At 41.5% G+C, this 102,399-nt stretch overlaps 10 protein-coding genes across 10 annotated transcripts; 1 reads left to right on the top strand and 9 right to left on the bottom strand.

Moving 5' to 3' along the window:
• Window positions 1-14,976: 14,976 nt before the first annotated feature.
• LOC114553023 (olfactory receptor 4D1-like) lies at window positions 14,977-17,031 on the bottom strand. Its single transcript, XM_028574116.1, has 2 exons — window positions 16,493-17,031; window positions 14,977-15,922 (listed from the first exon to the last, which is right to left on the bottom strand). The coding sequence occupies exons 1-2, from the start codon at window positions 17,029-17,031 to the stop codon at window positions 14,977-14,979; spliced, it is 1,485 nt and encodes a 494-aa protein (XP_028429917.1).
• Window positions 17,032-19,300: 2,269 nt separating this feature from the next.
• LOC114553022 (olfactory receptor 142-like) lies at window positions 19,301-20,233 on the bottom strand. Its single transcript, XM_028574115.1, has one exon. The coding sequence runs from the start codon at window positions 20,231-20,233 to the stop codon at window positions 19,301-19,303; it is 933 nt and encodes a 310-aa protein (XP_028429916.1).
• Window positions 20,234-22,882: 2,649 nt separating this feature from the next.
• LOC114553021 (olfactory receptor 142-like) lies at window positions 22,883-25,591 on the bottom strand. Its single transcript, XM_028574114.1, has 2 exons — window positions 24,698-25,591; window positions 22,883-23,146 (listed from the first exon to the last, which is right to left on the bottom strand). The coding sequence occupies exons 1-2, from the start codon at window positions 25,589-25,591 to the stop codon at window positions 22,883-22,885; spliced, it is 1,158 nt and encodes a 385-aa protein (XP_028429915.1).
• A 1,063-nt stretch (window positions 25,592-26,654) lies between these two features.
• Window positions 26,655-42,635, bottom strand: LOC114553020 (olfactory receptor 11A1-like). The gene is made up of 4 exons (XM_028574112.1): window positions 41,707-42,635; window positions 40,296-40,407; window positions 30,877-31,003; window positions 26,655-26,671 (listed from the first exon to the last, which is right to left on the bottom strand). The coding sequence occupies exons 1-4, from the start codon at window positions 42,633-42,635 to the stop codon at window positions 26,655-26,657; spliced, it is 1,185 nt and encodes a 394-aa protein (XP_028429913.1).
• Window positions 42,636-47,560: 4,925 nt separating this feature from the next.
• Window positions 47,561-48,487, top strand: LOC114553019 (olfactory receptor 49-like). Its single transcript, XM_028574111.1, has one exon. It carries the CDS (start codon window positions 47,561-47,563, stop codon window positions 48,485-48,487), a length of 927 nt encoding a protein of 308 aa, XP_028429912.1.
• Window positions 48,488-52,968: 4,481 nt separating this feature from the next.
• LOC114553018 (olfactory receptor 11A1-like) lies at window positions 52,969-53,895 on the bottom strand. Its single transcript, XM_028574110.1, has one exon. It carries the CDS (start codon window positions 53,893-53,895, stop codon window positions 52,969-52,971), a length of 927 nt encoding a protein of 308 aa, XP_028429911.1.
• A 6,772-nt stretch (window positions 53,896-60,667) lies between these two features.
• On the bottom strand, window positions 60,668-61,507 carry LOC114553017 (olfactory receptor 2A14-like). The gene has a single exon (XM_028574109.1). It carries the CDS (start codon window positions 61,505-61,507, stop codon window positions 60,668-60,670), a length of 840 nt encoding a protein of 279 aa, XP_028429910.1.
• Window positions 61,508-77,244: 15,737 nt separating this feature from the next.
• On the bottom strand, window positions 77,245-78,171 carry LOC114553016 (olfactory receptor 2A14-like). The gene has a single exon (XM_028574108.1). It carries the CDS (start codon window positions 78,169-78,171, stop codon window positions 77,245-77,247), a length of 927 nt encoding a protein of 308 aa, XP_028429909.1.
• Window positions 78,172-88,014: 9,843 nt separating this feature from the next.
• Window positions 88,015-88,843, bottom strand: LOC114553015 (olfactory receptor 52Z1-like). Its single transcript, XM_028574107.1, is given in 2 exon segments — window positions 88,015-88,378; window positions 88,380-88,843. Coding segments are annotated over 2 exon segments (828 nt in total).
• A 3,271-nt stretch (window positions 88,844-92,114) lies between these two features.
• Window positions 92,115-93,065, bottom strand: LOC114553014 (olfactory receptor 11A1-like). The gene has a single exon (XM_028574105.1). It carries the CDS (start codon window positions 93,063-93,065, stop codon window positions 92,115-92,117), a length of 951 nt encoding a protein of 316 aa, XP_028429906.1.
• Window positions 93,066-102,399: the final 9,334 nt, after the last annotated feature.

Genomic DNA, 102,399 nt, shown 5'->3' with positions numbered 1-102,399 from the left:
CTTTTTCAAAAGGGTAGTTACCCTTTTCAGAAGGGTAGTTACCCTTTTTCAGAAGGGTAACGAATGGTTAGTTACCCTTTTTCAGAAGGGTAGTTACCTTTTTTCAGAAGGGTAGTTACCCTTTTTGAAAAGGGTAGTTACCCTTTTTCAGAAGGGTAGTTACCCTTTTTCAGAAGGGTAGTTACCCTTTTTCAGAAGGGTAGTTACCCTTTTTGAAAAGGGTGGTTACCCTTTTTCAGAAGGGTAACGAATGGTTAGTTACCCTTTTTAAGAAGGGTAATTACCCTTTTTCAAAAGGGTAGTTACCCTTTTTCAGAAGGGTAGTTACTCTTTTTCAGAAGGGTAGTTACCCTTTTCGAAAAGGGTAGTTATCCCTTTTTCAGAAGGGTAACGAATGGTTAGTTACCCTCTTTCAGAAGGGTAGTTACCCTTTTTCAGAAGGGTAGTTACCCTTTTTGAAAAGGGTAGTTACCCTTTTTCAGAAATGTAACGAATGGTTAGTTACCCTTTTTCAGAAGGGTAGTTACCTTTTTTCAGAAAGGTAGTTACCCTTTTTGAAAAGGGTGGTTACCCTTTTGAAAAGGGTGGTTACCCTTTTTCAGAAGGGTAACGAATGGTTAGTTACCCTTTTTAAGAAGGGTAATTACCCTTTTTCAAAAGGGTAGTTACCCTTTTTCAGAAGGGTAGTTACTCTATTTCAGAAGGGTAGTTACCCTTTTCGAAAAGGGTAGTTATCCCTTTTTCAGAAGGGTAACGAATGGTTAGTTACCCTCTTTCAGAAGGGTAGTTACCCTTTTCGAAAAGGGTAGTTATCCCTTTTTCAGAAGGGTAACGAATGGTTAGTTACCCTCTTTCAGAAGGGTAGTTACCCTTTTTCAGAAGGGTAGTTACCCTTTTTGAAAAGGGTAGTTACCCTTTTTCAGAAATGTAACGAATGGTTAGTTACCCTTTTTCAAAAGGGTAGTTACCCTTTTTCAGAAGGGTAGTTACCCTTTTTGAAAAGGGTAGTTATCCCTTTTTCAGAAGGGTAGTTACCCTTTTTCAGAAGGGTAACGAATGGTTAGTTACCCTTTTTCAGAAGGGTAGTTACCCTTTTTCAGAAGGGTAGTTACCCTTTTCGAAAAGGGTAGTTACCCTTTTCAGAAATGTAACGAATTGTTAGTTACCCTTTTTCAAAAGGGTAGTTACCTTTTTTCAGAAGGGTAGTTACCCTTTTTCAGAAGGGTAGTTACCCTTTTCGAAAAGGGTAGTTACCCTTTTTCAGAAGGGTAACGAATGGTTAGTTACCCTTTTTCAGAAGGGTAGTTACCCTTTTTGAAAAGGTTAGTTACCCTTTTTCAGAAGGGTAACTACCCTTTTCGAAAAGGGTAACTACCCTTTTCAAAAAGGGTAACTAGCCATTCTTTACCCTTCTGAAAAAGGGTAACTACCCTTCTGAAAAAGGGTAACTACCCATTCTGAAAAATGGTAACTACCCTTTTCGAAAAGGGTAACTACCCTTCTGAAAAAGGGTAACTACTCTTCTGAAAAAGGGTAACTAACCATTCGTTACCCTTCTGAAAACGGGTAACTACCCTTTCAAAAACAGTAACTAATCATTAACTACCTATTTTTTTGTGTACCGTATTGTAAAGTGTTACCAACTATTGCTATGTAGAAAATCACATAACTGATTAGCAACCACTTTCTCAAGGATTTTTGATAGAAAAGGAAGGTTAGATATAGGTCTATAGTTGCCTAAGACCTCAGGATCTAGGGTGGATTTTTTCACCCTTTTATTTTTTATGACTGCGGTACATAACCTGTTAATAAGGACATATTGAGTAGAGTTGAGCCGGATACTCGGCTGAAACGAGTATCCGGTACGGATAAAGCACTTTTGCCGAGTACTCGTATTATACGAGTAATACGAGTCAATATCTGTGCTCGGATTGAAATTGAAATCCTCATTGGGTAGCTGACTGTGTCTGCGTCCTGTGATAGGCTAGTCACACCGCGCCCCTCCCCTACACACATACAGTCCCGCTCTGCTCACTCACACACAGAACACTGAGAAGAGAACAGCTCTCTCTGTCTCTCCCGCAGTCACTCAGGTTCGCGGGTCTTTTCTGTATTTCTTTAAAAAATAAAGGAAGTAGTGGTATAAAACCATTGACATATATATAAGTATAAAACCAATGTAAAAAAAAAAACAGTCCCCCCCCGCCCAATGCCCCCGTTAGTTAAAAAAGAAAGTTATGTTGAGTATGAAAACTCTTGTTAATTACATTTTACCTTATAATTGCAACAGCATGTGTTGTATTCATTGTTGCAAAACTTGTTCTGTATATAGTTTGTTTGTTATCGTGATCAAAACCATTGATCTGAAGCTCAGTGCTGATGCTGTCATGTAAATAGTTTTCTAATCAGCAATAAATATAACAATTTCTGATCTACCCATATCAATTGCATGCTTAAAATAACATACCGGTTAAAGCCCCGCCTATTTCAAGACAACCCGACCCACTTCTGGGTTAAATCCCACCCACTTCCGGGTTTGGCCCCGCCCAGTCCGAGTACAGATACAGATAATTCATATGGTAAACAGATACAGATACAGATAATGCTGTACTCGCTCATCCCTAATATTGATCATATCTAGTAATGAAGTGTTAACCACGGGTAACGCTTCTTTGAGTAGTCTTGTTGGGATGGGGTCTAAGAGACAGGTAGATGGCTTAGCTGAGGATATCTTTAACATTAATTGTTGAAGGTCTTAGGACAAAAGCAGTCTAAATATATGTCGGGACTAGCCGTTCTTTCTAGCAGTCCTGCATTTAAAGGTGAACTGTTAGAAGTTGAGGGCAAAAGGTGATGAATTTTATCTCTAATTGTTATAATTTTATCATTAAAGAAGCTCATGAAGTCATCACTACTCAGAGCTAGAGGAATAGATGGCTCAGTAGAGCTGTGGCTATCTGTCTGCCTGGCTACAGTGCTGAAAAGAAACCTTGGGTTGTTCTTGTTTTCTTCTATTAGTGATGAGTAATAGTCTGATCTGGCCTTTCTTAGGGCCTTCCTGTAGGTTTTGAGACTTTCTTGCCAATCCAAACAGGATTCTTCCACTTTGGTGGAACGCCACTTACTTTCGAGGTTTCGTGAGATTTGTTTTAATTTGGGAGTTATACCAAGGTGCTAGTTTCCTTTGCTTCATCATCTTCTTTTTTAGGGGAGCAACAGAGTCTAAGGTCGTCCGTAGGCAAGTCGTAGTCGAAGAATTCGAAAGTAGTTAAAGAATGATCTGATAATACCGAATTCTGCGGAAATATTATTAAATCCTCAATTTCAATACCATATACCAGCACAAGGTCGAGGGTGTGGTTAAAACAGTGCGTCGCCTTGTGCACACTGACTGAAACCGATTGAATCCAGTAATGAGTTGAAAGCAGTACTAAGGCTATCATTGTCAACGTCCACATGGATATTAAAATCCCCTACAATAAGTACTTTGTCTGATTTAAGGACTAAACATGATAAAAACTCTGAGAATTCAGATAAAAATTCAGAATACGGACCTGGAGTCCTGTAAATAACAATGAATATAATTGGCTGTAATGTTTTCCATTTTGGATGTTGAAGATTAAGAACAAGACTTTCAAAGGAGTTATAATTTAGTTTAGGTTTAGGATTAATTAACAGGCTTGCATCAAAGATGGCTGCAACTCCCCCTCCTCGGCCTGAGCCTCTAGGAATTTGAGTATTAATATGGCTGGGAGGAGTGGCTTCATTTAGACTAACATAGTCTTCATGGACATGCCAGGTTTCAGTAAGACAAAATAAATCAATGTTATTATCTGATATCAAATCGTTTACCAGTACTGCTTTAGAAGACAGAGATATAATATTTAATAGTCCACTAGGGCTGGTCCGAATACCATTTTCTGAGCTTTGAAGCTTCGGTAGTAATGAGCATCGAATATTCGAAGCTTCGGAGAGAGGGGGCTGAACGTATTATTATTATTATTATTATTTATTATTATTACATTTATATAGCGCTTTATCATAGACACTCAAAGCGCATTTGGGGGGAGGGGGGGTGGGGACTGCTCTCTAACACCACTAATGTGTAGCACCCACCTGGGTGATGCACGGCAGCCATACAACGCCTTGCGACGCCAGACGCCAGAACGCTCACCACACATCAGCTAGTTAGGGAGGGGGAGGGGAACATATTTTTAGTGGTGGGGGGAAACCGGAGAACCCGGAGAAAACCCACGCAGACACGGGGAGAACATGCAAACTCCACACAGAAAGGCCTGGATTTGAACCCAGAACCTAATTGCTGTGAGGCCACAGCACTAACCACTGGGCCACCGTGCTGCCACTAATAAAGGCAGGAATCTCCATGTGTCTGTCTGTTTGTTTGCATGTTGATTATTTTGAGAACCTTTCATCCAAACGACTTCACAAGGGAGTGCAGTGTCATATTTGGTGCAATATAGATAGACAGGCCAGACGCGTTCAGAATTAATAAACTTTTAACCTCTCGAGGATCACCGTCCCGTCAACGGGACACTTTGTGACTGGGGCGTCGCTGTAACCTCGATAAAACTTCCACTCATGAGCGTTTTTATAACTTTAAAGCATTAAATCTTTAAAATATACAGCCATGTACACAACTGTTACAAAGTAAAAGAAAATAAAACAACTCAGCCGTAATCTGCGCAGCCGAGAGTGCATGCATACCTGTTGTCGTTGTCCTGTCAGCAACAAAGTGGTATTTTGACCAAAACTTGATTTTCATAAATCCCCAAGAGTCCAAGGAAATGTAATATCCAAGCTTTATATTCCAAAACGATCTCTTTGCCTCACAATGTTGAAGGTTCTGGCCAGCTGCAGAAACATCTACTGCTTTATAGCTTTTCAGAACAGTAGAAACCAACAGGCCGGTCCTAATTTATCATCAGGGCCCATACCATCCTATTGATGGACACATTAATGGCGTTTGTCCATTACACGGTACTTGCTCGACTCTACTCGGCTCCTCCTTTTTCTATTGCAGATTTAGTACCGCGTCATGCCTGAGGCGAGCATGGCTGGTCGTTATAGCGACGCCGCAGAAAGCTGCCGTGACCTAACGCGACACACAAACAGAACGTGGAAGGTGTGTTGTTGTTGCCACAGCCAGAAGACAAATTGACCAATCACAGTACTGAATCTGCCTTATTGAGAGTTTTAAATTATAATTTGTTGTCTCTTGATTCTGGGGACATTTTAATGCTCCTGGATCTGAGCCCAACGTTTGACACTGTTGACCACAGGATTTTACTTTCACGCCTTGAAAAGTTTGTGGGCATCCGAGGAAATGCTCTTAACTGGTATAAGTCCTATCTTACAAATAGAACCTTTTCAGTTGGTATTGGAGATTCAGTTTCGTCCGTAGCTCCACTTACCAATGGCGTTCCACAAGGTTCCATTTTGGCACACCCTCCATCCATCCCTGTCTCTGTCCTCCTTGTTAATGTGATTTATTTATTTTTGTTAAACATGTTTAAAGTAAGGAAATAACTTGAGTCTTTTTTTTCATGACAGATGACATTGTGGCCGAGTAGGCTATTGATTGAAACTATCGGGCAGTGTTGTTGATTTGTATTGTTGAAAACTTAAAACAATTGAACAGAATTGTGAAATATTCTGCCTCATGTTATACGAGCAGAACTAAATTATGTTTTGGGGAAATATTAGATTCCTTACCACTTTTACAGTCTCTAGGCCTTAGGTTAGGAGAGATGCGCTATAGCACAGCCAGGTATGGTGCGTAATGGAGATTCCAAAACGCTCTTCTTTTGGTCAGAACCAAGGAGAGCGATCGCGGCTATAGGTCCGTCCTTTGCACCGAAACTTTTTACAATGCAACAACATATTTAAAGAGCATCAATCTATTACAATCTTTATTATGTAAGCACATATAATATATATAACTGTATATTAGTCAGTCATTTGTATTAGGTTAAACAGAGATTTGATAATGTTTTTAATTTAAGGCCCACCCACAATTGGTCTGGCCCATCCAAAACTGGAATCCTGGCGCTGTGCCTGAGATAAACACATAAACACAGTGGTGAAATCAAGTTTTATCATTTGAAGCTCTTATCCAGAGTTAAGCTTTTCCTTTCACCAATAGAGCTTGAAAAAGTGATCCATGCTTTCGTTCTATCCCGTCTGGATTATTGTAATTCCTTATATGCAGGACTGCCCCAGTCCTCTATTACAAGGCTTCAAATGGTCCAAAATGCAGCTGCCAGATTCCTGACTGGGGTTCGCAAACATGAACATCCATCCATCCATCTTCGTCCGCTTATCCAGTATCGGGTCGCGGGGGGGAGCAGCTCCAGCAGGGGACCCCAAACTTCCCTTTCCCGAACAACATTAACCAGCTCCGACTGGGGGATCCCGAGGCATTCCCAGGCCAGGTTGGAGATATAATCCCTCCATCTAGTCCTGGGTCTTCCCCGAGGCCTCCTCCCAGCTGGACGTGCCTGGAACACCTCCCTAGGGAGGCGCCCAGGGGGCATCCTTACCAGATGCCCGAACCACCTCAACTGGCTCCTTTCGGCCAAAGGAGCAGCGGCTCTCTCCGAGCTCCTCACGGATGACTGAGCTTCTCACCCTATCTCTAAGGGAGACGCCAGCCACCCTCCTGAGGAAACCCATTTCGCCGCTTGTACCCTGGATCTCGTTCTTTCGGTCATGACCCAGCCTTCATGACCATAGGTGAGGGTAGGAACGAAAACTGACCGGTAGATCGAGAACTTTGCCTTCTGGCTCAGCTCTCTTTTCGTCACTGGCGGTGCGATAGATTGAATGTAATACCGCACCCGCCGCGCGCGATTCTCTGACCAATCTCCCGCTCCATTGTCCCCTCACTCGCGAACAAAACCCCAAGGTACTTGAACTCCTTCACTTGGGGTAAGGACTCATTCCCTACCTGGAGAAGGCATTCCATCGGTTTCCTGCTGAGAACCATGGCCTCCGATTTAGAGGTGCTGATCCTCATCCCAACCGCTTCACACTCGGTTGCAAACCGATCCAGTGAGTGCTGAAGGTCGCAGGCCAATGATGCCATCAGGACCACATCATCTGCAAAGAGCAGCGATGAGATCCCCAGCCCACCGAACTGCAACCCCTCTCCACCCCGACCTCACTTTGGTCGTACAGAGATTGGATGGCCCTGAGTAGAGACCCCCTCACCCCATACTCCCGCAGCACCTCCCACAGTATCTCCCGGGGGGAACCAGGACGGAATCCGCATTGTTCCTCCTCAACCCGAGGTTCGACTATCGGCCGAACCCTCCTTTCCAGCACCTTGGAGTAGACTTTACCAGGGAGGCTGAGAAGTGTGATACCCCTGTAATTGGCACACACCCTCTGGTCCCCCTTTTTAAAAAGGGGAACCACCACCCCAGTCTGCCACTCCTTTGGCACCGTCCCAGACTTCCACGCAATGTTGAAGAGGCGTGTCAATCAGGACAGCCCCTCCACACACAGAGCCTTGAGCATTTCTGGACGGAGCTCATCAATCCCCGAGGCTTTGCCACTGTGGAGTTGTTTGGCTACATCAGTGACTTCCGCCTGGGAAATCGACGACAATCCCCCGTCATCTTCCAGCTCTGCCTCTAACATAGAGGGCGTATTCGTCAGATTCAGGAGTTCCTCAAAGTGCTCCTTCCACCGCCCTATTACCTCCTCAGTTGAGGTCAACAGTGTCCCATCCTTACTGTACACAGCTTGGATGGTTCCCCGCTTCCCCCTCCTGAGGTAGCGAACAGTTTTCCAGAAGCACTTTGGTGCCGACCGAAAGTCCTTCTCCATGTTTTCTCCAAACTTCTCCCACACCCGCTGCTTTGCCTCTTTCACGGCAGAGGCTGCAGCCCTTCGGGCCCTTCGGTACCCTGCAACTGCCACTGGAGTCCTCCGGGATAACATATCCCGGAAAGACTCCTTCTTCAGTCGGACGGCTTCCCTGACCACCGGTGTCCACCACGGTGTTCGTGGGTTACCGCCCCTTGAGGCACCTAAGACCCTAAGACCACAGCTCCTCGCCGCAGCTTCAGCAATGGAAACTTTGAACATTGTCCACTCGGGTTCAATGCCCCCAGCCTCCACAGGGATGCACGAAAAGCTCCGCCGGAGGTGTGAGTTGAAAGTCTGTCGGACAGGGGCCTCCTCCAGACGTTCCCAATTTACACGCACTACACGTTTGGGCTTACCAGGTCTGTCCAGAGTCTTCCCCACCCCTGACCCAACTCACCACCAGATGGTGATCGGTTGACAGCTCTGCCCCTCTCGTCACCCGAGTGTCCAAAACATACGGCCTCAGATCAGATGAAACGATTATGAAATCGATCATTGACCTTCGGCCTAGGGTGCTCTGGTACCAGGTACACTTATGAGCATCCCTATGTTCGAACATGGTGTTCGTTATAGACAATCCATGACTAGCACAGAAGTCCAACAACAAACAACCACTCTGGTTTAGATCAGGGAGGCCGTTCCTCCCAATCACCCCTCTCCAGGTGTCTCCATCATTGCCCACGTGTGCGTTGAAGTCCCCCAGCAGAAAAATGGAGTCCCCCACTGGCGCCCCATGCAGGACTCCACTCAAGGTCTGAAGGCCGAATACTCCGAACTCTTGTTTGGTGCATATGCACAAACAACAGTCAGAGTTTCCCCCCCCCACAACCCACAGGCGTAGGGAGGCGACCCTCTCGTCCACCGGGGTAAACTCCAACATAGCGGCGCTCAGCCGGGGGCTTGTGAGTATCCTGGCGCCTCACACCCTGGGCAACTCCGGAGAAGAAAAGAGTCCAACCCCTATCGAGGAGTACGGTTCCAGAACCGAGACTGTGCGTAGAGGTAAGCCCCACCAGATCTACCCGGTAGCGCTCCACCTCCCGCACCAGTTCCGGCTCCTTCCCCCACAGAGAGGTGACGTTCCACGTCCCCAGAGCCAGCGTCTGCTGCCCGGGTCTGGTCTGTCGAGGCCCCTGACCTTCACTGCCACCCATGTGGCAGCGCACCCGACCCCAGCGGTTCCTCCCACAGGTGGTGGGCCCATGGGCATATCACTCCTATTTTATTGTCTCTTAACTGGCTGCCAGTGCGTTACAGACTTGATATGAAAATACTGCTGTTTGTTTTTAAATCCGTAAATGGTCTTGCACCAGCTTACTTATCCGAACTGTTAAATCTGAATGTACCTGGTAGGTGTCTATGGTCCACAAGCAACTATAATCTGTCCCAGCCACGCTCGCGTCTAATATCAAGAGGGGACCGTGCCTTCGCTGTTGTTGGTCCTAGGCTGTGGAATAGCCTCCCCGTCTCCTTGAGATCGCTGTCCTCTTTACATGAGTTTAAACTCAAACTAAAGTTGTATCTCTTGGAACGTGCATTTCTCTAAATTCTTATTCTTATTTATGTTTTCTGCTGTATGAAGGATGTTGTATTCTATTATCTTTCCTGACTCTTGTTATCTGAAGCACAGTGGTCAACTTCTGTTATGTTTACTGGTGCTATACAAATAAATGAAATTAATGAAATTTTGTTTCTAAAGAAGTAAGGCAGCAAAAAAAAAAAAATTAATATGGCTAAACTATAAAAAATGGCGGGTTTGTTCAGGACACCCCCGTCTGTCGCTAGTAATGATGATGCAGTGATTAGTGACGATTCTCTCCGACCAATCGGGAGTCTGCAAGTTTTCACATCACCTTTTGGTATCGCCTCAGCTCGCTCGGAACCTCGACGGAGGTGATATTAAAAAAAGTACCTGTTGGCAGGTACCAGGGACCTTTTTTTGGATGGAAAACCAAAAAAGCCGAGTAGAGTCGAGGCGAGTCGAGCAGGTACCATGTGATGGAAAAACGCCATTAGAGACCCCTCCAAGATTCACCCACCAAGGGGCCTGGTTCCCTGGATCACAAGTGAACTATTCTGATAAATGTGAATCTTTTCAAGTTTCTTCACACCTCTGTGACACTAAACTCAATATATTTGAATTTGTGGACAACATTGTGACGTGTTTGTTGGTGTCATGTTCTTAAGTCTGTGGCCCAAGAGGAAAATTAGCTCTCCAAGCTAACGTTAATCAGTGTTGACATATGAAAGCATCAGAAACGACAGAAACAACGCACTCTAGCTTTAATGCTACAAGTCTAATATATTATGTTACTCACGTGCTGCTGTTGTTTTAGCAGCTTTCTGCTTCCAGAACAGACATTCACCATTTTGGTAATCATTTACATGATCAACACAGCTGACAGGAAGCCGCTGTTCTGTTCCTTGATTTTAGCTCAAATTTTAACCATTATTTCTGTCAGGCTGTACAACTCTCTCCTAGCCATAGGTGTTAATGCTGTAATGTGTCAATGGATCTTGAACTTCTTGTCCTGTAGCAAACAATATGTCAAAATTCATAATCATGTGTCATCAAGCAGGGTTCTTAACTCCGGCACCCCATAAGGGTGTGTCCTATCTCCTCTTTTATATTATATTTATACCAACAACTGTATATCCCACTCAACATCAATTAAACTGTTAACATTTTCAGGTGATACCACTGTAGTAGGTCTTATTTCTGATGGTGATGAATCTGTTTACCGGGGTGAAGTAGTACAGCTGGTGAGGTGGTGTGAGGACCGTAAACTAATCCTCAATACATCTAAAACCAAAGAGCTGATAGTTGATTTTAGAAAGAAGGCAGCCCAGCACCTTCCCCTCTCTGTCAATGGCCAGGTTGTTGAGAGGGTCCCCTCCTTCCGCTTCTTCAGCCCCACCACACACCAGTCTCTCTTATGGGACCTGAACATCAGTCTCATTGTAAGCAAAGCCCATCAGAGGCTCTACTTCCTCCGTCAGCTGAGGAAATTTGGGGTTAGCTAGAATGGCATGACTCATTTCTACCGAGCCGTCTTGGATAGCACACTGACCTCTATCCTGTCCTGGTACGGTAACGGGACCAGCCAGGATAAGCAACAGCAGAAAGTAGTGCACAGAGCCTCCAAGATTATTGGCTGTCTGCCTACCATAGCCTCACACTATGACACCAGAATCATCAGGAAGGCTAGAAACATCTCCACTGACCCCTACCACCCAGCACATCACCTGTTCACCCTGTTGCCATCAGGGAAGATATATAGAGCATCACCAGCCGAACATCACGCTTCAGAGATAGCACCTACCTCCAAGCCATACAACACTTAAACATGGCTTAACGTTTAATGTTTGGTTAGATTTAATGTTTTTTTGTTTGGTTTCTTCCTAAAAGGGAGTTTCTCCTTGCCACTGTCGCAATAGCCACTGCTAATGCTTGCTCGTGGGGGAATTATTGGAATTGTTGGGGCTTTGTAAATTATAGAGTGTGGTCTAGACTTATCTGTAAAGTGTCTCGAGATAAATCTTGTTATGAATTGATACTATAAATAAAATTGAATTGAATTGAATCATGAAAGTAAAAGTGGGAATTTAATACGTGATTCGTTCAGAATCGTCCACGTGACGTGCTTTGACATTTCCGCGGTAGTTCAGAATGTCGAAAGAAATGCGTTGAAAATGGTCGAAAATCATCTCAGAGACGACAAAAACAGTTGTTATTAGCAAGAAGACACAGAAGATTACACACTAAGACAGCAGATGATGAAATGCCTTCACATAGGACGTCGATGTTTAAACTATTGTTCAGAAAACAGGAGTTTTCAGACAGCGCAGGTAATCAGACTGACTCTCTCTCTCTCTCTCTCTCTCTCCAAGCAGTTTACAGAAATTCATAGCCTACATTATATATGAAATATGTAGGTGTCACATATATCGTATTCTAACATAATTACTATAAAATACTAAACAAATCTGGAATTTTGGGATCCTAAGTGGTTGTGAGTCCCTCAGGCTGTGGCAGACAGATCCATATTTAGCTGTCAGTGCAGCTGCTGTCCCCTCTCCTAGGAGAACTACCAGCTTTTCTTCTGGTGTTAACTTTTTTGGCTATTTTTCCAAGGTGTAAATCTCTTAGTCAAGATACTTTTTCCCAGTGGAGGAGGAAGTGCATCTCTGTCTGACCCAGTTGGTGGTCACTGAGCCTGTCTCTCTCTCTGACCTGTCTGTCTGACCCAGTTGGTGGTCACTGAGCCTGTGTTTAGTCAGGATCCGTCTCTTCTTCGTATCTCTGACAGTGTCCTACTGCGTCTGCTACACCCACCCGTGCTCTACAGCGCCACGTTTCATCCCGCAACGTCCTGCTGTGACATTAACTACAACGACTACCTTCAAAGTCACTGTTCCACTATCTTCTATGTGACTATTGTCGCCTTCACACCCCCAACCGGCCCCGTCAGACACCGCCTACCAAGAGTCTGGGTCTGCCGAGGTTTCTTCCCAAGAGGGAGTTTTTCCTCGCCACTGTCGCAATAGCCATTTATAATGCTTGCTCTTGAGGGAATTACTGTAATTGTTGGGGCTTTGTAAATTGTAAATTATAGAGTGTGGTCTAGACCTACTCTATCTGTAAAGTATCTTGAGATAACTCTGTTATGATTTGATACTGTAAATAAAATTGAATTGAATTGAATTGTCTAATAACAATTTAGTCTACTTTGATTGCTTTCTCCGATGTTCTAAATATTGGTCTTTTGAATGATTCATAAGAAGCTCATCCCTGTGTATCACCGGATGTCCAGTGACAGTGCAGCATGGAGGCACTCAGAATGCCAACGCATGCCTCAACTTGGTTATATCCAAAAACTGCAGCCAAGAAGGCTATTTCTACATTCAATGAGGGTGCCTCTGCCATGCTGGCTGTGATGGAGAAATTGTGGCTTCAGAGCACAGACTGTTAATGCAATGAAGGATGACAACATGGTTAGGATCTCAAAAGCCAATAGTGTCCATTCCACCAGTGGTGGATTAAGAGTGTGAGCACAGCCAAAATATAGAAAAGACACCAGCAGGAGATGGAAGAGAGCCCTACATATGGTGCTGGCATGGATATGTAGACTGTAAACTAACTTGGGGGAACTAGGCTGTAATTAATGGCTTTCATTAGAAATTAGTGGAATTTTGCTATAAAAATCTTAAAAGGCCGTTTTCTCAAAATGACTTTTCTCTCATACTCCAAGAACGAAATCTCCACTTCAGTAGCACCTTTATACACCAAACCTAGTTATATTCTGAAGACAATTACAGAGGGATTTGTAAATATATTATTCCTAGCCTGATTTATATAACATTTTATTCCAAAAAACATGGCGAAAACATGGCGATTTTTTAAGGCTATTGACAGTATTTCTGATTTACAGGATAACAAAAGTAGATATCCATAAATCCCTCTGTAATTTTTTTCCCATCTAATATGTGAACACAATGAAAAAAGAATTTTGAACCTGGCTTTATCCAATACTTAAATTAGCAAATTAGCGCATATTTAATTAGATAATGCCTAATTTGCATATTTAAACATTAAATTACAGAAAACTTGTAATACATTTTTTTTCTCGACTTAATGTAAGACTTAATGAGAGAGTTTCATGGTGATATCTGCTAGTTAAAAATGTTACCCTATTCACCTGTAGTGTCTCACCTTAATCAGTAGCCTACTTTAATTTAACTGTAATCAAAAAATACAAGTAAATATTTAGGCTCTAATAACAGACTATTGAGTTAATAAACTTAAAACAATTGTGGAACTCAATTTTTTTTTTATTTCTGCTTACACACTCGTGTACTTCGTCCACAGCAATATCACCAATCGGTCCCACAACGCCACAGTTAGAGATGAAATGCCGTAAACATATTCTTTGTAAATCTTTAGGAGTTTTACCCAAAAATAACTTATTATAAATAATATTTTTGATTTATGTGTGTTAATGTTGTATTAAAAGTAAGAAAAAAAGTGCTGCACACTGGCTCCGTATGCATTTTTCTTTTTATTCTGACGTGTCGACCCTCAGGCCTTCTTCAAATCAACAACCAAAAACAGACACATGGACTAAACATACTTAACACACACCTGATGATGGTTAGGTAAACATGTAGCTCCATTAGGGTAAGAAACACCATCACCAATTTTGTTAACCATAGTCATAGTATAGTTGTAAAGTTGTTTCATGGTCCCTCTCCTCTCTGGCTATAGTCAACAGTTGCCTGGTTTTGTGTTGGCGACTGTTGTAGTTTGTCAATGACTGTCAATTTAGTACTGGGAAGTAAAAACTACTTAAATAAACTTTTGAGGGGGTTGGTTGATATTGTAAACATTAACCTGGTGCATTATCAAACATATTTGAGCATTGCATTTTTAATCAATTTCAATCAAGCACACGTTCTCTGAGAATCTTTTCTATATTCAAGCTAAACTAGTATCGTATCTAAAATGTCCCTAACCTAATCAAAATCGAAAAGGTAGACAAATCAGGATTATGTGAATCAGGAAATCATTGGTCATACCCAGCTTTATTGTAATGTAAATTCCTTGTGTCAAGAAAAAATACTAACAGGTTAATAGCAAAAGTAAAAAAAGTAAATATAGATTACGGCACCTCAGTTTATTGGATATTTAGAGAAAGTTGCTTATGAGGTTCATCTAGAGCTGATGACTGCTGCTATATGTATTGTATTATTCTTACCTACACTGTACAGGTTTTAATGACCTTATGTCTATTGACTGGTTTTCTTTAGGGCTTAATAGTAAAACAGTAACCAATGAAAATGCTAAAATAATTACAAAAATCCAAAAGAAGAACACTGCATGAATCTACTTTTGGTGATTTAAAGAAAACCTTTCACTTAATGATTCAAGCAACCTTGTCATCTGTGTTTTATTAAAACACATAGTTACAGGTTGTCACATTATATAGATACAGTTGACAAAAGTACTGTCAAGGGTAACTCATTTAATAAATCTATTTTTATTTATGACAAGCAAAGCTCTTAGTTGTCAGATAACATTTGTAGTTACCTTTTCCCCCCAAAGAGCAGACGTCTACATATAATGCGTATTTTGGACATTTTCAGTCCATACAGTAAAGGGTTGATGAGTGGTTGGAATGTTAGCCAGTACAATGACAGAAAAATGCGCAACATTTTGGGTAAATAGTTCATATTAAACCTGCTCTGCACTATTTCAAAGAAAGCTCCACAAGAAAAATTCAGCAGGGAAAAAAGGTGAGGTGTGCAGGTACTGAGAGCTTTCTGTCTGGTCTGTTTGGAACCAGATAAACACACTTTAAGAATCCTCATGTAAGAGAAAAGAATTAAGATTATAAGACCACAGTTTACTGTAAATAGGTGAACAAGTCCATAAATGTTATTAGCTGTTGTGTCAGAGCAGGCCAGTTTGACAACAGAATAGTTGTCACAGTAAACTTTGTTAATAAGGTTTCCACACAGCTGTAAAGGAGCAGTCAGACCAAACACTACCAAAGCATTGGTAAGAGAAGGGTACAACCATGTTAGAGCAATAAGCATGGCAATCTTTTTAGATGTCATACGAGTGTGATATTGTAGAGGATAACAGATAGCAAGATATCTGTCATAAGACATGATGGCTAAGGTCCAAAATTCTCTACCTCCATAAGAGTGCAAACAGAAAATCTGCAGGAAACAGAATGGAGCAGAAACAGTGTGAATGTCAGAGAGGATCTGAACCAGAAGGAATGGAAACAACCCTGTACTACCATACAGTTCATTTACAAACAGGCTGCACAGAAAAAGGTACATAGGTTCATGTAAGCTTCTGTTCATACAGATAACTACAATCAGTAAAAGATTGGTACAAATGATTGCAATATATAAACTTATGACAATAATACAATATAAATATTTGAAAACCCCGGTGTCAAAATAGGCACTTAGTGTGAAAAATGAAACCTGCGTAGCGTTTACCATGATCCTCCTGACTCTGAAAAACAAAAAATATAACATTTTACAAGATAACTTTGTGTTACATTTTATTAAAGGATTTCTGAAAGTTTAGTTAAACCTTTAAATCTTTCTTCAGACTGTGTACAGATAAAGCATTGATCACGAACCATATTCAATCAACAAACAGGAGAGTAATTAATTCCTCATACTTACGATTCCCCAAGTATGTGTTATACCTTTAATACTAAAGGTAAGACATTACACAACAGTGTATGACATTGCCTGAATCCTAACAATCATCTACTTCTGTTGGACTGTGAGTCCGTCCTAACTGAGCTCAAACTATGCTTCTACGTCTTTTAACCTTTTCCAGTGAGGAGACGCCCACAGCAGCAGTCTGACCTCATTATCAGAGAACCTGCTCGTTGTAGCAACGAGTAGGTGCTTGTTTCTAAGTGATGTTTGAAAGAAATAACACATTTCACATTTAGCAAAAGCTTCTCAGAAAATCTGAAAACATTCTACTTTTGGTTTGTACATCTTTGGTAATATTGCATGCGCAAGCGTTGCACAGCCCGAATGGCATGGTGGTGAACTGCCACAGGACCCGCCCCATGGTAAGGCAATCTTGGCTTTGTCTTCTGGAGCCATGGCCACATGCCAAAATCCACTCCGGAGGTCCAATGAGGAAAACCAGGCTGAACCGGCCACATAATGGAGCAACTCATCTATCTGCGGCAGGGGATAATAGTCATTCACTGTTTTGTCGTTTAAGGGTCGGAAGTCAACACAAAACCTCCACTTCCCATCCTTCCTAGGATCCATAACAACTGATGACACCCATGGACTTTCGGAAGGCTCAATAATACCCGCATCTTTCATTTCTTGTAGCATCTGGTTCGCAGCAGCTTGGCGGGCATAGGGGAGGCGCCTAGGCTGCTGGTGGATTGGCTGTGCATCCCCAGTATAGACGGAGTGCTGAACCAAGTGAGCGAGCCCCACGTCGTTGGGGTTGGTGGAAAAACTGTGTCGATACTCATGCAGGAGGTTCCAGAGCTTATTCTGCTGATCCAAGTTCAAATCTTCACGATTTTTTTCCCACAGGTCCTTGGTGGTTAAACTGGCTGCTGGCTCTTTCTCGGACATGGGGGCTACACTTGCAGTCTGGGTAACTGCAGGTAAGCGTGGCTGGTTGTCCAATGGAAATGGGGCTGTGGAGTTGTCAGCGGTTAGTGGACAAAGGCTTCCTGCAGAAGGGACTAACCCCTAAGAAGAGTCGGGAGAATGGGTCGGTTCTCCTTGTGCCTCATCATCCTCAACTACATTACAAGTCATTTTGGGGATGAGGGGGTCACTCAGGAAGGGAATAGATACATAATTGTCCGTGTGTGGAAGTCCAGTACAGTCCTTGCCTCACACAGAAAGTCCAGTCCAAGTATACAACTCTCTGTTACTTCAGCGACCCAGACCGGTTGGCAGACTGAATAAGCCCCCACTTGGATCTGTGATTCACACCTCCCCAGCATGGGAGCTTTTCCCCCAGTGACTGTGGTGAGTGGGAGATTGGTGGCTTGGGGTTGAGTTCCAGCTGGCAGGAGATCAGGGCGAAGGAGAGTGGCAGTTGAGCCTGAGTCGAGCAGGGCGTTGGTCAATTGGCCATTGACCAATACGGGTACTCGGCAGCTGTCATTGTTTGAGGTCTTTTGGGTGCAAAGGGAATGAGTGACAGGGAGGTGGAGTGCTTTTTCCGCAGACTGATTATCACAACCTCTGTGGAGCGAAGGTTGGCTCGGGTTGCTCCCCTCTATATCGAGCCTTTTGCGTTTCCCGATGCCGGCACACCCAAAGCAGAATCGGAGACAGGACAGAAGCACCATGTATGACCCACGCGGTTGGACCTCCAGCAGATTTGCCTCTGTCAATCTTCTGGTGAAGGGGAAGGATGTCTGGGACCCGTCAATAAAGAGATTGGTCCATTAGGCAGAGGAGTTTGACTCTTGAGCCTTGTCGACACCTGTCTGGGTTGATTGTCGAAAAAATATATTTCTGATCTGCTAGTAAACTATGAACCATCCCGGCCTCTCAGGTGGTCTGGGACAGGTCTGCTTGCTGTCCCCGGAGTCAGAACTAAACAGGGAGAAGCAGCATTCAGTTTTTATGCTCCACATATCTGGCACAAACTCCCAGAAAACTGCAGGTCCGCCGCAACTCTCAGTTCTTTTAAATTAAATCTGAAGACCTTTCTTTCTGATGTTGCTTTTCTTTAAATAATTGTTAATTTATAAGTTCTCTGGGAGGCCAGGTTTGGAACCTGAGTTGCAACAGAAAACATAAGTCCTCTGGGCGGCCCGAGTTGGACTTGTTTGACTTGTTCTTATACTGCACTGTAAATTTTAATAAATTAATTTTAACAGTTTTTAACTGCTCTTCAAAGTTTAAATTTTTTTTTAAAATCATTTTTAACTGCTCTTTAATGTTTTATGTAAAGCACTTTTAATTGCCCTGTTGCTGAAATGTGCTATACAAATAAAGCTGCCTTGCCTCCTATATTGTCATGACAGCAAGTGTTATACTGTTAGGGAGCTTGTCTGATCCAGAACGCAGAGAAATCACACCGATGATGACCTACTTCCCTCTGGACACTCCTCCAGCACTCCAGGTGGAAAACCACAGAAAACACAGACAAACAGGGAAAAGAAAAACCACCCAATTCAGGGTGGAGAGAGAGCAACCCATAACCTATAGATGATATCTTAATGACAAATACAATTGGTACCACTTTACTTGAGGTCAAAATATGTATTAGTTACACTGTCATAATAGTGTCATGACAGCCAGTTTTGTGAACTATCCTGTCACACATCTATCTGATCAAGTGCTGGAATTGGTCTCTAACCTTGCACATCTAATTATAATAATCATTAGGTCAACATGTCATGAATACAAAAAGAGGTGGATTTTCTGTTTATGTCAAGTTGTCATGACAAAGACATCCTCTGGTAATATCATGCTGGTTAATGTCAAGTTGTCATTACAAAGACATCCCAAACAAATTTAATGTCAACTTGTCATGACCAAGACAACTTCTGGTAATGTCACTTTGATTAATGTCAAGTTGTCTTAATCAAGACAACCCAAACAATGTCAAGTTGTCATGACAAAAACCGAATGACACTTAATGACATAACATAACAAGTCATAAACGTTTATGACTTGTTTGGTGATTTAAAGAAAACATTTTGCTGAATGATTCAAAGCAACATTTTCATCTGTGTTTTATTAAAACACATAGTTACAGGTTGTCACATTATATAGTTAAAATAGAAAAAAGTACTGTCAAAGGTAACTCATTTAATGAATTATTTCTTTTTATTTATGACGAGCAAAGCTCTTAGTTGTCAGATAACATTTATAGTTACCTTTTCCCCCCAAAGAGCAGACGTCTACATACAATGCGTATTTGTGACATTTTCAGTCCGTACATTAAAGGGTTGATGAGTGGTTGACATGTAAGCCAGTACAATGACAGAAAAATGCGCAAAATATTCGGTAAATAGTTCATATTAAACCTGCTCTGCACTATTTCAAAGGCACACCCACAAGAAAAATTCAGCAGGGAAAAAAGGTGAGGTGTGCAGGTACTGAGAGCTTTCTGTCTGGTCTGTTTGGAACCAGATAAACACACTTTAAGAATCCTCATGTAAGAGAAAAGAATTAAGATTATAAGAGCAATGTTTATTGTAAATATGTGAACAAGTCCAAAAATGTTATTGACTCTGGTGTCAGAGCAGGCCAGTTTGACAACCGAATAGTTGCCACAGTAAACTTTGTTAATAATGTTTCCACACAGCTGTAAAGGAGCAGTCAGACCAAACACTACCAAAATATTGGTAAGAGAAGGGAACAACCATGTTAGAGCAATAAGCACAGCAATCTTTTTAGATGTCATACGAGTGTAATATTGTAGAGGATAACAGATAGCAAGATATCTGTCATAAGACATGATGGCTAAGGTCCAAAGTTCTACACTTCCATAAGAGTGCAAACAGAAAATCTGCAGGAAACAGAAGGGAGCAGAAACAGTGTGAATGTCAGAGAGGATCTGAACCAGAAGGAATGGAAACAACCCTGTACTACCATACAGTTCATTTACAAACAGGCTGCACAGAAAAAGGTACATAGGTTCATGTAAGCTCCTGTTCATACAGATAACCACAATCAGCAACAGATTGGTACAAATGATTACAATATATAAACATATGACAATAATTAAATATAAATATTTGAAAACCCCAGTGTCAAAATAGGCACTTAGTGTGAAAAATGAAACCTGTGTAGCGTTTACCATGATCCTCCTGACTCTGAAAAACAAACTTTATAACATTTTACAAGATAACTTCATCATGTTACTTTTTGTTAAAGGATTTCTGAAAGTTTAGTTAAACCTTTTAAATCTTTCTTCAGAGCATCTATAGATAAAGCATTGATGACAGTTCATGACATTGCGTGAATCCTAACAATCATCTGCTTCTGTTGGACTGTGAGTCCGTCCTAACTGAGCTCAAACTATGCTTCTACGTCTTTTAACCTTTTCCAGTGAGGAGACGCCCACAGCAGCAGTCTGACCTCATTATCAGAGAACCTGCTCGTTGTAGCAACGAGTAGGTGCTTGTTTCTAAGTGATACTTGAAAGAAATAACACATTTTACACAATAACACAACGCCATGAAACCATGAACATCACTGGCTCTACCCGGTTTGCTGCTTCCTGTTTGGTGATGGAGGGAGAATTGGTTGGTGACAACGTTCACTAAACCTGTTTGAGTCGTGACTCACTCGGATCTTTCACCCGTGTCTTTAAATTAACTCATGAGTTGCGAGTCTCTAGTATCATTAACTCGGATCAGTTGAGTCATACTACAATTCAATCTAAAATGATAACAGCGCCGCATACAAGCCTTTAGCAACATTAGCTACTACTAGTCCTAGCCATCTTAGCTGCCAAAAGCTTTATAATTTACAATTTCGTAGGCAACAACTCCACAAGTCAACTCAAGCGACTGAGTTATAGGTACAGGTTATAGGAACTTCCCGACCCGCAGACTCAGAGCCAGAAACCTTGCAAGCTCGCAGACCATGGCACTCAGTCAAGGACTCAGTCAGTCGCGCAAACCAGCCGGCTATGTTGTATTGAGTGGATCTGTACAGCGAGTGAAGTCTCTTTCTTTCATTCTTTCACTTCTGAAATAACATACAATGTTCTGCACGTATCCTAGCTAGGCATACTGGGCTTGGTGTATAAATGTTGTATATTAAAATGCAATTAAGTCAAGCAGACAGTCCAAAACATTGCGAGCTTGCCTCGGCTTGCAGACCACGGGACTCATGACTCCTTGAGTCAGTCGAATCAGCCGACGAGTGAGTGAAGCCACCCCTCGAGTCAGGGTGAACAGCAAATCCACGTTCTTTCACTTCTGAAGTAACATGCTTATAGGTTATAGGTTTGGTGTATAGATGTAGCATAGCAAAATGAAGTTGATCAATTAAAAAAAAATTAAAAAAAAGTCTCCGTTCCTGTTTTTATGTCTACATTGAAAGCCTATATATTGCTTAGGCTACACTAATTCAAGAAATAAATAAACAGTCTGGCTCTAAATGCTTTCTTTCCTGTGACTAAATGGTAGTGGTTAGAGACAATGGGCTAGGACTGAGTTTAATTTGGGCGATTTAGCAATAAAGACTCAAGTGACTTGCACAACCCGGGTCAGTTCAGTGAGTGACTCAGAATAACCCAAATCCTTAAAAGGAATTGAGTTTGCCAGGCCTAACGTTCACATGATTTAACTTTCCTAGCAAGACTTCAAACTTTCGATAATATCAAAGAGGTTTGGATTTTGTCCTCACACTAACAGATCACCTTCAGTCCTGTCTCACTTTTTCAGCAACGCTACATTTGAGTTAAATATTGATTTGAATAAGCTCCATAATGGTTAGCATGGTTAGCTCCCATTGTTGAAAGCAGCTGGTGATCCTGAACATGGTGGCTAACAGCTAACTGTTAGAACAGAGCTAAACTCTTCAACACAAACCAATTTCACAGTTTGATGAAACTAACAGAAATCAGCTGAAAAGTGTCAGTTACCAAAAGTTTAACCTGGAGGAAACATGTTTGCATCACAACACGGGAAGATGTCACACACACACACACACACACACTTTATTTTTTTTTTCCCGTGGCAGCAAGGGATAGGTAGGGGTTACATGCTGCCACTCCGACATGCTTCTATTCCAACATGCCGCTATTCGGAGTGGGGGTATGTCGGAATGGATGGCGGAACCTTAGGTAGGACTTTTTTATTTTTTATTTACAGTAGCGATGGATACTCTATTTTTTCATAATTATTACATGTCATTTAGCTGAAGCTTTTATCCAAAGCGACTTACCTCTGGAGCAACTAGTGGTTAAGTGCCTTGCTCAGGGACACACTGGTTGATGTATCGCAGTGGGAATCAAACCCGGGTCTCCAGCACCAAAAGGCATGAGTCATATCCACTGCGCCATCATACACCCATCATAACATAGCCTACCTGTTACTACATGTAAAGTTGTCACTTAGTAAATTGGCGAGGAGTCATTCACGTGCATATTAAGCCTCTGGGTGCAATTGGATAGTCCTTCAACCAACCCAAACAATGATCCGGGTGACGTAGCAGCAACACAGGTTGCTGCTTGCTGTTGCTGCACTACGATCATTGTGTAATGCCCACCTCAACGGTTGTAATGGTGGCTCGATTTGGAAAATTGGAAATGGGCTTGAATGGGCTCTTCGCCAGACTGACTTGCAGAGCAAATCTCAAATTTGTCGGAAGCTCATCAGGGTTTACCCAGGCTAAAGAAGGGTTGCATACTTGGGAAAAGTCCACGTCTCCAGGGTGGAGAACAGGTCAGGTGAATTCCGGGAAGGAGCGGGTCCGTCAGAGAGAGATAGTAGGCTGACTAGCAGTGGGGTCCAGTGGTGGTGGTTCTGGTCCGGTGGATGGCAGGAGTGAAGCAGTACCAGGAGTCAGGTTCTAATGGTAGCTGAGGCACAAAAGAAGGGATCAGGACTGGCAGATATACAAGTAGACTAAACAGACTACCTGTGGCAGTATTGTCTATGATCTGACGCAGAGTGGAGGAATGACCCGGTATGAAGCAGAGGTTGATTGTGGTAGATGAGAGGCAGCTGGAACCCTGACTCCTGCACACCAGACTCCACTCCTGCAATTAGGACAGACAGAGGGAGGGAGAGAGGAGAGAACAGAGAAGCTACCTAGGGACAGCGGGCCTAACAGGACGGGATGGGTAAAATACTGCACATGATGTATGATTATTGTAATATTATTGCACTTGTGATAATAAAGGTAAGTTCATGGTTTTTATGTTTGTTGAGTGTTCTGATGGCCCATGGAAAGAAACTGCTTTGTTCTGTTTTTTATGCTCCTATACCTCCTTCCAGAGGGAAGCAGACTGAGCCAGTGATGTCCAGGGTGGAGGCAAAGGAAATGCAATTTATTTATTTTCTACTTTTTAAAGGGGTGATAGAATGATTATATAGGGTATTTCACATTGTTCCTTAAGGTCTCTTAATAGGGTATGTAACATTGATTGCGCTGAAAATTGCCTGGTTGCTATTTTATGGGCCCTTATGCATCCCTGTGTTTTGGCCCTATTTGGAACAAGAGCTTTTCTTCCAATTATGGTATGGTCATGAATATTTAGATAAGCTCTGTGCTGATTGGTTGACATACATATACATTGGAGACAAGACAGCAGGTCTCATATTTCATGTTTTGTTACTAAATTCACTTCAGCATTTGGTAGTCGAGTAACCCAGAAACTGTGACTTTGCGCGGGTATGGAGCGCCGCAGGCCACGGGACGGATATCCATCTAGCTCACAGCATGCCGAGGTCTGTGAGGGAGGACACGCCGGGCAGTGAGGCAGCACCGGCCGCTGTCACGTTAGGCTGCTGAGCAACTGCTGAACTGCGACACACAGTCAGACAAAATTTGCAATTAGTCATCAATTTTCATAAAACAGCCCATATTTGACCTCTACATAGTTAATTTCTTACATTATAAAGTCTCAGAAGTGAATTTAGTATTTTAAAAGCGGACAAACAATGTATAACATTTCTGAGATCTACCTGATCTCAAATCAGTTGTGTAGCCTATGTAAATGTTGGGGCATGACAAGGGTAGAGACTAGACCCAAATAAGGAGGAGCCACCGAGTTGACATCAACTCGGTGGTTTGTAGAGATTTGCCCGTTTTCAGCAGCTGTTTCAAATAGTGAGATTTGCAGAGGAAAGAAGTGTCAATGGGATTTAGAGGTTCTATGTATGTCCTATTTACCCTCCAAACTGTTGTTTTTCAACTATGACATTTTGCATTCTATCACCCTGTTAAGGAAACTTGCTTTTTACATTAAAACTAAAATGTGACTTTTTCTTAAGACTTTCTTTTCAAACGTGTGCTGTGATTTCAATTGTTGGAAATATTCAATAAATAACCAAAAACATGTTCATCTATGAGTTTTCTCTAAGTATTGTAAATGTAACAAATATATGCACTCTTTCATTAGAAATAAAATCATTCCTCCAATAGTTGAGCATGTTTACAGTACAAACCTAGTCAGTGAAAAAAAATTAAATAAATCTTTCATTAATCATCATCAGGGTCAAATGTTCAATTAATCGTGATTTTAGGTATCGTCCAGCTCTATAGGCCTGTTTTACATTCTTTTACCAAAAGCAAGATTTCTACATACGTTACGGATTTTGGACATTTTCAGTCCGTACATTACAGGATTGAAGAGCGGCTGGCAGGTAAGCCAGTACAATGACAGAAAAATGCGTAACATGATGGGTAAACTGTTCATATTAAATCTGCCTTGTACTAGTTCAAAGAAAGACCCAAAAGAAAAGTTGAGCAGGGAAAGAAGGTGAGGTGTGCAGGTACTGACAGCTTTCTGTCTGGTCTGTTTAGAACCAGAAAAACACACTTTAAGGATCCTCATGTAGGAGTAAAGAATGAGAATTATAAGAGCAAATATTACTGTAAAGATATACACAAGTCCATATATGTTATTGACGGTTGTGTCGAAGCATGCCAGTTTAACGATTGAGTAGTTGTCACAGTACACTTTTTGAATTGTGTTCCCACACAGCTGTAAGGGGACACTCAGAGACATCATGACAACAATGCAAAGTACACTGTATAACCATACGGACGCAATAAGCACGGCAACCTTGTTAGATGTCATACGAGTGTTATAATGCAGAGGATAACAGATAGCAAGGTATCTGTCATAAGACATGACTCCTAAGGTAAAAAATTCTACATGTCCATAGAAATGCACTGAAAAAATCTGCAGGAAACAAAGAGAAGCAGAAACAGTGTGAATGTCAGAGAGGATCTGAACCAGAAGGAATGGAAACAACCCTGTACTACCAAACAGTTCATTTACAAACAGGCTGCACAGAAAAAGGTACATAGGTTCATGTAAGCTTCTGTTCATACAGATAACCACAATCAGCAAAACATTAGCACAAACTATTACCATATATAAAGACATAACAATCATGAAATATAAATACTTGAAAACCCCGGTGTCAAAGTAGGCAGCAAGTTTGAAATATGAAACCTGTGTAGAGTTGATCATGATTATTCTTTTGGTTGTTAAAGCGATTGTTAACAGGGTTTAGTGGATAAACATATAACAGAAATTATGCAACATTTTCTGGAAGCTTTTTAAATGCTTTTTTGTGAAAGAAAAAACATCAATAATATAAAAATATACCTCAGTGTAACACAGGTTGAGACACTGCTATAGTCCCACTGTGACCCCCACCCAACTGAGTGTAGACATTGATTCTCCTCCTTTTATTCTTTTCAAGTCAGGGGGACGCACGCACACAGCAGAGAGCAGTCCGACGTCATCATCAAATCACACCCTGATTATCTGTATTGATTTAAACTATTACAAAATGATTACAATTATTATTCTAGGGCACCTGGGTAGCTCGTCCGGTTGAGTGTGCGCCCCATATACAGAGGCTCAGTCTTCTCTAGCTGACCAAGTGGAGCATGGGTCCTTTCCAGGTTCCCGGTGTCGAGTCTGACCTACTGCCCTTTGCTGCATATCATCCCTCTTTCTCTGTCCCCCCTTTCTTGTCCATCTACTATTATGATTATGTAATGAAATAAAAATAAAAAATAAAAACTTATTGTTCTTCCGTAACAATCATAAATAAATGTTTTGTGTGTTTAATGTTACAGTTTACTCGTTTTGGTGTGTTACGGCCACAGCAAACAAACGCAACTTAGGCTAAATATGACCGTCAACATATTAAACAACACCAAACCCGAGGAATAATTAAAGTAAATCAAAGTTGATTTACAACTTAACCAATAATTTATCAAAACTATGAGAGTCTGGAGGTCTGGCCAAAAAGAACAAAAAAAGGGAAGAAAGCTGAGCCAACCCATCAAGGGCCGTCGGACCCAGAACTTCTCCCCCTAACTTAAAAAGTAGTAACTAACTAACAGAAACAAAGGCGCAAAAACTAGACTACCAGACCTCCTTCCTCAAAACAAGTAAACACAAAAGAAAGACAAAAGTAGATAACAAAAGAAACCACGCGATCCAAGTTGCTTCAGTCACTGCCCTATGGCATTCCTGTCTCCCAGCCTCTTATATCCAGGGGCGGGGCCACCCTCACAGATCAGAGATCAGGAACACCTGTGGAGGATAAAGAGAACGGGGAAGAGAGTAGGGCGGGGAGCACATAACACGTGACAGTAGAGGAACTTTTGACGTCAGAGTTTTGCTTTACGCTCTTGTCCGTGAAGTGTGCCCAAGCTCTGGTGCAAATCAGTCAGTTGTCGAGAAAGAAAAGAAATGTCTCATGCGGTGCTAACAAGCTAAAGTTAGCTGAGTCGATGAGCTAACATGAGCTTGTTAGCGTCTCTCAGATCTGCTGACTCATTTATTATTTGATATCATTTATATTTACTTTTGCCCTCAACTTCTAATGGTTCAGCTTTCAACGCAGGACTGCTAGAAAGAACGACTAGACCTGACATTTACTTAGACTGCTTTTATCCTATAGACCTTCAACAATTAATGGTAAAGGTATCTTCAGCTAAGCCATCTACCTGTCTCTTAGACCCCATCCCAATGAGGCTACTCAAAGAAGCGTTACCCGTGGTTAACCCTTCACTATGATCAATATGTCTTTATTAATAGGTCATGTACCATAGTCATTTAAAGTAGCTGTGATAAAACTCTTCTGAAAAAAGCCACCCTCGATCCTGATGTCTTAGCAAACTATAGACCTATATGTAACCTTCCCTTTCTCTCCAAGGTCCTTGAGAAGGTGGTTGCTAATTAGTTATGTGATTTTCTCCATAGCAACAGTTTATTTGAAAAATACTTAGTCGGAATTAAAGGAATCGCACTAAGCTGGGTTAAGTCTTATTTCTCTGATCGATCTCAATGTGTTAATGTTAATGATAAATCCTCCAAGTACACGAAAGTTAGCCATGGCGTTCCACAAGGCTCAGTGCTGGGACCAATTCTATTCTCCTTATATATGCTTCCTCTTGCTAATATTACTAGGAAACACTCAATTAACTTCAAGCATGTATTAAAGATATAAAATCCTGGATGACTTATAATTTTCTGATGTTAAACTCTAACAAAACTGAAGCTATTGTGCTGGGGCCTAAACACCTCCGAACTTCATTATCTAAAGATATAGCTACTCTGGATGGTATTGTCCTGGCCTCCAGCACTACTGTCAGAAATCTAGGAGTTATTTTTGATCAGGATATATCCTTTAACGCCCATCTAAAACAAACCTCAATAACAGCCTTTTTTCATCTTCGTAACATTGCAAAAATTAGGAATATCCTGTCTCAAAACGATGCTGAAAAACTAGTCCATGCATTCGTAACTTCCAGGCTGGACTATTGTAATTCCCTACTGTCAGGTTGCTCAAATAAGTCCCTTAAGACTCTCCAGCTGATCCAGAATGCTGCAGCGCGTGTTCTGACAAGAACTAAGAAAAGGAGCTCATATATAGATTCTCTGCATTGGCTTCCTGTAAAATTCAGGATTGACTTTAAAATCCTTCTCCTGACCTACAAAGCCCTAAATGGTCAAGCACCATCCTATCTAGAACAGCTCTTAGTACCTTATTGTCCCACTAGAGCACTGCGCTCCCAGAATGCAGAGTTACTTGTGGTTACTAGAGTCTCTAAAAGTAGAATTGGAGCCAGAGCCTTCAGCTACCAGGCTCCTTTCCTGTGGAACCAGCTCCCAGTCTGGGTTAGGGGGGCAGACACCGTCACCACATTTAAGAGTAAACTGAAAACTCTCCGCTTCGATAACGCTTATAATTAAGGAGTGAGGAGTTGCAGCGTCCACCTAACCCGGCCCACCTGCTTCTCTTCGTAGTCATCAGATTTATTTATCATATAATCAATAACATGAGAGTAGAGGGAGGCAGGCCAGTACAGCCCGACACGGCAGGGGAGAGTTCAAGCCCGATCCGGCACCTCGCTCTAAGCTAACCTGCCTCTTTTAGTTATGCTATTATAATTCTAGACTACCGGGGAAGCTCCTTCCTTCCTATGACACACTAAGCTGCTCTCTCATCAATGTTTTCATTTGTATTCCTTTTTGTATGCATCCTGTCCCAGAACTGCTTGTTACTAACTTAGCTCTGGGGAGTTTACAGTGGACGCAGCCACCCGTGCTCTGCAGTGCCACGTTACATCCCGCAACGCCCTGCTGTGATGTTCATATGCACAGAGTAGTCAGGATCTGGAATAGGAGACTGCACTACTCAGTATGACACGATGTGCCCTGCTATGACATGAACTACAATGACTACCTTCAAAGTCACTGTTCCATTATCTTTAATGTGACTATTATGCCACTTTTCATCACACCCCCAACCGGCCCCGTCAGACACCGCCTACCAAGAGTCTGGGTCTGCCGAGGTTTCTTCCTGGAAGGGAGTTTTTCCTCGCCACTGTCGCAATAGCCACTGCTAATGCTTGCTCTTGAGGGAATTACTGTAATTGTTGGGGCTTTGGAAATTGTAGAGTGTGGTCTAGACCTACTCTATCTGTAAAGTGTCTCAAGATAACTCTGTTATGATTTGATACTATCAATAAAATTTAATTGAAAAATGTAATTGAATTATGCAGATTTTTTTTCTCCGTTACAAATTGCATGACATTACAGAAAAAATCAAGGGAAAAGTTAACCCCAAAATGCAAAGTTTCCTCCAGGGCGGAGGGTGAGGCGCATTTACATTCCCCGCACAAAGAAGTACTCTGATGCACAGAAGGTTAAGCTTAAGTCTTAAAATAAAATAAGCCTTATATGGTACGAAAGGAACATTATGAACCAGAAAGCTGGGTAAAAAAAACGGAAATGTGTCTAAGAAAAGTTGTGCAATACAGATGGTCTGAACCCTGGCAAGTGTTGTGAAAGAGGACAGTCTCTGCCTAGAGACAAGAAGACACCAGCCTGCAGGAAGACAATAAAAGATTAGGGTAAAGAGAAGACAGGGCTCACTTTGGATGAGATCTTGGTGGACCAAGCTCTGACTTTGTATGTTGCTAGGGAAACTTAGTCTCTGTTTTGTGAACCCACAGCTGTGTTGTAACTCTTATGCTGGACTCAGTAAACTTAGTTGACTGAATTTATAATCTCTGATTGATCTTTGTGTAGAGTGAACTTAAGTCCATAAAAGAAGAAGAAGGAATATATTAATAGGAGTCAGATTTGACCAGCCACATGGTCTTATTTTGCACATTCCCAACAGCTGAGCCCGGCAGCCACCCTTGCCGTGGGGCTGGTGATTTTTTTTCTTCGTTTTTTACCATTATCCCCAAATATCAGCATTTCCGTCCTTAGCCACCCATCCTATCTTTTTGTGGGACAAAAGGAATATTGTAGAACACTTGGGAAGGACTTTTGGGAGGACTTCTACAATTAAGATCAGGACACTGGGGAGGATTAAATACCCCATTAAAAACAATGAATTTGCATCTATTCACGTCTTTTCATTGACTTAGCACTACACAAAAAATTCGCTCTGCGTTTGATATGAAGCATTAAACACGACTGGTCTACTCTGCAGAATTTGTGTGCATGTGTCTAACTATAATACTTATTGCTCTCACAATTCAACAATGATCTAACTTTAACAAAACTAATTTATGAATCAAAACTGCTCGTGCCTTCTATTTTCTAGATGTTTATTCAAGTAATGCTTTGGCATGGCACACTTTAATTCACTTTGCGCCCCGCACCTTGATTAAAGAAAATCAAAGCTTGGGGTCCATTGTGGTTCGGGTCAGGAAATTCTTCTAGGGGGTGTTTTGTGGCTTTGGATCTCCCAGGAGTTACAGTAGGAGGTTCTGTGGGAGAATGGGGGTGAAGCAGTCCCTTCTCTTGGCCTGTACACCCAAAATGAGAGCTGTGTCTGGGTTTTCAGTAGTGAGTCAGACTCGTTTCAGGTGAGGGTTTTGCCTCTACCAGGGTTGCGCTTTGTCACCAATCCTGTTTGTGTCATGGTCTGGCTGTGTTTCTCTCTCATCCCTCTTGTTTCCTCTGGTTCCCCTGAGGAAACCCATTTCGGCCGCTTGTACCCTGAAAAGAATAGAACAAGATGGTAATCTTAAAAACATGGAGTGTCCAGCACAGTCACCAGATTTAGGTGTCATCACCAGGCAGCTGTGTATCATGGAGAGCATGAATGTGATTTCTTAGCCGCCGTGCTAAGCGCAGTACATGCTCATCTAATATGTACAAAGACGTGTGGGGCAATCTGCTGATGCAGGTGGTCTCCATCATGTCACAATATTTATTTTCAATGTCAGTTCCCATTTCCCTGCATCTTGAGCAACTGCACCATTTAGACACACCTTGTAATGGTGCTTCTGCTCCCTGAGCAGCTGGTTGGAGCACATCGAAGATGAGACCAGGCTCTCTGTCCATGACTCTGATTAAGAGTCTACGAGCATCATCTGCATCCATGTTCCCTATCTGCTCCTGAAAATCACAAATTTAAGAAATTTTAAAACGTAACCCTGATTCTGAAATTATTTCTTCCTGTGAGCATCACTCTACAAATTATCAAAATGTTTCGGGTTTGCCACGGAGCCTGGTCAGGCACAGCCTGAAAAAGCTACGTGGCTCCCATCTCTCCAGCCCATGGGCCCACCACCTGTGGGAGGAACCGCTGGGGTCGGGTGCGCTGCTACACGGGTGGCAGTGAAGGTCAGGGGCCTCGACGGACCAGACCCGGGCAGCAGACGTTGGCTCTGGGGACGTGGAACGTCACCTCTCTGTGGGGGAAGGAGCCGGAACTGGTGCGGGAGGTGGAGCGCTACCGGTTAGATCTGGTGGGCCTTACCTCTACGCACAGTCTCGGTTCTGGAACCATACTCCTGGATAGGGGTTGGACTCTTTTCTTCTCCGGAGTTGCCCAGGGAGTGAGGCGCCGGGCGGGTGTGGGGATACTCACAAGCCCACGGCTGAGCGCCGCTACGTTGGAGTTTACCCCGGTGGACGAGAGGGTCGCCTCCCTACGCCTGCGGGTTGTGGGGGGGGAAACTCTGACTGTTATTTGTGCATATGCACCAAACAAGAGTTCGGAGTATGTGGCCTTCTTGGAGACCTTGACTGGAGTCCTGCATGGGGCTCCAGTGGGGGACTCCATTGTTATGCTGGAGGACTTCAACGCGCACGTGGGCGATGATGGAGACACATGGAGAGGCGTGATTGGGAGGAACGGCCTCCCTGATCCAAACCAGAGTGGTTGTTTGTTGTTGGACTTCTGTGCTAGTCATGGATTGTCTATAACAAACACCATGTTCGAACATAGGGATGCTCATAAGTGTACTTGGTACCAGAGCACCCTAAGCCAAAGGTCAATAATCGATTTTATAATCGTTTCATCTGATCTGAGGCCGTATGTTTTGGACACTCGGGTGAAGAGAGGGGCGGAGCTGTCAACTGATCACCATCTGGTGGTGAGTTGGGTCAGGGGGTGGGGGAAGACTCTGGACAGACCTGGTACGCCCAAACGGGTAGTGCGGGTAAATTGGGAACGTCTGGAGGAGGCCCCTGTCCGACAGACTTTCAACTCACACCTCCGGCGGAGCTTTTCGTGCATCCCTGTGGAGGCTGGGGGCATTGAACCCGAGTGGACAATGTTCAAAGTTTCCATTGCTGAAGCTGCGGCGAGGAGCTGTGGTCTTAGGGTCTTAGGTGCCTCAAGGGGCGGTAACCCACGAACACCGTGGTGGACACCGGTGGTCAGGGAAGCCGTCCGACTGAAGGAGTCTTTCCGGGATATGTTATCCCAGAGGACTCCGGAGGCAGTTGCAGGGTACCGAAGGGCCCGAAGGGCTGCAGCCTCTGCCGTGAAAGAGGCAAAGCAGCGGGTGTGGGAGAAGTTTGGAGAAGACATGGAGAAGGACTATCGGTCGGCACCAAAGTGCTTCTGGAAAACTGTTCGCCACCTCAGGAGGGGGAAGCGGGGAACCATCCATGCTGTGTACAGTAAGGATGCGACACTGTTGACCTCAACCCAGGAGGTAATAGGGCGGTGGAAGGAGCACTTTGAGGAACTCCTGAATCCGACTAATACGCCCTCTATGTTAGAGGCAGAGCTGGAGGATAATGGGGGATCATTGTCAATTTCCCAGGTGGAAGTCACTGATGTAGTCAAACAACTCCACAGTGGCAAAGCCCCTGGGATTGATGAGATCCGTCCAGAAATGCTCAAGGCTCTGGGTGTGGAGGGGCTGTCCTGGTTGACATGACTCTTCAACATTGCGTGGAAGTCTGGGACAGTGCCAAAGGAGTGGCAGACCGGGGTGGTGGTTCCCCTTTTTAAAAAGGGGGACCAGAGGGTGTGTGCCAATTACAGGGGTATCACACTGCTCAGCCTCCCTTGTAAAGTCTACTCCAAGGTGCTGGAAAGGAGGGATCGGCCGATAGTCGAGCCTTGGGTTGAAGAGGAACAATGTGGATTCCGTCCTGGTCGTGGAACAACGGACCACCTCTTCACTCTCGCAAGGATCCTGGAGGGAGCCTGGGAGTATGCCCAACTGGTCTACATGTGTTTTGTGGATCTGGAAAAGGCGTATGACCGGGTCCCACAGGAGATACTGTGGGAGGTGCTGCGGGAGTATGGGGTGAGGGGGTCTCTACTCAGGGCCATCCAATCTCTGTACAACCAAAGTGAGAGCTGTGTCCCGGTTCTCGGCAGTAATTCTGACTCGTTTCAGGTGAGGGTTGGCCTCTGCCAGGGCTGAGCTTTGTCACCAATCCTGTTTGTAATATTTATGGACAGGATATCGAGGCGTAGTCGGGGTGGGGAGTGGTTGCGGTTCGGTGGGCTGGAGATCTCATCGCCGCTCTTTGCAGATGATGTGGTCCTGATGGCATCATCGGCCTGCAACCTTCAACACTCACTGGATTGGTTCGCAGCCGAGAGTGAAGCGGTTGGGATGAGGATCAGCACCTCAAAATCTGAGGCCATGGTTCTCAGCAGGAAACCGATGGAGTGCCTACTACTACCAGGTAGAGAATGAGTCCTTACCCCAAGTGAAGGAGTTCAAGTACCTTGGGGTTTTGTTCGCAAGTGATGGGACAATGGAGCGGGAGATTGGTCGGAGAATCGGCGCAGCGGGTGCGGTATTACATTCAATTTATCGCACCGTTGTGACGAAAAGAGAGCTGAGCCAGAAGGCAAAGTTCTCGATCTACCGGTCAGTTTTCGTTCCTACCCTCACCTATGGTCATGAAGGCTGGGTCATGACCGAAAGAACGAGATCCAGCGTACAAGCGGCCGAAATGGGTTTCCTCAGGAGGGTGGCTGGCGTCTCCCTTAGAGATAGGGTGAGAAGCTCAGTCATCCGTGAGGAGCTCGGAGTAGAGCCGCTGCTCCTTTGCGTCGAAAGGAGCCAGTTGAGGTGGTTCGGGCGTCTGGTAAGGATGCCCCCTGGGCGCCTCCCTAGGGAGGTGTTCCAGGCACGTCCAGCTGGGAGGAGGCCTCGGGGAAGACCCAGGACTAGGTGGAGGGATTATATCTCCAACCTGGCCTGGGAACGCCTCGGGATCCCCCAGTCGGAGCTGGTTAATGTTGCTCGGTAAAGGGAAGTTTGGGGTACCCTGCTGGAGCTGCTCCCCCTGCGACCCGATACCGGATAAGCGGACGAAGATGGATGGATGGATGGATTATATAAAGTGAATAACTATAACTAAACCTAACATAAATAAAGCTATAATATATTTAACAATACATTAACTTGTCAGGAAACATGTTTTCTGCCGGAGACGCTAGATTGGCTGGTTGACATTGACGACAACAAATCCCACGATGCCACGCTACTTCCCGACGTCATCAAAAGTACATCTTTGTTATTGTTTTGATTGAGAGACCCCTAGCGGCCAAAAACTACATATTGTACGTTTGTCTGGTAACAAACCTTTTGTTTGTAACCAGTGGAGTGACAGAGGCATTTATACTCTAGACCAGCTATTCAATGGGGAAGGTATGTTAAGTTTTGAAGACCTGAGAACTAGCTTTGAGGTCCCTAGTACATCCTTCTTCCTTTATCTTTGCTAAAGATTCGCTAAAATGTTATGCAGTACCATGGAGGAACAGTCTTGAGATGCACCCAATCATTAAATGGGCTTGTTGATTTTTCTGTGAGAGGATTAGTGTCCAGGATTTATGCTAAACTGATGCAAGTATCCGTAGGAGAACTCCCAGTAGTAAAGATAAAACAGTGGTTGGCGTATTTCCTGGACATAATTATGCTGGAGCTCTCTACAGCAAGGATTAACAAAGCCAAGTCATCGACTATAGACCTATGGAAAAACGCAGCAGCACAAGTATCAGTCCTAATGACCTCAGCATCACAAGAAGTAGAGGAGAGTGACTAGGCAAGGTGTGATTTTAGTTTTAGTTTTTGTTTGTCTATTTTTGTTTTCCTCGAGACCGCAAAGGGTGGGGGGGTGGGAGAGGGTTGTTGTTCTTGTTCGATTGTGTTTGTCTGTTCTGTATGTTTAAAAATATAAAACAAATAAATAATTGATCTTAGTATATATATATATATATATATATATATATATATATATATATATATATATATATATATACACAGTACAGGCCAAAAGTTTGGACACACTTTCTCATTCACTGCGTGTCCTTTTTATTTTCATGACTATTTACATTGTAGATTCTCACTGAAGGCATCAAAACTATGAATGAACACATATGGAATTATGTACTTAACAAAAAAGTGTGAAATAACTGAAAACATGTCTTATATATTAGATTCCTCAAAGTAGCCACCCTTTTGCTTTTTTTATTAATAAGGGAACAAATTCCACTAATTAACCCTGACAAGGCACACCTGTGAGGTGAAAACCATTTCAGGTGACTACCTCATGAAGCTCATTGAGAGAACACCAAGGGTTTGCAGAGTTATCAAAAAAAGGAAAGGGTGGCTACTTTGAAAAATCTAAAATTTATTGTTTTCAGTTATTTCACACTTTTTTGTTAAGTACATAATTCCATATGTGTTCATTAATAGTTTTGATGCCTTTATTGAGAATCTACAATGTAAATAGTCATGAAAATAAAGAAACACATTGAATGAGAAGGTGTGTCCAAACTTTTACTGTACTGTATATATATATATATATATATATATTAAGGGTCCTTTGCACATATGTAAGGTTATTTATAGGTTTACCTTTTATTTTTATTAATTTAATGATTATTTGCTGGCCCATTACCTACAAAATCAGTTGTCCTTGGATAGGAGATAATCATTTCAACTTGATTAAAAAGACTAAAAGTTTTGTAATGTTTGTAATGTTTTAAAAACTACAAACAGTGAGTTTTTAACAATATTTACTATTATTTTGTGGTTGCTCAAAATGTGTCGCACATATTCGTCACCACCGTCAGATATTTATAAAAATCAATAAAATCAGGCAACTACAAGGTCAACTACATTACTGAGGACTCCATTTCCAAACCTTCAGCTCTACTGCATGCTTCAAGATCACTCAAGCCCCTTAAGTTTGCTGCTTTCTCTTAAACTTGTTCATATTTTTGGACACTGCTAATGTCGCCACCATAACATGTCAACACCGTCTCTTTTGTATAAAAAATGTTAGATTAGATTATGACATAAATGTATACTTTTTAAGAAGAGGTCTGAAGTAGCTAGCAATAGAGAGGAAACAAGATGGCTAATGTGAACAACTCATATCATGTGAAAGAGTAAGTTTTTGTCACCACCGTCAGACTGGACGTCACAAAAAACCTGACAGTGGTGATGTCTGACGGTGGTGACAAAAAACTACTCTTTCACATGATATGCATGCTCAGGATTGTCATTTTTTGGACCCAATAGTTAAATTAAGTTGTTTAGCAAGAAGCCATCTTGTGTGGTACACATTTTGGAATTGTATGTTGTTATGAGGCCACTGTCACCAGATTAGTGTCACCACCCTCAGTTCTAAAGTCACCACCGTCAGAGGGTGTTTTATTTGTTTTAAATGAATATGCTTACAATATGTTTCTTCAGTGTTGTTGAGTTATTAAAGTAATAGTCTATTTTAACACAAATATGTTTGTTAAATAAAAAACATTACGTTTTTTCTATTTGGGCTTAAAATAAACGTATGATGTTAATGACAATCTCATGGGGATGACAGAAAGTAAGCACTATGGCTTTAATGCTACAAGTCTAATATATTATGTTACTCACGTGCTGCTGTTGTTTTAGCAGCTTTCTGCTTCCAGAACAGACATTCACCATTTTGGTAATCATTTAAATGATCAACACAGCTGACAGGAAACCGCTGTTCTGTTCCTTGATTTTAGTTCAGCTTATAACACCATTATCCCTGTCAGGCTGTACAACTCTCTCCTAGCCATAGGTGTTAATGCTCTACTGTGTCAATAGATCTTGAACTTCTCTTCCTGTAGCAAACAATATATCAAAATTAATAATCATGTGTCATCAACCAGGGTTCTTAACACCAGCGCCCCATAAGGGTGTGTCCTGTCTCCTCTTTTATATTATCTTTATACCAACAACTGTACATCCCACTCAACAACAGTTAAACTGCTAACATTTGCAGGTGATACCACTGTAGTAGGTCTTATCTCTGATGGTGATGAATCTGTTTACCGGGGTGAAGTAGTACAGCTGGTGAGGTGATGTGAGGACCGTAAACTAATCCTCAATACATCTAAAACCAAAGAGCTGATAGTTGACTTTAGAAAGAAAGCAGCCCAGCACCTTCCCCTCTCCGTCAATGGCCAGGTTGTTGAGAGGGTCCCCTCCTTCTGCTTCTTCAGCCCCACCACACACCAGTCTCTCTTATGGGACCTGAACATCAGTCTCATTGTAAGCAAAGCCCATCAGAGGCACTACTTCTTCCGTCAACTGAGGTAATTTGGGGTTAGCTAGAATGGCATGACTCATTTCTACCGAGCCGTCTTGGAAAGCACACTGACCTCTATCCTGTCCTGGTACGGTAACGGGACCAGCCAGGATAAGCAACAGCTAGGGAAAGTAGTGCACAGAGCCTCTAAGAGTATTGGCTGTAGTCTGCCTACCATAGCCTCACACTATGACACCAGAATCATCAGGAAGGGGGGAGCTATGGCTGCCAACTCCCCTGCACTAGCGACATTCCCATTCATGAGCGCTGGCTTGTGCCTCCTGCACCAAAAACTTTATGGACTGGTCCACAACCCGTTTACACACTTTAAAGTGCAATATGTGTTGTTTATGTTTATGTCTGTGCATTTGATGTCAATACGTGAGGTATGTGTGTAGAGTGTGTTGTTATGTTGGTGCATTGTTGTCAATTAGGTGGTATATGTGGGCACACCAAGACCAATTCCCATAAACTGCACTGTTACAATGGCTAATAAACTTAAACTTGAAACTTGATAACATATCTTGAACCTTTTGTATTGTATTGTCGATCTCTATCTCCACACTGCTGGAGAGTAAGGTCAGGCTACACCATAGATGCATTCTGGGAGAAAAAAAACACTCAGGGTTGTTTGCATTTCTTTAAACCAATCACATTGGTCTTGGGTGGTGCTAAGCTCTGAATGCAGCGACGGTGGCTCTGCTAAATACTGTAGTCTCGGGAAGGAACTTGTTTTGGTGGAACTCTTGATACAATACAGTAATGTGAGCTATTTAAATTAGCTGGATACATGGTTAAACCTCATTGGCTCTTACCAGTGTATCGCCGCACTGCAAACCCCATTGCTCAAATATATTTATTGGTATGATTACTGTAAACCTAAAACAAAACTGAGTGTTTAGACTTAAAAATATTCAATTTAATATTTTTAGTTGGATTTACTGATAATATTTGAGTTTGTCTTAATCAGTAGCCTACTTTAATTTAGCTGTAATCTAAAAATACAAGTACATATTTAAGCTCTAATAACCTCAGACTGTTGAGTTTATAAACTCAAAACAATTGTGGCAACTGAATTCAATTCTTTTGAGTTCTGCTTACACACTCGGGTTTACAGTGCATGTGTAGGGGAGAGCCGGGACAGTTGAAACACTTTTTAATTAAACATAATTTACAAAGTGATCGTATCGCACTGAAAGCTAATATTTTGTCACTAGCAACCTACACCTGTCATCTGTTAAATACAGCTGTATTTTCAACTTTGAACAAAACCATTCAGAAATTATTACAGCAAAAGTGTGGCGTGCGTAATGTTTCATTCCTCCCTCCGAATGAAACATAGCCTACAGTTTAAGCCATATAAACTTCCCACAACTTCAATATTTTACTACATATCATGAATGGTACTCCCAAAAGGTGTTATTTTAGATAGATTGTTGCTGGGCTATACGTCTTCGTGAATATCTGTTAACAACTCATTGCCGTCACCTTGAAGCGTGTATGAAGCGGTTTTTGAAATATCATGCACTGTGGGTGATTCGGCCATTTTTATATCTAGAACAGTACTTTTTCCCATTTATATCATGTTTCTGTTGTGGAAAATGTCGTTTCACTAGGTTTTTACGTGGGTTAGGTCACTGCACATCCGAATAAGTGCCCTTAACAACCCACAGCCTATCAGTCTCCATAGGATAACATGGGAAAACTCAACCCCCTACTTGTTGGGGCCGAAATATATTTTCATCTTTCTAAAACTGCTTTTCCAAGTCTCCCCTCCATAAATTACTGTATAAACACAGATATTTGTGCATTTACCTAAAATACATGGAGTTACAGCCAGGTCGTTGAAACAGCTGTTTCAACCGTCCCGACATAGACATATGCCATTATAACCTGTTTTGCTTTCCATGTAAACAAGCATGCAATATGAAAGTCTGGGACTGTGGAGAACACTAAATGGTCTATTGAATAAGCATGTAGTCGAACCTTTAAATGAAAAACAATCATTAATAATTGAAAAAATGTAACCGCTAATGAACTTTACTTTCGACCATCAAAACTTCTTTATCGCCTGTAACTCGGAGAAAACTGGAATGTTTCATTCATCCCGCGTTTCAATCGTCCCGGCTCTCCCCTATTGGTCCACAGCAATCCCACCAATCGGTCCCAAAACGTCCCGGTTAGAGATGAAATGCCGTAAACATATTCTTTGTAAATCTTTACTACCCCAAAATAACTTGTATAGACTATTTTGGATTCATGTGTGTTAATGTTGTGATAAAAGTAAGAAAAAAGTGCCGCAAACTTGCTTCATATGCTATTTTCTTTTTTTTCTGACGTGTCGACCCTCAGGCCTTCTTCAAATCAACAACCAAAGACAGACACATGCACTAAAGGAACATAGGCCTCACACTGAACACGCACCTGATGATGGTTAGGTAATCATGTAGCTCCACTGGGGTAAGAAACACCATCACCAGTGTTGTTAACCATGGTAAAGATGTAAAGTTGTTTCATGGTCCCTCTCCTCTCTGGCTATAGTCAACAGTTGTCTTGTTTTGTGTTGACGACTGCTGTAGTTTGTCAATGACTGTCAGTTTAGTACTGGGAAGTAAAAACTACTTTACTTTTTTGGGGGGGGTCGGTTGATATTTAAAACATTAACCTGGTGCATTATCAAACATATTTCAGGGTTGCATTTTGAATTAATTTCAATTACAGCAGAAGTTCTTCTATATTCAAGCTAAACTGGTATTGTATCTAAAATGTAGTCAAAGCGGGATCTTGTGAATCAGGAAATCATTGGTGATACCCAGCTGTAATTGGAAATTCAAGAAAGAAAGGGCAGAGCTGGCTATACTTCCTGAGGAGGCTGCAGTCCTTTATTGTCTGCAGCAAGCTCCTCTGGATGTTTTACTAGTCTGTTGTTGCCAGCATCCTCTTCTATGCTGTAGTATGCTGGGGAGGAAGCACTAAAAAGAGGGATGCTGGGCAACTGGACACTTATTTGCACTACCACCATGACACCCCCTCTCATAGAGCACCTTACCATGCAGACTGAGTCACAGGGTCAGTCCCTGCCCTGTCACTGCAAGCCTCTCATGCTTATACAGCCCTTAGTACATTCATGTAGATTTTTTATTTAGTATCTTTTCTTTTATTGTCCATATTATTCATGTGGATTTGTTATTTTATCATACTGTTTATGATGTATTTGTATGTTGTGTGCGATGTCTTTAAGCTACTGGGACCTTGGACTAATAGGTTAATAGCAAAAGTTGAATAAAGATATAGATTATGATTTGAAATGTCTTCTGTACCTCAGTTTATTAGATATTTAGACAAAGATGCTTATGAGGTTCATCTAGAGCTGATGACTGCTGCTCTATATATATATCGCTCAGGTCAGACTGACCCGTTTTAAATTTTTGTTTTATGTCATAAAATATGGGACATAAGAATAAGCGCTGAAAATGTGCAGAAGAAAAATTTTACAATTTAAAACGTTGGAAAAAGCAAAAACAAACTGTAAAAAAAGGTGTCAAAAATGTTGGAAAAAAAGTTTTTTTTTCAAGATTGACAGGAAGATAACCCAAGGGTTAAATATATATATATATTTATTAGGGGTGGGAATCACCAGAGACCTCACGATACGATATCATCACGATACTTATGTCACAATACTAATAATATTATTGCGATTTTAAACATATTGCAATATTCTGCGATATATTGCAATGTATTACATTTTTTCCAACTTCTTCCCAATTTCAAATGATGTCCCCAAAGGAAAATTGTGTAAATTTTATCTAAAAAGATAAATTTCTGTTTGTTCATCTCAAAGAAATATTGCGATACTATGCTGTATTGATTTTTTCCCCCACCCCTAACACATATATACTGTATATATATATATATATACACACACACACACACACACACACACACACATACATACAGTATATTTTTACTATTCTTACTATTCTTATGTCTATTGATTTTTGTTTTCTTTGGTGCTGAAACGAATGAAAATGCTAAAATAATTACAAAAACTACTACAAAACTACTTTTGGTGATTTAAAGAAAATCTTTTGTCGAAGGATTCAAAGCAACCTTTTCATCTGTGTTTTATTAAAACACACAGTTACAGGTTGTCACATTATGAAGTTAGATGAAAAAAGTACTGTCAAAGGTAACTTATTTAATGAATGTATTTATTTTTAATTCATGACGAGCAAGGCTCTTAGTTGTCAGATAACATTTGTAGTTACCTTTTCCCCCCAAAGAGCAGAAGTCTACATATAATGCGTATTTTGGACAGTTTCAGTCCATACAGTAAAGGGTTGATGAGTGGTTGACATGTAAGCCAGTACAATGACAGAAAAATGCGCAACATATTGGGTAAATAGTTCATATTAAACCTGCTCTGTACTATTTCAAAGAAAGCTCCACAAGAAAAATTCAGCAGGGAAAAAAGGTGAGGTGTGCAGGTACTGAGAGCTTTCTGTCTGGTCTGTTTGGAACCAGATAAACACACTTTAAGAATCCTCATGTAAGAGAAAAGAATTAAGATTATAAGACTACAGTTTACTGTAAATATGTCAACAAGTCCAAAAATGTTATTGACTCTGGTGTCAGAGCAGGCCAGTTTGACAACAGAATAGTTGTCACAGTAAACTTTGTTAATAATGTTTCCACACAGCTGTAGAGGAGCAGTCAGACCAAACACTACCAAAGCATTGGTAAGAGAAGGGAACAACCATGTTAGAGCAATAAGAATGGCAATCTTTTTAGATGTCATACGAGTGTAATATTGTAGAGGATAACAGATAGCAAGATATCTGTCATAGGACATGATGGCTAAGGTCCAAAATTCTCTACCTCCATAAGAGAACAAACAGAAAATCTGCAGGAAACAGAAGGGAGCAGAAACAGTGTGAATGTCAGAGAGGATCTGAACCAGAAGGAATGGAAACAACCCTGTACTACCATACAGTTCATTTACAAACAGGCTGCACAGAAAAAGGTACATAGGTTCATGTAAGCTCCTGTTCATACAGATAACCACAATCAGCAACAGATTGGTACAAATTATTACAATATATAAACATATGACAATAATTAAATATAAATATTTGAAAATCCCCGTGTCAAAATAGGCACTTAGTGTGAAAAATGAAACCTGTGTAGCATTTACCATGATCCACCTGACTCTGAAAAACAAAAGTTATAACATTTTACAAGATAACTTCATCATAAATATGATAAAGTTGACAAAGTTTAATTTAACATTCTTCTAGGCAAAAGAATGTATTGAGCATAAATGACAAAAACCCCACAAACGGCCTTAAACATCTACTCCCCTCCCTCAGAGTTTTAAAAGACATTTAAATCTGTAAATGGAACATGAACACATCACACACACTTCCAGAAACTTCAAAGGATTTGTGAAAGTTTAGTTCAACCTTTAAAGCTTTCTTCAGTCTATGTATAGATAAAGCATTGATCACAAACAGAAATCCATCAACAAACAGGAGAGTAATTTATTCCTCATACTTACCATTCCCCAAGTGTGTGTTGTAATACTAAAGGTAAGACATTACACATCAGTTTATGATATTGTGTGAATCCTAACAATCATCTGCTTCTGTTGGACTGTGAGTCCGTCCTAACTGAGCTCAAACTATGCTTCTACGTCTTTTAACCTTTTCCAGTGAGGAGACACCCACAGCAGCAGTCTGACCTCATTATCAGAGAACCTGCTCGTTGTAGCAACGAGTAGGTGCTTGTTTCTAAGTGATGCTTGAAAGAAATAACACATTTACACAATAACACAGCGCCATGAAACCATAAACATCACTGGCTCTACCCGGTTTGCTGCTTCCTGTTTGGTGATGGAGGGAGAATTGGTTGGTGACAACGTTCACATGATTTAACTTTACTAGCAAGACTTCAAAACTTCGGATAATATCAAACAGGTTTGATTTGGTGGGAACGTCAAGATGGAAAAAAGACCGACTGGGACTGAGAACTGGAAATTTGCCTCAAGAAAAAGAAACCATTTCATTAGCGTTCCAAGCTTGAGGGGGGTGGCAAAATGATTGAAATATAAAAAGTCAGAATAATCATGAAATATATAAATATTTAAATACCCCAGTGTCAAAGTAGGCAGCAAATGTGAAATATGAAACCTGCATAGAGTTATAGAGAGAGTTATCATGATATCCTTTTGGTTCTTAAAGCAATTATTAACACTGTTCAGTGGAAGTACATATTACAGAAATTATGCAACATTTTCTCACAGCCCTTGGAAAGTTTAACATGTTTAAATGCATGATTTTGGAAGAAGGCATCACCAATATATTAATACACCACAGTGTAACACAGGTTGAGACATTGAAATGATCTAACATTGATCCGCTCACCTTCTAAATCACACTATGACCCCCCCCTCCCAACTGAGCGGAGACTGATTCTCCATCTTTTATTCATTTTAAGTCAGGGGGACGCACGCCTTCTTCTTACACATTTAAGCTAGCTATTCAGTGTAGTGAAAGCTTTGAAGAAAATCTTAAAATATTCTACTTTTGGTTCATACATCTTTGGTAATATTAAATATTTCAATGAAATTCATATGAATTGAAACCAGTTCTGCTATTCTAATTATTCTCACAACTTTGCCTTCATCTTATGTAGCTCAGCGCAAATTCTTTCAGGAAGACCTAACAATAATCAGTTCTCTCCCTAAAGCGAATCCGCGCTGCAGGCTTTCACCTTTCTGATAAGCCAATCAGAATCGGCCATGGATTCCATAGGCCAATCACAGCGTCACAACACTGTTTTAAAATCTGCTTCTCCCCCTGTGCTATCAGCTGTCATTTCAGGAAAGGCGTTCATCCCTCCTCCTCCCCTTCCACCTCCTGTCGTACCAGTACCTTCTCCACCACCACCGGTGTCTGGATTCCATCGGGGGGGGTTACAGCATGGTTCCCTACCCCTACATTAAATGTATTAATATAACGATGGAGTTCAATCTCCAATACTCTGTACAGCTACATGCTGTCGTACATTAAACCTTTTGCATATCTGCAAACAAGTCTCTCCTGATTGAAATGCATTTAAGCTAGAAATCAATATTAGCTTTAGCAATTTAGCTTTTCAGTATTCACACACATTATCTAGTTATTCTTCTAGACATTTTGTGGTAGCCTACTACGTATGCATACCTTGCTACATAAACCATTAAATATTAATATGTTCAGCTCTTCAATTATATGTGAGGTTATATTAAACTTATTTGTACCATTTACATTTATTTAAATATTAAGCCTTTGTCTAAATGAATTTAAATTGAAAGTCAATGGAGCAATCTTCAAATCATCATTAGGCTTTTTCCACTTTGAAATGCTACTACTTCTGCATTCTACAGCTAAAGACATCATTCAAATGTTAAACTGTTCACACATTTTTCAGCTATTACACTTGTTTTTGAACCCACTTTAAATATTTGCATTGTGTTTGTTTGAAATGTTTGATTTAAAACAATCGAGGGTGGACCTAGAAATGCCGACCCAGCTTGACAAGCAATCCAGCAGAGAAAGAGTGATTGATAGTATCAAAAGCTGCACTGAGATCTAAAATAATTAATATAAAGCATTTACCAGAATCTGCTGCACAGAGGAGGTCAATTGTCACTTGTAAAAGAGCCTCAGTGCTCTGGTGTTCCCAGAATCCCATAAAAGGTCTTACATTTAAATGATTTATCTAACTCATGTCAGGAGGCAGGCTGGATATGGAGAAGACAAAAACGTAAACATTATATGTAAGTCGTAATATTTATTGGTTGGACAAGTTAAAAGGAGATTCTCAGAGAACTTTGAAAAAGCAATAAGCAACCCTTAAATAATTATTTTATAATGCACCAGGTTAATGTTTATATTAAGAACTGACCCCCAAACAGTTTTGGTTGGGTTATATATCCATAGTGAAAAGCCAGATATTAAAAGATCAATTTCTGGATTTTATTAATCAATATCAGATCACTGACACATATCGAGTTTGATAAAATATTACCACAAACGATTTTATGATTCCATAACTTTTTGTTGGCATTTTTACAAATATAAAGTATCTATACATCCTTAACTTTTTTATCGTCAATTAAAGGTACAATATGTAACATTTCTGCTTTAAAATGTCTAAAAATGACCATACCTATGTTATATATTTTTACGAGTTGTGTTCTTACACTATCCCAAATGTTTCCACCAAATGTCAAACCCAGAGTTATTTTATTTTCAGACACGGCACGTTTCCTTTAGTCGCCTGTCAGTGGCGTCATAAAACCTTTCACCCTCCAGTTACTCCAACTTCCGTCAGAACACTGGCACCCAGATGACACGTTCAGGAGTAATTGTAAATCATACAATGTCGCAGAAAAAAAATGCTTGTAACCGTAATACTTCTTTTTTTTGCCATTCAGCATCATTTTGTGATTAATTACATCCGACTTTTTATCACAGTAATACAACAGAGATCTAATCTATTTTGAAAGTTCAATATCGATACCAGCTTGACGTTACTACAATGTGCTAATGTTGATGCTAAAGCTTTGTTGGTAACATTATGAGGTTACAACATCGTTCAACACACTAATACAGTTAACAGCTAACAGGACAGAGCTAACCCACGAATAACTTCACTAGTAATGTTAATATTAGCTGTAGATAGATGATTAATCTAATGCTAATTTAGCCAAAGTAGCACACCCCGGTCTGTCTGCCTCACTCCCCCGGCGCAGACAGACTCAGTCGGGATGACAGCTGACAACAGCCCCGGGACATATAGCTAGCTAGTTACTGTTAGCCCTAGTTACCTTAGCCCCCAGTCAGCTATCAGCCAGCTACTTTCATTACAGCAACCCCCTGCCAGAATTTATCTCCAGTGCCTGGTGCTTAACGCTAACGGCAGTTTAATTAAACGTCGGGAAACAGACCACATCAGACCCAGCACAGAGTCACAACAGCGGCCATCCATAGCGCTACCGGTGTATGTGCCGAAAATCTCCTCCCTGCCAAATTTCGCCCCCCTTTGCGTTTAGCTGTCTTTACGGTTAGCTAAATTAACCAGACAAAAGGTGGGTTAAGCACCAAAACAAAAAGTTAAGATTACTGAAAAGTGAAGGGGAGATAATTCAGGGCAGCTGGGAGATGTTCTGCTGCTGCACAACAGGCATCAAACGTCCTGGCTCGCTATCACGTTGATTTCCCCGACATTCCCCCCCCACACCCATGACCCACACCCGTCTCTCAGCCTCGTTTAGTAGCTAGCTAGCGTTACAACAAACCCAGTCCGCCCAGGTGTTGAAACCATCCAAAAGGTGACATTTGATATGTGAAATATTTTGTGTTTTAGCTGCTGGCTACTGTTAGCTTGCTGGCTCACTAGCTAACTGGTCAGCTACAAATAAAAATCTAATCAAGAAAAACGTAATTATGTTGGGGAAACTGCAGCTATTTTATTACAATAACATGAATAAACGTTACTAAACGTAACGTGAATAAACTTGAACGGGTAAACTCGTCCGTGAACGGAAGCACTCTAACCGACAGCGAAGGTGTTTAACACTAAAAACTCCCATAATTCCACGCAACTTCCCAACGTCATCAAAAGTCCAGTTTTACCGTCCATTGTTTTGGTTGAGAGACCCCTAGCGGCAGAAAGTTACATATTGTACGTTTAAATGAATGAGGTCAGACTGGTGCTGTGGGCGTCCTTTGACTTGAAAAGGTTAAAAGACGGAGAAGCAGTAGTTTCCACTCAGTAGGAGGATGGACTCCATCTGACTCAGCAGATATGTGAGGATTCACACAATGTCACAAATTTGTTTTCTACATTGCCTTACGTCAGTGTAGACTTTAGACTTTATATAAGAAAATTGTACGTTTGTAAAAATAGTTTACATGAATATGAATGTTTTTACTTTGTGTCGGGTGAATACTAAGTGTGTTTAAAATTTTGACTGCACATAGTCCGAAACAAGTGTAGATTGTATTCAGTTTTACAAAAACTTGTAATTTGTCATATAAACAGTGTTATGATTGCTTAATGAGGCAAAAGGAGATCATGATAAACTCTACTCAGGTTTCATATTTCACACTTGGTGCCTACTTTGATACCGGCCTTTTTAAATACTTATATTTCCTGATTGTTATGTCTTTATATATGTTAATAGTTTGTGCCAATCTTTTGCTGATTGTAGTTATCTGTATGAACAGAAGCTTACATGAACCTATGTACCTTTTTCTGTGCAGCCTGTTTGTAAATGAACTGTTTGGTAGTACAGGGTTGTTTCCATTCCTTCTGGTTCAGATCCTCTCTGACATTCACACTGTTCCTGCTTCAGTATGTTTCCTTCAGAATTTCCTTTTATTCTCTTACGGAGGTGTAGAATATTTAAACTTAGCCGTCATGGCTTATGACAGATACCTTGCTATCTGTTGCCCTCTGCAATATAACATCCAAATGTCATTTAACAAAATTGCAATGCTTATAGGTGCAACGTGGTTTTACCCTTTACTGATGTGTGTCGTGATGACATCCTTAAGTTGCTCTTTACAGCTATGTGGAAACATTATTAACAAAGTTTATTGTGACAACTATTCTGTTGTCAAACTGGCCTGCTCTGACACCAAAGTCAATAACATTTATGGACTCTTTATTACTTCATTCTCAATCATTTGTCCTCTTATTCTAATCTTTTACACGTACATGAAGATCCTTAAAGTGTGTTTTTCTGGTTCTAAACAGACCAGACAGAAAGCTGTCAGTACCTGCACACCTCACCTCGCTTCCCTGCTCAACTTTTCCTTTGGTTCTTTCTTTGAAATAGTACAGAGCAGGTTTGATATGAGGAGTGTACCCAATAGTTTGAGAATCTTTTTATCATTATACTGGCTTACATGCCAACCAGTTTTTAACCCTTTACTTTATGGTCTAAACATGTCAAAAATTCGCATCATTTGTAGCAGTCTTGTCTTTGCTAAAGTGTAAGCCACTTACATTGGGGCCACCCAACAGACTTTCATGTTTCTAAGAAAGTGAAATTGCATTAATGTAGTGCTACGTCTACTGATTATTTTTACTCTTGATTAATCTGTTTATTATTTTCTGGATAAATGGATTAGTTGTTTGGTCTATAAAATGTCAAATGGTGAAAAAGGTAGATTGGTGTTTCCCAAAGATCAAGATGACGTCCTCAAATGTCTCAGTCCACAACTCAAATAAATTTAGTTTACTGTCACAGAGGAGAGAAGAAACTAGAAAATAATCACATTTAACAAGCTGACATCACACAAGTTTTACTTTAATAATCTAAATAATTTAATAGTTGACAGCTAATCGATGAATCCTTGCAGCTCTACATTTATGGGTGTTTAAGGTCTAAAGTATGACACTTGAAAAGTAGCTGCACAACTGCTGTGCATTAACAAGCTCCTGATTAGATGTTTTAGTTTTTCATGACGATTTTAAGTTAATGAACATTTTCCTATACTGTTATGAAATGCTTTTTTCACAAAGATCCATTTAATAAAGTGATAAAAAATACATGAAATGTGTTTTTATTGAAAGCAAGGTTTAGTTAGTTCTTAAGGCTTTTGAAAAACTTTCTATAGTTAAATTATTTCGTATTTACTCATTTCAGCCTTCGCCTGAACATTTGAGTCTTCTGGCAATGTTTGCCCTGTGAATGTAGATTCTGTAAATCCAAAGATCTGATTCAGAAAACATTTAAATAACATTTCATGAATTATATTTTCTCACAAATAAAAAAACTAAGCTTGCCCATGATATATATAATTATAGCCTAGAGCAGTGGTTCCCAACCTATTTGGTCTGAGTTTCCCCACACAGTCCTGTCAGATGAACTCATGTACCCCTTCATCAATTCACAATGTATGTTGCAAATGTATAACATTATTCATTATTTAAAAGGACATATTGTTAATTACTTAATACAATTAACTGTCAATATCAAGGTTGGTTTGGTCAACAATCGTACTACTACCAACCTTCTAGGCTTCTACTACTTAGAGTGATGGCAAACCGTTTATCCATTATTGTTTCTTTAAGCCATTACCTTTAGCTAACTATTTTAACCATTAGTTATTTTAACTGTTTCTCCATTACTTTAACTAATCATTGAAACTGTTTATTTATTAGTCTGCTTTTAGCTAGTTATTTATACCATTTATTCATCACTTTTAGCTAAACTTCTGTGCTCACTTGCTAACTAGTTTTCACACACTCTTACATAACTGCAACATGTACTGTGCATTTGTTACAGTTGACTTCATGTTAATATGTGGATATGTTCTTCCCACCACCAAATTTCGATATGGCAAGAGGAGTCCTGATGAATCTCATTTTGATTTTCCATTCAAATTACCAGACGGGACTATTTGTTATTTCAGGTCCCTCTCTGCATGATGATTCCCAGTTTGTATCTGAGATAATGGTGTTTATCTCAAATTCCCATTTTTTTTTAATATCCAAACAGTTATCCGTTGATTGCGATACATTCTTCTTTCTGATAGTACCTTTAATTGTCAACATAAAGAAATGTCCTATATTGGATGGTGATGTACAGGCTCTATCAATGAGACTCGCGGACAAGCGGCATTTATTTCCCCAATCGTTTGTTTAAATAAATCAACACATTATAATTACACACATTAAAAGATTAACTGGAACCTGTGGTAACAGATTGCTGGTGTAACAAGCTCACTGACCGCGCTCTCACTCACATACACGGGCCATTTAGCTAGCAGGAAGAGGGGAGCTGCAGGCCCTGGAGCTCTGTCAGGGCAGCAGCATTTGGTAGTCCATTAGCGCAAAAAAACAGTGACTTTGCGCGGGTATGGAGTGCTGTGGGCTGCCGTGACGGAGCTCCAAGTACCTCATAGCAGGCCGGGGTCTGTGAAGGAAGGCAGGCCGGGCAGCGAGGCAGCAACACAGGCAGCACCGGCTCCTGAACTCCAAACAAAAAACAAACAGTCTTACCAAATTTGCAAATGGCCATACATTTTCGTAAAACGGCCCATATTTGAGCTTAAAAAAAAGTCTCAGAAGTGAATTTAATAATGAAATAGCCTGATAAAGAATGTATAACTTTGCAGTGTCTGAAATATGAGACCTGCTGTCGAGTCTCCCGTGTGTCTCTATGTAGTTTGCTCAAACCAATCAGCACGTAGCTCATTCTGAATATTCATGAGCATACCATATTTGGAAGAAAAGCTCTTGTTCCAAATAGAGCCATATTCACAGGGTAGTTAAGGGCCTAATAAAATAGCATTCGGGCAATTTTCAGCCCAACCAATGTTACATACCCCATTAGGAGACCTTAAGGAACAGTGTAAAATACCCTATATAATCATTCTATCACCCCTTTAAAGTTCTTCGAAGGACATTTAGGTATCGTTCTTCAAATACCTGACCCAGCATGATAAAACCTTTTTCTACCCACTTTTTAAACCCTGCACCCGATTTGGATGAAATAATGTCAGAGTTATGTGCAGTCTTCATTGCCCTGGGTATTCACATTCTTCCTCGCCATAGATTATATTTTTTAAAGTGGTTCTTACCCATTGATTACTACTTGTATTTATTCTCCAGGCAGCTTGATTTATAAATGGGATTCTGTCTTAAGTGCACTTCTTGGCAGTCTGTCTGCTCCATCCCAACCCATATAAATCTCTAAATGCCCCCATTTTCTTTTGGGCATACCATTCTTCAATTCTTCAATTCTAGTTCTGCAAAATTTGAACTTTAATTTATGTTTTAAATGTTTTTATATGCAGGTCATTGCTTTAATGTTTAGTTTGCCTGAGGCCAGACTAGCTGTTTGGGAGCCGTTTTTACTTCAAATTTAAATTTTGAAAAATGTCATGACTTTTTGACCTTAACTGCGACATCTAAAATGTCTTTAGCAAAGGAATGTTTTTTGTTGTGCATTTGTAGTTTGCTCTTAGTTGCTTGCATCTAGCTCTTGTTCCATTTAAGACAAAAACATCTAGACCAGTGTTTCTCAAACTTATTTAGACCAAGGACCAATAAAAAGACAACAACTCACGGATCACCTAACTGCCAAAATATTCCCTGAAACAATAGGCCTCATACTTCAACATTATGTTCTAAATCACAGCCACATTAAAGTGGCTATCTGTAATTTTTGGTTTGTGTTGATTCTAGAAAATCATTCATTTACAATAAGAGAATTCAAGTGTAGCATACAGTAACTTAGCCTACTTTGGATGTCTCATGAGCTAAACCAGGTATCACTGGGTCACAAGCCAAAGCATTAAGAGATTGTTTAAGCAACCAACATAATAATATTTAGATTAATATAGCGCATGTCATGAAACCCACGGACGCTTTACCCAGGTAGGCTACAGGGGGACAACAGAAAAGAAAATAGTAGGCCAACACAAACAAGGAATAAAAGGAATAAAACGTCCACGCTAAATAAAAGGGGGACGTAATTTAATGTTGGTTACTGACGTACAACCAAATCATGCATTGTAAAGTTATTTTATGAATGAAATAGACATATTACATACCTTTTGAATCATTTACAATCCCGTAATTGTCTCCAAAAGTCCAATCGAGTGTGACTCACGTTATTGCCGTTGTCTTTCACTTTCCCTTTTATCTTTTAGTTGTTCTTTGTTTAATTTGCTTATTTCCTGTGATGGTCCTGCCCCAGTATCAGCCATAACTACAGCAGATAACTTCTAAAATAACATTAAAATACAACACTGCTTATATAAAGAAATCTCCTGCTACCATTTACCTAGCTCAGCTGGCTGGATACTAACACAAGCTTTTCTGGTGTTACAAAGAAATCTGTGACCCATCAGAATGTGTTACTGTAGCGCCGTCTACCTGCCGCAAAGCATCAGTGACTTTGCAGGGAAAAATCAGACCCAGACAGAGGCATTAATAAAATCTATATAAAAATAGCGTTCTTTTCACTGGTAGTCTGTTACAGGTCTTTTTAGATCATTGTATGAAAAATGACAGAGCTACAGAAACATTAAAAAGTTCCATATAGTCACTTTAAAGTTTTACAAAACAGCTGACTCAGTCATTGTATTAATGGGAAGAATGGTGCTGCTTACGCTGAGAATGCAGTTACTGTAAACTTCTCCTCACCGTTAGGCTTTGGGTTGCTGGCAGACAGTTTGAGAAACACGTTTTTGAATTTTAAATTACAAACGTGGTATTTTACCACTCTTTTGGGAGTACTGATCTAGACCATGTCTCTTAGATTAAGTGAAAAAAGATATAAACACAACAAAGCAAAAATAAAAAAAGATACATTTGTGCATGACATCGTTTGAAGAGCAAAAACAACTTTAACCTGTCTTGTAGAACCACACACACACACATTACACGAGAGACATCGTTAGTGTTGATACAGTAAGGGGAGGCATTTATTATTGCTGTTTCATGTATGTAAAACTGAACTAATCTTACACTTTACCACACACCAGGCGTTTACAGATCATGCGTATTTTAGACATTTTCAGCCCATACAGCACTGGGGTAAAGAGCGGCTGGCATGTTAGAAAGTATAACGATAATAAAATGCTCAACATGTTGGGTACACTGCTCATATCAAACCTGCTTTGTATTATTTGGAATGAACCACCAAAAGAAAAGTTAAGCAGAGAAGCGAGGTGAGGTGTGCAGGTACTGACAGCTTTCTGTCTGGTCTGTTTAGAACCAGAAAAACACACTTTAAAGATTTTCATGTAAGTGTAAAGGATTAAAAGTAGAGGAATGATGATGGAGATGACAGTGTAACAGAGTCCATAAATGTTGTTCACTCTGGTGTCAGCACAGGCCAGCTTAACAATGGAGTAGTTTCCACAGTAAACTTTGTCAATGATGTTTCCACACAGCTTTAGAGGTGCACTCAAAGATATCAATACAGCAATTGCAAGAAAAGGGAATAACCACGTTAGAGCAATAAGCATTGCAACCTTGTTAGATGTCATAAGTGTGTTATATTGCAGAGGATAACAGATAGCAAGATATCTATCATAAGACATGACGGCTAAGTTGCAAAACTCTACACTGCCATAAGTATACACACAATAAATCTGCAGGAAACAAAGAGAAGCAGAAACAGTGTGAATGTCAGAGAGGATCTGAACCAGAAGGAATGGAAACAACCCTGTACTACCATACAGTTCATTTACAAACAGGCTGCACAGAAAAAGGTACATAGGTTCATGTAAGCTCCTGTTCATACAGATAACCACAATCAGCAAAAGATTGGTACAAATTATTACAATATATACTGATATGATCATGAGAAAATATAAATATTTGAAAACCCCGGTGTCAAAATAGGCACTTAGTGTGAAAAATGAAACCTGCGTAGCGTTTACCATGATCCTCCTGACTCTGAAAAAAAAAATGTATAACATTTTACAAGAAAACTTAATCATGTTACATTTTGTTAAAGGATTTCTGAAAGTTGAGTTAAACATTTAAAGCTTTCTTCAGACTATCTATAAGCATTGATCACAAACCGTATTCAATCAACAAACAGGACAGAAATGAATTCATCATACTCACCATTCCCCAAGTGTGTATTTTAATACTAAAGGTAAGACATTACACAACAGTTCATGACATTGCCTGAATCCTAACAATCATCTGCTTCTGTTGGACTGTGAGTCCGTCCTAACTGAGCTCAAACTATGCTTCTACGTCTTTTAACCTTTTCCAGTGAGGAGACGCCCACAGCAGCAGTCTGACCTCATTATCAGAGAACCTGCTCGTTGTAGCAACGAGTAGGTGCTTGTTTCTAAGTTATGCTTGAAAGAAATAACACATTTTACACAATAACACAGCGCCATGAAACCATAAACATCACTGACTCTACCCGGTTTGCTGCTTCCTGTTTGGTGCTGGAGGGAGAATTGGTTGGTGACAACGTTCACATGATTTAACTTTACTAGCAAGACTTCAAACTTCGGATAATATCAAACAGGTTTGATTTTGTTGGAACTTTTAGATGGGAAAAAGACTGACTGGGACTGAGTTTTACGAACCCCTTACACCAAATGATTGACACGACGGGAGCTCCCCAACCCTAGCAAGACTCTCAGGATGCCATTCCCATATTGGACATTTGTCTGCGACAGAGGAATCGCTTGGAAAGTCATTTGGTGGAAAGTTGGCGTTAGGTGCAGAGGAGGCTGGAGTGACAGGATCAGGATCATGCAACAAACTTCCACCAAAAGAAATCCTATTCTTAAGCAAACTCAGGATGGGATGACAGCATCCGACCTCATGAAGTCTGGCTCTTCTCCAAGAGAAACTTCCTTAGTCACCACAAAATCATGCCAAGAAAATGGTTGGGTGCGAGGCAGCAGTGGTGTGATAAATTTACAAATGTGTGTAAACTATTACATGTATTTGTTGATAATGACATCCGCATAAAGACTATAGATTTGCCTTAAGAAAAAGGAACCATTTCAATAGGGGTCCAAGCTTGATGGGGTTGGCAATTCAGTACCAGCATGCATGGTGGGGTGGTGCAATTTTCAGGACTGGCTATTTCCTCTACAGGGACCTTAGGCAAAAAGAATTTGACAATTCTGCCAGCAAAGGGGGCCATAACAAAAAACACGTATTTTTCCCTATAACTCCTATACCTTACAACATAAATGTAAAAACCTTATAGCCACGCATTTCCTGAATGGAAGGTTGTTTGTCCAATCTGCCTGAGATATAGCATCTACAGATGGCCCAGACAAAAAGTTATGAAAATAATTTAGCTTGGTTCAAAAATACAAAAATAACGTACTAACACATTTCTGTAGCTGGCGACCAAAAGCAAACTTTTGCATATCTTGGCCAAAGTAAATGTTATTGATGCAAAACTTAACTTTTCTTTGCCATGCCACTCTGATGCTCTGGACCAAATTTGGCAATGATTTGGGGGCGCTACAAATTTGAAAAGGTTTATGGCAGGCACGGCGTTATGGGCCTGACGGGCCTAGGCCCACCCACTTTTCAACAGGCCCACCCAAAACATTTCCTCAAAAAACATTAATTAATTAATATATTATAATTTGGTGAAGAATTATTACGCACGAACGGTTTCAGAGTCATCGCTGCAACCAGGAGATGAAGGAGAGCTGAGATCCACAACGCCTAGCACATCTTTGTCTCGGACACCGCAGGGTGCTAGCGATGCTAGCGCGGCCAGCGCCGGTGCTATAGCCTATGAGCCCGCAACTCAACCAGTGCTAAAGTATCCGGTCACTTCTTCTTTAGGGAGTTTAGTTGTGTAGGACCGCCAGAGGATAACAGTAAGGTATGTGGCTACACTGCCTGTATTGTATTATGTCGTTATATGAGATATATGGATTAAAATAATCAATTCATAACCGGCTACAGAGCTGCAGGGGCAGTTCTATTTCCATAACAGCTTGTTACTGTTGTCAAGTTGTTGTTCCCTCATGGTTTTCTCTTGTTATGGCCAATAATGCTTTAGGGCTATTAATGCGATTTATTTATTTTTGTTAAACATGTTTATAACATGAATCATCACACTAAAGTAAGGAAATAACTTGAGTCTTGTTTTACATGACAGATGACGTTGTCAATGAACACGTTCTGTGGCCGAGTATTGATTGAAACTGTCGGGCAGTGTTGTTGATCTGTATATTGTTGAAAACTTAAAACAGTTGAAAAGTACTGTGAAATATTCGGCCTCATGTTATACGAGCAGAACTAAACTATGTTTTGGGGAAATATTAGATTCCTGACCACTTTTACAGTCTATAGGCCTGAGGTTAGGAGAGATGCGCTATAGCACAGCCAGGTATGGTGGCAATGGAGAGTCCAAAGCGCTCTTCTTTTGGTCAGAACCAAGGAGAGCAATCGCGGATAGGTCCGTCTTTTGCACCGAAACTTTTTACAATGCAACAACATATAAATAGCATCAAGCTATTACAATCTTTATTATGTAAGCACATATAATATATATAATATAACAGTATATTAGTCATTTTTATTAGGTTAAAAAGGGATTTGATAACGTTTTTAATTTAAGGCCCACCCACAATTGGTCTGGCCCATCCCAAACTGGAATCCTGGCGCCGTGCCTGGTTTATGTGCCCTATCTTGCACCCAGCACAATTTCCTTTGTACACTGACGCATGTATCATTCCTATTTTGCACCCTACGCACAGCGGACTTTTCCCTCCACAGACTCACGTCGGTAAATTAGGGAATGTATTTGCGCTCCCGGGGGCGGTTCAGCAAAAAGAGGAGGTGTGTTCCGGCGCAAATGTTCCCTGGTGCTATTTGGCAGTTTCAGAAAACAATACCGCTACAGACCAGGAAAAACCTGGTCTAAAGTCAGTGGCACGTTATTCAGATGCTATTTTAAAGGCACATGCTTGGCCGCACACTGCGCATACACTTTGCTTCTCTCATCTCATGGACCCAGCAGTTCCCATTTTTGCAAACCATACATAAATACAAGGAGAAATATGACCTTGTTTTACACAACATTTCCATGAATCATAGATGTGTTGATGACATAAATGAGGAAATATTAGAGGACTCAAGGAGATGTGATGTTGAACTGCATGTGCCGATGCCATTTAACCCAAATGCCCCAGCAGCAGTACGGGAGAGGAGAGACAGAAGAGCTGCATCGTCTGTAGTGAGGTAATCCCGGTTTAATGTTAGACTATATTGTATCAAAAATATCACCATGCATTCATAACCTCGTGATTCAGTGAGAGTGAGCCCAAAACATCGGAAAGTATGTTTTTGTGACATTCCTTTCTTCACATTTTTTCAAAAAGAAAAAATTATAATTTAATTCAATTCAGTTCAATTTTATTTATAGTATCAAATCATAACAAGAGTTATCTCAGGACACTTTACAGATAGAGTAGGTCTAGACCACACTCTATGAAGACCCAACAATTTCAGTAATTCCCCCAAGCAAACGTCGGTCTCCTCGGCTGTGAACCGTTCCTGGCGTTCGCCCGTGGATGTATTAAGAGCGTGCGCCAGGCAAATCCGCCATTATAATAGCAATCTGCCATGGAACAAGCGCGCCTGCTTTTAAAGGGAATGTGAGATAATGCTCTGATTGGTTTATTGCATGTTACGCCCAAACCACACCTATGAGTAATGTAGCTACTTCAGACCAACCCATTTTAGATTTGCGTCGGGCGCAAGAGTCATTTATCCCGCCGGTATCATAGCAACAGCGAGAGTTCCGCCCACAAAGCTACTTGCGTTTGATACTTGCATTTCAGATCATTAAAATCTCATGAAGGGCTCATGTGATTTTTACTAAATATGGAGGATACGATCTGGTGCCACTCCTGAGGCCACACCTACAATGGTGTACCGAAAAAATAAATGCATTCATGCTTTTTAAACGCATTTATAAAATGAGGAGAAAATGGGAGTTTTGCAATTTTAATTTACGACAAACACTGCAGCTCAGACATTTGCCTAGCATCCATTGCACTTTTACAGACTCCGCTGGTCGTTGTTTGTTGAAAGAAACACCCAAAAGAAAAGTTGAGTAGAGAAGCGAGGTGAGGTGTGCAGGTACTGACAGCTTTCTGTCTGGTCTGATTACAACCACAAAAACAAACTTTAAAGATCTTAAAGTACGTGTAAAGGATTAAACTGAGAGGACCAAAGACTACAAGACAAGTGTAAATGAGTCCATGAATGTTACTGACTCTAGTTTCAGAGCAGGCCAGTTTGACAATAGAGTAATGATCACAGTAAACTGTGTTAAAGATATTCCCACACAGCTGTAAAGGAGCACTTAAAGATATTGTGACAGCAACTCCAACAAATGAAGCTCAGGGCAAATTCTTTCAGGAAGACGTCATTAACCCAATCACTACACATTCTTAAATCAGCTGTTCAAGAAGTGGCGCTGTCAGTTAAACCAATAAGACTTGGCCATGAGATTCAAGGGCCAATCACAGCCTTATAACTCTGCTTTAAATCTGTTCTCTCCTTGTGCTGTCAGCTGTCATTTCAGGCAAAGCGCTCGGCCCTCCTCCTCCCCTGCCGCCTCCGGTCGTTGTGTTTCTCCGGCTGACCGCTCCGTTGCCTCTTCGGTCCGGTCTCTGGTCTCTTTGCCGTGTCTTGCCAGTGTCTGGGCTCCATCGGGGGGTTATTTTTCTATTCCCTACCCCTTTAAGAAGATTAATTCGATGGAGTCAAATCTCCAAAAGACTTTGTACATTCAATATCATACAGTTGTACAATAAATATCTTTGCATATCTGCAAAACGAAGTCTCTCCTGATTGAAATGGTATAACCATTATAGAATAATAAGCACGACAACCTTGGTGGATGTCATACGTGTGTTATATTGCAGAGGATAACAGATAGCAAGATATCTGTCATAAGACAGAATGGATAAATTATGAAATTGTATATGATCATTCAAGTTTGCACAGGATAAACAGTTGACAATGTTACATTTTGTAGGAGATTCGCAAAAATCAAATTAGTTTAAATGTCAAATTTACATTTATTCTGGACTCACTATATTAACACACAAGCAGTACTCAGCCTGCAAACAGTTAAGGCATTTTAAGACAAAATTTCTTACAATAACACAGATTCTCCAAACCATGTTCAAACGCAATATAATGTTTAGGTTAGTTTTCTATATATAGAAAATATAATACAAAAATCTGCAATTCAATGTGAATAACAAAACAAATACATGTAAAAAGACAGATTTCAGACAGATTTCTTTAAACCAATTGGAATCGTTAAGCTCTGGACACAGTGACAATGGCTCTTTAAATAGACTCGGGAAGTGAAGAATGGGCAGTCAGTGTTGAGCTCTATTCAGGCATTTAGCCCCCTGCTAAATACATGCACCTAAGTCTACCACAGGCAGTGTTGAGCTCTCATCAGGATCAGCACAAAAAAACAAGTGAGGTCATTGCCCAGTGGGCCAGTTGACCCACAAGAATGAGCATAAAGGTTTGGTTTATTGCTCCCCAAATGGCAGGCAAGGGCAGCGGCCTTAATATGTTGAGCTAGAGCTAGAGAAGAATGTTGACCATAACAACTCAATATATAATAGTTGGGCTCATCTGGATGCACAGGGCTATTTCTGGAACCAAATTAGGGCCTTGAGTTACACAGTCAGAGATGTCTGGAAAGTGCAGGTATAAGGGCCTGGATGACTGATGTGGGTTTCCCCCCGGAGAACAAGTTGGTCACCTCTATGTCCTTGCATGTCACTGAAAAGAAACTGACTGCATCTGAAACTGTTTTGTTTTGTGCTATTAGACCTCTTTTTTAGTCATGTTGTCCATAAGGAGCACCATATAGGAGTATATGGCAATTCAGAGGGGTAGTTGGTACATGCACATTTTATGGCCAAAGCTCAATGACCGACCCTAGAAGTCTTACCATTAAACTAGTGACCCGGTGAATATTAATGCCAAACTCAAGCCTTAAGTACGGCAGCCCACAAACCAATGGATCACGTTATGGCTGTTACGTCCACTATTATTTCAATCTATGTGTTGACTACAAAACTGGTTCTAAGAATATTAAATGTAACCTCTCTTAAGCTCTGGAACCAGGAGCTGGCCTTTTCCTATTCCTATTTCTTTTAATTTCTTTGAACTTGCATTTCAGTGTACAGAAGTGTGTTGGAAAATTGAATGACTTGCACGGCTCTGCTCCGAAAAACAACCCTTGGATCCTTTTTACAAGCAGTAATATCAACCCATTTTAAAGTTTTGTTGCACTGGCCCAGTATCGCAAAACTATTGATGCAACTTCCCTCAAAACATTATAAAATGTTATAAAATCGTAGTGACATGACTCTGTTGAGCAGAGTTAAAGGGGACATTTTAGTGGACGTACACATATATAAGAGGCACCAAGACTTTCTTCACCTCTGTTATTAGAGCTGGGTTTAATAAATTGATTTTCCAAATAAAATCATTGTTTATTTGAATGATACGATATTTGTTCATAAAATCCCGAAATGGATCTTTTAAGAGTGTCCGTTTCAAAGCTTGTATGAAGGTATTGGTATCATATCAAACTAAACGATTTAAGGAATACATATTATGCTAAATGAAGTTCCAAAGTCAGTGGACATTAAACACATCTTTAACAGTTTACATTTTACCGAAGACAAGACTTTTACATAAGCCACGTATTTTTGACATTTGCAGACCATACATTAAAGGGTTAAAGATTGGTTGGCAAATAAGAACGTATAATGACAAAAAAATGCGCAACATCATGGGTACACTGCTCATATCAAACCTGCTCTGTACTATTTCAAAGAAAGAACCAAAGAAAAAGTTGAGTAGAGAAGCGAGGTGAGGTGTGCAGGTACTGACAGCTTTCTGTCTGGTCTGTTTGGAACCAGAAAAACACACTTTAAGAATCTTGATGTACGTGTAAAGGATTAAACTGAGAGGACCAAAGACTATAAAACAAGTGTAAATGAGTCCATAAATGTTGTTCACTGTGGCGACAGAGCAGGCCAGTTTGACAATAGAGTAGTTGTCACAGTAAACTTTGTCAATGATGTTCCCACACAGCTGTAAAGAGGAACTCAAAGATATTTTGACAGCAACTTCAATCAATGGGAATAACCATGTTAGAGCAATAAGCATGGCAACCTTGTTAGATGTCATACGTGTGTTATATTGCAGAGGATAACAGATAGCAAGATATCTGTCATAAGACATTACGGATAAATTAATCATTTCTATAGTTCCATATACAAACACACAATAAATTTGCAGGAAACAAAGAGAAGCAGAAACTGTGTGAATGTCAGAGAGGACCTGAACCAGAAGGAAAGGGAACATCGTTGTACTACCAAACAGTTCATTTACAAACAGGCTGCACAGAAAAAGGTACATAGGTTCATGTAAGCTCCTGTTCATACAGATAACCACAATCAACAAAAGATTGGCACAAACTATTACAGCATAAAAACACATAATAATTGTGAAAAATAAGTATTTAAAGAGCCCAATATCAAAGTATGCACCAAAAGTGAAATATGAAACCTGTGTAGAGTTTATCATGATCATCCATTTGGTTCACAACACAACCTTTCAAGTTTGCACAGGATGAACAGTTGAAAATGTTACATTTTGTAGGAGGTTAGCAGAAATCAAATTGGTTTAAATGTTATATGTACGCTTATCCTGGACTTATTGCATTAACACACAAGCAGTATTCAGCTTGCAGACAGTAAATACATCAATTCTCACAATAACACAGATTCTCCTAATTTACCATTTACCTTACTTAAAGTCAATATAATGTTCAGGTTAGAAATGACAGAACACAGTTCATGACATTGCATGAATTCTTACATTCATTTGCTGTGACTGAGATGAAACTCTGTGTCTGCTTCTTTTAAATCTTTTCAAGTCAGAGGGTGTGCACATCAGCAGTCTGGCCTCATTACCACGGGACACATCTAACTGATATCTGAACTTCTACTCTGTCCATATTCAAAAACAACATTGGTCAGTAAAACAAAACTAAAATAAGCAAACATGAATTGATTCTTTTTCCCCCATGACATATACTCTACTGTAGTTATCAATCAGTTAGTCAATCAACCTAAAATTGATCGGCATCTATTTTTGATAACCAAATATCATTTGTCAATTTTAATAACAAAGTAATGTTTTTCTATGTATAGAACTTTTATACAAAAAGCGCAATTTAATGTAATTCACAAAACATTAGAAATACATGTAAAAAAGACAGATTAAGAAACAGGACCTTTAAAACTGAGACTGTCCTCCGAAAAACAACCTCATAGGTTGTTTGTCCAAGAAAATATTATGACCCATTTACATTTATTGGAAGCCAGTGCTGCCCTCTTGTGCTGTAGTAGTTATGGCGAGAGGAAAGCAGGAAGTCATGTAACCTGGTATTAAAGTGATGGTTCGGAGTAATTTACCCTAGGGTCCTTTGCACCACGACCTCGAGCCAAACACCCCCCCAGAAGCTTTTTTCACCTGGGTCTAACATTGGGCGAGTTAGCGTAGAGTAGCGTTAGCCGCTGAATAGCTTAGCGCAGGGGCTAATGGACCCACGTTTGTATCTCGTAAATGACCCAACTAATGATGCCCGAAATGATACCAAAGGTCTACACTAGTACATATAGGTTATGCAATCATAAAACGATGGATTGGAAAGTTTGTAAGTATACCAGAAGTTTATGTAAATAACACTTGCCTGCTGGCTTCTGCTCTCTGCTGTTGTTGTTGCTGCAGTAAGACGAGTGCTTAGGGCCGTCTACAAATTACAACACCGAAAAGAGATGCAACAAAAATATTTTTTAATTTAACTTATTTTTTAAAGTAAGTGCTGTAATATAACTAGCAGGAGACAAGTAATAATTGAGGTAAGTTTGGAGACATTACCTTATTTAATCATTAAATTAAATATTAAATATTTTTGTTGTATCTCTTTTCGGTGTAGTAATTTGTAGACGTCCCTAAGCACTCGTCTAACTGCAGGTAGCAGCAGCAGCAGCAACAGAGAGCAGAAGAGAGCAGGCAAGTGTTATAAACTTCTGGTGTACTTACAAACTTTCCAATCCATCGTTTTATGAGTGCATAACCTATTTGTACTTGTGTAGACCTTTGGTATCATTTCGGGCATTATTAGTGGGGTCATTTACGAGATACAAACGTGGGTACATTGGCCCCTGCGCTAAGCTATTCAGCTGCTAACGCTACTCTACGCTAACTCGCCCAATGTTAGACCCAGGTGAAAAAAGCTTCTGGGGGGGTGTTTGGCTCGAGATAACCGAGTAATTATTTGTCAATACTAATAATAAAGTAATTTTTTTTACAGGAACGTATTTACAAAAAGCTGCAATTTAATGTGATTCACAAAACATTACAAATACATGTTGATAGGATCATTAAAACCGACACCTGTTCTCCTTTTGGAGGTCGTTTTTACAAGCAGAAATTATGACCCATATTAACGTTTATTGGTAGGCAGCACCGCCCTCTTGTGCCATGGTAAACATGGCGAGAGCAAAGCAAGAAGTCAAGTATCTCGGTATTAAGACTATGCTGCAACTACCATGCCAAGAAGTAATGCCAATTCATTACTGCCTCACACCTGCATTCTATCTAATTTCCGGCAGGGGGCGACTCCACTGCCTTAAAAATGTTTTCAGTTTCTATAGAAGTCTATGAAGAAATGACCCTACTTCTCACTTGATTTATGACCTCAGTAAACGTTTTCATAATGTATGTATATTATTTCAATCATTTGCGTTGTTTGCATTTTTTTAAACCAATCGGAATCGTTATTGTTTAGCTCCGGACACAGTGACGATGGTTCTTTGAAATCTCGGGAAGTGAAGAATGGGCAGTCAGTGTTGAGCTCTATTCAGGCATTTAGCCCCCTGCTAAATACATGCACCTAAGTCTACCACAGGCAGTGTTGAGCTCTCCTCAGGCTCAGGACAAAAAAACAAGTGAGGTCACAGTGGGCTGTTGACCCACAAGAATAAGCATAAAGGTTTGGTTTATTGCTCCCCAAATGGCAGGCAAGGTCAGAGGCCTTAGTATGTTGAGCTAGAGCTAGAGAAGAATGTTGACCATAACAACTCAATATATAATAGTCGTGCTCATCTGTATGCACAGGGCCATTGCTAGAACCAAATTAGGGCCTTGAGTTACACAGTCAGAGATGCCTGGAAAGTGCAGGTATAAGGGCCTGGATGACTGATGTGGGTTTCCTGTTATGCTTTTGTTTTGTGCTATTAGTTCTAAGAATTTAAAATGTAACCTGTCTTAAGCTCTGGAACCAGGAGCTGGCCTTTTTCCTATTCCTATTTCCTTTAATTTCCTTGAACTTGCATTTCAGTGTACAGAAGTGTGTTGGAAAATTGAGTGACTTGCACTGCTCTCCTCCGAAAGACAACCCTTGGATCGTTTTTACAAGCAGTAATATCAAACCATTTTTAAATTTTTTAAATTCAAACACATCTTTAACATTAGTTTACATTTTACCAAAGACAAGACTTTTACATAAGCCACGTATTTTTGACATTTGCAGACCATACATTAAAGGGTTAAAGATTGGTTGGCAGGTCAGAAAGTATAATGACAAAAAATGCGCAACATCATGGGTACACTGCTCATATTAAACCTGCTCTGTAATATTTCAAAGAAAGAACCAAAGAAAAGTTGAGTACAGAAGAAGGTGAGGTGTGCAGGTACTGACAGCTTTCTGTCTGGTCTGTTTGGAACCAGAAAAACACACTTTAAAGATCTTGATGTATGTGTAAAGGATTAAACTGAGAGGACCAAAGACTATAAGACAAGTGTAAATGAGTCCATAAATGTTGTTCACTGTGGCGACAGAGCAGGCCAGTTTGACAATAGAGTAGTTATCACAGTAAACTTTGTCAATGATGTTCCCACACAGCTGTAAAGAGGAACTCAAAGATATTTTGACAGCAACTTCAATCAATGGGTATAACCATGTTAGAGCAATAAGCATGGCAACCTTGTTAGATGTCATACGTGTGTTATATTGCAGAGGATAACAGATAGCAAGATATCTGTCATAAGACATTACGGATAAATTAATAATTTCTATAGTTCCATATGCAAACACACAATAAATCTGCAGGAAACAAAGAGAAGCAGAAACAGTGTGAATGTCAGAGAGGACCTGAACCAGAAGGAAAGGGAACATCGTTGTACTACCAAACAGTTCATTTACAAACAGGCTGCACAGAAAGAGGTACATAGGTTCATGTAAGCTTCTGTTCATACAGATAAGCACAATCAACAAAAGATTAGCACAAACTATTACAGCATAAAAACAGATAATAATCGTGAAAAGTAAGTATTTAAAGAGTCCAATATCAAAGTATGCACCAAAAGTGAAATATGAAACCTGTGTAGAGTTTATCATGATCATCCCTTTGGTTCACAACACAGCCTTTCAAGTTTGCACACGGTGAACAGTTATCAATGTTACATTATGTAGGAGATTAGCAGAAATCAAATTGGTTTAAATGTTATATGTACGCTTATCCTGGACTTATTGCATTAACACACAAGCAGTATTCAGCCTGCAGACAGTAAATACATCAATTCTCACAATAACACAGATTCTCCTAATTTACCATTTACCTTACTTAAAGTCAATATAATGTTCAGGTTAGAAATGACAGAACACAGTTCATGACATTGCATGAATTCTTACATTCATTTGCTGTGACTGAGATGAAACTCTGTGTCTGCTTCTTTTAAATCTTTTCAAGTCAGAGGGTGTGCACATCAGCAGTCTGGCCTCATTACCACGGGACACATCTAACTGATATCTGAACTTCTACTCTGTCCATATTCAAAAACAACATTGGTCAGTAAAACAAAACTAAAATAAGCAAACATGAATTGATTCTTTTTCCCCCATGACATATACTCTACTGTAGTTATCAATCAGTTAGTCAATCAACCTAAAATTGATCGGCATCTATTTTTGATAACCAAATATCATTTGTCAATTTTAATAACAAAGTAATGTTTTTCTATGTATAGAACTTTTATACAAAAAGCGCAATTTAATGTAATTCACAAAACATTAGAAATACATGTAAAAAAAGACAGATTAAGAAACAGGACCTTTAAAACTGAGACTGTCCTCCGAAAAAACAACCTCATAGGTTGTTTGTCCAAGAAAATATTATGACCCATTTACATTTATTGGAAGCCAGTGCTGCCCTCTTGTGCTGTAGTAGTTATGGCGAGAGGAAAGCAGGAAGTCATGTAACCTGGTATTAAAGTGATGGTTCGGAGTAATTTACCCTAGGGTCCTTTGCACCACGACCTCGAAAGCCAAACACCCCCAGAAGCTTTTTTTTCACCTGGGTCTAACATTGGGCGAGTTAGCGTAGAGTGGCGTTAGTCGCTGAATAGCTTAGCGCAGGGGCTAATGGACCCACGTTTGTATCTCGTAAATGACCCAACTAATGATGCCCGAAATGATACCAAAGGTCTACACTAGTACATATAGGTTATGCAATCATAAAACGATGGATTGGAAAGTTTGTAAGTATACCAGAAGTTTATGTAAATAACACTTGCCTGCTGGCTTCTGCTCTCTGCTGTTGTTGTTGCTGCAGTAAGACGAGTGCTTAGGGCCGTCTACAAATTACAACACCGAAAAGAGATGCAACAAAAATATTTTTTAATTTAACTTATTTTTTAAAGTAAGTGCTGTAATATAACTAGCAGGAGACAAGTAATAATTGAGGTAAGTTTGGAGACATTACCTTATTTAATCATTAAATTAAATATTAAATATTTTTGTTGTATCTCTTTTCGGTGTAGTAATTTGTAGACGTCCCTAAGCACTCGTCTAACTGCAGGTAGCAGCAGCAGCAGCAACAGAGAGCAGAAGAGAGCAGGCAAGTGTTATAAACTTCTGGTGTACTTACAAACTTTCCAATCCATCGTTTTATGAGTGCATAACCTATTTGTACTTGTGTAGACCTTTGGTATCATTTCGGCATTATTAGGGGTCATTTATTTAGATACAAACGTGGGTACATTGGCCCCTGCGCTAAGCTATTCAGCTGCTAACGCTACTCTACGCTAACTCGCCCAATGTTAGACCCAGGTGAAAAAAGCTTCTGGGGGGGTGTTTGGCTCGAGATAACCGAGTAATTATTTGTCAATACTAATAATAAAGTAATTTTTTTTACAGGAACGTATTTACAAAAAGCTGCAATTTAATGTGATTCACAAAACATTACAAATACATGTTGATAGGATCATTAAAACCGACACCTGTTCTCCTTTTGGAGGTCGTTTTTACAAGCAGAAATTATGACCCATATTAACGTTTATTGGTAGGCAGCACCGCCCTCTTGTGCCATGGTAAACATGGCGAGAGCAAAGCAAGAAGTCAAGTATCTCGGTATTAAGACTATGCTGCAACTACCATGCCAAGAAGTAATGCCAATTCATTACTGCCTCACACCTGCATTCTATCTAATTTCCGGCAGGGGGCGACTCCACTGCCTTAAAAATGTTTTCAGTTTCTATAGAAGTCTATGAAGAAATGACCCTACTTCTCACTTGATTTATGACCTCAGTAAACGTTTTCATAATGTATGTATATTATTTCAATCATTTGCGTTGTTTGCATTTTTTAAACCAATCGGAATCGTTATTGTTTAGCTCCGGACACAGTGACGATGGTTCTTTGAAATCTCGGGAAGTGAAGAATGGGCAGTCAGTGTTGAGCTCTATTCAGGCATTTAGCCCCCTGCTAAATACATGCACCTAAGTCTACCACAGGCAGTGTTGAGCTCTCCTCAGGCTCAGGACAAAAAAACAAGTGAGGTCACAGTGGGCTGTTGACCCACAAGAATAAGCATAAAGGTTTGGTTTATTGCTCCCCAAATGGCAGGCAAGGTCAGAGGCCTTAGTATGTTGAGCTAGAGCTAGAGAAGAATGTTGACCATAACAACTCAATATATAATAGTCGTGCTCATCTGTATGCACAGGGCCATTGCTAGAACCAAATTAGGGCCTTGAGTTACACAGTCAGAGATGCCTGGAAAGTGCAGGTATAAGGGCCTGGATGACTGATGTGGGTTTCCTGTTATGCTTTTGTTTTGTGCTATTAGTTCTAAGAATTTAAAATGTAACCTGTCTTAAGCTCTGGAACCAGGAGCTGGCCTTTTTCCTATTCCTATTTCCTTTAATTTCCTTGAACTTGCATTTCAGTGTACAGAAGTGTGTTGGAAAATTGAGTGACTTGCACTGCTCTCCTCCGAAAGACAACCCTTGGATCGTTTTTACAAGCAGTAATATCAAACCATTTTTAAATTTTTTAAATTCAAACACATCTTTAACATTAGTTTACATTTTACCAAAGACAAGACTTTTACATAAGCCACGTATTTTTGACATTTGCAGACCATACATTAAAGGGTTAAAGATTGGTTGGCAGGTCAGAAAGTATAATGACAAAAAAATGCGCAACATCATGGGTACACTGCTCATATTAAACCTGCTCTGTAATATTTCAAAGAAAGAACCAAAGAAAAAGTTGAGTACAGAAGCAAGGTGAGGTGTGCAGGTACTGACAGCTTTCTGTCTGGTCTGTTTGGAACCAGAAAAACACACTTTAAAGATCTTGATGTATGTGTAAAGGATTAAACTGAGAGGACCAAAGACTATAAGACAAGTGTAAATGAGTCCATAAATGTTGTTCACTGTGGCGACAGAGCAGGCCAGTTTGACAATAGAGTAGTTATCACAGTAAACTTTGTCAATGATGTTCCCACACAGCTGTAAAGAGGAACTCAAAGATATTTTGACAGCAACTTCAATCAATGGGTATAACCATGTTAGAGCAATAAGCATGGCAACCTTGTTAGATGTCATACGTGTGTTATATTGCAGAGAGGATAACAGATAGCAAGATATCTGTCATAAGACATTACGGATAAATTAATAATTTCTATAGTTCCATATGCAAACACACAATAAATCTGCAGGAAACAAAGAGAAGCAGAAACAGTGTGAATGTCAGAGAGGACCTGAACCAGAAGGAAAGGGAACATCGTTGTACTACCAAACAGTTCATTTACAAACAGGCTGCACAGAAAGAGGTACATAGGTTCATGTAAGCTTCTGTTCATACAGATAAGCACAATCAACAAAAGATTAGCACAAACTATTACAGCATAAAAACAGATAATAATCGTGAAAAGTAAGTATTTAAAGAGTCCAATATCAAAGTATGCACCAAAAGTGAAATATGAAACCTGTGTAGAGTTTATCATGATCATCCCTTTGGTTCACAACACAGCCTTTCAAGTTTGCACACGGTGAACAGTTATCAATGTTACATTATGTAGGAGATTAGCAGAAATCAAATTGGTTTAAATGTTATATGTACGCTTATCCTGGACTTATTGCATTAACACACAAGCAGTATTCAGCCTGCAGACAGTAAATACATCAATTCTCACAATAACACAGATTCTCCTAATTTACCATTTACCTTACTTAAAGTCAATATAATGTTCAGGTTAGAAATGACAGAACACAGTTCATGACATTGCATGAATTCTTACATTCATTTGCTGTGACTGAGATGAAACTCTGCGTCTGCTTCTTTTAAATCTTTTCAAGTCAGAGGGTGTGCACATCAGCAGTCTGGCCTCATTACCATAGGACACATCTAACTGATATCTGAACTTCTACTCTGTCCATATTCAAAAACAACATTGGTCAGTAAAACAAAACTAAAATAAGCAAACATGAATTGATTATTTTTCCCCCATGACATATATTCTACTGTAGTTATCAATCAGTTAGTCAATCAACCTAAAATTGATCGGCATCTATTTTTGATAACCAAATATCATTTGTCAATTTTAATAACAAAGTAATGTTTTTCTATGTATAGAACTTTTATACAAAAAGCGCATTTAATGTAATTCACAAAAACATTAGAAATACATGTAAAAAAGACAGATAAAGTAACGGGACCTTTAAAACTGAGACTGTCCTCCGAAAAACAACCTCATAGGTCATTTGTCCAAGAAGAAATTATGAACTATTTACATTTATTGGAAGCCACTGCTGCCCTCTTGTGCCGTAGTAGTTATGGCGAGAGCAAAGCAGGAAGTCATGTAATCTGGTATTAAGACCAAGCAGCAACTTCGTGCCAAGAAGTAATGCCAATGCATAACATTCTATCCAAACAAGTCAGTTTCTATAGAAGTCTATGAAAAAAATTACCCTACTTCTCACTTGATTTATGACCTCAGTAAACATTTTCATAATGATTTTTTTGGTCCCAATCTTTGTCCTTGTTTGCATTTCTTAAAACCAATCGGAATCATTAAGGTCCAGACACAGTGACGATGCCGTGTTGAGATCTATTCAGGCTTAGTGCAAAAAAACAAGTGAGGTAATATCGCGGTTAGCCCACAAAAATGGGCATAAAGATTTAGTTCATGTCTCCACAAATGGAAGGCAAGGTCAGTGTCACGGAATGAACAGGAGTCTGACTGGTGGTGAGTGAATCCTAGCTTTATTCACAAAAATCCAACTGGAGGAAGAGTGAGCAGGCCAAAAACAGACAGAACTTAGCTGCGGTGGTGTAAGACTCAGGGCGGCAGCAGACGGCAGGAGGATGATAGCAGGTAGGAACTCAATGTGGCAATAGGTTGGTAACAGGAGAGAGTCTGGGTCTTAATGATGAGACCAGTCAAAGAGTGAATGAGCATGTGCCGAATATAAAGATGGTGGGCTAACGAGGTGCAGGTGGTGAACTGATGACGTGGTCTGGTGAAGTGCAGGTGTGAGTGATCAGTATTGAGGAGGAGAGCGGGGTCCAAGATGTCATCGCGTGGTACCCACGACCGTTCTTCTGGACCGTAGTCCTCCCAATCGACCAGGTACTCAAGGCGTGGACCTCGCCGCCGTGAGTCCATGATGGCGCGGACTCGGTAGATAGCCTCCTCGTCGACGGGAACGTGAGGAGGAGGAGGCACCTCGGTGTCAGGGTCTGTGGAAGGAGGAGAGACAGGGTTAATGAAGGGTTTCAGAAGAGATACATGGAATGATGTATCACATGGATTTTGTATTGAGGCGGAAAGTTTAGCCTGTAAGTGACGTCGTTCAGCTGCTTCTGTATGGTGAAAGGTCCTATGTATCAAGGACTCAGCTTGCGGCAGGGCAGGCGGAGGCGGAGGTCCCGAGTTGAAAGCCACACCTTTTGGCCAGGTTGGTACTGAGGAGGGTCGGACCAACGATGGTCTGCTTGTTCCTTATGCTTCCACACAGCTTGTTGGAGCTGTACGTGAGCCGATTCCCAAACCCTCTTACTTTGATGGAACCAGTAGTTGACGGCCAGCACCTCCGAGGGCTCACCCGACCAGGGGAAGAGAGGTGGTTGGTAGCCCAGGATGCACTGAAACGGGGTGAGCCCCGTAGTGGATTCTCGAAGAGAGTTTTGGGCGACTGAGGAGCGAGAGGGTACGCCTGCCACCCGGATGTCCCGAACCCAGAGCGGTGTGAGCTGAGTCCAGAAGGGTGGCATGAAACTGACAACGGACGAAGGTTAACCCCTCTGGACCTCCCGGCTTAGCGCGATGAAGAATGTTCTTCTGGGCGATCTGCTCGTTGATGTCCCAGATGATCGTGCTGACGAACATGGTTTGAGGGAGGATAGGTTCGGGTTGGAGATCTTCGGATGATGCCTGATGGAGACGAGAGAGAGCATCCGCTTTGCCATTCTTACTGCCCGGGCGGTAGGTGATGAGGAAGTCAAAGCGGGTGAAGAAGAGGGCCCAACGAGCTTGGCGGGGATTTAACCGCTTAGCCTCTCTGGTGTATTCCAGATTGCGGTGGTCCGTTATGACCTCAAACTGGTGATTGGCTCCCTCCAGCCAATGCCTCCATTCCTCTAGGGCAAGCTTTATGGCAAGCAGTTCTCGATTCCCGATGTCACTGTTCCGCTCTGCCGGGGAAAGCTTCTTGGAAAAGAAGGCACATGGATGGAGTCTGGGAGGAGTCCCCTGCCGCTGGGAGGCTACACCAGTGGAGGATGCGTCGACCTCGACCACGAAGGGCAGGTCTGGGTTGGGATGGATCAGGATGGGAGCGGTCACGAAGGCATCCTTGAGGCGTGTAAAGGTGGTGATGGCTTCTGGAGACAGGGACAGACACTTGGGCTGGCCCATGAGGGCTGAGGTCAGAGGAGTGCTGATGAGGCTGTAGTTGTGAATGAATCTTCTGTAGAAGTTGGCGAACCCAAGGAACCGCTGGAGGTCTTTTACAGTAGCGGGTTGAGGCCAGTTCCTGATGGTATCCATCTGAGCTCCATGTTGGTCGATGATGTAGCCCAGGAACGGCACAGAGGTGGTGTGAAACTCACACTTCTCCAGCTTCAGGTACAGCTTGTGTTCTCTGAGTTTCTCCAGAACTAGACGGATATGCCGCCGAAGCTCAGAAAGGGAGGAGGAATAGACGAGAATATTGTCAATGTAGACCACCACAAATCTGTTGAGGAACTCCCAGAAGACCTTGTTCATGAACCCCCGGAAGACCGCTGGAGCGTTGGACAATCCGAAGGGCATAACCCTATATTCATAATGGCCAGAAGGTGTGACGAATGCCGTCTTCCATTCATCTCCTCGACGAATGCGGATCAAGTTGTATGCACTGCGTAGATCCAGCTTCGTGAAGATGCGGGCCCCACACAGCTGCTCGAGCACAGCAGGAACCAGAAGAAGGGGATAATTGAACTTCACTGTTTGAGAGTTGAGGGACCTGTAGTCAATGCATGGCCTCAAATCCCCGTCCTTCTTGGCCACAAAAAAGAAGCTGGAAGCGGCAGCATAAGTAGATGGGCGGATGAACTGCTGCTGAAGTGCCTCCTTCACATAATCCTCCATGGCCTTCTGCTCCGGGATGGAAAGAGGATAGACCCGGCCTTCAGGGAGAGTGGCTCCGGGTCGCAGGTTGATGGCGCAGTCAAATGGCCGGTATGGAGGTAACTTCGTAGCCAACTCATACTCCCTGTATTTGACAGGGAGTTCCACTTGGTGTTGAACCTCGGGACTTTTGATGGAAGTGGAATAAACGGGAATCCAGGGTTTTGTCTTTGAAGATGAAGAAGGACTGGAAGGGGGAGTCTTCATAATCCTCCTAATTGGTGTGACACAGGAATGGAAACAGTCCTCACCCCATCGAAGGATCTCTCCGGATGTCCAATTAATGGTGGGCTGATGTTGCACTAACCACGGTCGTCCCAGGATGAGCTCAGCAGTGGATTCCTCCAGTACCATGAACGTGATTTCCTCCGAGTGCAGACAGCCTATACGGAGCGTCGGTGTGGGGGAGAAGTGGCTAATCCGGACCCGACCCAGCGGTTTTCCTTGGATGGTTTGGATTCTGAGTTCTTGATGGCTCCGGCGTTTGCGGACCCTTAATTTTTGTAGGAGTGGAGAGGAGATGAAGTTCCCCACTGAGCCTGAGTCGATTAGGGCTTGCACTGCGACACAGATACGTGAGGTTGACACATGTACAGGAGTAAGAATCAGTGTTTCAATCTTCGGAGGAACTCACCGCTGGGTGCTGGGGTCGAACAGGGCAGTCTCCGATGAGATGTTTGTCATCCCCACAGTATAGGCAGAGCTAGAGTTGGATACGGCGCTGATGCTCCATAGGTGACAGGTGGGTAGACTCAATCTGCATGGGCTCAGAAGCTGGAGAAACGACAGTCGGAGCAGAGGGCGGAGGAGTGGCAGTGGTAGCAGGGTTTTCACAGGCAGATAAACGCTGAGACACACGAACGGTCTTCTGAATGAGATTCTCGAGACCCATTGTGTCATCATACACCACCACCAGCTGGCGGTCATCTGGGTTGTGCTTGTGTCAAAAGGCAGTAATGAGTGCAGTCTCATTCCAACCACTGGCTGCCGCCAGAGTGCGAAACCGAAGAGCATATGCACTGTCCTTGGCGAAGCCTGTAAAGTTGGTCATAAACAGTGAGGTCAGCAGCCGCCTGTCCGAAAACTTCCTTAAAGTGCTGAATAAAGTTGGACAGGGATTTCACCACTTGGGAGTCCAAATTCCAGAGAGACTGGGCCCACTGGAGAGCTTGGCCAGACAACAGGGAGATGACAAAAGCCACCCGGGCCGAATCATTGCTGAATTGATGAGCCTGCATTTGGAAGTATAGTGAAACCTGCAGCAAAAAAACGCTGCAATACTCCGCCTCTCCAAAGTCGCTGGTCGGGCCATGGGACTCGTAGAGGCAGCAGACGAAGCAGCGGGTGTTTGCGGAAGCAGATGCTGGCGTGCTGAGAGGAGGATCTCTTCGGGTATGGTGGGTGGATTGACGGGTGGTGAGGGCAGGAGAGACTGACTAACAGCTTGCACCAGCTCCGCGAATGGGTCCCGTAATGGATTCTCCAGGGGCTCCATTGGATTTTGCATTGTGGTCTGGTCTTCTGTCACGGAATGAACAGGAGTCAGACTGGTGGTGAGTGAAGCGTAGCTTTATTCACAAAAATCAAACTGGAGGAACAGTGAGCAGGCCAAAAACAGACAGAACTTAGCTGGGGTGGTGTAAGACTCAGGGCGGCAGCAAACGGCAGGAGGATGATAGCAGGTAGGAACTCAATGTGGCGATAGGTTGGTAACAGGAAAGAGTCTATGTGTCTTGTAATGACGAGACCAGACAAAGAGTGAACGAGCATGTGCCGAATATAAAGATGGTGAACTAATGAAGTGCAGGTGTGAGTCATGAGTATTGAGGAGATAGTGAACAGATGAGAGGAGTGAATGATGGGGAATGTGAACGAGTGGGAGGAGTGAGTGCTGGTGACGGTGGGACCCTGACAGTCAGAGGCCTTAGCATGTTGAGCTGGAGCTAAAGAACAGTGTTGACAATATCAACTAAATATATAATAGTTGGGCTCACCTGTATGCACAGGGCATTTCTTGAACCAATTTTCTGGATTTGGTCTTGAGTCACACAGAGTCAGAGATGCCTGGAAAGTGCAGGTATTCTCTCAAGGACCTGGATGACTGCTGCAGTGTTGGATTTTCCCCCAAAAAACAATTTGGTCACCTCTCTGCCCATGTACTTAACTGAAAAGAAAGTGAATGCATCTGAAACTGAGGGGCTTTACCTAATACCCTCTGTGTAAGTCACATTCTCCATAAGGAACACCATATTCGAGCATAGAGTAATTCATTAGGGTACTTAGTACATGCACATTTTATGGCCAAAGCTCAATGACCAACTCTAGAAATAACATCAAATCAGTGACCCAGGTTATCTAAATGTGTTATGGTAATGCCTGGAAGAAGCCAATGTGCACCAGGTCTTACACACTCACTGTGACACTTCACTATGGTTGCTGTTTTAAACACAGGGAACACGTTAACGTGAATTCAAACTAAACTTAATTTCTAACTGACCGAAGGGTGCCCAGAGATAGACGCAAATATTTTAACATCTGCCCACATTTGCCACCAAGCCCCCACAATTTTGTATAATGTATAGTTATTTATTCACCGACACCTGTTCTCCTTTTGGAGGTCAATTTTACAAGCAGAAATTATGACCCATATTAATGTTTATTGGTAGGCAGCGCCGCCCTCTTGTGCCATGGTAAACATGACGAGAGTAAAGCAGGATGTCAAGTATCTCGGTATTGAGACTATGCTGCAACTACCATGCCAAGAAGTAATGCCAATTCATTACTGCCTCACACCTGCATTCTATCTAATTTCCGGCAGGGGGCGACTCCACTGCCTTAAAAATGTATTCAGTTTCTATAGAAGTCTATGAAAAAATGACCCTACTTCTCACTTGATTTATGACCTCAGTAAACGTTTTCATAATGTATGTATATTATTTCAATCTCTTGCATTGTTTGCATTTCTTTAAATCGGAATCGTTATTGTTTAGCTCCGGACACAGTGACGATGGTTCTTTGAAATCTCGGGAAGTGAAAAATGGTCAGACAGTGTTGAGCTCTATTCAGGCATTTAGCCCCCTGCTAAATACATGCACCTAAGTCTACCACAGGCAGTGTTGAGTTCTCTTCAGGCTCAGCACAACAAAACAAGTGAGGTCATTGCACAGTGGGCTGTTGACCCACAAGAATGAGCATAAAGGTTTGGTTTATTGCTTCCCAAATGGCAGGCAAGGTCAGAGGCCTTAGTATGTTGAGCTAGAGCTAGAGAAGAATGTTGACCATAACAACTCAATATATAATGGTTGGGCTCATTTGTATGCACAGGGCCATTTCTGAAACCAAATTAGGGCCTTGAGTTACACAGTCAGGGCCTTGAGTTACACAGTCAGAGATGCCTGGAAAGTGTGGGTATTTTCTAATGGATTTTCCCCCAAAGAACAAGTTGGTCACCTCACGTCATTGAAAGAAAACTGACTGCATCTGAAACTGTTATGCTTTTGTTTTGTGCTATTAGACCTCTTTTTTAGTCATGTTGTCCATAAGGAGCACCATATAGGAGTATATGGCAATTCAGAGGGGTAGTTGGTACATGCACATTTTATGGCCAAAGCTCAATGACCGACCCTAGAAGTCTTAACATTAAACCAGTGACCTGGTGAATCTTAATGCCAAACTCAAGCATTAAGTACGGCTGCCCACAAACCAATGGATCACGTCACGGCTGTTAGGTTCACTATTATTTCAGTCTATGTGTTAACTACAAAACTGGTTCTAAGAATATAAAATGTAACCTCTTTTAAGTTCTGGAACCAGGAGCTGGCCTTTTCATATTCCTATTTTCCTTTAATTTCCTTGAAATTGCATTTCAGTGTACAGAAGTGTGTTGGAAAATTGAATGACTTGCACGGCTCTGCTCCGAAAAACAACCCTTGGATCTTTTTTACAAGCAGTAATATCAACCCATTTTTAATTTTTTTTCACCTCTGTTATTAGGGCTGGGTTTAATAAATTGATTTTCCAATTAAAATCGATGTTCATTTGAATGATACGATATTTGTTCATAAAATCCCGAGATGGATCTTTTAAGAGTCTCTGTTTCAAAGCTTGTATGAAGATATTGGTATCATATCAAACTAGACGATTTAAGGAATACACATTATGCTAAATAAAGTTCCAAAGTCAGTGGACATTAAACACATCTTTAAGATTAGTTTACATTTTACCGAAGACAAGACTTTTACATAAGCTACGTATTTTTGACATTTGCAGACCATACATTAAAGGGTTAAATATTGGTTGGCAGGTAAGAAAGTATAATGACAAAAAAATGCGCAACATCACAGGTAATCTGCTCATATCAAACCTGCTCTGTAATATTTCAAAGAAAGAACCAAAGAAAAAGTTAATCAAAGAAGCGAGGTGGGGTGTGCAGGTACTGAGAGCTTTCTGTCTGGTCTGTTTGGAACCAGAAAAACACACTTTAAGGATCATCATGTAGGTGTAAAGGATTAAAATGAGGGGACCAAAAACTACAAGACAAGTGATAAAGAGTCCATAAATGTTGTTCACTGTGGCGACAGAGCAGGCCAGTTTGACAACAGAATAGTTGTCACAGTACACTTTGTTAATGATGTTCCCACACAGCTGTAAAGAGGAACTCAAAGATATTGTGACAGCAACTTCAATAAATGGGAATAACCATGTTAGAGCAATAAGCATGGCTACCTTGTTATATGTCATACTTGTGTTATATTGCAGAGGATAACAGATAGCAAGATATCTGTCATAAGACATTACGGATAAATTAATAATTTCTATAGTTCCATATGCAAACACACAATAAATCTGCAGGAAACAAAAAGAAGCAGAAACAGTGTGAATGTCAGAGAGGATCTGAACCAGAAGGAATGGTAACATCGTTGTACTACCAAAAAGTTCATTTACAAACAGGCTGCACAGAAAACGGTACATAGGTTCATGTAAGCTTCTGTTCATACAGATAATCACAATCAGCAACAGATTTGCACAAACTATTACAGCATAAAAACAAATAATAATCGTGAAAAGTAAGTATTTAAAGAGCCCGATATCAAAGTATGCACCAAGAGTGAAATATGAAACCTGTGTAGAGTTTATCATGATCATCCGTTTGGTTCACAACACAACCTTTCAAGTTTGCACAGGATGAACAATTGACAATGTCACATTTTGTAGGAGGTTAGCAGAAATCAAATTAGTTAAAATGTTAAATGTACGCTTATCCTGGACTCACTGCATTAACACACAAGCAGTATTCAGCCTGCAAACAGTAAAGACATACATTCATACAATAACACAGATTCTCCAAACTTACCATTTACCTTATTAAAGTCAATATAATGTTAAGGTTAGAAATGACAGAACACAGTTCATGACATTGCATGAATCCATACATTCATTTGCTGTGACTGTTTGGCAACTGAGTGGAAACTCTGTGTCTGCTTCTTTTAAACTCAAGTCAGAGGGTGTGCGCCTCAGCAGTCAGGTGTCATTATCACGGGACACGTCTTACTGATATCTGAACATCTACTCTTAGCATGTTATAAAACATTGGTCGGTAAAACAAAACTAAAATAAGTAAACATAAACTGATTATTTTTTCCCCCATGACATACTGTATACTCTACTGTAGTTATAAGTCAGTAAGTCAATCAACCTAAAATTGATCGGCAACTATTTTTGATAAACGAATATCATTTGTCAATTTTAATAACAAAGTAATGTTTTTCTATGTATAGAACTATAAAAGCTGCAATTTAAGGTAATTCACAAAACAAAAATACATGTATAAAAAGACAGTTGAAGAAATAGGACCGTTAAAAGGACCGTTAAAACTGAGACTGTCCTCCGAAAAACAACCCCATAGGTCTCTTGTACAAGAAGAAATTACGACCCATTTACATTTATTGGAAGCCACTGCTGCCCTCTTGTGCTGTAGTAGTTATGGCGAGAGCAAAGCAGGATGTCATGTAACCTGGTATTAAGACCAAGCAGTAACATCCGTGCCAAGAAGTAATGCCAAGGCATAACTACCTTAAAGGAGAACTCTGGGCAAGTTTTCCGTTAATCTTGATTGCTATATGTATAATAGTACTGCCGATAGCAAAAAAAACGAGCCGAATCGGTGCTAGCAACACGGAGCTGCTGCAGCTAATGCCGAGAGCTCCCACTCAGCTAAAACGGCAGTTATGGGGGCTATAAGATAAAGAGTGCCTTTGTGCTTCTTAACAGACACAAAATGCAATTAAAATGTCTGTGCAACATGAACAGGGCCCTTACATGACAACAAGATGCATTTAGCAACTTAGCCATTGTTTAAATTCACCTACCCTCTTAGCTGCTAGCTGCCGTCTGGGATGAGTGAGTGTGTTCAGCCAGGCTCCGGTAATAATCATCACGCAGCAGTTCCATGTGTATGTGTAGCATATATATCCATTTTGTGTGCTGTCGTTGGTGAATATGAGTCTCTGCAGTGGTGAATTGTGTGGTAGTTTCCTTAGCCAGGCTAGGCTTTTCTCTAGGGGCGGCCTTGCCTGCTGGCTCACTCAACTACCAGACCCAGAAACCAGAGCCACCAGCAAGACTTATTTCAAACTTATACAAGCAGTACATCACAAACATATTATTGACCATGCAATAGCCACCAACAATTTCCCAACAGGTATGATGAAAAATGTACAACGTCTCACTGATTTTATTAAACCATCCACACCTTCTATTAACACCCGTGAAAAGGTATAGGACAACACCGCAGCCTGGATGATGACAAATATGCATATACTCCAGACACACTACCAGACCACCATCTCCACCTTAAGCACCACTCCGTATAGCTCAGTAGCCTTACAAATTGCTTTGGGTTGGGCAAAGAAACGTTATGGGGATCGCTTCAGAACTGCAACATCATTAACAGTGCAACTCCTTTTGGACCCCTCATTCTCACATAACAACACCTCTGACCCCCAGACCAACACCCCATTCCCTTCACTAGATAAGGTTAGTAGGGGCAGTTCTCCTTCCCTCATCCCGAATGTTATTTATGAGGAGGAATTTCCCCCACTCCCCTCACGATCCCGTCCCATACCCCCCCGACTAAACCACCGCACACTCTCTTTAGGACCCAGACCTTCCCTTCTTGAACTGACCCACTCCCAACAACCTCAGGTTACCAAACGCCCACCACTTCTCCACACTCGAACAGAACCCCCAAAAACTCAATCTGGACCCTACCAACATGTACAATCCACATCCCTTTTCCAGGTTTCCATTGAACTAAACAACACCCAGAACCCTAAACAGACATTGAGTTCCCTCGTCACCTCTGCTCCCAGTTCTTCCAATAACAATGCACCAAAACAGACCATCATTGGAACAGTCAATTTGTTTACTCCACTCCCACAACGGTCAAAAAAAGTTCCTTGGGTCTCTAACCAAACCATTCAGAACTATCAGACCTCCCCGTATCACCCCCACCTTCCCCTTCAGTTACCCACATGACTAATAACCCAAATTTGCAACTTTCTCCTATCCTACCCCTCACCCCCCAGAAAACAGGTTTCCCTCGGATATTCTTACACTCCAGAGCTCCTAGGAAATCAACTCAATTTAGAAACCATAACCAGGATCCGTACAACATAGCATCAACGTCCCAACAAACATTGACCACCCCTTCACAATCCAAGGGGGTTTTTCCTTTACCCTCCAGTCCAACGTCCATTTTCCCAACAAAAACAACTACCACCACTTCCACCACTTTGCAATCAGCCCTCACCTCTAAGAAGAGGGACATCCATCTCACAGCAGAAATCCACATACCCTCAACTCAGACAAATCATATTGAGACACCCCCATCTCCATTCATATTTGGATTATCTCACAATTCCAATGTTTCTACCGTCACCCGTGACTAGGGTTGGGTACCTAAACCCGGTTCCACTATGGTACCGGTTCCTACGCAAACGGTAGTATTCGGACCAGATTAGAACGTGAATTTCGATTCCTCATTTCGGTTCGACTGAAATTTTTTTCCTCTGTTGCTCCGGACAGCAGCAGACTCTTTTTTCTTTCTCCCTTTTCTGCCGTGTGGCACACATGCCCGCTCGCGGTGTGAAGCGCGTGTCCGCACTATTCTTGGACATGCACTCTACAATCTCTGCTGATAGACGGCTTTATGTACACGCTCTGAAACGGACGTAAAAGTATCACACTTTCTCTGTAGTCTACCGTTAGCTAGCTACCATAAATGTAGGCTACTTTTAAAATGTCATATTTTCCCTCTGGGCTCACCAAAACGGACGTAAAAGCATATTAACCATTCACTGACTGCACGTGATCGCTAGTAAACATTACACTTACTCTGCTAGTCTATCGTTTAGGACAGGACCCTGTAGCCTGGTGGTGGGGGAGGCAGGACAGCCTCCCCAAATTGTCTGCCCTTTTAAACTCCTACCTGGGTGTGTACAGACCTCTTAGACACCATCTGAGAGAGTTTTCCCCTGTGCAGGACATGCCAAAACTCAGGAGAGGTGTCATATCTTGCCAGAGAAGGCAAATATGGTCAATTTTCTGCTAAAGAACTGCTAAAGTTTGAAGCTGGTTGGCATACCAACTCAACATTTATTTTGTTGTTACTTGTTAATAGTGTAACTGTTATTTGTTAAATTATTGTAGTTATGTGTTAGGTGACTTAGGTTTAGTTATTATATTTAAACGTTAATATATTGTTAAATTTAAATAATTTTCAATTTAAAAAAAACAAACTCCATAAAAAGCCTTTCTTTTATGTCATTTTTCAGTTTTTCAAGAATCGGTTTAAGAATCGTTTACGAATCGGAATCGTTTTAAAAGTACCGGTTTGGCATCTGAATCGTAAAAATCCAAACGGTACCCAACCCTACCCGTGACATCATCTTCCCTCTCTCTCAAACATCTGTAGGTGCTGCTATTGTCCAGGGGACCTTGTGCTTGGCTGGGCGGACCCCGGACACCCAGTCCTCGGTCTGTGATGGAGCGGGAACCCCCATGATGACAAACACTCAGAAGGCTAAAACTGCCCTCATTGAGAAAGTCCAATCTGAACCCTCATCACAACGACCTCCGGTGGCCGCCCCGCCTCGCCTTGCTACCCTGGTTTCCGACCACCCTGAAATCCAGACCCCAACTTTCCACCTTCCTACTATGGCTTCTTATCCATCCACGTCCACACACACAAAAAATCATAAACCTACATACCATATAGCTCGCCCCACCCAGAAGGTCACAGACTGGTCATTCAGGAGTAATAAATCTGTTCTTATTCTGGGTGACTCAAACATTAACCGCATTCCACCCCACTCCAATTCCAATATTCAACTTTATACGTTATCCAGGGGCTAAATTCTACCATTTCATCGAAATCTGCAAAAAGACCATCCCTAACCCTCACCCCCAAATCGTCATCTTCTCCGTTGGACTCAACAATAAAGACGAGGACCCCAGACAAACTTCATGCAAGCAACTAAGAACCCTTTATAAACAGGCCATAGACACATTCCCCAACGCAGACATCTACTTCCCCATCATAAATCACTCTCCCCATCTCACCAATACACAACAGAAAAACCTCAAACTTATCAATAATACCATAGCAACACACCTCCCCTTCCTAGCTGAAATACCACATGATACATTCATCACAGAATCTGACAACATCCATTGGACCACCGACACAGCCCAGACCATCTTTAGTTACTGGTGCCAACAGCTAAATTTATAGATTTTTCCAAAACCAACCCGGCCAATACCACTTCCACACAAGCCAACACAACACCTGACCCCCCACCTGACCCTAATACACACAGGGACCTGGACTGGACCTCTCCTTCAAAACAATAAACAAACCCTCCGCTCATATCAACCACCACCAGAGATTCCGGACAACTTGTCTGCTGAGGAGCGCAGGGCCCTCTCACATCTCCGTCATAACCCAAATATCATTATTAAACCAGCCGACAAAGGATCTAAAATTATCATCATGGACAGAAACCAATACCTAATTGAAGCTAACAGACAATTATCCAACGCTAACCATTATCAATCTATCCAATCAAGCATTCAACCACAAACTCAAATTAAACTTAGGGACATCATCCAATCACTTTACAATAAAAAAATCCTCACTGCCAAACAAAGAGATCATCTTTTTGGACCCCAACACCTACGCCCCAGATTTTCTTATCTTCTGCCTAAAATCCATAAAGAACCCCACACCTGGACCATTCCCTGTGAGGTTCCTCCCGGTAGACCCATAGTTTCAGACTGCAACAGCACTTCCTATAATATCTCTACATACATTGAACACTTCCTAGGTCCCCTCTCCACTCAACATGCCAGCTACATTAAGGACACTTATCATTTTCTAGATATGATTCGACCCATGGTTGTCCCCCAACACTTACACCTTTTCACCATCGACATAGATAGTCTTTACACAAACATTAATACCACAACAGGACTACAGACAGTCAAAACAGTTTTCAAAAAATACCCCAATCCACTAAGACCAGACAAGGAAATCCTACAACTTTTAGAACTCTGCCTTACTAACAACGATTTCCTCTTCAATAACAAACATTATCTTCAGATTCATGGGACAGCCATGGGTCAACGTTTTGCACCATCTTACGCCAACATATACATGAGCGAGTGGGAGCGGGAGGCACTGGCCAAATGCCCACACCAACCCCTACTTTACCTTCGCTTTCTGGATGACATCTTCGGTATTTGGACACATGACATCTCCCTCTTCCCACAGTTTCTCAACCTTCTCAACAATCATCACCCCTCCATAAAAGTAAAACACATAATAGAGCCATTACAGGTACATTTTCTAGACACCACAATCTTCTTTCAGCCCACTACCCCAACACACAACGGCCTCTTTTCCAAGGTTTACTTTAAACCGACATATACACATGCACTTCTCCATAAATCTAGCTATCACCCCAAACACACCTTCAAGGGCATCATAAAGTCACAAATTATCCGTTTTCACCGCCTTTCCTCCCATCAATCAGATCTCCAGTCAGCCATTACCACCTTATTTACCATCCTCAGAACTAGAGGTTACAGTAAATGCTTCCTCCGCTCCATTAAAAACAGCACCTTGGCCGACCTCGCCCCCACTCGCTCTACCCACTTTTCAACATCAATCCAGGTCCTCAATGCACAGGCTACCTCACCTTCAACTCCCCCATTAGCCTCAATCATTAACTTTAACCAAGATTCACATCCCATCACTGACCCTCCTCCCAACCCTCACCCTAATGTTAACAGTTTCTCCCCCCACCCTAACCAGGGTCTGCATCCCGTCCCCTACCCTAAACCTACCCCTTCCCCTCCCACCAACCAAAATCCCCTCCTTATCCCCCATTCCCATTCCCACCCTTCAACCACCCTAACCAGGGTCTGTATCCCACCCCTTGCCCTCACCCCTATCCTCCCCTTAACCCCAACCCTTATCCCAACCTTAATTCATGCCCCAACCCTCATCCCCATCCCTACCCTCATCCTAACATCAACCCTACTTCCATTTTCTACCCTCATCCTAAACCCAACCCCAATTGTACCTCCCCCTACCCTAAACAGGGTCTGTATTCTACCGCCCCCACCTATATCCTTCCTCTAACCTTAACCCTCATCCCCACCCTAACCCCAACCCTGACCCTAATCTTAACCCCAATTCCCACCCCTACCCCCACCCTAACCTTAATCTTACCTCCCCTCACCCTAACAAGGGTTTGTATACTACCCCCCACCCCCATCCAAACCCCAACCCTAACCCTAACTTCCATCCCCACCCCAACCCTCATCCCCAACCTAACCCCAACCCTCACCCTAACCTTAACCCCAATTCCCACCCCTGCCCTCACCCTAACATTAATTGTACCTCCCCCCACCCTAACCAGGGTTTGTGTCCTACCCCCCACCCTCATCCAAACCCCAACCCTGACCTTAACCCTTATCCTCACCCCAACTCTCATCCCCATCCTAACCCCAACCAAACTCCTTTCTCGATTATTCCGTTTGTATCCACTTACTCCCAACAGACCACCAGATTACACCACTACATTAAACACAATTACAGCATTTTGCAAACACAACACCAAGCATTTACCAACCATAAAACTATTTCCGCCTATCGGAAAAACAAAAATCTCCAAGACCTACTTGTTCATTCCCAATTCACAGATCATAGACCTCCAGTTAACACTCAACATAACACTTTTTACAAAAACAGAAAATTTATTTTTAACCCACACAGTCGTACATCCCACCCAACCCTCCAGTCTTACTCCCTTCATACTAGCAATACCGTCTACATTATTACATGCACTGTCTGCAATAAACATTACATAGGTGAAACCAAGCATACCATACTCATATGCCTTAAACAACACCTTTACAATATTGAACAAGGTAAACTCACCACACCACTAGTCATACATTTCCAGCAACACCCAACCAATCACCTCATCATCTCTGGCTTAGAATCCAACGACCGTTGGACTGTGGGACAGAGGAAGAGGGCAGAAAGAATTTGGATTCACCTTCTCAGGACCATCACACCCACAGGTTTAAACGACACATAAATTCCCATGTACATCCCTTCTGTTATCTATTCTCTACCCTACTCTGCATCCAGACCCATAAATCCGCCAAAATTAGCCACCCCAATGAGACCATTTTTTTTTTCTGCCTTTGGGGCACTTCTTTATGCACCTGATTTTATTATGAATTATTATATGTGTTTTGCATGTTTCTCTTTGAATTTATTACCAAGCACTTATTTTATATTCTTTTATTACATTCTTAAACTATTTATAAATTGTGAATTATCTATGAATTATTTATGTATATTATATATATTTTACAGCCAGTTAGATGTGATTGCATGCCTTTTTATCCAGCACTTATAGATTTATTTCCTTTTTGCATGTTCTCATTGTATGATTATTTTTCTTTGTATTTTTTCTTCCCATTTCATTGGCCCAGTGTTTCCATTTGTTTGCCTTCCTGGGGCCTCGTACCCCTGTCCCCTGGATTATGGGTCAAGAGAGCTGCCTCTACACTAAGAACCTAGTCACTTAATCCCCCATCATCTCACCACACCCCTTCCAATTCCCTCCTGTTTGGTTCAGATCAATAGGCCAGTGCCAGTAAATTATAACTCTTAATTATTAACTCTAACCCTACCCCAACCCTACCCCTAACCCTAAAGAAACTACTGTCAATGTTAGGGAGTAGGAGAGTGTTTTCTTTCTTGCCGTTGTTAAGATCCATGTATTTGTCATTTACAGTTTAGAAGTTCTAACAACTTTGTGACATGAATGAAATCTACTATGTGTTTTATTAATTTTACCATTTTGTAAAGAATTTTACCATAATGCCTGTTGTCGCTAATTTGCATCATACCTAAATTTATATCTATTCCATATGCTATAGACAAATTAACAATCTCAATTTAATTTAGCATCAGCTTGGAGCCAGAAACACACATAATATTTTGTTTATATAATTGTGAATAAATTCAGGCGTCAAGGGGCTAAATGTCTAACTGACCGAAGGGTGCCCAGAGATAGACGCAAATATTTTAACATCTGCCCACATTTGCCACCAAGCCCCCACAATTTTGTATAATGCAGTTGTTTTTTTCAAATTGAAAACTTAAGTACTTTGTAAAATATACTTTCTGACGTTAATTCCTGGAAGCTGAAAACATCCCAGTTCTTGCATGGCCAGCATACTCACCGGACATGTCACCCATTGAGCATTGGGTCATTGAAGAGGAGTGGACCAACATTCCACAGGCCACAATCAACAACCTGATCAACTCTATGCGAAGGAGATGTATTCACAGCATGAGGCAAATGGGGGTCACACCAGATACTGACTGGTTTTCGGTCCCCCCGGTCCCCCCCCAATACAGTAAAACTGAACATTTAAGAGTGGGCTTTTATTGTGGCCAGCCTAAGGCGCACCTGTGCAATAATCATGCTGTCTAATCAGCATTGTGATTATTTATACTGTTCATTGATCCCCAGTGGGGAAATTACAATTTACACTCTGTTTGTTGGAAATCACTACACACACAGGCTTGAAATACAGATACAGATTTAGACAGATTTTTGAACAACATGTGAGAGAAATAAGCCCTTTGTGTACGTAGAAAAAGTCTTAGATCTTTGAGTTCAGCTCATGAAAAATGGGGGCAAAAACAAAAGTGTTGCGTTTATAATTTTGTTCAGTATATGTAAGCCTACCTAAACGATAAGACTGACTGACGATTTTTATCGTTTCCAAAAGTCTCTGTTTGTGCCTGTCCAGACAACACATTCTCAATCCCATTGCGTAAAATATGGACGCTTTGTCAGGTGCCTTTGGCATTGTTATTGACGCTAAAAGTCTCCTTTAGCGTCATATCTAAACGCTCTTTATCAAAACGAGCTTGGTCGGGACGATTGCCATCACTTTTGATGCAGTAAGGTTAAGGAAAAGGTTGTGGGTGGGTTTACGTTTCTATTACACACGGGACTGTTGGGTTTAGGTAAAGAAGAAAACGTCGGTTGGGTTTAGGAAAAGAATCACAGGACTCATACTACTCGCTACCGTTGTCGCTCTTAGTGCTACGTCATCTTCAAACGCTGTGTAGCTGCTGCTCTCCCTGGTGCATTCTACACACACGCTTAAGGGCGCTTTTTACGTGGTATCTGACGCTGACAGCCACTGCCCAAACGTCCGTATTTTACGAGTTTGGAGTGACTGATAGTAAGACAGCGTCAGGAATGCTTACATTTCTTTCTTTTTTTTCTAAAATGAGCAAACATTTCAATGCAAGATATTAAAAATAATTGACATATTTAATTGATTTATGTCAACACCTTATCTCTGTGACAAGTCAGCATTTTACAACAGAAGAGATTTTTTTACATGTATTGACATTTGCAATCCATACATGACAGGATTCAAAAGTGGCTGTATGATGACAAAATACAGTGACAGAATGATAAGCAGCACACTGGGTACACTAGTCATATCAAATCTACTCTGAAGTATTTCAAATAAACACCCAAAGGAAAAGTTTAGGAGGGAAGCGAGGTGAGGTGTGCAGGTGCTGACAGCTTTTTGTCTGGTCTGTTTGGAACCAGCAAAACAAAGTTTGAGGATTTTCATATAAGAGAAAAGGATTGGAAGCAGAGGGACAAAAATGGAGAGAACAACACAAATCAATCCATTGATGTTATTCACTTGAATGTCAGAGCACGCCAATTAGGTAGTTTCTGCAAACCAAACTGTTTATGACGTTTCCACACATTGTCAAACGGATGTTTAAGGATAAAGTAATTAAGCATTTAAGTATTACCACAATAAAGGTGAACACCTTGTTAGTTGTCATACAAGTGTTATATTGTAGAGGATAACAGATAGCAAGGTATCTGTCATAAGCCATGGCGGCTAAGTTACAAAACTCTACATTTGCATAAGTATACAAACAGAAAATCTGCAGGAAACAGAAGGGAGCAGAAACAGTGTGAATGTCAGAGAGGATCTGAACCAGAAGGAATGGAAACAACCCTGTACTACCATACAGTTCATTTACAAACAGGCTGCACAGAAAAAGGTACATAGGTTCATGTAAGCTTCTGTTCATACAGATAACCACAATCAGAGATATGTTGGTAATAACAATTAGAATGTATAACATTGCAATTATTATGAAATAAAAACATCTCATCAGGGCCCATATCATAATATCAATGGACATATTTAGAGACCCCTCCAAGAGTCACCAAGCCACGGAGGCCGGTTCGCCAGGTAACAGGCCAAGGTGGGGCCCAGGCGTGCTTACCCCAGACAACAAAATCTGGTTCAAGGGAGGTGCAATGTCACCTCTCTGGTAAGGAGCCAGAGTTAGTGGGGGAAGTGGAACTACATTGATATAAGCCGCTTTCCGACCAAGTAGTTACAGGAGCGTGGTTATAGGAAAAGTCCACTTCTAAGCATTTCTACTAACTACTCTCATCCAAAATAGTTTTTTCCATTTGCATTCGCACTGGCCATAGGGACTATAGGAGGGGTAATGGAGTGATGCAAGCACGGCAACGGTATTTATAGCGTTAAAATCAGAAAACGAATACACCAAAAAAGCTGAATGAACTAAATCTAATGTATATCGCATATTTGTCATAATTCAAACAAGTCTCCCGAAGAGAAACGGGTATCTCTCTCTCCCCCGCCTCTGCCTGCTGTGCTGTGTGTGTGTGTGTGTGTGTGTGTGTGTGTGTGTGTGTGTGTGTGTGTGTGTGTGTGTGTCTGTGTGTGTGAGAGACGGCCAGACAGAGAGGTAGTCAAGCCCGCAGGGCACGCTTGTGGAGTTTAACTCCGAAAAGAGTTAACCCCAGGTTCCCGTTAATCTTATGATGGACATGTGTTGTGGTATTTAAACAAACAAATCGTCAACGGCGAAATAAAAGCCTCTTATTAACGAGAGCGGTCTGAAAGACCTCCAGCTTACAGCGGGGTTTCTGAGCAGGACTGGCCGAGCGACGAGCTAGCGGCCGGGGCAGGCGCCTGCTGGCTGTCGCATCACTTCATGGAGCTTCTCACCTCCGAAAACTTTGAAGCAAATTGTCAATTCGGCATCAATTTTAATCCTATATAAAAGAAATCTTAAGAAATATAAGAGTTCATTTCTCGCCTAAAACGTTGTCAGAAGTGAATTTAGTGATGAATAAGATGGCGATAACTGTTAAAATTGTCCCGTGGTTGGTCTGTCTGTAACGGAAACCCGACCCTCGTTGATGTAGGGCCCTATGCTGAAACAGTGAAAAGAGGCAAGCCCTTTGAATTAAAAAGCTCTAAAATTCAGAGTTATTGTTGACTTTAAAACAGCACAAATTATGTACAAAGTAAATAATCAACAGCTATCGAACAGTATCCAGGGGTTGTTTCAAATGAGAGATAGTAAGCATAACTTAAGAGGAATGTTTGTATTTCAAAAGAAACTTATAAGAACAAATGCTAAATATCACTGCATCACAACCAAAGGAGGTAATGTATGGAACAGCTGCAGTGAAGAGATGAAATAATGTACAACAAAGAGCAATTTTAAAAGACTATTTAAACTGAACATTTTAAATGGATACGAAAAGGACTCGAGGTGATAGTATTGTATACTGACTGTTAGGTTCCTGGACCTATATACTAAGTCTAGAATGGATGTGTTATTATTTGATTTACTATAGATATACAGAAAGGAAGAAGATAGATGGTAAAGAAAGAGATTAAAAAATAAAGAAATAAAAAAATGTAAATGTGTGTGTGTATGCATGGATGTATGCATCTGTGCCTGTGTGTGCATGGGTATATGTGAGCTGTAGGTAGGTAGATATACGGTGTATGTGTATTTAAAGGTCCCATGACACGGTGCTCTTTGGATGCTTTTATATAGACCTTAGTGGTCCCCTAATACTGTATCTGAAGTCTCTTTAATATAGACCTTAGTGGTCCCCTAATACTGTATCTGAAGTCTCTTTCATATAGACCTTAGTGGTCCCCTAATACTGTATCTGAAGTCTCTTTATATAGACCTTAGTGGTCCCCTAATACTGTATCTGAAGTCTCTTTTATATAGACCTTAGTGGTCCCCTAATACTGTATCTGAAGTCTCTTTTATATAGACCTTAGTGGTCCCCTAATACTGTATCTGAAGTCTCTTTTATATAGACCTTAGTGGTCCCCTAATACTGTATCTGAAGTCTCTTTTATATAGACCTTAGTGATCCCCTAATACTGTATCTGAAGTCTCTTTTATATAGACCTTAGTGGTCCCCTATACTGTATCTGAAGTCTCTTTTATATAGACCTTAGTGGTCCCCTAATACTGTATCTGAAGTCTCTTTCCCGAAATTCAGCCTTGGTGCAGAATTACAGCCACTAGAGCCAGTCCCACAATGAGCTTTCCTTAGGATGTGCCATTTCTGTGTCTGTAGCTATTGAGGAGGAGAGAGGGGGGGGGGGCAAGGTGGAGAGTGGGGGTGTGGCCTTGACCAACTGCCACTTTTCTCGTTTGAAAGCCATGATGTCTCTCTCTCTCATGGGTGGGCCAAATTCTCTGGGCGGGCAAAGCAGAGAAAGGGGAGGTAACCTTGCTCCTTATGACCTCATAAGGAGAAGATTCCAGAACAGCTCATCTGAGCTTTCATTTTCTCAAAGGCAGAGCAGGATACCCAGGGCTCGGTTTACACCTATCACCATTTCTATCCACTGGGGGACCATAGGCAGGCTGGGGGAACTCATATTAATGTTAAAAAACCTCATAAAGTGAAATTTTCATGCCATGGGACCTGTAAAGAAGAATTGTTTATGAACTTATTCCTACTCCTTTTTGAACATGGGAATTTCTTAATTGAATTACTAATAATAATTTTAGTAGATTGTGCTGAGAAGTACATGTCCTCATTCATCTGTCATTTTAATTTTATATATATGTATGTATGTATGTATGTATATATATTTTTATTTTTTATTTTTACATACAAATAAACTAATAAAGAAAAAGCGCAGTGTGTATCATATAGACACTGACTGACAAGTGCCCAGATATAGATGCTAATATCTTTAGGCACTGGCCACATTTGCAACCAAGCAATGTTAATGTTGTTACGCATGTTACAAGCAGCCAGATTTGGTGGCCCAAATGTAAACTTATAAAAAAAAAGAAATATGTAACACATGTTAACACAGCCTTCCTTAACTGTAACACTTCCATAAATGAAAAGACATTGACAGAATGACATTTTTTATACAAATTGGAAACTTAACTTCTTTGTAAAATATATTCTCTGACAGTCTCTTACTTCAGTTAATCTGTTAAGACCACCCCCCTTTAAAAAACAGATTGAAAGCAAAGGGACAAATAAGGGAGAATATTAAACAATTCATGTATTTTATTTTTGTTAGTTAGAAAGCCTGGTCAATAATAAATTACTGATACATTATTATATCTACATAGTATCTCTGCGACAAGCAAACATCTTATAACAGAGGACATGTTTACATGTATTGCGTATTTTTGACATTTGCAATCCATACATGACAGGATTCAAAAGTGGCTGTATAATGAGAAAATACAGTGAGAAAATGATGCGAAACACACTGGGTACACTGGTCATATCAAATCTACTCTGAAGTATTTCAAAGCAGCAGCCAAAAGAAAAGTTTAGGAGTGAAGCGAGGTGAGGTGTGCAGGTACTGACAGCTTTCTGTCGTGTCTGTTTAGAACCAGAAAAACACACTTTAAGAATCCTCACATAAGAGAAAAGGATTGGAAGCAGAGGGACTAAGATGGTAAGAACAGTACCAAAAAGTCCATAAATGTTATTCACTTTGACGTCAGAACAGGCCAACTTAGCAACAAGGTAGTTATGACAATACAAACTGTTAATAATGTTTCCACAGAGTGTCAAACGGATGTTTAAGGATAAAGTAATCAAGAATTTCACACAAGAGTACAACCATATCACAATAATTAAGATAACTGCCTTGTTAGAGGTCATACGAGTGTTATATTGTAGAGGATAACAGATAGCAAGATATCTGTCATAAGACATGATGGCTAAGTTACAAAACTCTACATGTGCATATGTATACAAACAGAAAATCTGCAGGAAACAGAAGGGAGCAGAAACAGTGTGAATGTCAGAGAGGATCTGAACCAGAAGGAATGGAAACAACCCTGTACTACCATACAGTTCATTTACAAACAGGCTGCACAGAAAAAGGTACATAGGTTCATGTAAGCTTCTGTTCATACATATAACCACAATCAGAGATGTGTTGGTAATAATAATAATAATGTATAACATAGCAGTGAACATAAAACACAAGTATTTTAAAGTCCCCATATTTAAATAAGGGCTAAGAATAAAGTAAGATGAAGTTGAATTTACCATCATTCTTGTTTTAGGTGAGAAAACCCAATCATAAAAAGAGTTTTGCTTCTCATTGCTTCATATGTTTTAACCCAAAATTACTAATTTGTTGTAAATAAATACAGTGCTCTGAATAACAAAGGCATTATTTTCAGTCTTCTAAGCTTTGCATTGACAACACTGCTTCGCGGTTGTTTTTCATTTGAAATGATCAAGCACATCCAAAAACAACTCCCAAAACTCACAAGCAGAAAAAGCTTACCTATTTACTCAACAGCCTCATTAAATGTACAAATACATGTAAATAGATTTTCTTTAAAGGAAACAGAAATATTTATATTACACACAGCTTGACATTTGCCCAAAAATATTAATGTATAAACAAGTTGAATTAAAAATGTTTACAAAGGATTCTAAAATCACCAACCACTTTCTAAAAAGTAAGAGAGCTGCACCAATTAAACAGGCCGTTTAGAACATAACTCTCCTATGCAACAACACAAGGAAGCGTAAACACTCTGCCTCCAAAAGAAAGTATGATTACCGACCTCGTTACAGTACAACTTGAGTAAAGACAACCAACACACAGCTTCAAAGTTGCCAATTTGCCCACTGGCCCATCTGTAGCTCTCTCCAGGTCCTTTATACACCAGCCCTGATGAGCAACAACCCACTTGTTGATGGGTAGCAGGGTGGCACCTAGACACCACATGAAAGAGATCTGAAGAAAACACAATCCCACAGCACATTACAAAAAGGGAGACTGTCCTTACCTGAAAAATAACACCATAAGTAATTTTTCAAGCAGCAATGTGAGACATATTTTATTCATCATCATTTTTGGTTTGTCACATGAAATCATGACAATTTCAAAGTTCAGTGAAATATACCCCCATTATCTCTTTCCACCTGTGCATGATTCATCATGAAGCAGAATGTGGTTGTCAGACTGGGGTCACCCTATGTTCCCTCAATTATTTCCCCCCCAAACTATGCCCTATGCATATAACCTTGTATTCATTTCTGCAGGGAACCATCACCTTATCGTGGTGGAAATGTTTGTGCGTCCTTAAGAACCTGAACATAGGGATGCTCATAATTGTACTTGGTACCACAGCACCCTAGGCCCGAAGGTCAATGATTGATTTTATAATCGTTTAATCTGATCTGAGGTTGTGAAGAGAGGGGCGGAGCTGTCAACCGATCACCATCTGCTGGTTAGTTGGGTCAGGGGGTGTGGGAAGACTCTGGACAGACCTGGTAAGCCCAAACGGGTAGTGCGGGTAAATTGGGAACGTCTGGAGGAGGCCCCTGTCCGACAGACTTTCAACTCACACCTCAGGTGGAGCTTTTTGTGCATTCCTGTGGAGGCTGGGGGCATTGAACCCGAGAAGACAATGTTCAAAGTTTCCCTTGCTGAAGCTGCGGCGGGGGGCTGTGGTCTTAGGGTCTTAGGTGCCTCAAGGGACAATAACCCACGAACACCGTGGTGGACACCGGTGGTCAGGGAAGCCATCCGACTGAAGGAGTCTTTCCGGGATATGTTATCCCAAAGGACTCCGGAGGCAGTTGCAGGGTACCAAAGGGCCCGAAGGGCTGCAGCCTCTGCTGTGAAAGAGGCAAAGCAGCGGGTGTGGGAGAAGGTCGGAGAAGACATGGAGAAGGACTTTCCTTCGACACCAAGGTGCTTCTGGAAAACCGTTTGGCACCTCAAGAGGGGGAAGCAGGGAACCATCCAAGATGCGTACATTAAGAAGGCCAAGAAGGCCGAATACTCCAAACTCCTGTTTGGTGCATATGCACAAACAACAGTCAGTTTTCCCCCCCACAACCCACAGGCGTAGGGAGGAGACCCTCTCGTCCGCAGGGGAAAAATCCAACGTAGCGGCGCTCAGCCGGGGGGCTTGTAAGTATACCCACACCCGTCTGCCGCGTCACACCCTGGGCAACTCCGGAGAAGAAAAGAGTCCAACCCCTACCCAGGAGTATGGTTCCAGAACCGAGACTGTGCGTAGAGGTAAGCCCCACCAGATCTAACCGGTAGCGCTCCACCTCCCGCACCAGTTCTGGCTCCTTCCCCCAAAGAGAGGTGACGTTCCACGTTCCCAGAGCCAGCGTCTGCTGCCCGGGTCTGGTCCATCAAGGCCCCCTGACCTTCACTGCCACCCATGTGGCAGCACACCCGACCCCAGCGGTTCCTCCCACAGGTGGTGGGCCCATGGGCTGGAGAGATGGGAACCACGTAGCTTTTTCAGTCTGTCCCAGGCTGACGAGCCCGCCATCTGGGCCTGGCTCCAGACAGGGGTCCCGGGCTTCCTCCGGGCAGGGTCACTCCATCTCAACCTCGTTCACTCATAGGGTTTTATCACAGCTACTTTAAAATGACTGCAGTACATAACCTGTTAATAAACACATATTGATCATATCTAATAATGAAGTGTTAACCACGGGTAACACTTCTTTAAGCCAGCCTCGTTGGGATGGGGTCTAAGAGACAGATGGCTTAGCTGAAGAGACCTTTAACATTAATTGTTGAAGGTCTATAGGATGAAAGCAGTCTAAGTATATGTCAGGTCTTGTTGTTCTTTCTAGCAGTCTTTCGTTTAAAGGTGAACGTTAGAGGTTGAGGGCATGACCGGAAGAACGAGATCCAGGGTACAAGCGGCCACCCTCAGAAGGGTGGCTGGCGTCTCCCTTAGAGATAGGGTGAGAAGCTCAGTCATCCGTGAGGAGCTCGGAGTAGAGCCGCTGCCTCTATGCATCAAAAGGAGCCAGTTGAGGTGATTTGGGCATCTGGTAAGGATGCCCCCTGGGCGCCTCCCTGGGGAGGTGTTCCAGGCACGTTCAGCTGGGAGGAGGCTTCGGAGAAGACCCAGGATGAGGTGGAGGGATTATATCTCCAACCTGGCCTGGGAACGCCTCGGGATCCCCCAGTCAGAGCTGGTTAATATGGCTCAGGAGGGAAGGGAAGTTTGGGTTCCCCTGCTGGAGCTGCTGCCCCTGCTGCCCGATCCTGGATAAGCGGACGAAGATGGATGGATGGATCATTGCTGCAGTAACACTGATCATCTTGATTTAGGGGTTAGGGTTAGGATTGGATTAGGTCTGAGGAAACATACATGTTCCTGTCAGACTGGCAGACAAATGGAGTCATCCGGCTAAATAACAATGGCACTTCAGGATCCTTGCCATAGTCTTGGCAAAATGACACCACAGCTCATGACATCTTGCTGGAAACAGACACAGGGATGACCAACCAGAGAAGTGTTACAACAGCACCTTGATCTTCTGCACAATTTTTCCCAAGACTGGGCTTTAGACAGTGAACCAACAAAGACAAAACTATGATATTGCAAAAAAAAGACCCAGCCTCCAGTATCTTAGACATATTTTTAGACATAGCCGAGCTTGAACATAGAAAAAACTATGCCTACCTCGGCTTAAACATCAGCAACACAGGTAAAAGTCAACAAAGCTGTGAAGGGATTTTTCAACATGGCATCATGACTTTGCGTAAATATATACGCCACTTTCATAAAGCCAAATGGCGTTGTTATTGTAAGCATTTTCCGCTGTATATAGCTGATGTAAACATACCCACCACGTGGCCTCGCCACGTTGCGCGTTATCGTGAGAATGCGACGTACTATCGCGAGAACTACGTCACGCCTGTTAAAAAAAAAAAAAGGAAAAGAACACAGGGAAAGGCTTTAGTAACAAAACAGTGATAAAAACGACAAAAACACGCTTAGGACAACAACAAATGGTTGGGTTTAGGAAAGAAACATTGGGTAAGGCTTATTAAAGACAAAAACTTAAAAAAAAACGTCAAAAAGCGGACGAAAAATCACCACATGCTGGGTGCAAACCCGGCTCTCCCAGGTAAAAGTCCTGTGTTTTACCAATCCGCCACCCCAACCTATCTCCTTATCCAATCCCCCGTTCCTTTATACTACTCGCTATGGTGTAAATTGACTCGCAATGTAGATCAATGGCGGCCAATTTGCATTGATATACACGCAAAAATGCGATTATGCATCTTGATATCACGCAAAAACGGAATACAAATTGGCGTTTCATACATACGCCAATTCATGACATCAGTCTGGGATTTTTACACCATCAAAAGGAATATCAAGTTGGAAATTGCAATCAAAATCTGGCTTAAGATACTGGACTCAGTTATAAAACCTAGCTCCCTTTATGGTTGTGATGTTAGGGGTCAACTCACCAACCAAGACTTTACAAAATGGGACAAACCAACTCCCTGCACGACTCTGCATGCAGAATTTTGCAAATCCATTTTCCAAGTGTAAACAGAAAACACAAATGAATGCATGCAGAGCAAAATCAGGCCCATTAGGCTTGTGCCGATTGCGATCAGATAATTTCTTGTTGATAGAAGCGATGATTGGCGTTTGGTTTTCCCTATGCTGATATTAAAGCGATTTTAACCATCTTACTATCAGAACTAAGAAAAAAAAAATAGAATCTGCGCTCTAGTCTTCATTAAGTCTTGTTTCTGGTGAAGCAGCAATTCCTCCTGAGTTTTGTGACTCTGTAACATCATCTCAACAAAGCCTTTCTCATCTGTTTTAATTGATATCATGAATTTGTATTACAAAGCTGTATCTGCGTAAACCTACTTTGAATCCATCCTCCTTTCCTCTGGTGCATCTTTCTTATCTTTCTGCACTCACGTCATCAAAGTGAACAGAGCGATTTTATTGAAATGTAAGCATCCTTCTGTTTCTCATTAAATCTTCAGAACATTGTGAACTCTTGGGGCGCCTGGGTAGCTCACCTGGTAGAGCGTGCTCGGTCCTCGCCGCAGCGGTTGCGGGTTCAATTCTGGCCTGCAACCCTTTGCTGCATGTCATTCCCCCTCTCTCTCCCCTTTCACTCTAAGCTGTCCTGTCAAATAAAGGCCTAAAAATGCCCAAAAAAAGAACATTGTGAACTGAATCCTACTTTGTTCCCTGAGATCTCATAACTGCTCTTAGAGTAAACTCACAGTGGATGAAAGGATACGAACCACAAAACAATGGTGAATGGACTGTTTAATAACAAGTGAATTTTATATAGTTAACGTTAATTGCAAACCAGTTTGCCATCTCTTTTCCATGGATCTGACACCTGATGGGCTGTGCTTCTTTTGGACTGTTACTTAGCCTCCCTGGCTTCCCACCTGCTACCAGGGCATGGCTAACAGGAGTTTGGTCCACATTTCGGAGTCTCAAAGTAGTCAAATCTTCCAAATTCTGTACAGTATGAATACAATTGATACAGTATGTGGGCCGGATCAAAATCTGAGAGGGGCCAGGTTTGGCCCGTGGGCCTTGAGTTTAAAACATCTGCTTTACTTCTACTATTGGAATTATATTCAACTTTCGGAATGTGTTCCAACAGCCCTAGATCAAACTGAAAAGTTAGGTGTGAAAGGTGCTAAAGAGTGTCATGGAACAGTCGATGATTGTCTGGGCCAAACGCAATCTGTGTATTTCTTTTACAGTTTTCAGCAGTGATTCAGAATGAAAAGCTGAAAATTTAAAAGACTGGTTTTATGCTTGTACTCGGGATGTGTTAACAATCTGAGCTCAGTTTTAGTTTTTAATTTGTGTAAATACTGCAAAACAATTCTGCAGAATTCTGCACCCACAGAATTCGTGCGGTCCTGCTGATTATAGAAAATCTTGTAAATGTTTGCAGGGTTCAACCCAATAGTGACCTCTTATTTTTACACTTAAAGAATCTGAATATTACAATTCAAATCCAACAATTACAAACCAGAAAAACTAATATTCTGTCCACACTGAAGTTGTGACAGAGCGGTCTGATGGGACGTCATTACCAGCCAGTCTCTGAGGACTGTGCTGATTGGTCTCACTGGTCAACAGCTCTGATTGTAATTTGCTTCAGAGGGAATTAGTGGAAACTGTGGCTAATGTGAAGAGACCTCAGGGACAAACATGTTGACAGGCTGAAATGACCTTTGACCTGAGGGACTTCATCAGTGAGATGCAGTGATGTAACTTCTCCTAAGACCTTTGAGAGGTTACATCACTTACAGAAGAAAGTAAAGTTAGTTTAATAATTAGCATCACTTTAGATTGTTTGTTCAAAGCTACATATTATAGACTACAACAATCACTTTTGCTCTTAATACAGCAAAAGTGATAACACGCTCTTAATACATCCATGGACGCACGCCAGGAACGGTTCACAGCCGAGGAGACTGACTTTTGCTATTGATTTTTCTTTTTGACAAAATGTAAATAAAGAAATGTCACAAAAACATACTTTCCGATGTTTTGGGCTCACTCTCACTGAATCACATGGTTATGAATGCTTGGTGATATTTTTGCAATGTAGTCTAACATTAGACCGAGATTACCTCACTATAGACGATGCAGCTCTTCTGTCTCTCCTCTCCCGTGCTGCTGCTGGGGCATTTGGGTTAAGTGGCATCGGCACATGCAGTTCAACATCATAAAAGGTTGCTATTAAAATAGCATCTGAATAACGCGCCACTGACTTTAGACCAGGTTTTTCCTGGTCTGTGGCGGAATTGTTTTCTGAAACTGCAAAATAGCACCAGGGAATGTTTGCGCCGGAACACGCCTCCTCTTTTTGCTGAACCGCCCCCGGGAGAGGGGGGAGAGCACGGACGCACAGAGGAATGCCCAGCCAAAGGACGCCAATGCAACAAGTGTAAGAAGAACCATTTTGCTAAAGTGTGCAGGACACAAACACAGCAACCAAAGACAAAGTACAAGCCCAAAAGAGTACATGTTATCACCGACGGAGCGAAGCAGCCACGAGATGAACTTTATATTCACACTATCACAAAGCTACATACTAACACTGCCAAAGAACAGGCATATGCAGAGGTGCAAAATAGGGTTGGGTACCGTTTGGATTTTTACGATTCCGATGCCAAACGGTACTTTTAAAACGATTCCGATTCCTAAACGATTCTTAAACCGATTCTTGAAAAACTGAAAAATGACATAAAAGAAAGGCTTTTTATGGAGTTTTTTTTTTTAAATTGAAAATTATTTAAATTTACCAATATATTAACGTTTACATATAATAACTAAACCTAAGTCACCTAACACATAACTACAATAATTTAACAAATAACAGTTACACTATTAACAAGTAACAACAAAATAAATGTTGAGTTGGTATGCCAACCAGCTTCAAACTTTAGCAGAAAAATGACCATATTTGCCTTCTCTGGCAAGATATGACACCTCTCCTGACTTTTGGCATGTCCTGCACAGGAGAAAACTCTCTCAGACGGTGTCCAAGAGGTCTGTACACACCCAGGTAGGAGTTTAAAAGGGCAGACAATTTGGGGAGGCTGTCCTGCCTCCCCCACCACCAGGCTACAGGGTCCTGTCCTAAACGATAGACTAGCAGAGTAAGTGCAATGTTTACTAGCGATCACGTGCAGTCAGTGAATGGTTAATATGCTTTTACGTCCGTTTTGGTGAGCCCAGAGGGAAGGTATGACATTTTAAAAGTAGCCTACATTTACGGTAGCTAGCTAATGGTAGACTACAGAGAAAATGTGATACTTTTACGTCCGTTTCAGAGCGTGTAAATAAAGCCGTCTATCAGCAGAGATTGTAGAGTGCATGTCCAAGAATAGCGCGGACACGCGCTTCACACCGCGAGCGGGCATGTGCGCCACACGGCAGAAAAGGGAGAAAGAAAAAAGAGTCTGCTGCTGTCCGGAGCAACAGAGGGAAAATATTTCAGTCGAACCGAAATGAGGAACCGAAATTCACGTTCTAATCCAGTCCGAATACTACCGTTTGCGTAGTGCATAGTGGAACCGGGTTTCGGTACCCAACCCTAGTGCAAATAGGAAAAAAGAGGGACAAATTGAAATTTAAAATAGACACGGGTGTCCAGGCCAACATAATACCAGCCCAAACATTCCACAAAATGTTTGGCAATAAAGTGCTTAACCCACCAGACAGTACTATCGCAGGATATGGTGGACAGAGACTCATAGTGGAAGGGTCATGCAAGCTAACGTGCAGATACAAAAAAAATATATTCGTGCTAGACTTTGACATAGTCTGTGCAAGAAATGCACCTCCTGTTTTGGGAATGCGAGCATGCTTAGATCTGAACATGATCAAGCTAGTGCACATGGTCAAGCTAGTGCACATGGTCAACGCACTGCAACACACTAGCTTCACAGATGAGTTTGCCAACGTATTCAAAGGCATTGGACTGTTTCCTTGGGAGTGCACCCTGCGCCTTCAACCTGCCGTAACACCAGTGGTGTGTCCGCCTCGCCGCATCCCATATGCCCTGCGGAGCCAACTCAAAAATGAACTAAAAGAGATGGAAGAAATGGACATTATACAGAAAATCACAGAGCCGACTGAGTGGGTAAATGCATTGGTAGTGGTAGAAAAGCCCAAAACAGGGAGGCTTAGAATATGTTTAGACCCCCGCTCTCTAAACAAAGACATTCAAAGACCCCACTATCTGCTTCCAACTCTGGATGATGTCACACACAGACTAGCTAGTGCACAATACTTCAGTGTACTAGATGCCAGGTCTGGGTACTGGGCGATAAAACTCAGTCACAAGTCATCCATGCTAACTACATTCAACACCATCTATGGTAGGTATCGGTTCAAGAGGCCCCCCTTCAGGATCATCTCTGCACAGGACGAGTTTCAGAGGAGAGTCGATGAGGCTTACAAGGGGCTTCCGGGCGTCGCCGTTATTGTGGATGACATCTTGGTGTATGGCCGCACCAAAGACAAGCTCGATGCCAACCTGTGTGGTATGCTGGAGAGAACAAGAGAGAAAGGCATCAAGCTGAACAAGGATAAAAGTGTCATCTGCGTGACAGAGGTGAGCTACTTTGGGAACAGGCTGAGACGAGACGGCATCCGGTCCGACCCCAATAAGATAAAGGCCATAAAAGACATGGCTCCCCCACGCAACAGAGCAGAGCTGGAGACCATATTGGGCATGATCACTTCCCTTTCCAGGTTTGCCCCCAAACTCTCAGAGGCCACAGATCCATTACGGCAGCTGCTGAAGGAGGGCAATTAGTTTATATGGGACTCAACCTTAACGCTGCATTCACATAAGTAAAATACCTCCCAACACAGGAGCCTGGCCCCATCCTCACATACTTTGACCACACCAAAGATGTGAAACTGCAAGTTGATGCATCCAAATGCGGCTTAGGAGCAGTCCTGCTCCAGGGAAAGAAACCAGTTGCATATGCATCCAAGGCACTAAATGCGACTGAACAGAACTACGCACAAATCAAAAAGGAACTCTATGCAGTGGTCTTTGGATGCAAGAGGTTCCACCA

This window comes from Perca flavescens, chromosome 3 (genome assembly GCF_004354835.1).
Source record: "Perca flavescens isolate YP-PL-M2 chromosome 3, PFLA_1.0, whole genome shotgun sequence".
Classification (NCBI taxonomy): Eukaryota; Metazoa; Chordata; class Actinopteri; order Perciformes; family Percidae; genus Perca; species Perca flavescens.
The sequence above is the reverse complement of the archived record's forward strand: the minus strand, read 5'-3'. Positions and strand labels throughout refer to the sequence as shown.

Coding starts and splice junctions, on each gene's coding strand:
- LOC114553021 (XM_028574114.1), bottom strand. CDS start 25,591: ATGATCAACTCTACACAGGTTTCATATTTCAAACTTGCTGCCTACTTT. Junction 23,147..24,697: donor AAATGTCCAAAATCCGTAAC/GTATGTAGAAAT, acceptor TCCTAATTGCAG/GAGTGGAGTCTGGTGTGCAG.
- LOC114553019 (XM_028574111.1), top strand. CDS start 47,561: ATGATAAACTCTACTCAGGTTTCATATTTCACACTTGGTGCCTACTTT.
- LOC114553018 (XM_028574110.1), bottom strand. CDS start 53,895: ATGGTAAACGCTACGCAGGTTTCATTTTTCACACTAAGTGCCTATTTT.
- LOC114553016 (XM_028574108.1), bottom strand. CDS start 78,171: ATGATAAACTCTACACAGGTTTCATATTTCACTCTTGGTGCATACTTT.
- LOC114553017 (XM_028574109.1), bottom strand. CDS start 61,507: ATGTGTTTTTATGCTGTAATAGTTTGTGCCAATCTTTTGTTGATTGTG.
- LOC114553023 (XM_028574116.1), bottom strand. CDS start 17,031: ATGTCCGAGAAAGAGCCAGCAGCCAGTTTAACCACCAAGGACCTGTGG. Junction 15,923..16,492: donor ATTGCCTTACCATGGGGCGG/GTCCTGTGGCAG, acceptor TTTGTTTTTCAG/AGTCAGGAGGATCATGGTAA.
- LOC114553020 (XM_028574112.1), bottom strand. CDS start 42,635: ATGGTAAATGCTACACAGGTTTCATTTTTCACACTAAGTGCCTATTTT. Junction 40,408..41,706: donor CTGCTCTTTGGGGGGAAAAG/GTAACTACAAAT, acceptor CCCTCTTTTTAG/TGCTTCCTCCCCAGCATACT. Junction 31,004..40,295: donor GACTGCAGCCTCCTCAGGAA/GTATAGCCAGCT, acceptor TGTGATTTTCAG/GAGCAGATAGGGAACATGGA.
- LOC114553022 (XM_028574115.1), bottom strand. CDS start 20,233: ATGGTAAACGCTACACAGGTTTCATTTTTCACACTAAGTGCCTATTTT.
- LOC114553014 (XM_028574105.1), bottom strand. CDS start 93,065: ATGATGGTAAATTCAACTTCATCTTACTTTATTCTTAGCCCTTATTTA.